The 122039-nt window shown below is 34.9% G+C and overlaps 13 protein-coding genes, 3 long non-coding RNA genes and 1 pseudogene across 22 annotated transcripts in view; 8 read left to right on the top strand and 9 right to left on the bottom strand.

The window, feature by feature from the left end:
* The first annotated feature begins 423 nt into the window (after positions 1-423).
* On the top strand, positions 424-1268 carry LOC122292195 (cucumber peeling cupredoxin-like). The gene is made up of 2 exons (XM_043100431.1): positions 424-625; positions 760-1268. The coding sequence occupies exons 1-2, from the start codon at positions 424-426 to the stop codon at positions 1266-1268; spliced, it is 711 nt and encodes a 236-aa protein (XP_042956365.1).
* Positions 1269-9892: 8624 nt separating this feature from the next.
* Positions 9893-10743, bottom strand: LOC122291596 (RING-H2 finger protein ATL70-like). Its single transcript, XM_043099399.1, has one exon. The coding sequence runs from the start codon at positions 10517-10519 to the stop codon at positions 10031-10033; it is 489 nt and encodes a 162-aa protein (XP_042955333.1). The 5' UTR covers positions 10520-10743; the 3' UTR covers positions 9893-10030.
* A 7908-nt stretch (positions 10744-18651) lies between these two features.
* Positions 18652-19590, top strand: LOC122292194. Its single transcript, XM_043100430.1, has 3 exons — positions 18652-18877; positions 18970-19223; positions 19321-19590. Exons 1-3 carry the CDS (start codon positions 18652-18654, stop codon positions 19588-19590), a joined length of 750 nt encoding a protein of 249 aa, XP_042956364.1.
* Positions 19591-24462: 4872 nt separating this feature from the next.
* Positions 24463-25279, bottom strand: LOC122290808 (RING-H2 finger protein ATL70-like). The gene has a single exon (XM_043098471.1). It carries the CDS (start codon positions 25119-25121, stop codon positions 24591-24593), a length of 531 nt encoding a protein of 176 aa, XP_042954405.1. The 5' UTR covers positions 25122-25279; the 3' UTR covers positions 24463-24590.
* A 1702-nt stretch (positions 25280-26981) lies between these two features.
* On the bottom strand, positions 26982-30494 carry LOC122292983 (dnaJ protein homolog). The gene is made up of 7 exons (XM_043101578.1): positions 30346-30494; positions 30086-30247; positions 29192-29357; positions 28965-29106; positions 28602-28878; positions 28245-28443; positions 26982-27645 (listed from the first exon to the last, which is right to left on the bottom strand). The coding sequence occupies exons 2-7, from the start codon at positions 30233-30235 to the stop codon at positions 27326-27328; spliced, it is 1254 nt and encodes a 417-aa protein (XP_042957512.1). The 5' UTR covers positions 30236-30247; positions 30346-30494; the 3' UTR covers positions 26982-27325.
* A 1749-nt stretch (positions 30495-32243) lies between these two features.
* On the bottom strand, positions 32244-35807 carry LOC122292982 (dnaJ protein homolog). Of its 2 annotated transcripts, none has more exons than XM_043101576.1 (7): positions 35649-35807; positions 35389-35550; positions 34486-34651; positions 34261-34402; positions 33898-34174; positions 33528-33726; positions 32244-32851 (listed from the first exon to the last, which is right to left on the bottom strand). In XM_043101576.1, the coding sequence occupies exons 2-7, from the start codon at positions 35536-35538 to the stop codon at positions 32532-32534; spliced, it is 1254 nt and encodes a 417-aa protein (XP_042957510.1). In that variant the 5' UTR covers positions 35539-35550; positions 35649-35807; the 3' UTR covers positions 32244-32531. The 2 variants fall into 2 exon arrangements, with proteins under 2 accessions (XP_042957510.1, XP_042957511.1); XM_043101577.1 differs by having other exon boundaries at positions 35389-35568; positions 35649-35779.
* A 1549-nt stretch (positions 35808-37356) lies between these two features.
* LOC122292275 (glycosyltransferase BC10-like) lies at positions 37357-40756 on the top strand. The gene is made up of 2 exons (XM_043100528.1): positions 37357-38845; positions 40421-40756. Exons 1-2 carry the CDS (start codon positions 37750-37752, stop codon positions 40426-40428), a joined length of 1104 nt encoding a protein of 367 aa, XP_042956462.1. The 5' UTR covers positions 37357-37749; the 3' UTR covers positions 40429-40756.
* Positions 40757-44383: 3627 nt separating this feature from the next.
* LOC122290812 (cytosolic sulfotransferase 12-like) lies at positions 44384-45852 on the bottom strand. Its single transcript, XM_043098473.1, has one exon. The coding sequence runs from the start codon at positions 45669-45671 to the stop codon at positions 44700-44702; it is 972 nt and encodes a 323-aa protein (XP_042954407.1). The 5' UTR covers positions 45672-45852; the 3' UTR covers positions 44384-44699.
* A 210-nt stretch (positions 45853-46062) lies between these two features.
* On the top strand, positions 46063-47641 carry LOC122290810. Its single transcript, XR_006236557.1, has 2 exons — positions 46063-46443; positions 46559-47641. It is a non-coding gene; the product is annotated as an uncharacterized LOC122290810 (long non-coding RNA).
* On the bottom strand, positions 47120-47783 carry LOC122290811. Its single transcript, XR_006236558.1, has 3 exons — positions 47659-47783; positions 47401-47472; positions 47120-47252 (listed from the first exon to the last, which is right to left on the bottom strand). It is a non-coding gene; the product is annotated as an uncharacterized LOC122290811 (long non-coding RNA).
* Positions 47784-53633: 5850 nt separating this feature from the next.
* On the top strand, positions 53634-60252 carry LOC122292498 (basic leucine zipper 2). 4 transcript variants are annotated; one of them, XM_043100888.1, is made up of 5 exons: positions 53637-53901; positions 54736-55414; positions 56514-56589; positions 57180-57306; positions 59784-60252. In XM_043100888.1, the coding sequence occupies exons 2-5, from the start codon at positions 54861-54863 to the stop codon at positions 59948-59950; spliced, it is 924 nt and encodes a 307-aa protein (XP_042956822.1). In that variant the 5' UTR covers positions 53637-53901; positions 54736-54860; the 3' UTR covers positions 59951-60252. The 4 variants fall into 4 exon arrangements, with proteins under 4 accessions (XP_042956823.1, XP_042956822.1, XP_042956821.1 ...); XM_043100887.1 differs by having other exon boundaries at positions 54707-55414; XM_043100889.1 differs by having other exon boundaries at positions 53634-55414; positions 57180-57314; positions 59784-59953.
* Positions 60253-61801: 1549 nt separating this feature from the next.
* Positions 61802-66206, top strand: LOC122292193 (annotated as a pseudogene).
* A 672-nt stretch (positions 66207-66878) lies between these two features.
* Positions 66879-72835, bottom strand: LOC122292515 (vacuolar protein sorting-associated protein 60.2-like). 3 transcript variants are annotated; one of them, XM_043100909.1, is made up of 7 exons: positions 72644-72835; positions 71424-71575; positions 70557-70650; positions 69641-69712; positions 69435-69546; positions 67362-67519; positions 66879-67132 (listed from the first exon to the last, which is right to left on the bottom strand). In XM_043100909.1, the coding sequence occupies exons 1-7, from the start codon at positions 72710-72712 to the stop codon at positions 67079-67081; spliced, it is 711 nt and encodes a 236-aa protein (XP_042956843.1). In that variant the 5' UTR covers positions 72713-72835; the 3' UTR covers positions 66879-67078. The 3 variants fall into 3 exon arrangements, with proteins under 3 accessions (XP_042956843.1, XP_042956845.1, XP_042956844.1); XM_043100911.1 differs by lacking the exon at positions 72644-72835 and adding an exon at positions 72307-72353; XM_043100910.1 differs by lacking the exon at positions 72644-72835 and adding an exon at positions 72036-72267.
* A 16542-nt stretch (positions 72836-89377) lies between these two features.
* On the bottom strand, positions 89378-94553 carry LOC122291414. Its single transcript, XR_006236620.1, has 3 exons — positions 94005-94553; positions 91406-91452; positions 89378-89910 (listed from the first exon to the last, which is right to left on the bottom strand). It is a non-coding gene; the product is annotated as an uncharacterized LOC122291414 (long non-coding RNA).
* A 4803-nt stretch (positions 94554-99356) lies between these two features.
* LOC122291412 (ferroptosis suppressor protein 1-like) lies at positions 99357-102968 on the bottom strand. Its single transcript, XM_043099119.1, has 4 exons — positions 102805-102968; positions 101987-102243; positions 101119-101564; positions 99357-99804 (listed from the first exon to the last, which is right to left on the bottom strand). Exons 1-4 carry the CDS (start codon positions 102921-102923, stop codon positions 99547-99549), a joined length of 1080 nt encoding a protein of 359 aa, XP_042955053.1. The 5' UTR covers positions 102924-102968; the 3' UTR covers positions 99357-99546.
* A 1333-nt stretch (positions 102969-104301) lies between these two features.
* LOC122291413 (uricase-2 isozyme 2) lies at positions 104302-110269 on the top strand. Its single transcript, XM_043099120.1, has 8 exons — positions 104302-104601; positions 105643-105735; positions 106746-106821; positions 107602-107711; positions 108348-108439; positions 108730-108903; positions 109181-109274; positions 109991-110269. Exons 1-8 carry the CDS (start codon positions 104398-104400, stop codon positions 110072-110074), a joined length of 927 nt encoding a protein of 308 aa, XP_042955054.1. The 5' UTR covers positions 104302-104397; the 3' UTR covers positions 110075-110269.
* A 10146-nt stretch (positions 110270-120415) lies between these two features.
* Positions 120416-122039, top strand: part of LOC122291581 — a 2500-nt gene continuing 876 nt past the window's right edge. The window contains exon 1 of the mRNA XM_043099370.1: positions 120416-122039. This exon is cut by the window's right edge and continues 876 nt beyond it. Coding sequence (XP_042955304.1) covers positions 120935-122039 — 1105 coding nt within the window. The 5' untranslated portion in view covers positions 120416-120934.

The following is a 122039-nucleotide window of genomic DNA, read 5'->3' as shown; positions in this document are numbered from 1 at the left end:
GGTACTTCTGTCGTACAAAAACTTGGATTGGAGGTTGGGTAGATGATCAGGCGCTATCTGCATGGAGCATGAAAATTGAGATGAGAGACTAGATTTTCCACACTACTTTCCTAGACCTTGATATGATTAGGTCCGTTATTGACACGTACTGATTAAGTAACTGCTAAAACTACGTTATACTTTCTAATTAACTTCCTACTTTAGTAAGGCGTTACAGTAGGATCAATCTTAATTCTTTCCAACTCTGTTAAAAACCCATTCATCGTCTAGACCCTATAACGGCAGAAGCATACATGATACCATATTCTCTTATCTCTACTACTTTAGCTCTCTGATATTCCTATAGCTATCTTCTGCATGCATGCAATGGCTAGGCTGATTGGAGATCACCCTTTTATTCAATTAGATCATCATCTGATTATAATGGTGGCGGCATTGGCATGTTGGTGGGTTCAGTTCTTTTGTTTGACTTCGGGTTGCTCCCCTGCAGCTGGTTGCCCATCAGCATGCAGCGCAACTAGCGTGCGATATTACCAAGTTGGCTCTGTCTGGTCCATTCCACCATCCCCAAGTTATTACGCCAACTGGTCCTCCTCCAATTTCTTCCGCACCGTAGACTTTCTCAGTAATTCCGACTGCATCAAATAACATATAATCCGTGCATTCTCATGTGATAGCTAGTTGTACTGATTACACCCACATCTGGCCTGCTCCAATGATTTTAATCTTGTATCTAATTATCTTAATCTGATCATGTAGGTTTTAATTTCCAAACGGGAGAAAACGATGTGATTCATGTGTCAAGACACGAGTACGAGAGTTGTACAGCCTGCAACCCCTTTAAGGTCATGAACTTTGGTCCGGCAAACTTTCCACTCACCGAGCAAGGTGTCTTCTATTTTATCAGCAACTTCTCGAACTACTGCGCGCTTGGGCTGAAGGTTTCGGTCAAGGTGCACGGGTGCTCCTCCATTAACGGATCTCAGTATGCTCCATCACCATCACCTTCTTCGCTTCCTGCTCCTCCATCTCCATCGCCTTCACGGCCAGCTCCTCCACGTGCGAGGGATGGATCTAACAAGCCTCCAGTTCCAAGCCCGGCGCCATCGCCTAATTATGGCTATCCTCCAGAAGTTGGTGCTTCTAGTACTGATCATGACAAGTCTATGGCAACATTGGAGCGTGGAAGGTTCGGCGTGGGTTCTTTTGGAATTCTCTTTCGCTTGGCTTTTGAAATTTGTTTGGCGGGATTTGTCATTCTTGGATGATCTAGGAAATTAAGTTGGATTTGGGGTATAATATTGTAGGAAAATTAAGCATTGACTGATCACTTGAAATTGCATTCTTTAGGATGTGAACACCTGTTATTCCACTTCCACTCGTAGAATGAGACCAGTAATTCTGGAATCTTATATTGAATATCTATTATCAATAAATTTACATTATAATTTGTGTCTTTTTCCGTCATGGCAATCTGTGACTGTTGACATTTAGTGGGAGATCAGCGAAATCTAATTAATTATGATCAAAAGTCAGATGCTCATATGTGTACCAATATCTCAAATCTGCTGATCTGACGGTTGATGCAGAGTTCCTTTGCCAATCTGTGTGCCACCATATTTGCATCCTTTTAACGTGCATGTTCAACTTTACACGACAGAAGAGTGCAGCTAGAATTAATGATTTATCAGTAGTCAAGCAACAGTCCATAGCGGCTGGAATTCCCAGTATTCACATGACACGATCACATGATCCCCATTGTTTCCAATGGAGGATATTCACATCTCGAAATTAACCTACGCTGATTTGAGCTGGTAGCAATATATAAACATCTAAGGCCAGGAGGCTTTTTAAGATCTTCAATGACCAATGTTTTCCTTCGAAGCCAAAAGCCTTATGAATATATATATATATATATACACATTCACACACACACACACACACCATGTAAATTTTGAACTTTCCCACCGCACTCCATCCAGCAATCCTTCCAAGATGGACAATTCCGGCCTAGCTAGGATATGGGTACTGATAGTTTCAACGTTCGCTTCACAAATATTTGTACAAAGAGAGTTGGCTGATACAGCATGATCACGCAAAAGTAAATTAGAATATTTGTTCCAAAAGTATAACATGAAGCAATAAATAAAGCCTGAATATTGTTGTTACTACAAAAGTCCCATATCTAAGAAATAAGTTCTCTTTTTATTCCTCGACCAAAAACGAGGGTTTCAGCGAGGATTTATGAATAAAATATAGTACCGTCTTCTTCAAAAAAATAGAATTGGATCTATATACAGCTCATGGCACCACAGAAAATTGTATCTGCATGATCGTATATATCTTTCTAATCGCTCTTGGTGTTGCCAATGTAAGAAATAACACTAACAAACTTGAAAAGAGAAACGACAGTTAAACTTTAGCGGACCAATTAGGTCATTTGCATTTATAATGAGATTATCAAGGTACGTCTATTGATAACTGTACATGTGATAGTTATGAATTGATCAAATCACAGATAATCACAAGTACTTTTCATCAAAACTAGTCTGTGCAACTAACAACTAATCTCGTATCTTGATCGATCTTCTAATTAATCTTGCTATAATCTGATGGAATTAGCACTTGAAATCTCATGTTCATGAGGAGTCGATGTCGTAGTGTACATGTGATGAGGCAGTACCTTATCAATCAGAGAGAGTTGGGTTTGGAATTGGGACGAGCGTATTCCGGCATAGTGGACAATTGGGATGCAGCCTTAACCATGGGTGGATGCACTTTGGATGGAAGAGATGGCCACAATCAGGCATCAACTGCAGCACGTCACTTTCTTTATAATCGTCCAAGCATATGGAACAAGAAGAAGAAACCCAGCTGCTCTTTTGGAGTTTGTATTGGGAGTAGAGGAGCTTTGGGAAGTCGTGAAGAATGGCTTCATCAAGGCCAACTTCAATGGCGACAAAGTGATCTTGCTGATCAACGTTTTGTGGGGAACGGCCAGTTTGATGATGATAATGAGATGCAGGCGGGTAATGGCGGATGCAGAGATAATAAACAAGGTGTACGAGTAGCGTCATGAGCAGGATGATTCCCAGAGGGAATCCAATCGCAAAACGAAGATCATCAACGAAACGAAAATGATCAATAACGAATCCAAAGTAGCCCATCATGCTACCAGAAATCGTGTCCATGTTTCCTTAACATGACTAATTAATGCAGATCGAGAAGAGATCAAGGAAGGTTTATTATTGGAGATCAGAGTGTGTATATATATATATATATATATATACAAAGATAGATCAGAGAGAGAGAGAGGTGATGATGATGATCAGAAAAGTTTCGTAATAATTATCTTGATCATGAATGGCCAAAGAAGAATTTGTATCTACTTGTAATTTTCTTAGGCCTTCGTGGGAAGAGTTGGAGTTTGAATGCATGGGTTTTAATTATTTTATCGCATAATTATGTCGATCAGTTAGGAGTTGGAGTCATGTTATTATTCATATACATACATATTAGGAGTTTGCTTTTGAGATGTTGCATTTGCAAGCAACATGCATCATGTAGACGTCTAATTTATTTGTCTTTTTATTTGATATGAAGATATAATTAATAATAAAATTTTACAATCAAATTAGGGGCTGTTTGGATTAAAAAACTATCTCAACCTATCTTATTATCACAATTTTTTTAAATTTTCACACAAAATAAAATAAATAATTCAACTTTTTCAAATTTTAAAATAATAATAATATTAAAAAAATTAATATTTTAACAATATTGTATTCAACTTTCAACTTTTATCTAAAAAAATTTGATCTCATCTCACTATCCAAACAATCCCTTTAATGCGATCGATGACTCGTTGCAATTCCTGATCTGATTATGATCTCCTAATAATTATGTATTAGATCATGAAAATTAAGTTCATATAATGGACTATATATAAATCATTTTTTTTAAATTTAATACTGCAATAATATTAGAGAATTCATGATGAGATTAGGATAATATTAATAAAATATTGTTAGAATAATATTTTTAATATTATTATTATTTTGAGATTTGAAAAAAATTAAATTATTTAAGATATTTTGGGTAAAAATTTAAAATATATTAATAATTAAATAAGATAAGATAAGATGAAACGAAACATTTTCAAATTTTCAATATCCAAATACTTGAAAATGCGAATATCAATAATAAAGTAGTCAAATGGCCGGACGGGCTTAAATTTCAAAATAATCTGCTTTCAAATCTGCTTATTGACACAATAAACGTACTGCTCATATAGAAACCTACCGCATGATAATATCTATATTTCAGCTTTTTCTATACGTGTAAGTGATGGATTTACAGCGTACAGAACTCTAAACTTCAGATTTACCAAATATTTTTTGCTTAAATTTCGAACTCCAGGGAATCAAAATCTTGAAAGTCGCCATGATTGGCATAAAAAAGGAAAATACTACGCAATCTTCCAATACACCACACTCTATTTTTTTTTAATTTTTTAATATTTTTTTAATATTTTTTTAATTTATTATTTTTAAATTAATTTAATTCTTTTATTCATTATTTATTTATTAAATATTTAATAAAAAATAAAATAATAAAAATTAAAAAAAATGTAAAATATAGAGTGTTGAGAGGTTGTGAAGATTTTTTCCATAAAAAATACAGTGGGCTACAACCTACTGTTGTTATTGGCCCGTGTCCCTTGTTCTTTCGTTGCGAGGTGTCTCAGTCCATCAATGGGCAATATATGTTTGAACGAACAACCCAGCTTCGAAGGGGAACGCGCCTCCAGAAAACTAATAAAATAAATAGCAGCAGAATTAAGCCCTGTAACGTGGATTTCCATTCATCGTACAATTACAGCTCGTATGGAGTATAAGAATAAACATGTTTTTCGATAAGGTAATTTTGTGACTGATTTTCTTGCCAAGCAGGGAGTAGGGGATCCTATCTCGGAATAGTTTGATACTCATGATCTCTTGCTCAGCAAGCTTCAAGGCCTTCTTCACATGGATAGACTTGATCTCCCTTATCTGCGAACTACGTAGTTCTACCAAGTATGTCTTAATTAGCTCTATCTGATTGATCCTTTGATTTTTTGTGCTATTTCCTGCAGGTACTTTTTTCTTGGCTCTTTTCGGATAGTATTTTGGTCTATCCTGTATTTGTTATCTATTGTTTGAGTGTTTAAACTTTTGATGTCTGGGTTTGGTCTTATTGTGTATCTGTAAACCCCAGGTATCGGGTTATAACCACGATTTTCCTCTATCAAAAGTGAGGACTTTTAATAAAATTGGGGTACCGTCCTCTTCTTAAAAAAAAAAAAAAAACTCGTTGTAATTTCTTCCTGTGTGGAGTAGAAAACATAAGATGTCCCACTTCCTATGTTATACAAATTATGACAGATTTTCAGCTTGCAAACATGTTAATAGCATGGAGTGTTAGAAGATGTTGCGACTCTGGCCTGTCCAAGAATCACAAAAGACGATAAAGAGATAATATTTAAGTTGTTCGGTATCCACTTGAGCCAAATTCACTAAGTTCGTATAAGTTTATAAACATTCAACAAATCCTCCCTCATGTCTTCTATCTCTCTGATTTTTGCCCACACCAGTTTGCACATATGAGTTTTTCTTTTATAGAAGAAGTCATAGGGGACAAACAACCACAATTCTTGACCAAGAAGATTAGTGCATCAATTTATGGTCTTAAATTACTGCCAAAAAATTGGGTGTCCTAATACAGATAAAGAACTTTCGGTGGGTGGATGGCTACACATGAAGAGGTAGCTGCGCATAGGTATGCATACTTGGGGTGATTCCAACAGAAGAAACGTTGCCAGCATTCTTCTTGGTGAAACAATGGAAATGGTAGGATCATTTACAAAAAGATTTACTACGAGAAAACGATCAGTCTGAATGATTCTACCCATAGAAAGTGCAGGTTTTTTAGGTTTAGAAAGAGGTATTGATTCCTTCCCCAATAGAACTACCACTTTTGATATGGTGGGTTGGGTCTATCCGCTGGATCCTCCTGCACACACAAAAGCCCGATGTGCATGCATTTCAATATTTGTGTTATCATGTTGGACTCCATCAACAAAGGGTCCACAAATCCCATTTATTTCCCTTCATTCCAGGCCTGTCAATACAGACATAAACTTGATTATGTGCATAAATACTATCCCCAGTCAATTCAAACAAAAATAATAATGAATGAAAGCATCCATTTTTAACTAAACTATACTTTGTTCTAGCAGACATTTAAAAAAAAAAAAAAAACAAACATATACAAGGAGTGTTTGGGCCTGCCTTGTTAGGCAAAAGTCGCTATTTTTCCTCCTCCTAATAATCTCGAGCAAGATGACTCAGAAACTGAAAACGTCAGATTTTACAGAAAACAACCCCTCCATTGCATACTCAGGAGCCATGTATCCGCTGTATTCAAGCATAGCATTATCGTGTTTTCTTCTCAATTGAATACTAAAAAGAACTAGGGAAATATATTGCAGAAGAAAGAAAAGAAGTAGACTCACTATGTTCCGACGACTCTCCTAGTGTTAGCAGTGTTATGATCTTCACCAAAGATCCTCACCATGCCAAAATCTGATATTTTAACAAACATTTCATGGTCCAATAATACGTTGTTGGGCTTTAGATCCTTGTGAATTATTTTAAGCTTGGAGTCCTCGTGAAGATAAAGAAGTCCTCTCGCAATACCAACAATGGTATCGTAGCATGTCTTCCATTCAAGCTGACTGCGTTTTTCCGAATCTGAAAACACGTTTGAATTAAGGCCATTTGTTCATATATCTTTAGATGAATTCGGAATATAACCAAGCTAATGAGCCGAAGTTTGTAGGAACAAACCAAATATAAATAAATCAAGGTTTCTGTTGGACATGAATTCGTAAACAAGTAGCTTTTCATGGCCCTCTATTGCACATCCCAAGAGCTTTACCAAGTTTCTGTGCTGAAGTTTTGCAATAACTATGATCTCATTATTAAATTCCTGCAAACCTTGCCATGACTGATGACTGCCTTGACAACTTTTTAACTGCTACTGTCTTACCATCTGGAAGCACATTTTGAGAAATTATCGGGAATCAGGCATAAATTCGGCACAGTGAAGCAACACTGGAACCACTTTAAACAGAGAAGTTGATGTTACCTTGTATACAGTGCCAAATCCACCAATTCCCAGCTTATTTGAATCTGAATATTATCTGTAGCTACCATTAGTGTCGAAAGTTTCATGAAGGGCAGTTCTTCAGAACTAACCAATTCACCCTCTTCTGTAATGTCGACTCCCGTGGGCCCAGCGAACTCATGTATTAGTGCGTTTTGGCTTCTGTCATCATCTGCAAATAAACATTGATAAAAATAATTTTACAATCTGACGAACCACGTCAAGTCATATCAGTTTGTAGGTTTATTTGTGTGTAATCCCTTTGTAGCTAAACTATTTTTCTTAAATTAATCTCCTTCGCAGAATTGTTAATTGAACTAACTTCAGCATGTATAATCGCAGCTTCTCTTTCGCACTGCTTCAAGATTTCCTGGCGTGCATTCTCTATACAAATCCGACAAACTGTGGAGTTGACATCCACTCCACAAAGCGCTTTTCTATAGACTCTGTCTCGGCCCTCTCCAGTGAAGGTGTTCTTGCAACCTGTCGCCCAAGTAATAGCCGAAGCTGACAAAGACTCGAGAAGGAGCCTTGTTTCGAGTAGTCTTCCCTTGATACATAGCCTCTAGCTTCTTCATAGGGCATATGCATCCGTCTCTCAGGCCTTATGGTGAAACTTGAAAGACAATATGGTCGATCCAATGTCTGATCTGATTAGGAGTGTAAGCTGGTCAGTTCGGATCCAAAAAATCGATCGAACCAGACCAAACTTTAGACTGGTCGATCTTGGTCTATAAATTTTGGATCGTACTGAATGGACCAAACACATATATTTTTAAAAAATTTAATATTTTAATGATGTAATTTTCATAATTTATATTAATAATTCACTTAATTTTAATTTAATAATTTAAATAATTTTTTTATTAATTTATCTAAAAAAAAAAAAGAAGAAAAAAATTAAGCTAGATTGATTGCTATCGGTCCAGTGTCCATGGAGTATGGATCTTCGATCTGGTCCACCGTCAACCTTTAGGATTTGACCGATTTAACTTGGGAAGGCTTCATCCCTTCATTTTTCAAGGGGTCAGACAGATGCTTCCACGTTAGGAGATCCTCCATCTGTGTTTGAGGAAGTTAATCTCGTTTATTTTTAGAGATAAGATGAGTTGAGATTAAAATTAAAAGTTAAATAAAATATTATTAAAATATATTATTTTTATATTATTTTTATATTAAAATTTAAAAAAATTAAATTATTTATTTTATTTTATATAAAAATTTAAAAAATTATAACAATTAAATAAGTTGAGATGATATGATATATTTTATAAAAATAAATAAAGAACTTACAATGCGCTGATGTCGAATCCTCCATGGACTGAAGATTGATTCAAAGTTCGAAATGGGGGATCGAGGCGGAATCATGAAAAACGGAGCGCGCCATTATGTCCGAAATGTTTGATTTTGTTAAAACCGAGTCTTGTTTTGTCAAGACGGTTTTAAATAGAATTTATAACGAAATTCTATTTTGTTATAAATAGAATTTTTCCAAACGATAATGTTACATACAGTTATGGAATTGTAAACGCCGCACAATTATTTTGAAAAAGAATAGGTCCACGATTAAAAAGTTAGTTTTTTTTTTCGTGTGGATCCCATATTAATTTATTTTTTTCAAAATGACTGCACGCCGCTTGCACAACCACGACTGTAAATATAATTTCTCTTTTCTAAAATGGGCCTCAGATAGCCAAGGTAGAGAGAGAAGGAAGAAAAAAATAAAAAATAAAAAAATCTGTCGAGTGCAACGCGTGGAATGCGTGAAAAAAATATAGGCGCGTATTCGTGCGTATGGCGCGTTTGTGTAACACGCGCCAAAACTTTGCGAACACGCGTGGAGAGCATGAGCGCGTGGTGGGAGCATGGAAAGTGCTTCACACGGATATGTGTATACACTCCACGCGCTCACGATTTGTTGTGCGTGTGATGGGAGCGTTAGCACGTGTACATCACGCCCTCCTCATCCTTGAATTTTTGTGGTGCACGTGGTTTGCGCGTGAAGGATTGTTTTCACGCCCTAAACTTTACCAACGTTCGTGGAAACGTGGTTCGCACGCGCATATCCCACAAATCACGCTCACTAGAGGACGACCATGTCGTGAAAGTAGACACTATCTTTCTTTCTAAAATTAAAAAATAAAAAATAAAAAATCGTTTCTTTTAGTATGAGAAATAATATTTGTACTTATAATTACGTAAATATCATATAATCTTTTTTTAAAAAATAAATTAATACGAGATCCACATAAAAAAAAAAAAAAAATTTTAATTATGGATACTACTATTTTTCAAAGCGATTATACAGTATTTGTATACTCTACAACTGTATGTAGAATTACTCAAATGAAATAGACTTGCACTCCTCCTATAATAAAATTAATTATTTGTAACAGTTTATTTATAATAAAAATGAATTAATTTAAAATTGACTATGCGTTTATCATTTTTATAATCATGCCTACTAATAATAAAAATATGATGCATAGATCGATCGGGCCACATGTAAAAAGATATATATATATATATTTTTTTTTAATTCTACGTAAAAACTTGCATCTTTTTAAAGAATATCTATTAAGGTTTTATAGCACAGTTCATAATTAATGGAAATTAACTTCAAGAGAAGTGTTATCGTACGTACGTTCTAAAGAAATTATACAAAAAATTAACTTAATTAACTTTACGTTAAGAAATTAGCTTAAAGATCCCACGTTAACTCACTTCATGGATTCACAAGGGAGAAAATTACGCTAAAAACAAAAAACAAAAAACAAATACATGCAACATCCATATAATCTCTCGTCCAGTTTGCATCATCAATCTAACTTTCTTGTGTCGCTGCGATAAGATCGGCTGTCTTTGGAGCTGGAACTGGTGTCTTCCGACACATCGGACATGTCGAGCGCAGCCTCATCCAGGGGTCGATGCAGTTGAGATGGAAGAGATGAGAGCAGTCAGGCAACAGCCGGAGCATGTCTGCGTCTTTATAATCAACCAAGCATATGGAGCAGCAGCGAGCTGAACCTGCGGAGTAACCCTTCTTTGCCTGAGAGTATAGGAGCTTTGGGTAGCTGCTGAGAGTGGATTCATCCAGACCTTGCTCAATTCTTATCGAACTCGGTTCTGTTACTGTTCTAAGAACACTGCTGCTCCTGCGAGATGGCGGCCAGTCATGGTGGCCGGCGTAGCGCATGCGATTGCAGGCAAAAGCGATGACCGAGATCAGTAGAAAGGCAACAACGGAGAATATGACTCCATACGTAAAGCCACTGATGCCGTCCCCAGAAACTACACCATCACTGTTATCCATCTTCCTTGAGAATTCAGAGGCTGGAAAGTACTGGAATCAATTAATGTCGCTGAGTTTTTTTGTGAGAGTACTTAGATTAACCCACATAGATATGTATGAGATATATTATATTTTGGAATTTTGGGGTCAACGGATTCTGTCATTTTCATGCTGGAGAATCTCTGATCAATATCTGATCTGACAATATGATATTTTTTTTTTGTTTTTTTATTCAAATTGTTTGTGCTCTTTGATTAATAGTGGTAATAATCCGACGAGTCTTTTTCTTGATCAGTTCCAAACATTCTTTCGCATATTCGCTCACTATTATATATTTTGCGTTCAAAAAATAATAATTTCATCATTTTAGACGAAAACATTCAAAAAAATAATTGATTTTGATCAGATTGTAAAAACAATCAATTATTATAGAGTAATTAATTTGTGCAAGGTTAATTAGTTTCTTACTCTCAATATTAACAATCTTGATCAGCTGCATCATGACTGCCACTTTGATCATGACGGCTTGACAATTAACATTATATTCATGTCATTTTAGTGTTTTCTTTTTCAGTTGGAAAAAAAATAAGAAAAAGCTGTATTTTATTCAAGACCACACATCGAACAAGAGGCGCGCATGCGGTACTTCACTTAAGATCACAAGAACTACTTGATCAAGACTTGAAGTCATGCCACTAGCTAATTTCCAACTATCTAGTATAAAATCAAAAAAGGGAAAAATCTAGTTGTTACCATATTTGCACACTAATATGTACAACAACCTAATATAATCGGTCAAAAAATACATTTGATTAAAAACAATACTAATTTAAATTTTGAATATGAAGGAATCAGTATTGGCATATAGATTAATACATGACTTTGTTTGTATATTACAAAACTCTTAAAAAATGATCTCTGTCCAGTGTTACGTGGAAAACACTCCCATCAATTATATATAGCAAGATATCATGGTATTTTATAATTGGCTTTTCTAACAACATGATTATACTAATTTACTGATCATGATCATCTTTACTAAATTAAAGTAAACCTCCATATGGGAAACTGAGTGCCTACTTACTACCGAATTAATTAATTAACCATATCACACACTTGACCTAGTAAATTACATAATCATCATGTGCACTAGTCTCAGTACGATAGTCACCATATGACCACTTCGTCGTGTCTCACTACAAAAAAAGTTAGTATTTGCGGCTGAAAACATTTCCGGCGGGTAAAATTCAGCCGGAAATAGACCATTTCCATTTTTCCACGTTTATTATCTGTCCATTGTGAAGTGCCGCCGGAACAAGTACTTTTAGCGGCGTTTTATGTCACTGTAATAAGTTTCGATGCAATAAGTTTTTTATTGTGGCAGAAGAATGCTTATTATGGCGACCTATATACTGCCGCAACAAGTCTTTAATCTGTTAAATAGTGGGAAAACTCCTAACTGGCCCGCGCATTTTTCCTTTCCCCTAATCCTTTACCGATAGTGAGACTCAGTTCTCTCCGTCGTCTCTCTGCCGTGTGCCGGTTGCGTACGTCGTCGATTCAGCTGCTGTGCCCTCTCGACGCCGGTGAGTCTCTCTCATGTTTCTCTTACTCTCCGAGCTGTCTCAACGATGTTTCTCTCTTGGTATTTAGGGCTTTGTCGGTCTGTTGATTTTGAAATGGCAAAATATTCTGTTAAAGCACTTCTAATTTCTGAAATCGTCCTCTTGATTGTAATGCATTTTTGTATAATATATACAATGTAATCGTATAGCCTCTTGATTGTAATTTCTGAAATCGTATAGCCTCTTGGTTTGAGTTTCTTCTTTTTAATGTTATTCTTCTGGTATTTGCTTCATTTACTTTTAATGTTAGTCAGAGTGACCTGTTTACAGCATTGAGAGTGATTGGTGTGGTGAATGTTAAGAAATCAAGGGGGATGAGCGCATACCAGTCTTGTTATGCATATGAGAGTATTTGCCCTTCAAGATGGGTTAGTTGCACATATCATTATTCAACTTCTTTAATGGGCAGATCATTTTCTTTTTGATAAAAGCTATGGCCATAGCTATTAGGTCTCTGAAGACACTGTAATTCTTCAGAACTGTGATAAAAAATAAATGTGCACTTGGGCTATGCTTATTATATTAATACAATTGTTTACTTATCAAAAAAAAAAAAAAATCCTAGAAGGTCTATATCTAATTTATAATGTAAATGCACGAACTTCATCATCTCTTTTTTCAAAGGATTTGAACTCTTTAAGATGCACCCATGGAGTTCCTTTCAAAGTAAATGTGTATTTAGATTCATGCTTTAAGCCACCCAGTTGTTCACTTATGCTAACTTTCCAAGGTCAGGAATTTCACTTGTTTTGATCATTCTCCAGAAATCCGTGCTGTTTCTGTCCTTTACTCATGTCAGTCCTATGTAAGGTGGATTTTTTCATTTCTGTTGCCAATTCTAGATATTTGAATGTTTCCATTTCAACCTTGTAGTGTTTGCTTTTTAGCAATATATGCATTGTGTTTCGTTGCTCTATGAAATTGGCAGACTACCTATTCTTTCGTTTTATCTGTTTTATCTGTTTCTTCTATTTTTATTTTATTTTAATTTTTTTGTGCTGAGTTTTTTTCTCCTCGATTAATTTTGTTGGAGAGTATGATTTCTACGGGATAGTTTTCTTGACAAATGACCTTAAAAAAGTTTTATTTTTTTTTAACTTCCTTTCTTTTATATCAATAAAGGGATTCTTGAGAAGAACCATTTAATGAGACAAGTTCAGTCTGCTAAAGTATGGCCTGTGCTGATGTTTTGGGAAGAGTCTCAGAATGAGGTAGATCAAATTTGCTCACTATCATGGAAAGCAATAACTCACTTGTTTAAGTGCGGTTCCTTACCAGATTTCTCTCTAGGTTTTCTAGGAAAATGCAGTTTAAAGAGTGAGAATTTAGGGTGTTTCCCTCGGCTACTTGACTCCTCGTGTCTCTCTCATTTGTGTTAAGTTAAGTATGCACTACATTACAATGGGGTGGAGACGGTAGGTGGGCCCCCTTGGGAGGGGGGGTGGGGAGGGTGGTGGTTAGAGTCGGTTTTAATGTGGCTGTATGATTTCTTGGACCTAGAGGAGATCACTTCTTGTTTGAAATGGGCTACAAAAGGTGGTGCCTAAGCTACTGCAACAGGTAGTATGAGTGTATTGAGCTCTAGCTCTGGACTTGCAGCATATAACATCAAGAGATTAGATTTGTGGATCGTTGAATATATCCTACACTAATAGCAATGGGTGTGTAGACTTACTACAAAGTTGGGAGCACACTCTCAAAAGACTTCAGTTAGATGATTGCTGACTGGGACAGAATGCTTCCTCATTTGCAGATGTAATAAGGATTGCTTTTTCCTCTAATGTTGCTTGCTACACTCTAGGAGAGAGACTGGTCAAACTGCTTTGTTAATTAAGTTGTTTCAGTTGAGCCTGTCACTTTCATCTGTTCGTTTCCTTTCCGCTAATTTGAATGAAGCTCCTTTTTATGGTAAAAAAAGAAGCTAAACAAACTAGCAATATGCTTTTTTTTTTTTTTTTTGTATCTTTTTGTTTTATTTCTTACATTCAAAAGATTCAGCAGTGGATTGGGCAGCTAGTCAGAGTGACCCGTAGATCCAATAGTTTAGACAGTTTCCTATTGAAAACCTAGACAGTTTCCTTATTTCCTACCACTACTTTACCACCTGCCATTGCCATTGTACAAGTAGGTAAACTTGATAGATGTTTTTCCCATTGTACAGGTTTTAAGCATTCAAATGCTGAAAACACATGCGCCTTCTAACATTACATATCATTCCAACAATTGAACAGGGGATTCTATACTAGAAACTGAAAACATTTCCCTAAACACAGATGTTGGGAATTAGTTTTTTATGCGAATCTTCACCACTCTTTTTTATCTGTGTGGTTAGCAGGTTCGTTTTCTTACTGCATTGACATCATATATGCTCTGTTTTTACTAAATAAAAAATAAAAAGTCAATTTTGTTTGTGGGCTATTGTTTTTTCTCAGGACTAATTCCCAATTCTGTTCATAGGCTATTGTTAATTCTTAGTGAAAATATTATTAATACTAGATGCAGTTATATTGTTTTTCTGTTTGCTACCAATACCAAACTCTTTGATCATTATTAAATAATGATATACCACACTGAAGAGCGATGACCAATAACACTTACCCACACGATATTAGATCGCTATAAAACTAAGTATTCTTCTTCAAAATCTCTTCAAGTGGAACATAAATGGCTGTTGGTTTTATAGGACCATATATGGGTGGAATGGAATGATTCTTTAAAGGATCTTTTTCCCAATTTACCAATTTTTAACCTTTAGGTATTTTTCGTAGATGGACAAGAGTTGGATGAAAATCACTGATAGATTTCGATCCAGTGAATATGCGACAGGCGTTAAAGATTTCATTACTTTGGCTCGATCTCATTCTACAAGTGATGAAATTCGGTGTCCATGTACCCTTTGTTCAAATAATTATTTCCTACCTATAAATCAGGTAGAGAGACATCTGTTCATTAAAGGTATTGAACCAACTTATACGACATGGATATTTCACGGCGAGGAGGAAGATTTACCTTTTATTGATGATGATGACCTTCATGATCCCGAACAAGCTGATCCTTACATTGATGACATTGATGTTATGTTACAAGACATTCGGGCAGGGAATTTCCCTAATGTTCCTTCACCCGAGTCATTCTATGCTGGGGGTTCAACCTCAGTCGGAAGTGAATCAACCATGAATTTTGACCAGTTGTTGGTTGATTCACAGCGTCCTCTTTATGAAGGTTGTTCCAAGTATTCTAAACTTTCATTTTCAGTTAAGTTGCTACACATTAAAACACTTGGTGGCTGGAGTATAAAGTCATTTGACATGCTTCTTCAAATACTACAGTCAGCTTTTCCGAATGCTCTTTTACCGAAATCATATCAAGAGGCACGGAACTTAGAGCGAGGCCTGGGATTTTCTTACACAAAAATACATGCTTGTCCAAATGATTGCATACTTTATTGGAGGGAACGATAAGCAACGACAAATTTCTCAAAAGATTCTACGACATTTTCCATTAAAGCCAAGGTTGCAGAGATTGTTTATGTCACGTAAAACAGCAGCTAATATGAGGTGGCATAGGGATCAGCGTGTCAATGAGGAAGGTATTCAAAGGCATCCTGCTGACTCTGAGGTCTGGAAGGCATTTGATCAACAACATACTTGGTTTGCGGAAGATCCTAGAAATGTACGGCTTGGTTTAGCCAGTGACGGCTTCAACCCTTTCAATAATTTGGCAAAACCTTACAGCATATGGCCAGTGATTTTGGTGCCTTACAACTTGCCCCCGTGGCTATGCATGAAAGATCCATTTTTCATCACCTCATTGTTGATTCCAGGACCAAGATCTCCAGGAAATGATATCGATGTTTATTTGCAGCCTCTAATAGACGAACTATTAGATCTATGGGAAAATGGTGTCGATACATACGATGCCAAGGCCAAAGAGACTTTTCGATTGCATGCAGCTTTAATGTGGACAATTAACGACTTTCCTGCTTACGGAAATCTCTCTGGGTGGAGCACTAAGGGGAAGATGGCATGTCCATCGTGTGAGCAAGAAACAGATTCTTTGTGGTTGAAATACAGTCGAAAACATTGTTACATGGGTCATCGCCGATTCTTGCCCCTAGGCCATATTTGGAGAAAGAAAAGGAGTATTTTTAATGGCAGCACAGAGCATCGTGGCCCACCTCAGCAGTTGTCAGGAGAAGATATACTTAATCAACTGCAGAATATTTCAGATATTGATTTTGGAAAATCTACAAAGAAGAGAAAGCGTACCACTGATGAGTTAAATTGGACCAAAAGAAGTATCTTTTTCCAATTGCCGTATTGGTCAACTCTAAAGCTTAGACATAACCTTGATGTAATGCACATTTAGAAGAACATATGTGACAACATCTTAGGAACTTTGATGAATGTTGCTGGGAAAACTAAAAATCATGTCAATGCACGTCGTGACCTTTCCAATCTCAATATAAAAAAAGAATTACACTTGATCCAGGATGGACAACGCGTGAGTATGCCACATGCATGTTACACCTTGTATGGAGCTGAGAGGGCAGGTTTTTGTAAATGGTTGAATGATGTCAAGTTTCCAGATGGCTTCGCTTCTAATATTGCGAGATGTGTGAGTGTTGTCGATTGCAAAATCTCTGGCATGAAAAGTCATGATTGTCATATTTTTATGCAAAGATTATTACCTGTTGCAATTTGTGGATACTTACGACAAGATATACGATTAGCATTGACTGAGTTGAGCACATATTTCAAAGAGCTTTGTGCAAGAACTATCAAGGTTGATGTGTTAGAACGGCTTCAGTCTGATATAGCCGTCATTTTGTGCAAGCTAGAGATGATATTTCCACCTACATTCTTTGATGTAATGGTCCACCTAGCCTATCATTTGCCACATGAGGCGCTGCTTGCAGGGCCAGTTCAATATAGGTGGATGTACCCTTTCGAACGGTATTTTGGAAAATTTAAGAGATACGTTAAGAATAAGGCCCGTCCGGAAGGTTCAATTGCGGAGGCCTGTATTCATGTAGAATATTTGAATTTTTGTTCCATGTACCTCCATGATGTCGAATCTAGATTCAATCCTCAAGAACGGAACTTTGATGGAGGAGAAGATGGTGTAGGAGAAGGACTAAGTATTTTTAGACAAAAGGTGAGGCCCATGGGTTTCGCATCACGTCATCGACTAGACGATGACCTGTTTCTAAAAGTAAAATGGTACGTGCTTAATAATTGCAGAGAGATCGGACAATACCTGAAGTAAGTGCCTTCAACTAGACATTGACATTATTGTTTTCCTTTGTTGAATTACTTAAATAGATTGTATATATCATATTTAATCACCAATGATGGTCTGTTGTCCAGTGAGCACTACATGCATGTCAGTGAAGAGTACCCTGATAATGTCGACAGTTTGCACGCCACAAATTTTCCAAATTGGTTCAAGTCACACGTATGTATTTTACTGTTACATACCTCATTCACACCTTGTGGTTTTACAGCTTTACAACAAATAATTGTTTTGGTTAATGCAATTGTGACATATTCAAAATCTACGTGTTAACAATCCTGGTGATGTTTCGGATGATCTATATGCACTTGCATGTGGTCCTGACCCTTGGGTTGTGTCTTATTCTGGTTGCATCATGAATGGCATACGATTTCACACGAGGCAACGTGAAGCACATCGTAGGACCCAAAATTCAGGTGTCCTGGTCATTAGTGAACTAGATGCTCAAAGTGTTGACTTCTATGGTGTTCTAACAGACATCTTGGAAGTTCGCTACATGGGATGGCGACGTGTGTACTTATTCAAATGTGACTGGTTCGACATCTCTGATTCTAGACGAGGGATACGTGTGGATGATCATCTTACTAGTGTGAATATGTCTCTGACATTTTATAAGGACGAGCCATTTGTTTTGGCGTGTCAAGCTTCACAGGTGTTCTACTTAAAAAATCGTATGATCCCTGGTAATTGGTATGCAGTACAAAAGGTTGTCAATAGAAATGTGTATGATCTTCCCCTCAGAAATTTGATTGAAGAAGATGCTTACGATGCTAGTGACGTGGAGGCGTACCAAGAGGATGATTCTTTTGAAGAATACATATTAGTCCATGCTGATGACAATGGACTAGTTAACCCCATGCACAGGCTTGATGTCGAGCCCACTCAGATTGATGCATCGTTAGTGATGGAAGCTGAAAATCACAACCTTGATGTCAGAACATTTATCAACGACGATAGCAGCGAATCTAGTTCCCCTTACAACACCGAACACGAGGGAAGCACGGAAGAAGATAGTCTCTCGACGGACGAAGAGGCAAACTAGATGTTCATTTTTTCTCAAAGATAATGTTGAACTTTAGCTGAATGTAAAATTTTTTCTCAAAGATAATGTCGAACTATTCATTCTTTTTCTATTGATTATTGTTATTTTCTACATCACCCATTAATTGCTTTAGTACTCAATATGATTTGGATGTATAGCCACAAATATTTCCATGCAGGTCAGTGCATAACATGCCTTTAGCTGGAAGAGTTAGAGGTCGATCACGTGGTGTATGCTATGGTCGAGGGAGATCTTCCTGCGAACCAAGCGTTAGAGGTAGAGCACCCGTTGCTACATTGAATCTTAGAGGTGATGGCATGTCAACCTCAGATGACTCAACCGTGCCACCAGATGTCGTCCCAAGCACCGAACCGCAAGAGCAGTGGGTTGAGGTGGACTCAACCATACCGACAAATGGTAATGGTTTGCTGTTTGTATTTATTTCAAATTTTATTATTCTAACCAGCCTCTTTAATATGTGGTTGAATGTGTGGACAATATAATAAAAGTTGAAGAGGGATTAGTACCGCCTACCCGAAAACGTGGACGAGGAGCCGCAAAGAACCTCGAGTTTGACAAGATTCGAAAGTTTGGGCCGATAGCGCTAACCATAAAGGATGGTGAGACATCACCATGTTGTGAAAACTATACAATATTTACAAGTAGGCTTACATGGTTGGTGAAGCACCATGTCGACCTGAGTCACCCGAGCTGGCATGATTTACCAGATAATGAGAAGGAAGAGTTGATTGCTCGTGTTCGGGTAATATAACACAAACTCATATTAGCACATGTTCCAGTGTATTTTTAGTTATTATTTGTGTTACCAGATAATTAATGTGTTTGTTATTTGTCTCTAGGCCGACTTTGTCCTTGACTGGACGAAGAAGAATCACCGCGATACAATAACGAAGACACTTAGGAAGAGGTTCAATCATATTCGGTATGAACTTCACAAAATATACAAGAGTTACAAGACGAACGAAGAAGCTCTTGCGAATGTGCCAGAGTTGGTGACACTAGCTACTTGGGTGAAGTTATGCGCTCGATGGTCAAGCGCGGAATTTAGGGTAAATCTAATCGATGTTGATTGTGCTATTTTTTATATGTTTATGATCTACTTGTGTTAATACAAGTTTGTGAATTGTAGATGATATCTAAGAAAAATAAAAGTAATAGAGCGAAACAACAAACAAACCACACGGCTGGACGAACCTCATTCGTAAGACTAATGCAAATGAGGGTACGAATTTTATTCAGATTTGTACATGTAAATGTAGGAAGTAACATATTATTTGCTGATTTTAACCGACAAATGGTATTAATCCCTGCTTGTATTTGTAGTCTGAGAGTGATGAGCACCTTATTGATTTCTTTAAAGAGGTGAGGTGGAGTAAGAAGAATGGTAAATTTGTGACTCCAGCGACGGAAGAGAAACATGTGAGTGACTTTGAATGAATCCGTGTGTACGTATTATTTACCTTGTAGTTTTGAAAGAATCCATGTGTACATATTAACGTGTGATTTCACTTCCTTGAATAGAATGAAATGGTTGCCAAGTACTCTAAGTTAGAGCCTGAGAAGCAGACTAAGGATGTTGCTGCATCAATCTTTAGGGAGGTACTAGGCCACAGGCCAGGGTATGTAAGGGGGTTGGGGGAGATGGTTATCCCTGAGTCATCTAGACAGAACATTGCAGAAAAATTTGCAGCATTAACAAAACGTGCAGAGAGGCATGAGAAGGATGCTGAGTATTACAAGAATCAGTTGGAAGAATTACGGGGGAATGTAGAGAAAGTGTTGGCGAAGCAAGCTGAGTACGACAAATTATTAAGTTCATACATGGAATCACAGAGGCAAACCCAAGGAGAGTCTCATAGAGAAACTCAAGGACCTGCATAGGCAATTCCTTTTTTAGTCAATAAGTTTTTTGTGCGGAGATGGATTTGTGCCTTACATGTCATAGAAAAGTGTCTCCTAGTATAACTTTTTTGATTATTAGATATTTGGTGTTAGGTTGTATGTTTTGAAAGGGTTTACACTGACTTGGAGCTGCACACAGTACAACCTTCACTGTGAAGGATTTTGATGTGGAAGTCTGGTTTTGCAGTACTTTGGTTTCTGTAGGCTGGGACCAAATCAAGAAGTGGAAAAGGTGCATATCTATGATTCTCTAACCTTATATATATATATATATATATATATATATCTAAAATATTAATTAGTCCCTCTAAATATTGCTCTTCTTTTTATCATATCACAGAATTGCATTTTTTTGTGATTTTCTAAGTATCTCAATAATTAATATTGCAGTTTAATTATACTTCTTAATTAAGCAACATTTAAGAATAAATCATATTATAGAACACTGAGCTCATGTCACAAGTGAAGAAAAGCATGCATGCACCCATTTTCTTTTGGTTTATAATGGTTTTTAGGTTTTCTAATTTTGTAGTTGCAATTTAAATTTTTGTTGGGCTTTGGAAACTAAAGAAAAATTTGTAAATCTAAATTTTTGCAGCTTTGAGATCAATGAAAGAGGCTTCCAATTTTCAGATGAAGAGATATAACTTTCGGTTTTGAGATGAAGAAGGCAGCTTCCATGATGATCAAGACTTGCTTAGGAAATCCTTGTTACACAATAAAGATGAGGAGTACACATGTAAACTGACATTGATCTATTAATATGGGATGTTGGGGTGAATTTCAAATAGTCCTTTTTATGATGAATGAATGATATATTGATATATACATGTTGGGAGAATTTGAAACATCTATATCATGTAAACGATTAGTTCATGATATTGTATGTTTATTAGAGAATATGTTGATTTATTAAAAATTTACATGCGTTGGCTATTGTATTTAATGGGGGACTACAGGTGTTTAAAAAAAGAAAGGCCGAAATGGTAAATCTGAATTCAGAAGGAAAACTTTTTGCCGCGACTAATAGTCGCAGCTAATAGGCATATCAAAAGATATTGCGGCGACAAAAATGCTAAGCTTACTCTTATATCAACAGGTTACTAAAATCTTATTCCGACGCACAATTCGAGTTTTAGCAGCCACATTTTGTCGCCGCAAAAAAACTATTTCCGGCTATGACAACTCGCGCCGTGATCTTTTTTTCCTCACTCAACAATTGCGACACAAGAGCGGCAGGGAAATAATAGTCACAAAGAAGTATTTGCGACGATGTAGAGACTTTGCGGCAATTTATAGTCGCCGGAAATAATAATATTTCTTGTAGTGTCTGGAAATGATCATCTCCATCTAATGAAACATCGTACTCATAAACTCGTTTATTGACATACCTAACGCATTTCTAATGTGGAAGCCCTCGATCGATGTCATCGTCTTACACAAAAAAAATATTGTTGTTTTGATTAATTTGTTTATAAGTAATTATAATGGATCACATAATAATTAGTGGTGTATTAATTACATATGAAAGTGTAAATATATATATTAATAGAATTCGTATCTAAATAGAGAGAGTCCTCGATATATCTATAAAAGTTTATTTACATGCATGTTTAATTTATTTACTACGTGCATATATATGTATAATATAATCAGCAATATTAATAGATCATGACAAACATGCATGAACAGATCAGGTTATACAGTGATCATGATGTGCAAAATAAACCCTAGCTAGCCTGTTTTGCAGACATGCATGGAGCTAGCAGACACCCACTGAAGTACCACATGTACGTACGTACAGACAACAACGTCTAGGGTTCCTTTTCATACCTAACCACATTATTATTATTATTATTATTATTATTATTATTATTATTGGCATCTAATGTCATGATCTTCATTTTCAAAAGCGGATGCCATTTTAGAGTCTTTGTCCCTAAAGCTCTTTCCATTAATTGGATTCTTCTTCGTGCCCATATCAATGGTTATAATCGAACGTCTGACATTAATGATCGATATGATTAGTACTGAACCACTACGTACATCATGTGAATCCTCAATATATATATATATATATCTTCGATGATCTGCACTCTCATTAGTCCAGGCCAAATTAGATTGGCTTATTAGAAAATGAATAATAATAATAATAATAATAGAATATTCTACGATCGATCGATATTGATGCATGAGTTGGCTCTATATGTTTATGATAAAAAAAGAAAAAAAAGAAAAATAGTTTTACAAAACAGTGTGCCACGCGAATGATCTATATATATATATAGCAATGATCTTTATATATATTACGTGTTTTACGAATGAATTGATACTTAATTAGAGGACTAAAGTACTGATCGCTTCAAGTGCTATTCCATTATTAATTGAAATTAACCAATGAAAAGTGGCCTCGGAAGGACGTACGTCCTACATGCGCATATATTATATATACAAAAGAGATCATAAAGATCAGTAAAAATGCATTCATTAATAATAGTACTATAAGATATGGATAAGCTCAAAGTGGCGGCCTCTGCATGCATATAAAACAGATCTAAGAGTTGACTATATAATATATATATATATATATATATGATTAAATTTATCTGTTCTTAATTATTAGTTTCATATTTAACCTGTTTGGTCTACTTATTAAAGAGTAGTTTGGCCCACGTATGAAAAAGAGCGATAAGATATACAATAAATAATAAAATTTATTGATTTTTATCGGTTTAAGGTTTTGAGCTGATAACGTGTTGATTTCAAACATGTATACTGAAACACACACACATATATATATATATAATATACTAGTAGTTGGGCGACATCCCAGCGACGTTCATTCAGTGTATAGAAATATTATTTTTATTAAAAAAAAAATTTTGATTAATAATATAATACTTTTAAAAAATATATATAATTTCTAACATCCAATAGTAAAATAGATTTAAATCGATTTTAAAGTATTTAGAATTAAAATCTTATTATTTATTACTGCATGTACTCCTGGGTATGATTGGAAACAAAAATATAAAACCTTGAACCAAAACTGTGCAGTGCAAGAGATAAACCATTAACAGTAAAATAACTTGCAGAGTACTTTTTTTAGTTTAATAAAGCAATTATTTTTAAAAAGTGATATAATTATAAATTTATATATAAATTATAATTTATATAAAATATCAGATATATATATCTAATATACCTTATAAATAAATAATCATCAATGCATGAGTTTTAGGATCGATACATGCTGCATGAATTTTGATAACTATGAATTTATTTATAAATAATTGGAGAGAGAGAAATTAAAAAAATAAGAACTTTTAAAAAAAGAGATAGAACCACTTTAATTTATTTATACAACTAACGACGTTAATTTTAATAATAAAATAATAAAAATTTTTATATCAATAAAATTTCGTTAAATAATCTCTTTATATTTATATATATAAAGATATGCGTGTGTGTTAACGTGCATGGTAGAGGTAGCTACCGGTTTCGTAAGCAGCTGCAGATATGTCATTTCTAATGAATTAATATTATTAATTATATTAAGTGCATTTACTTGTACAACTTGTCTACTAATAAATTGAAGATGATGATCACATATCGATCGACAAGAAAAATTATTTGAAGGGAGGACTCGAAAGTATAACTAATTATGATTAATTAGCTTAATTAGAAAGAAAACACATTATTATAATTTTGATAATTATAGTTCTCATATATATATATATTAATGTACAAAAAGAAGGAATCAGCCAAAAATAAGGTTATTATTATTTTTTAATGATTTATGAGTAAAATATTATTTACATCTATAATATTGAGTGCATGAAAACTTCTTAAAACCGCATGAATTTGTACAAAATTAATTTGAAATGTCAATTTTGGAATTGTATGATATGATTTTCTAAGATCTAGAATGAAGAAAGATAGATATAGAGTAATTAATCAATCTTACAATATTTATGACTAACTTTTTTTAACAACATGAAGCGTTAAATAAATATTTTACGTCGCTATAAGAAAATTGCTCAGTTGTGACTTATTATTTCTTACGAAAATGATTATTTTCTAACAAAATGAATCTATTTTGATCGTAAATAATGATTTTCATAACATATAATTTGCCACAAATGATCATTTTCTTGTAATACATAAAACCCATTGTGATTATTTATCTCTCTCTCTTACTTTGAATTTACATGTGTTGATCTTGTTGCACAGCCAAGGGAGCCACCTTAGCAAGAGGAGTCGGCGCTGGAAAGTTCCGACAGACGGGACAAGTAGGATGCAGCCGCAACCATGGATCCACACATTTCCGATGGAAAAGGTGGCCACAATCAGGCAACAGCCTAAGCAAATCAGTGTCTCGATAATCCGCCAAACATATGGAGCAGCAGGCAGAAGCAGTACTAGAGTCACCAGCCTTGTTGAGTTTGGTCTGGGAGTAAAGCAACTTCGGGAACCTATGAAGAGCGGCTTCGTCAAGGCCAATAACTTCGATAACCACGGAGCGGGAGCTACTAATATCTCCGGTGGTGGTAAGGGAGACGTTGCCGTTAGAAGTTTCAGAGCCTGAATACTTGTGGGTGCAGTAGTAAGAAGCCACGGCCATCATTATGATAACAGCGATGATGACAAGGGAGAATCCGAAGCTATAAGCAAAAGCGACATCCATGTTTTGATCTGTAGGATCATAATAAGAATCCATGGAGCTGGTCGGGTCCATCCTTTTAGCTAGCCTGAATATTATTGCTAGAAAGAAATTATACGTACTGATGTTTAAGGTGCAGAGCTCTTGATGATGAAGTTAGCTAGCAATTAAGAACTTACATAAATATATATATATGCATGTATATCTTTGTTGCAATTAGCCGTACCTGGGGAGTTGATATCTGGTGATTATCTTCAAACTTAACATCTCTAGTTTCTATCTGAGGATTGTCAACGGTATCATATATCCCTTAGAAAAAAATATTAAAAAGAAAAACTGCACACGGAAGTAAAGGAATTCGACCTTATAACACATGTTATCATTTCTCATTTCACTAGAAGAAAATTGGGTAATTATTGTTACTTATTTTCTATAAAAATGACTATATATCCGGTTAAAATAGATATCCTGCTAAAATGAGACCATTTTAACCGGATATAGTCATCTTCGCAGGAAATAAATGACTATAACTACCTAATTTTCTTATAGTAATATTTGTTAGAGAGTAAGATCAAGGAACAGAATTAGAACTCGGTTAATTTCAATTCTAGTTAGAATTGGACTCGTTACATAGGAGACTCGTATACAGGCACGTTGGACAGCTTAATTAATTTGTGCCAAAACTTGGAAGTTTCTTATTTTTCTTGTTAAAGAGCATTTAAAAAATACAAAAATTATACGTCCAATTACTTTCTTGTATTTTTTACGCACTCTATTAATATGATTAATTAGTTGTAGGTTGTAGCATTTTTTTTAAAATAAAATAATTACTTTAATCAATCACATAATTAAATAAATGTGTAAAAAAGTATGAAAAAATGATTATACATAACATAACTCTTTAAAATAATATTTTTATCTTCATATGTGAAAGATGGTTTACTAGATTATTTTTCGTGAATTTTGATATCAAACCCGAGCTCCTAAAAAAGTATTTTTTTGTGTAACATGTGGGGGAAGAAAGGACCCCCAAAATAAAAAAGAATTCTTATGAAAAGACTAAGAAAAAAAGTGTAATTTAACATTAATTTAGTTGGTGTATTGATCCTCGTACTTGATATTTAGAACTATAGTTGGGTTTTATAAAATTATATTTTGGATTCTTCATTAAGTGATTTTACGACTTATTTATTTAATATTTCTAAAAGTTGTGGAGTAGAAGTGCCATATAAATACTACATACATTGACCAAATGGACGTGATGTGCACTCGTCACCAAATATTATTTATTTTCGGGAAGGACCAATTCCCAAACCTTAGTTTATAATAGAAGGCTGTCTCTTTCTCTCACATCTGTTATTCCTAGACACGTTGGTTCCAGTGAGGCGACAGCACCGGCCATAATTTTATTTATTTTCTTCAACAAAATTGTACAACAGATTTTATATTCCGTTTGGTTAGAAAGTTAAAATGAGGTAAAATATTTTGAATAATAATAAATAAAATATTATTATAATATAATTTTTTAATATTAATTTTATATTAAAATTTAAAAAAATTAAATTATTTATTATATTTTATATAGAAATTTAAAAAAATTATATTAATGGAAAGAGATATTTAATTTTTGGCAACCAACTAAAAATTAGGAGAATTTTTAGTTTTTAGTTTTAAGCCAGGAGAATTGATATTTCATTATTTCCAATATTGAATACTGCCCAACACACCTTTTTTTTTTTTTTTTTTTGGTGCAATTTGAAAAAATCAAATAAATATAAAATCTAAATAGAAATTTTTAATATTAAATACTTGGGCAACCATTAATAAAGGTGTCTAAAATTGATTGCGCCTTGTTAAATTTGATTTTTGAACTTAAAAAAGATTCCCAGCCCAGAGCTCCTGTTCCGATTTCTTTGCAGGGATATATAGTACTTAAAGGCAAATATTCAGCGTGTATTCAGAGCTTAAAAGTAGGTCGGAGAAGCACCAAACAGTCTAAAATGATTTCTTATAGATCCCCTGAAACAAGTAGTCTGAATGGCAAAATAACCATCCACATCCAGATGACAAAGACATACACCAACCTCCAACCAACATGCATGGTTTTCCACTTACTCTAGAATTCAAATAGTAGATCTCCCAGACGGTATATGTTCGGAATAATAGTAGCAACCCAAAACAATCCAAAATCTAATTCCTACTACTAAAATTTATTTTTTAAGTAAAATTCGGTTTCTCCAGATCATTCCCTATTTTTTCTGGGTCAGCTCATTCATTCATCATTGCTGAGCACACTGGACCCTCTGAGCACCACCAGGCATGTCCTCATCCTCGTCGTATGCCTCTTGGGCCTGTGCTTGCTTGCGACGCATTTCTTCCTCTATATTCACATCATGCAGTGTAGTCTCTTCGCATTCATCCAGCTCCATGTCTGTCAGCTGCACCGAACTCCTTGGAGGCAGCACCGTCTCCAGTGTCTTGCACTGCTCTGGGCTTAGGGTGTCTGGGAATTCGACTGCAAAGTGAATGTACAATTTCCCTTTCATGAACGACCTCTGGTACATTGGCATTCCCTCATCATTTATACCCTTGTATTGGTCTGTAGCGCACACAAAAAAAGATCGGCAAAATGATGATTGATAACATTGAGCACCACAAATAATTTTTTAGTTTCTTATCTTTATTAGCATACTCAGCTAAATTCACTTTACACCATGTTCTTCGGGTAGAACTAATTTTTAGTGACTATTGGGAATCAACAGAATCATGGGTAACAAGATATTAAAGAACAAGGCCAACACAACAACCCCACCCCCACCAAATAATAGAAATAATGACTTTTTAATAATATTGGTACGGTGTAAAAAACCGTAACAGGAAGTTTCCACATCAGATTCCAATTAAAGCGTATCAATGGGAACCTCCGACAGCTCTGGATCAAAGATCCACTCTTAGGTTATACATTAGGATTTTTAGAGATAATTGAAGTAAGCAGGAAATGCTATATTCACAAACTTCCCGTAGACAGAAGTTCATCACAGCACATCTCCACCTTTGATGTCAATGTTATTCTAATGCAAAATTCAATAGATAAACGCTCATAAATGGACAAAACCTAGATATAGCTCGCAACAGTATTGTCAGATTAAAAAAATAAAAAAGAGATTGTAGGAAAAAAATAGAAATAATGCGACGTACCAGGCTTGACTACTTCTCCAGGTTCAGATTTGATGAGGAGCTGCCTGCCATCCAAATGGGTCAATATGAATTGGAAGCCACAGAGTGCTTCTGTAAGGTACAAGGTGTGCTCAACAAATAAGTCATCGCCCTTCCGCTTAAACTTGGGGTGTTCTTTCTGTTGCAGAACAAATACAATGTCCCCCGTAACAGTATCGGGCTGAAAAAAACAAAAATGCACAGATTAATAACAAAATACCAGTCTCAAATGGAAAGAGAAAAAAGAAGTTTTTCCCACTCCCAGCAAACTAACCACCTTACTGTAACAAAGACCATTAAAATATTTTTGAGACGAAGAAAAACAAACATGAGCCTCACCGCTTCATCAGCTTCACCAGGGAATGTAATCTTCTGCCCATTTTGCATACCCTTCTCTACAATAACTTCCAAAACTTTCTTCTCCTGAACAACCTTCTCTCCCTTGCACTGCGGGCAGCGGTCCTTGTCATTGATAGTTTCACCTGTACCCTTACATTCATTGCAAGCATGCTGCATTTGCTGAATCATAGAAGGACCAAGGTGCCTAATGGAGACTTTGATTCCAGAACCTTGACAACCAGAACATTTAATTGAAGCACCTGACTTGGAGCCTTTACTGCAAAAGACCACACGCAATCCCATATCGGAAGAATGAAGAGAAAATACCTAACATTCCAAGACATGTAAAAATACAGTACTAACCCCTTGCACTTGGAGCAGATTGCATTGCGAGAGAGGGACAGCTTCTTGGATGTCCCATTGTAGAGGTCCTCCAAAGAAACTTTGAGGGGATGGACCACATCTTCTCCCCTCCTCTGCCTGCGGCCTCTGCTGCTTCCACCACCTGAGCAAGGTAAAAGTCAGCACAAATGTCCATAGATTACGTTTCATAGATGGCGGGCATATATCCCATGGCCAAAGATTCATACCACCAAAAGGGTTGCCACCAAAGAACGACTGGAATATGTCAAACGGATCATGTCCACCACCTCCACCACCCATTCCTTCCTTGAGAGCATCCTCGCCATACTGATCATAGATCTCACGCTTCTCTGGGTCGCTTAGAACTTCATAAGCTTGGGCCAACTCTTTAAACTGAAAGGCAACCCAAATTTGAGGAGATTCAGTACATCAACTACTACACAAAAACCATTAAAAGAAAGCCCAAATTAAATTAAATACAACAATAAAGCAACAAACAGCATGGCACCAGGAAGTGCCCAAATTCGGATGGCGGACTTATTTTGGCACTAGGATAATACTCTCATTCCACACAAATGCAGAACGCCACCACTCAAGTTAGATAATTGTTGAAAAAACGAAAAATAACTCTGTATAAATCATGGGTTTCCAATACGCAAATGCCAAATTGAGAGCCCACCTAGAATATCTTAGTTGTCAATGCGGTGAACTGGAATCAAAGGCACCATACCTTCCACAAAACCAATAAAAACAAACATGCATATACAAAACCAGTAATTAACCGCGATTCAATCCTCGTATCCTTGATCTCAAGATTATATTACTTTTTTGACAATTCCTAAGGAGTTGTATTACAGAATTCAATACCAGTACTAAAACGTTTCCGAGACCAAAAAACCAACACAACAAAAAATATAAACATTCACAAAAAAACAATATAATAATTGATCTGTACATTTTGACCCAGGAAATCCAAGCTCAGAACAGTAAGAACACAATCAAGAAACCAAATTTCACCAAACCATAATAACAATTTCACAAGCTGAAAATCAACATCTAAACAAGAAGTATTAATGAAAAATTAAAAATAAAAAACGAAAGGGAAGCGAAATCAAAAAGACCTTTTCCGGATCGCCCCCCTTGTCCGGATGGTTCTTGATGGCCGCTTTCCTATAAGCCTTCTTTAAATCATCCTGCGAGGCGCTCTTTGACACTCCCAGAATCTCATAGTACTTAGTGTTGTCGCTCTTCTTCGGTGCCCTCCCAAACATTTTCTCTCCTTGCTAAAAGATAATCGAACCCCCCGCCTTCAATTTCGAAACAAATCCAGCAAAAGCCCAAATCTGCAATCAGCTAGGAAAAGGAGAGAAGGGAAACTAACCGATCGCGAATTGAACGAATTGTTACGTAAAGGAGCGAAGAGAAGAACCACAGAAGCAAGAGAGAAGACGAGAGAATATTTTATAGAAAAGAAGAGGAGGAGTTGAGCCCAGAAGGATCTAGAATGTATTAGCAAATTCCCTGAAGTTTCTGAGAATGGATCCGCACCGTTGATTTAGTCCATTGGTCGTCGTATACCCCAAAGAAACGTCTTCGGTCAATACAATGATTATGTTAGTGATAAAATAATAAAATACGAAAAATTGTAGGACCTCATTCTAAGATTAGAATTATAAATCAATTCAATATAATATGAAAAAATATTTATTGAAATGATTAGTAAATAATAATAAAAAATTTGTAAATAATAATAAAGTAATTTTAAATTATTTCACTTACTAAACACAATTTGAAACTGAATTCAGTTTGAGTTCAATTTCAGTTAATTGATAATGTTAAATTACCACAAATTTAGACCAAGATTTTCTTTTAAAATAATATTACTTGTAAAAATAAAAATTATTAATTATTTTAAAATATAGATAATATGTTTCTCTCATCGTATCACAAAATATTTTGATATTATAATTATTTACTAAAATATTAATTTTTAACGACATAATATTTATAATAATAAAAATATCACATCTCCCTCCATAGAACTAGAAGACCATTTCAATTTTAATGATCGGGTCTTGTAAATACTTCTCACCGACCCACACGACCACCATAGCCTTCATAGTTCCTCCATCATCTATTGAAAGCAGGCGAATTTGGTCCGTGCAAATCTCAAATGAGTGATGTTAGATAAATTGTGGATTTTTTTGTGGCAAACTAATAAAATCGTGAACTGTAAAAGTATTGTATAATTATTTTAAAAAAAAATAAAATTTATTATTAAAAAATTAATTTTTTTCTTATAAATATTGTATTTACTCTATTTAAAAAAAAAATTGTACAATATTTTCGTACCCTACAACTACAGATACCATTCTACAACTAAAGATATCATCATTCCTCATCAGGGATCTCTCTTGCAAACTAACAAAAGTTGAAAAAGTCTCCTCTCTTTCGTTTTGATGTATGAGGAGAATAGGTGGTCACCGTGTATTTCACAGGAGTAGTGTATTTTTCCTAATAAAATGTTGTTTGTTTAGATGAAATGAATTAAATAAAATATTATTATAATATATTATTTTTATATTAAAATTTAAAAAAATTGTATTAAAATTTAAAAACATTAAATTATTTATTTTATTTTATATAAAAATTTAAAAAAATTATAATAATTAAGATGAGACGACAGATTTATAAAAGTGAATAAGGGAGTTTGGGAGCAAATTGGTACGAGTTGAATCTCAATGATGACGAACAATCTGATTTTGAAATTAGTGTTGATGTGTTGGAAACTATCAAGGAACATCGCAGTTTGATTGACAGAATTTATGTCTACCGTCGTATAAGCAAAGAAGTTATTCGATCAATAATGTTAGGGTTATGGAAGGTTGACGAGGATGTTGTTTTTAGGGAAATTAGATCGAACATTTGTGTCGTAACATTTGAAGATGAAGTGGACAGAGATCGTGTAAAGGACGGAGGTGGTTGTTTGATAATCACTCATTCGTATTCAAGTATTTTGAAGGCACCATCCAACCACATCTGATGGAACTCAATCAGGAAAATTTCTGGGTTCATGTGTATTATCTCCCATGTCATGCATGGACGGAGAGATTGGGAAACAAATAAGTGAATCGGTGGGAAGGGTTCTAAGAGTGGATGTGCCTAATGATGATGTTGGATGGGGAAGTTGGAAGGGCACGTGGCCGTACAATCAACATCATCAACATTTAACTATTTTCGTTCCTCAAACCAACAGACAGCAGTTGCATGCGTGCATACTAACGAGCTTAAAATGGGTTCTTATAGCCTCCCTGAAACATATCATCCAGACGGCTAGATAACCATCCAGATGACACAGATATACACCTCCAACAAATAAGCATGGTTTTCCACGTACTATAGAATTCAAACATTAGATCTCCCACACGGTACATGTTTGATAACACGTAAACAATCCAAAATCTAACTAATACTTCCCTGTAACACAAGGCAATGATGTTAATATTTATTTTAAGTAATTCTGGTTCTCCAAATCATTCCTGTTGTTTGGGTCAACTCATTCATTCATCATTGTTGAGCACATTGGACCCTCTGAGCACCACCAGGCATGTCCTCATCCTCGTCATATGCCTCTTGGGCCTGTGCTTGCTTGCGACGCATTTCTTCCTCTATGTTCACATCATGCAGTGTAGTCTCTTCACATTCATCCAGCTCCATGTCCGTCAGTTGCACCGAACTCCTTGGAGGCAGCACAGTCTCTAGTGTCTTGCACTGCTCTGGGCTCAGGGTGTCTGGGAATTCGACTGCAAAGTGAATGTACAATTTACCTTTCATGAAAGACCTCTGGTACATCGGCATTCCCTCATCGTTTATACCCTTGTATTGGTCTGTAGCACACAAAATAAAACGATCAGCACAAAGATGATAGATATATCGAGCACCGCAAATAACTTTATAGTTTCTTAGAAGTCATTTATAAGCATATTCACGAAATTCACTTTGCACCCTGTTCTCCATATATGAGCACCATTTGAGTATTGCGAATAAATATTTTCTCATGAGTGCCTATTGTGGATCAACAGAATCATGGGTAAATATTTAGTAACAAGATACTAAAGAACAAGGCTAAATCACCTAAACAGCCACCCCACCCCACCAAAATGACAGAAATCATTCTTATGGGTAAAACCCGCAACAGGAAGTTGCCACATCAGATTCCAATTAAAGTGCTTCAATGGGAAGCTCCCACAGCTCAAGCTGCTTCACAATGACTTTTGTGAAAACCAATGGGAAGCTGAGGTTCCCCATTGGGTGGAGTAAAGCACCACCAGCTGGATCAAAGATGCACTCTTAGGTTATAGATTAAAATTTTGAATGTAATCGTCACAAACTTCTTGTACAAAAAAATTCCACTGGGCACATCTCCACCTTTGCTATCAATGTTATTCTGATGCATAATTGCATGGATAAACCTTAATAGATGGACAAAGCTTAGATTTAGCTCACAACAGCATTAGTAGATAAAGAATAGATAGTTAAAAATATAGTAATAATCCAACGTACCAGGCTTGATTACTTCTCCAGGTTCAGATTTAATGAGGAGCTGTCTACCATCCAAATGGGTCAGTATAAATTGGAAGCCACAGAGAGCCTCTGTAAGGGACAAGGTGTGTTCAACAAACAAGTCATCACCCTTTCGCTTAAATTTGGGGTGTTCTTTCTGTTGTAAAACGAAAACAATGTCCCCTGTAACAGTATCGGGCTGCAAATAAAAACAAAAAAATGCACAGATTAATACCCGAATAGCAGTCTCACATTAAAAGAGAGAGAATACAAAAAATAAATAAATAAATAAATCCCACGCTTCTAGCAAACCAAACGCCTTAGTATTACAAAGACCACAAAAACGAAGAAAAATAAATGCCAGCCTCACCGCTTCATCAGCTTCTCCAGGGAATGTAATCTTCTGCCCATTCTGCATACCCTTCTCTACAATAACTTCCAAAACTTTCTTCTCCTGGACAACCTTCTCACCCTTGCACTGCAGACAGCGGTCCTTGTCATTAATGGTTTCACCTGTGCCCTTACACTCATTGCAAGCATGCTGCATTTGCTGGATCATAGAGGGACCAAGGTGCCTGATGGAGACTTTGATTCCAGAACCTTGACAACCAGAACATTTCATTGAAGCACCCGACTTGGAACCTTTACTGCAAGATGTCACACGGAATCCCATATTGGAAGAATGAAGAGAAAAGACTTAACATGCCAAAACATGTAAAAATACAGTACTAACCCCTTGCACTTGGAGCAGATTGCATTACGAGAGAGGGACAGCTTCTTGGATGTCCCATTGAATAGGTCCTCCAAAGAAACCTTGAGGGGATGGACCACATCCTCGCCCCTCCTCTGCCTTCGGCCTCTGCTGCTTCCACCACCTGCGCACAGGAAAGGTCAGCACAAATATCCATATATTATGTATCATAAATGGCAGCATATATCCCATGGCCAAAGATCATACCACCAAAAGGGTTGCCACCAAAGAAAGACTGGAATATGTCAAACGGATCGTGCCCACCACCTCCACCACCCATTCCTTCCTTGAGAGCATCCTCTCCGTACTGATCATAGATCTCACGCTTCTCTGGGTCACTTAGAACTTCATAAGCTTGGGCCAACTCTTTAAACTGAAAGGCAACCAAATTTGAGCACATTCAGTACATCAACGTCTAAACAAAAACCATCAACAGAAAGCCCCAAATAAATTAAATACAACAACAACAACATGGAAACGACGGTGCCAAAATTCAGATAGTGGACTTAAATTGGCTCTAGGATAATACTCTTATTCCGCACAAATGCAGAACGCCACCCCTCAAGTAATTTAAATGTTTAATGTAAGAATAACTCAGGATAATTTATACGTTTCCAAGACCCAAATACCATATTGAGACCCACCTGTCTGGTTAAAAAAAGGTAAGAAATTATGTTATAGCTCTAAACTACCTTCGTAGCCAAAGCAGTGAGCTGGAATCAAAGGCACCATACACTCCACAAACATCACAGGTGGGTGGTAAAAAAAAACATGCATATACAAAACCAATAATTTACCACCATTCAATCCTCTTATCCATTATCTCCCTAGGAGGTTATATTATTACGGAGATTAAAATCACTACTACAACGTTTCGAGACCAAAAAACCAACACAAGAAAAAAGAACAAGCATTCACAAAAAACAATATAAGAATTAGTGTGTACATTTTGACCCAAGAAATCCAAGCTCTGAACACAATCAAGAAATCAAGTTTCACCAAACCATAATAACAATTTCACAAACTGATCCGTCAAAAATCAACATCTAAACACCAAATATTAGTGAAAAATTAAAAATAAAAAGGAAAGGGAAGCGAAATCAAAAAGACCTTTTCCGGGTCACCACCCTTGTCCGGATGGTTCTTAATGGCCGCTTTCCTATAAGCCTTCTTTAGATCATCCTGCGAAGCGCTGTTTGACACTCCCAGAATCTCGTAGTACTTGGTGTTGTTGCTCTTCTTCGGTGCCCTCCCAAACATTTTCTCTTATTTCTAAAAGACCAATCAAGCCTACCGCTTTCAGTTTCTAAACACATCCAACAAAAACCCAAATCTGAAATCAAATAGGAAAGGAGAGAAGGGAAACTAACCGATCGAGAGCTGCAAGATTTGTAACTTAGGGTCGAAGAGAAGAACCACAGAAGCAAGCAAGACGGCGAGAGACAGAAAGAGGAGTACAAAATGATCGGATCGGGTATAAAATGGAGAGAATGGACGGTGGAGATTGGTCTTGAAGTGTGGTAACTAAGGGGTAGTATTAAATTCACTTCAACCGATGAGAGAAGTTGAGCCCAGAAGGACCTAGAATGTTTTTTTCTTTTTTTTTGCAAATTCTGAGGTTTGAGAAGGGATCTGCACCGTCGATCTAGTCCCTTGGTTGTCATCCACCGCAAATAAATGTCTTTGGTTTATACAATGTTTATGTTACTAAAACCTTGTAAAATAAGGGCTAATATCTATATTCTTAATCAAAAATTCTACATGGAGTTAATTTTATATATTATTTACACATTCTAATGATATTATTAGTTAAAATAATTATTTTATAAAATAATTTATAGATAGTAATGATATTGTTTAAATTAAAATATTTTATTCAATTTTAAAAATGAGATAAAAAATTGAATAAAAATATTTTAAAGTTAAGATATTGTTTGAATATAATTTTTATTTTAAAATTTAAAAATTTAATTTTTTTTTTGTAAGTTTAGATTTTAGAAAAATTTTAATGACTAGATGAAAAAAATTGAAGATGTAAAATTGAAGTTTTAAAAAAGTGTTTTGTGTATAGGTGATATTTAAAAATTAAATATTTGAAAATACTTGTATACTTGACCATCAAGATTTTTAATCTCAAACACAAAATTATCATCTCATCATTGCGACTTTTCCAAATCTATATACAAAATATAATAAACAAATCAACTTTTTTTTATTTATTTTTTCAAATCTCAAAATAATAATAATATTAAAATATAATAGTTTAATATTTAATCTTAAAACTTAAAATTCTCATATGAAAAATCCCAATAACCAAGCAGAATCTTAAGTCAAAAATCCTAGCATTCAATAAATGAATTATAAAAACTTTATTCTCAGTTTAAATTAAATTTATCCAAATTTAACAGAGTAACTAAAATCAATATTTACTTACTATTCCTTTGCTATAATTTGCATAATATTGATTTATAACTATATATGTTTTATATATATACATTGAGAAAACTTCATCAAGAGGACGGACAAAATTTGAAGAAAGGAAGTACCATTTTCTTACATTATTCAAATTAGCATAAACTCCTTTTGGGGGAAAAAGATAAAACTCAAAGGATTGAATTAGAAAAGAAAAGTTTTGCTCATTATCTCTTCGTCATATATCTGTTTTTATTTTTTATTATTATTATTTTATTTTTAACAAATGTGTAATGTAAGAATAATGAGTAAAAAAACTTAATAATTTAGAAATAATACAAAATTAAAAAAACACGCACAATAATTTATAATACAAGAAGTTGAATAGAATGTCTCGTTAAAAAAATCTATATTCCGAACTTGAAAGAGTGGAATTGAAAAAAAACAGTCTCAATAAATAATTAAAAATGCTTAAATATGACAAAAAAAAAAAACAGCTTAAGTTCATATATAAAAAATAAACACAGAAATTACATCGCAATTTCTTGGAATATTGGCCAGAAAAGGGTCGATGTGGTCATGGAAAATTAAACCAAAAAAAAAAAATTCGACAACATGCAATGAGTCAAGCCCACAAGACTGGGCCTTCTGCTTCTCTTCTTTGTTAAAATTAAAGGCTGAAGAGTCTCGGGGTTAAAAAGAGGTCCAATCTCTTTCATTCACTCTACACAAAACGTGACCTTCTCCTTGTTTTCTACTCTCCACCGCCAACGGCAAAAGATAAAGATAAAATAACCATAAGGTACTTCATCCCAACCTCCAACTCGATCCCTTGTTTATCCCTTCCACTTTCCTATATTTCCTCGAATCTATCTTCTTCCTCATCAGTCATCACTTCCAGTTTAGTGTTCACTTCTACCCTTGATTTTGTCCCCCCCTTCCTGCTATCAAATTGAATCCCAACACAGATTTCAGAAAACCCCACAAAAGCATTCAGTTTCTGTTTTCCCCTTCATTCTCAAGTTTTTTCCTTTTTCTTTTCTCCACTATCCAAACACCATGTTCTCATCAACCCCATTTGTCCTCTCCTTCATTCTCTTGCTCTCTCTGCCTCTTCTCTTTGTCCTCGCCCCTCAAATCCTCCCTCCTAAAGACGTCCCGCTCCTGCACAGGGACGAGCTCGATGACCTCGCGCTCTTCCGCAAGGCCACCCTCGCTTCCTCCTCTTCTTCCTCGTCACGAACACGCTCCACGCACTCCCGCTTAGGCACGAACACCAACCCCAAGCCCAAAATTGCTTTCCTCTTCCTCACCAACTCTGATCTCTCTTTCGCCCCCTTGTGGGAGAAGTTCTTCCATGGCAACCGTCACCTCTATAACATCTACGTCCACGCCGATCCCTCCGTCAAAATCACCCCTCCCGGCGGCGTTTTCCAAGGCCGATTCATCAAGGAAGCAAGGAAGACGGAGCGAGCGTCACCAGCCCTCATCTCCGCCGCTCGTAGACTCCTCGCCGTGGCCATCCTCGATGACCCATTGAATTCGTACTTCGCCCTAGTGTCTCAGCACTGCATCCCGCTTCACTCCTTCCGCTTCGTCCACAACTTCCTTTTCCGCAACACTCTGACCTCCCTAAAAGATGCGTTCTCGTCGCCTTTTTTACAGGACCAAAGCTTCATCGAAATACTCTCAGACGATCCCAACTTACCCGATCGCTACATCGCTCGTGGCGATAACGCCATGCTTCCCGAAGTGCCATTCGAGCAATTCAGGGTCGGATCTCAGTTTTTCACGCTGACCCGTAAACACGCCTTACTGGTTCTAAGAGACATCAGGTTGTGGAGGAAGTTCAAGCTGCCATGCTTGAACATCGACTCCTGCTACCCCGAGGAGCACTACTTTCCGACGCTTTTGTCCATGGAGGACCCGAAAGGTTGTACCCACTACACGCTTACGCGAGTGAACTGGACGGACAGTTTTGACGGACACCCCCATCTGTACACGCCGGAGGAAGTTTCGGCAGAACTTGTGTACAAGTTGAGGGAATCGAACTCGAGCTATTCGTTTTTGTTCGCCCGAAAGTTCTCGCCGGATTGCTTGAAGCCGTTGATGGAGATCGCCGATGACGTTGTTTTCCGGGAACGAACTGAACTCGGTACGCTTCTTGCACTTTCTTACTCGCTTTCTTGCACTAGGCTGAGTTGACCCGGTTCGAACCGAGTTAAAAGCCCGAGCCTGTTTAGTTGCTTCTCTACTGTAAGAAACTGTTGCCGTCAGTTTCTGGAGTTATTAAAGAGGAATGGAGAGGATTTTTTTGGGGAATGTGGTACGTGTCCGTGCTTGATTGGAGTAACTGAAATGTCAGTTAATATAGCTAGCCAATTGGTTCTTGACACGTAACTCATTATCTTCTAAGGGACCCATTACTTTGAATTTGCAGTTGCCTGTGCAGCTAATTGCCATTCATTCGTATGGTTGGAACTCAATCTTGTTGGATGAGGAAGACACTGTTCCTCATTCTAAGGATCCAGTTTAGTGATTTCCTAAATATGAAAACTCAGATTGATAGAAATAATAAAGAGGGATAGTATAAAATTTCACAAATCATAAGAAAACAGATAAATATCACTATATATCATCCAAATGATACACAACACATAGTTTTTGATTACCCATCATTATATATATGCATGGTTGGTGGAGGCTTTTAATTTGGAAATTAAGACATTGGATGGGCTATCCAAATTTGTTTGAAAAGTGTTACAGTCACAAAATAAACTCACATACTAACATAGTTTTAGGTGATATATTAGATTTATTTTACAAAGTAATATTACAATCTGTCAATATATCATTTAATCAATTCCATGTATGGAAACTTACGAGGGATGTAGTGCACGGAACCAGAGTTTACTCTACAGGATGGGTCCCTAAATTGTTTGTTGCGGGCCCCACCCTTTTTGCACAAACAAATTAAAGTGCTACCATCATCATGTGGTGGTTGGTTGATGGCAAACTTCAGGTTTGTGATGGGAATATTTGGGAGGACTTAGGGGCTCCCAATTTGTACTTATTTAGCAAGGCTTTTAGTGGCAGGCTTTGAAATGATCGATCCGATAAATCTTAGAATTTGGAATATGACTTCATTTCCAATTTCCATTAGGCCAGTTGTTGTAAAGTTGGGACAACATGTCTGCTAAATGGAATATGATTTCAACTCCATTGACGATTGGGTTTGCTAAATGTTTTGTCCAAGTTTTAGAGTTGAAAAAGTGTGGTTCAGTCACATATGGAGAGTAGTTAACTAGCCCTGAGATTATCGGTGAAGCTCCACTCTGTGCCGTTCCTTTAATAAAAAGAAAAAAACTATAATTCTTCTTTTCATATGTTTTTTTAAGGAAAAAATATCGTATCTTCAAGCCTATGGGATTAGTCAACTTCAACCACGATCGAGCCTTTGCCGTGAGTATAGATGGTGTTTTAGTATTGTTTTACAAGATTATATTATATATACTAAGATTGGATTAATTTAAGTCATACTGAACATGACACGTAAACATAGGAAGATCCAAATCTAAAGTTGTCGTTTTGTTTGCTTGACAGTTCTCCATGTTTAAAGTCAAGCTGGTGTGAAAACATCCCCTTTGAAGATGCTTTCACTCGATCTGATCCAAGTCTCAAGTACAGTAACACTCACGTGACTCTTTCTTTCATTATTTTTATGTTTCAGGACATTGAATGGAATCTTTTGGTGCGTTGGGGGTGGTAAAGAGTTGTGTTTGGAGTGTGGGAAAATGCCCCAGACATTCAACGTGAAATGAGGAAAGCCTGCTTGTTTGTATAGAAGGTGGTGTGGACTGGATCACGCTAAGTGTGATTCCTTTTCCTTCTTTCTTTTCTTTCTCTGTTTTTTAACCCCTGTTTTAAACTTTTCTGTCATGTAATGTGTAAACGGTACTGGTTGATTGGGCTTAGCGTGGAGTAGGAAAAAGCTGTACCAAGTCACGTTGCTTTTTTCTATTATATTGAAAGAAAAATCTCCCCTTGGCTCCTTTCCCCCGACAAACTTCTCTCCTCTTGTCTATTTATATGTTATAAGTGAAATAGTTTAATCCCAAATAGATCTTACAAAAAATAAATTTATAATTTGATTTGGTATTTAAATCTAACTTATTATATGAAGTTATGTAAGTACGTGGATATGAAGTTATGTCAGTTTGTGAATTTACTTTTATAGGATTTGTTGCGGATGTAGCATTTTTTTTTATGTATAAGGTTAAAGAAAAAAAAAAAGTGTTGTTTTACTTTCCAATATGACTGGATTTTTTGGTCCAACTCAAATTCATTGCATGGAAAAAGTTTATTGACATGAAATGCCAAATATGTAAAAGTTTGTCATATATGGTAGCATAAAAAACATTGGTGTTTTGAGATTTTAATTTTTTTTATGACTGATTTAGTCTTGCAGCATGGAATGTTATTAGGCACCCACTTCGAAGTAGCAAAACTCCATTGCATATGTATCAGCGTAGCAAAGGGTTCCAATAGTAATCTATGACGAGTTTGTATTCATATTCAAGTTTCTGTATCTATCCTTTGGTGTTGTTTGGACAGTGAGAAAAGATGAGATAATTTAGATAAAAGTTGAATAAAATATTATTAGAATATTAATTTTTTAATATTATTATTGTTTTGTGATTTGAAAAAATTAAATTATTTATTATATTTTATATAAAAATTTAAGAAAATTGTAATGATAAGATAAGATGAGATAGTTTTTTAATTCAAATAACTGCTCAGTTTGGGCTTCCGATTGTTTCAACAATTGATCTATCAAGCTGCTGCACGTATCATCGATTTGACCACCATTTTAATCAAAATATATTGAAAAAGACTTAACAAGAATGCCGTTGTTGCACAAATTACTCCTTTCTGAGGGCACTTCTACCATAATGCTCTTAGATATAAAGTCCAATATCATTTATGCACTAGTTGTCACCCCATGCGATGATTGATCCCTCAATAATGCAATGCTCCACATGTCCAAACTCAAGATGAATCCCCACATGTTTGCTCATGAATTGGACCTCATTTATTCTACTCTGTCATCTAATATCTTGTTATACCTAGCTCCTATATATATTTAGTATATATACGATATGTACTGTACAGTGTGTAGTTATTGCATTTTTTCACAAGTAAATTGCATTAAACTATAAGTAGAGGTACAGGTGGGGTGCTTCAAACATATGCTAGCTCCACAACCGAAGCATTGCCAGCAACCATTTTAATGCGTTTGTTGGAGATTCCCACCACCGTTACCTGCATCATGTCCTCGTTCTAGAAAACAAAAATATAATCAAATGCTTAAAGACGTAACGACAGGGTTATTAGAGGTTCACACTAGTCAGGGCAGACCTACATTGATTTTAGTATATAGTTTTTTAAAGATGCCCTAATATAAAGATAATTTGTTCCCCCGAAAACATTTTCAAAAATCTTACTTAGTAGTTATCTAGGTTTTTTTTAGTTTTTCAACAATTTTTCATACTCACACCTATTTTTTGTCATTAATAAAATTTCACATTCTCATTTTTTTTCACATCTCATAATAGGTAATAAAATATCTTGGTCTCTTTTTATAAGTTATTTGATAAATTTACAACCTCATTTTTCTTATTTATTTACACTAAGCTATTTGGTTTTATATATGCCTTCCACTAACTAATTTATTAATTTGGATTAGTTTTGTTAGTAAGTATATATGTAATACCATCGAATTAACAATTATGAGTGAAGGTAAAGATAAAATCATATAACTAATTTTTATCGTTGATTTACTTAATTTTTATTGTTTGTTTCAAAAAGTCTCACATAGTTGTTTTTATTATAATTTTTATCGTTTACTTAAGTTCAATGGAGCTCAAGTGAGAGGTTCAGATTAGCAGCTTCAATAATTTAGTTGTCCTTAGATAATTACCTTATGTGGTTAATGTCAAATATCAATGACACACTTTGCTAACTTAAATGTTGATTACTGTTCATGACCTATACATACGACACACTTTACTAATGAAGTCCGCCAACACACCAAATCCTAGAGAAAAGATAGATAGTTTTTTGTTTCTTTGGAAGATATGAAAGAGATGATTTTTTCTAATAATGCTTACGTTCTAACTTCTATTATATATGATCTCTCACCTCCCTCAATTATAAATTATCAATTATACTCAATTTTCTACTCTTTAATGCTGGTGAATGCAAATGACTTTAAAGAACATTTATAATAACAAAAAAGAATATGTTGACGTCGTATTCCGTACGCCCGTAGATCAAGTTTCAGGGACTCGGGTATTCAATAATGGGCTTGTAAAACCCAGTGAAGATAGGGCTAGAGGAGGAAGGCCTGGGGGCCGGGAGCCTCCGATACCAAAGTTGGTAAGGATTCTGGGATGATGGTTAATAAACACTAAAGTAAAAAAATAGAGAGAGACAGATAGCTTTTCTCGTACCTAGAAATGGGTATTTATACTAGTGTCTGAGGAGGGGGGCAGATCCTCTCTGTTCCCGTGGATTTCTTATCTACATCATAACTTCTGATTTAGTCTCATTAATGCAACGTGCCTCAGCGGCGACACCATTAATGCGGCTCTTGGCTCGGGCTGGGTTGACATAAATATGGCATGATTCGGCAGGAGTACCACTAATGTGGCACGATTCCTAATCAAATGTGGCCATTTTGGTTTCTCTCCTGGTCTGTTAATGGAGTAGTATTAGAGATTGAAGAGTTTCTCCTTACTTCATGTTCACTCATGCAGAGAGACACTTGAGGGCTGGGCGGCGCTAGAGGTGCTGGATGGCCGGTGCATCCTTCTCGGGTCTTGCCCATGGGTCAATTTGATGGGGCTCCTTTCTGCTAGGCCCTAAGCTCTGATTCTTGCCCGCATGGTCACCCCATCTTGGGCCCAAGGGTAAATAGAGAAAATCCTCTTACAAAATATATCCTTAAAAGTTATCGTACGTTTTACATTAATGGAATAAGAAACTAGCTTGGTTGTTGGCAAGTGTAAAAAAAAAGGTATCCTACGCCACCGGAGGAAATTCTTGAAAAAGAAAAAGCTTTTGTACGTGAACATCACAAGAATCCATTAAGTTTAGGGTTCATGAAGTTCATCAACGCACTTGTTAATTATAAATATGACAAACAATTAAATTCATCACTTTCTATTAATTTAAACTTTTAGAATAAGTGATGGTTTTACATAATATCAGAGTTAGGTTCTAAATTTAAATTATGATTCTATACACTATTATATATAATTAAATATTTCACGTGTTGAACCTATAAATCGAGGAAGAATCTATCCAGGTACAATAAGAATGTTATAAATATGATAAAAAATAATTAAATCCGCCGAATTTCTTCAGTGGTACAAGCGGTCATGATTCACATCAATAATATTATAAGGACGTACAAAAGAATCACGGTGAAATGCCAACAACTTTTTTGGTGGTCTGAAACAAGGTTTCAGGGACATGAATCGGCCACTCACACAGTACTTCTGGGTTCTTGTTTTCTCTGCAATGGTTCAATATATAATGTTACTAGTGATGAAAAAAGTGTCGGCAATTGAATACAATAATTCATATGCAGGAACCAGAAATGCGGAATCGCATGAAGCTTAAAGCCATGTTTGGATCAACTTTGTTCTATTTCATTAAAACTGATCCAGAAATGTAGAATAAAGGTTTAGTAATTAAACCAGAAAAGTGGAAACCGTAGTACTAATTATTCGATCAACTTGATTTAAAGCCATGCATCTCATGAACTGTTAAACCTAGTATCACGTACAATGATGACAAGCAGCTGATGCATGCTGCAAAACACAAACATAACGAGGGGATCACGCTGTAATAACGAAAGCAGCAGCGTCTCTTATTTAAGGAATCAAGCCTACTGATATATTGCATAACGGGACTGAAGTTTACTGTGTTACAACGACACCTGATCAAGGCTCTAGAGCATCATCAAGATCTAAGCCAGACCCCTTCAGTTTCATGCTGGTAATTTGATCGAGGCGCTCGCTCATTTCCTTTGTCAAGATGTTTTTCCAGTCCCCAACAACTCCAGTCCTGAAAAATGCACTGTTCGGCATCCCAACCCAGGGATCCACTCCATTCTTGTTTACTTCCAAGGCTTTTAGCCTCTCGAAACTACACCCACGTATCACCTCCTCAACCTCTTCCTCCTCGGCAAATGGCTTTCCCAGAAACGAAGCAAGCCTTTTCACTTGTTCTTTTGGGTTCCTTTGCAGCTCCTCGTACTTCAGAAAAAGTATTTTGTGAGGCAACTTCAGGCTCTCGTTCCAATACTGTAGAACATGGTCAAAAAGTGGCCCAAAATGGAAAACACCATTGCAGAAGCTCTCGAACACGTGCTCTAAAGGATATGGACCTTGTTCAGGCGTCCTAAGCTTGTTGAAGAAGTGCCACATTGAAACCAAAGTGTCTTTTGGGTTCCGAGTGATGTAAACAATTTTGCACTTGGACTTCGTAATGGACTCAGGCAGAGCACTATAAGGCATATGAGTGTGAAAGAGTCTCGGAGACTCCATGCCGGCCGAGAGATCGGGAGGTGGGTTTGCAGTGTAAACCTGGATTTCTAAGGTCTGCACATAGAATGCAGGGTGGCGTACGGCCAAAAGGTCCTCGGGAACCTTCTTACCATTATTATCTCCACAACATTGCCTCTGCATAATGCAAAAGCAGAGAGCTTTGAGCCACGTGCTTCCCGTTTTCATGGCGGACGCCAAGATGACATCGTCGTCACGAGCTTCAAACTGCGAGTAGCAGGCGACTGCAGCTTCAAGGTAACGGGGTCTGTACCAGAAGCCATCCTTCTGATAGAGATCAAAGTTCTCAAAAAAGGTTGCTTTAGGAAGTTGGTCAAGGAGATGCTTTGTTGAACTTTTTGGATCCATGACAAGTGAAGTGGTACTGTTCTATTGTATTGGACTCGTCGGCGAGAGAGTAGATCAGTTTCCCCGACAACTTATAGCATGAAAAGTAAGGTTAGTTTGGTTATTGGAGTCAACTCAGATTAGTCTTCTAATTTTTAGCTGAGACAACGGGCCGGTGCAACCAGCAGGGAGTCTCCACGTCATCAATTAAACAGTTTTGTAAGAGCGACAATGCTATAGTCGTAGAATTACAAACGCCGCGCAATCATTTTAAAAAAGAGTAGAATTCATGAATTTTTTTTCACGTGAGTCTCATATCAATTCATTTTTTTCAAAATGACTGCACACCGCTTACACAACCACAATTATAAATATCATTTTATATGTAAGAGACTACCGACTATGGAAACAGTTAAGCTGAGACAACCAACTGGCCATTTTTCATTTGTTTATTTATTTTTTGGATTATAAAAAGAAGTGATCCACCAAAAAGAGAGGGGACCATCACGGCTTTCCCTCTCTTCATCTCCTGATATGCGTACAAGGCCATGGGACGTACTCCAACCACTCCCTCTTCATCTTCTTCACCTTCCAGACTCGATCCGATGCAACTCAGGGCCCTGATTCCATTTTTTGAAGCCCTTTTAAAGAGCATGGAAACTAGATGCAGTGAAAAACTTTCCACACCCACCTGTTGAAGAAAAAATAGTTGTGCCAGTTTCATTTCATAGCATTTGGTTGCTCGGAGATGATGGCATGTTTATCCGTGGGTGGTTCCTATGATTTTGCTAATGTAACATATTTATTTCCTTTTGCATGGTTCGCATTTCTGGAATTTTTTTAGTTCAAGTTTGATGAATTTTTACTTCAAATCTGTTTGGAAAGAGACCCATTTTGATTTTGTTCAGTTTTTTTATTTTCCTTACCTGCTCTGTCAATGGTGGAGGATGCCGGCGATGGGAAGTGGACGAGAAGAGCACTGCGACGTCGATGGTGGAAAGATACTGTAGCACAAACTTAAATCTATTTGGAAAGAGACCCAGTTTGCTGCTTTCCGTCGATGGTGGAGAAGGTCGTCCCATTGGAGGAGTCGTCGATGGGCACAACACAGAGAGGAAAACAAATTTGCAATCGAGGAAGATTTGATGTTTGGAACTTCATCATCATCTTCGTTGCCAACTTTAGTCAAATGGTGGAAGTGCCTCTTGGGGAGTGGCTGTGACTTCGTGGGTTCATGGAGAAGACAAAAGGGGGAGTGGTCATCTATGGCTTCGATGAAGAAGAAGATGAAATTCCACCAGTATTAGATTTTCTTCTTCCTATCTACTTCACTATAAAAATGAAACACAACATTTCATTAACAAAAATTCTACTTGCAACCGGCCTGGGGAACCCCGCGACATCGTGTCTGACATGGCTAATTAAAAACTGCATTGTTTCAATTTTGAGAGCCAAACGAAGATAGAAGTGCTTGGTGGCTCCATCTCCCATCGAAACACCCATCCCCACATAAGTCTTTGTCTTCATCTTCTCCATCCCCACGAAGCCTCCATTGTCTTCTCCACCAAGCATCCACAAAAAAGCATCCCCACTAAGCCCCCACTGTCATACACAACAACATTATCAAAAGGTAACTATAGATCCACTTCCACTAAAAATTTCCAAAAATTCTAAAAGTACCCTCAGAAATAAGAATAAGATAAACTCAAGACAATCCCAAAACCCCAAAACAACTCAAGAAAAAACTCACTTGGAAGTAGGAATCGGAGAGCTCATTGGAAACCCATCTCTTATCTCATTTTCTTTTTAAGTCCACAGGTGGCTAAAATGGAGAGCCCCAGTGTAAAGCATCAAGGAACCATCAAACAGAGATTTGTACGTTAGGATAATAACACATTTTGATTGTAAATAATTTTTTCGTTATAATAAATTGATCATAAAAATTTATTTTTCTTGTAGTTTAATTAGAATGATAGTGGATCTTTAATTTGTAAAGTTAAGAATTTACCGGAAGAGAAAGAGGTGATGGCTCATAGGACTGGTGTTTCCTACCACTTGCAATTAGTCTACCTCCACTTTTGATGATTGTGGGATTGTGGTCTCTGGTTTCGCTCTCGCAAAAGAGAGATTTCGACGGCCATTGTGAGCATGTCTAGTTGCTTTCCACTTTTTCTTATATTGATTTCATTTCTTTTTTAATTAAATACTGGCTGACGTGACATGTGGGATGTAGTAGGATTTCCCACCCGCAGTTGCCTATAGAAGACCTATTTTACTACTTCACTCAATAGCATTATTTAAGGACGAAATGCTTTAGGTTGTCTTTGGTTGTTAGAGCCTGTTCTTATTTCAAATCAATATTTGATGAAATAGACTAGTTTTTCAACTTTAATTTATATAAAAGAAATTAAATTTATCTCAACTTATTATTTATATTTAAACATAAATATCAATTTATTTATACTTAAACATATCTCAATAAAATTCATAAAATATTATTATTTACCTATAAATTTCATTTAAAATCACTTCATATCCAAATTCAGTCTAGTGTTTTCGTTTTTAATTTTTGTTTTATATTTACTTTTATATTGCTCTCATCTTTATGCGAAATATTCGAAAAGGACAAATCAATACTGTTGGAGTGTTGCACCAACGTGGGAGGGAGTACTACACGTCTTACCTAACTAGAAATGATAGATACACAATAAGAAATGATATCTACAGTCGTGGTTGTGAGTCGTGATTGTGCAAGCGACGTACAGTCATTTTGAAAAAAATGAATTAATATGAGACTCATATAAAAAAAAAATTAACTTTTTTAATCGTGGACTCCACTCTTTTTCAAAGCGATTACGCGATATTTATAATTTCACGACTGTATGTAACATTACTCATATACAATATATGTTATAAAATAAGGATATTTTTATAAAATAATGCTAATTTTATAAAATAATTTACAAAAATATCTTTTTTTAAATATAATTATGTAAAATGTTATAAAATGTACTGTATGTTTATCATTTTCCTTACCTAATAATTACCATAGCATACGTCTCTATTACAGTCCCCGGCCCATATCGGAGCCTTGTGGGTGGATGGAAATCGGTCCCATCTAATAATTGTCTAATGGTGGGGTCCGGAATACATGAAGCTGTGAAGAGGAAGAAAGATAAGAAATCCTCTAGAAATATCGCAGCTGCTTGCATGCATGCCGGCCTCCAATATCTGAAATCAATATCAGAGATCGGATTCATTAAAATTATATTTAAAATTTAATGAAATGTATAAATTTTTTATAAATTTAAAATCTTCTTATTTATAATTTTATATTAAATTAATTATTAGATTCATTAAAATAATAATATAATATTATTTTTTAATAATAATATATATTTTTTCATATTTTGCAATTATATGAATATATATTTATATGGATATATATATTTTTGCCTTTTATTAACTTATAAGGATATATATATTTATTTTTATTGAGCTCGTTGTTCTAGTACGTATAATATGCAGTAAATGCAGTAAAGCATTTGATGAATTAAAATGCAATAAAACAGTGGACGTATAATATGCAGTAAAGTATTTGATGAATTAAAATGCAATAAAATATTCAGATGATGAGTGTGCAGTAGCGCTTCATATTTGAAGGAAATCGGATAAATACTGTAGGTCAAAACTTTTTATTATTTGGTTTGACTAATTCAAGGCAGTTTTTTTTCACTCATATTCATCATTTTATACATTTGACTTGACTTTTGATACTGCAGCTAGACACTTTCTCGACCACGAGACTATAAATTCCGATGCTCGCAGCACCACCCTGAATGTATTCTTCTAGCAATTAAGCTGAAGTAGTACAGCACCGATGCCCTTACTATTTTTTCTTTCTTGCTAACCCATGCATGCAGGCGGCGTGAAAAGTTGGTGTCTGCAATAACCGTATAAACATTGCATGCGAGCAGTTGGATATCATGCACTAAATGTATTTACCGTGCACTTAATTCCCGATCAAACTCACATAAGTACACATAATTATTCGTGAAGCCGTACATTAACAGACATAACTGCTGCCAGATATATAATGTAATTAAGCTGTCTTCCTTTAAACTGCCTTTGGTGTACGTGCTAGTAGCTAGCTAAGCGGCCTTGTTATCATAAGTTGTAACATGGCCGACAGGAAGTCACAAGGCCATCTCCTTCCTTATTCAAAGAGGAGAGTGCTATAGCTATGAATGAATTACATAAATTTATTTCACATGTGATTTGATAAATACTATGCAGTGCTAACGCTAAAGGTTGGGATTAGCATTTCTGAGCATCACAAATTCTCAATCTTTTAGGTGACCTACCTTAAACCAAAAAGCCAACCCTTTCCACCACCTTTTTATCACTTCAACAGAAGCGTCCATCGCCCATGAGAATCCCATGCAGTATGCATTTACTTCTCTTTGGGAACTTTTCCACAAAATCTCAAATTTCAGCGGTCTCCTAAACCCCCTAATACCAGTGTCCTGTGTTTCTCGTGCAAATCAATCCACAACAGGACACTATTTACTTATAACCCCCCAACTTCTTAATTATTGTATAGCTACTTCACGAGGCCGAGTGGTACAGGTTAAAGGTCGCTGGCCATTTGCAATTTCCAAATTAGAACGTCTTGTACACAGGAAGTAGTGTTTCAGATTTTTTAAAAGTAAATTCATAAGTGTTGAGATAATTTTATATGATACATATATTAGATTTACTTTATAATAAAAATAATTTTATATATATTGAAAATATTATATTAAATCAAGTTAATTTATGAATTTATTTTTATAAAATTTTTATATAACTAAAGTATTTCTCTTCGCAGATGATCAAGATTAATTATAAGGTAAAAAATAAAAGAGAGATCGAGAAACTTATTCTAACTTGTCTTGTTTGGTTACACAGTTCAGATGACATGTTTTGTTAAAAGTTGAATAAAATATTATTATAATATTATTGTTTTTAATATTATTTTGTTTTGAAATTTAAAAAAGTTAAATTGTTTATTATATTTTATATAAAATTTTGAGAAAATTATAATGATTAGACAAAATAAGATAAGATAGTTTGGTATTTGGTAACCAAACTATGTGACTTTATTTTTTGAAAAGCCTATTCATGAGTATTCACCTTTGACCTTTATAATACATTCTTGATCATTGTTTTTTTAATTATTAAGCCTCGTTTGGTTATATAGTTAAGATGAGATGAGAAGAAATATTTTTAATGGTAGTGAGATTAATTTTTAAATTAAGATGAGATATGATTATTTATAAAAAAAAGCGTGTGTTTGCATGGACAGTGAGATGAGTTGAAATAGTTTTTACTTTTTAGAATTTGATAATAGGGTGGGTCCCATTGTTTAGATTGCAACCGTTCACTTATTATTTTGCGTTGTTCACTTACTGTTTTGAACTGTTCATTTACTATTTTTGTTAGTTTTATAATGTTCATCTAAGGTTTTTTTGTCATTTATATACTGTTTATTTCATTTTTTACTATTTATGTCAATTGTTAATTTCTAAATCCAGAGATAAAATACAAAAAACTCATGCCATTCTATGTAAGTACTGATCTTGTTCATGAACGCTGTTTTCATAGAATTAGAGGGAAAAAATATTCTTAATGCCGAGCCAAGATGGAGTCCTACATTCTTCAACACGTATTCTTCATAATTGACAGCTATATAAGTAAGAAGTTTAAAATTTGAAATTTATAAATGGAGGGGATATTGTAGATATAAAATGGACGGTACATAACATGGGATAATAATACGAGGAGTTTGTCCTTTTTCATAGACATCATAATTCCAACCGCACTATATACATTTAGTGCAGGCACGAGGTTTTCCATCCTGCAACAGGCATTTTTTTTTCAAAGAAGAAAATAAATAAAGATTACACTCAATTAACATATAGTTTGATGTGTTATATATATATATATATATATATTAAATTATGAAATTATTTTTTATTATAAAATAAATCTAACTTATTACATAAAATAACGTAAAATTATAAATTTGTTTTTGTCGAATTTCTTTGTACCTCTGACTCAAACTCATCGTCCATAACCTCTGTATTTTCGATCTTTTTTTCTGAATATGCATTAGCATTTTTCAGACGTTTGTGAATTTAATTGGGCCAAGAACGTCCAATTGAGCTTTCTATCGTGGTGATGATAAAGTCAGCAGGGCAGGCCAATTGGGTATTGATTTCCTGCCCAGAATATGGCATGAAGTAAAAGAAAAGGGAAATAGATATAAAATAATTAATAAGAAGGTTTTTCAACTTTGAGCCAACTTGTAAAAAGGTAGTTCAACTTGGCAACTTGTAGCACACACCAATCACCCTCCAAAAGTTTGATACTGAAATCTTATATACTAAGATATATATGTGGACTTTTAGATGTCGTTGCCAATCATAAGTTTAAAAAATGGAGTAGGACAACGGGACCCATAATCCTTAAAAAATGATGATCACCTGATATTTTTAAAGATTGTTGGGAGAGTGATATGAGATGATGATTTTGTGAAGGATAATAAGATAGTTTGTGAAAATTAATAAGACGGTTTATGTTAAATATTTTTTAGATTTTAGGAAATATGAGAGAAAAAATTTAATAAAAATATTATTAATTTTGTTTGGAGATTTGAAAAATTTGAATTGTGTTTTATTTTTTATTTGAAAATTTGGAAAAGTTGTAATCATTAGTTTAAAAATTTTTTATTTGAATTATATTTAAGAATGAGATAGAATGAAATGAGATAAAACGAAATGATAAAATTTTGAAATGAGATCTATTTTCAAACAAATTCTTAAATTGTGTTTGGTCGTTGAGATTATCTGAGATTATTTAACTACTATTATTTACTGTTATTCACAAATTATTCATTAATATTCATGAATTATTTAATTACTATTTATAGATGATATGAAATATTCTTAGCATCCAAACATAATTTTAACAATAATTATAACATGACATTTTGAAAATAAGAATGAAAAACTTTAATTTTTCAGAAATTATAATTTGGAATCAAGAACATTAATTGTCAATGCCAACACATGATCTTTACACTCTTTACAGCATGAAAGTTCCCATCTTTTTATGCGAGTTGGTAGTTTTGTTTTTGGCATAACTATGATCCCATTTACTTTCAGAAATGGGATCATTTCTCCATAGTGGTATCGTGGCTCACTCACCTGTTTTAAAGTCTGATTAAAAAACAAAGAACTGAAAATTAGATTATTTTGACGATTTTTTTTTTTTTTTCTAAATTCTCTTTTCTGCCGGCAAAGAATGAGTGGAGTGATCAAAATAGAATTCTAGCAAATTTCAGAGGCATTCTATAGTCTACACTCCCTTGTTTGGTTCTCTATTCAAAGAACTTTTCTCTTGAAGAAAGAAAGCTCACACAAAAAGAAAAGGGAAGACAGAAAATCAGAGATACTCTAAACACAGATTTTTTTTTTTTTTGAAAGGCTAAGCACAGAATTGTTTAATGTTTATTACACCAAACAAATTGATTGTGGTCCCTCAAGGTTCAATCGTCCATATCTTTACTTTTATATTTACATACATGACATGAGCAATGCTTCTCAACCTCTCAAATCTTTACATATCCATATTTTTTTAAATTTTTAAATATTTTAATTTTTTTTTGAATTTTTTCTTCTTAAACTAATGAAATTTTTTTATTTATTATTTATATATTAAATATTTGATAAAAAATTTTTAAAAAATACAATATGTAGAAATTGTGTATATAGTAAGAATTTGCGTACATTTTTTGTACATACAATGATACAACAAATAAGGAAAAAAAGAGATTAAATGAATTTGAATTTTAGGAGAAAAGATTATGAACTGCAAAATGTACGTTACTTTACTTAAATTTAATTTCAGTACTTTTTCGACAGAAAGTGAAGGCGGACAAGTGCTAAAAACTTGAACCAAATCCAATGCCAACCCACCACCATCCGTACACTTGCATCCTTCTGTAACCCAGCAAGTGGGAGCGTCTCTGTACGTGATACTCTCTCACACAGAGAGAGAGAGAGAGTGAGAGTGAGACGCAGACCCAGGATTCATTTTCCCAAGGATCAGGGGTGCACGTTTACTATCCTCCACCTACTCCCTCACTGTCATATGACTCATATCTCTCCCTCTTTGAAAAACTGAAGAAATAAAGAGGAAAGGAAAGGTAAGCCAAAGTTCCTCGGAAGAAAATAAAGACATTTACTACTCCGAAAGAGTGGATTTGAGAATTTGTTGCTTCCTTTTCTTCATTTAAAGAGTTGATTTGGTTGTTGGTTTGGAGCTTCTTGGTCTGGATTTCATACTGCGGAGTTCCTCTTAAAGTTTTCCTTTTCCCCCGAAAATTTGGATCTTTTGTGCGTGTGCGTGTTTTTTTTTTCACCTTCCGGTTAGTCTCTGGTGGATTTGATTCTCATTGAAAAGTGTAACTGTTGCATTGATTTCAAAGTTAAATTATTTATTCTTAATTTTTTTATTATTTGTTCAATGCGGCTTCTCTTCCCTGTACTATGGTATCACAGACTCTTTTTTCTTTGTAGAATTTATGAAGTATATCTTAAACTTATGTTTGATTGCTAATAAAGTGAATCAAAGAAAAAGAATCGAGAGTTTTGAGCGTACATGAGAGGTTTGATTGTGGAACAAAGGAAAACCAATGGCCAAAGAATTAAAGAAAGAAAAGAGAGAACTTTTGAACATGTTTTTAATTGCGAACAGCAGGAAAAAGAGGGGAAAAAAAGGGGAAAGCGGAGGATAAGAAAATTCAAGTGGGTACTCTAATTGAAAGTTCTAGAGAACATTTTTTGTATTGAGGAAAAGTTTATTTATTTATTTATTTATTTTAAATGGTTATTTTCATATCCAAATTTAATTCTATAAACATTTTTTCCCTTCAGTTGATTGGTACTGTCCCTTTTGTTTTGTTTTGTTTTTGTTTTTCTGAGTTTATGATCTTTGTTCCTCTTGTAAAGTTTTCAAGTTAAGGTTAGATTGGTGGCAGAAACATGGAATTAAGCTCATAGGGGGAAGAAAATGTTGTCTCCTGTTTTGGTCATAAAAGAGACAGAAAGAAGCTTAATCATAGTAAATAATTAGTAGCCGACGTGCACCCTGTGAATCTTCACCATGTCGAGGCAAGCTCACCTCCCTCCACGCTGCCCAATTCAAAAGAAACCCATTGCTGGCCCACTTCATGACTCTGTCTTTCAACCCTTGCACATCACTGAATCATACTCGCTGCACCATAAGTCTTCCTCCCAAAGATCCATCCTAGAAGAGCAGCCAGCATGGCTTGATGACTTATTAAGTGAGGCAGACTCAAACTCCAGAGGAATGTCACATCGTCGATCAGTTAGCGACTCTATTGCACTTTTGGATGCTCTTGCAGACGCATTTCCAAGTCTGACCCCAAGTAAAGATGCTGAGAACTCGGTTGTTAATGAGACTTGTAATGGTTTGGATTCAGCTTGTACCTATGGTCCCAATTCCCCTCGGCGAAAGAGCAATTTAACCTCTGTAGAGAATGCCTTAGTTTCAGCATTGTCAGAATATGATTCCCAGGATTCTATGCATTATGTAGATGGGAATCTTCACATTTCTGCAAGTGCTCACTCTGATTTGAAAGGAGATGATTATCATTCAATCGGCGGGCTGAACACAGAGAAAAAGGATTCAAAACGGTTAGAACCTGAACCCACTTGTTGAATTTCATCATAGGCATGTCTCAAGCATATATTCTTCAAAATTCACGAGGAAGTGGTTTACTATATTTGGTTTAATTAGTATGTTATTGTCATGGGCAAATTTGCGTTAATAGAATTGTTTGATGTGTATGTGCATGTCATTGTGATGATCTGGACACTACTGGTAGTTTTAGTTATTTTCAACATCTTGCTTATATTAACTTGCTTAAATTCTGTTGACATGCATGGTGTGCAGCCAACGGATAACCTTCCTGCATCTTTTTTTGTCTTTCCAATTATAAACCAAAGAAATAAAAAAAAACGTTAAATGGTCCAAATGCTAAGAGAACAATGCTATGAAAGATTCTAAGGACTTTACGTGTCTCCATGATCAAATATGTCCTTTTTTGTAATAACTCAGGTGCCAGTGCTCTAAATTGGGAATAGAGTTTCTAGGGAAAAAAGAACAGAAGTTGCACTCTCGTGTGCCAAATACACTTGACAAAGTTATCTGAAGTTGGGGAAAAATGGCTCGTATAGGTAATATTTTAAAAATCACCTATACAATGATATAGAGACATACCGATGTTTTCTTAAAGAATGTTAATTAGGCGAGTTTGTAAATGTTTATATTTTGTGTATTTGCAGGGGTGATGCCTAGCTTCGTTTGTACTGTTTCATATATATCTGCACATCCGACACTTTGTAATTTTATTTGCTATATCCCTGTAATGGTTTTCATCTTGAATTACTAGCATGGAAGCATCAAGATGCCCTGTCAGGATGAACCTTGTTCTTTTCCTTGGAGAAGGTTTCTACAGATGTATTTATGAAATATCCAGGATTTTGGAATATTGATTTGGGGACAAAATCATTCCTGCTAAATATGTATATTTAGGGAGTTTCTATACTGCTAGCATAAACATGTGCCTGACTATATACAGTTAAATTTCCCCAACAGTTCCCATATACTTGGATTACAAAATCCAAGAATCTTGACATTCAAACTAAGATATCTTTATATATGGGCCTATGACCATTCATTTGCTAATGTATTAGTGCTCTTTTTTAAATTTCGTTGGATGACATCTTACAGGCACTCTGGGCAGCGTTCAAGGGTTCGTAAACTCCAGTATATTGCTGAACTGGAAAGAACTGTAGATGTTTTGCAGGTAATCATTGGGACAAAAATATGAGATGATATTGAACTATCTGGTGCTTCATCAAGATATGATCGGATCTTTCTTTGTTGGGGGTAGCATGGAAAAGGTTCTCTCATTATTATTATTATTTTTTTATAAGCAAAAAGGTTCTCTCATTATTAAAAAAAATTAGTGATATATGTCACCAAGCTTACCTGAACTTCTCTGGTAAATTATGCCACACTGGATAATATATATGTCAGTGTCTTTTAGCCAAAAGTATTAAGTCAAAAGGTATATATCTCTATACATATTCTCCACAGACACCTCTTTCACAGTTGTTATTATGTTGCCTTCACTCAGCAATATTTGATTATTCTGCATTCTAAACCTTTGCACATGTCCACAAATTTCATTGTGAATCTTGTGGCATTATTGCTCTGTGATATTTCAAACAATTGACTACATGAGATTGATCCATTTTTTTCTGTTATTAATTATGCTTCCTATGCATCATGTAGGTCATGCTTAGTATTTATTTTCCTGTTCTGTATCCTCTTTGATGAATTCTGTCTTCATGGAAGCTAGTGGAAATTAATATGTGTTGCCTCATTATCCAGACTTTGGAGTCAGATTTGGGAGTCAGAGTTGCTGCTCTTCTTCGGCAGCGTGCTGCTCTGTCCATGGAAAACTACAAATTAAAGCAGCAGGTGGCCAGATTGCAGCAAGACAAATTAATCACGGAACGTAAGTTGGTATATCTTTTCACTGATTCCTAAGGGCAAGTTGGAAACTAAAGGATGGTCTGAAAAAACCCAATATAATGTGACCCTTGATTATTTTAAATGATAATGAGAGTGTATCTGACCTTTCAGCTTAAGCTTTAGTTCTACAAAACCAATATCATAGGCTCATAGTGCATCATTTATGTGATAGAGGAATAACTAAATTAATCATTCACAATACTCTTAGAATTTAACTTTCCAGAATTAGCAAGGTTTCCAAAACATCTCAAAAAATTTGATCTTAAAGTGAGGATGATAGGTTGTAAGACACATGAAGTAGTTCATGACCGATGAATGTTTTCTTGAAAAAGAAAGTTACCTAAATGAATACTGTCATTAAGTTGAAAGTGGGTTTGACAGACAGTTTGCAGTCTAAGGGGCTGTTTGGATTCAGAAATCATCTAATCTCATCATTATAACTTTCCCAAATTCTCACACAAAATATAATAAACAATTCAATTTTTTCAAATTCCAAAACAATAATAATATTAAAAAATAATATTCTAACAATATTTGATTCAACTTTTATCTAAAACGATCTCATCAGTATGTTTGGGTAGTGAGGTGATGTCAAATGATCTGTGAATAGTATTGAAAAAGTAATGATAAAATATTGAGTTGTAGTAAATAGTAATAAAAGGTAGGTGAAAAGTAATGATAAAATAATGAATCACTACCCAAACACAACCTAAGAAATATGAATTGGTTCATGGTGGTGCTTTTGGACTTCCTGATTAGAAGGTTGGTAGAATGATATTGTATTAGAATCTTTTTAGCTTCTTATTTTTGTAAATATATGTATGTATATATATATATATCTTGTGTTATTTATTCATAGGGGTTGGCTTAAGTGATTAAGGCCTTGGGCTTGGGGGTATGCTCTCCCCAGGTCTAAGGTTCAAACCCCTTTGGGTGCAAATAATCTCTAGGGGCCATTTGAATGGGGGGATTTTCCCCTTGAATTACCTGTGGTGCACTTGCGGGAAACTCTTTATCGAGGGCCTGTGTACCATCGGGATTAGTCAGGAAGTGGATCCTAGACATCCGGTGCCAATAAAATATATATATATATATATATATCTTGTGTTATTTCTCTTTTGAAAGGGTTTCACAATGTTTTTTAGGTGCGGTCATCATTAGTTCCAATCAACTCATGGAAAAAAAGTGTTTCTATAGAACAACGATAAGAACTTCATTAGCTTTGATCTTTAACAGTACATAATCTAGCAAGAAGCAATTATTTTTATGCAATGAGAGAATTTTATTGGACAAAATTGTTGCTTGCATTCAAATTATTCAGAAAAATATACTGGAGTTAGATGGAAAGTCGTTAGTTTTGGATCACTTCCACTCTGAAATTTCATTTGCTCTAATTTTGTTCCACGGCATGGTTTTTGGATGATGGGTTTAAGTGGGTCACATGGCTTGTTGGAGTAGGGTCTTGTTAGGCCTTGGGGTACTATGGCTTGGAAGATGAATCGCTGTGTATCCTGTGCTCTCTATGAAGCGTTAAATACTTGCACTTTTAAGATCATGAAATTTTTGTATCGATCAAGAAAAAAAAAAAATCATGAAATTTTTGTGATAGGGTTAAAGTTGTTCCTAAGATCATTTTCCACTTGCTTGGCAGCCACTGGTTTCTCATCTTTTTTTGGGTTTTTAGAACTTCTGATCCTCGGCTTGTTACTTTTTTGGTGTTTGTTTTTATGCTTGCTATTCATTAGGGTTGTTCCCCTTACAATGGTTGTTTACGAGTTTATTACTTTACTAAAAGAAAATTTATGACATGGAAAATATGAGTATCTCTAAAGGGCAGAGAAAAGAGAAATAAAAATTTACTTTAGTTTCTTCAAGTAAATTTGTGGGCATGGAAAAAAGAGCATGATTTCTATTCTAATAATGTGAGATTAAAAAGAAGATATGTTCATGTATCCAAACAAACTAAAAAAACTTTAGTTGGAGTAGGCACTGGATCATCTTTAAATTGCCTTTGATTGTCTCTGAGGGATGATTGGCGGTACCTTTCTTGGTGTTTTGTCTAAGATGGTTGTTTGAAAACCTTACTATGATCAAACTTGGACATGTTAATATCTCAAATATTTTGACGATCATTGAAAAAAGGAAAAGCAGGAAGTTGTGTTTTTCTACTATCTGTATAAGTTCTTTTGCTGTTTTCAGAGCTTCGTATGGAAAGTATCACTTAAACAGCATGAGAAACTATCAGTTCTTCTACCTTCAGGATTTTGGATTTCATCTCAACACCTTCCAAAGGATGCTGATGGTGGTCAAGTTGATGTTACTTCGTTGATGATCATCTAATATATTTCTTAGTTTACCAAAATTATGGGATGCATCTTTTTAATGAATATTATCTGTGTTTCTTTTTCTTTTCTCTTTTTTTTTTTTTTTTGAATGGTATGCCTATGTTTATTGTTACAGGTCAATATCAGTCTCTGAAGAAAGAACTGGAGAGAGTTAAAATTGGTTTTGCAAAATCTCCAAATAGCAAGGTCAGCTCATATTTTGGGTCTAGTCCTGCTGCTGAGGGATCTAGATCAGAGGCTGCGTGGCAGATGTTAGATATGGGAAAACTTAACATTAGTTGAATCTAAAAATACTGAATTATGACTTTTATAATTGTGGAACTGAAAAGATATGGCCCTTTGCTTCATCCCCAACATGTTCGAAGCGGATCCATCCAAAGCTACAACATGTTCTTTTTAGAGCCATTTCTTTCAGTCTCACTCCTAAACTGTAGTCTTCAGATGACATGTGGTACTTGATGTTCTGGCAACTAATCTTTATAATGTAAGTGGAAAGTGAGACGATCTTTTGTAGATTTATCTTCGGACTCGTTACAAAGCTAGAGAATATATTGGAGCGTTCAAGGAATCTCGTAATGCCGGGATGTTTTACGTTTTCTCTTCATGACTAAAATCATCCTTCTGAGAGGTATCTTCCTTGAATGCTCAGGAGGGCATCATTGCGCTATCAAGAACAGGGTTTGAAAGTCTCGTACCATAAATCTGTTCCCCATTATTATTTTCTTGTTCGGTAAACGAGAATTTTATTGTTCCTAATTGTTGAATGCATCGGTTAGTGCTTTTCTGATTAAGCCAGCCATCATCACTGGAACCTGTACCCATTTCTTTCAGTGATTAACTACGTGGTTGTTCTTTTACTTACTGATTTTGTGAACGTCTGGTTTCACCAGAAAACTTCCACATGCATGTAAAGTGGCTTTATCATTGCGCTTCTACGTATGCTTCTCTAGAAGCTCTCGTTAAAAAGAGAAGTGAAATTCCACAGCAGAAAAGATGTAACAGCCAAGTAGTCGGGACAAAGATCTTTCTTCACATTCAAAGTCTATCCATTTAGTTTAAAACATCGATTGTTTTAACCGAAACAATATTCTACTTTTAAGCAAACAATGTTTTACAGGGTGGTTGAAAGAAAAGATGAGTAATTGGTACATAATTTCGAAGTATGGATACGTAAAACTTCTATTTTATCACATAATGTCATGTTATTTAAATCATATATATAGTTGCTAAATATTGCGTCATCCACTTTCCATGAAAGAGCATTTTGCGCACGGGGAAAACATGAAAAAAAGTCATGGGATCAGTGCAGCATTATTGACTTGCTATATACAAGTACAGTCGTGTATTAATCTGTGTATCAATACTGATTTATTTATATTTAAAATTTAAATTAATATTATTTTTAATAAAATTTACTTTTTGATCAATCATATCATATTGATACACAATTATACTTGCAACTATATTTTTCCTATTGACAGACAAGGAAAACAGAGATATTGTGTTGGCAATGGAAAGTGGTGGCGTTATAGTCGTTTTGAAAAATTATAAAATTTATTATTAAAAAATTAATTTTTTTATATAAATTTTATATTTATTTATTTTTTTAAATAGATTATATTATACTTACATACTGTATGACTACAAATATTATTTTTTAGAGACGGCTGCTGAAGTTCTTGCCCCTTTGATAAAAACACAAAAATTAAAAAAAAAAAAAAAACAGAGTGCTTTTAATTGTGATGATATTTCTGCAAATGAGTTGCAAATGAAATGTCGTGATCCTCTCAACTGTACATAATTAGAGAAGTTGTGTAGTCAATGGTTCCCATGTCTAGGATAGAGACACCCAACTGTAATTTAGTTGTAAAATTTTAATAGTTAATAAAGAGATATAATTACAAAAGTTGACTAAAGTTACGTTCGGGTGACGAAGTGATTTTAGATATTTTATAAATAATAATAAAATATTAAATAAAAATATAAAATAATAATAAATAAATAATAAATAATAAATAATAATAGAATTTTTCATAGCACTACTAATCAAATTAGCCCTTAAAAGTAATCTGATTTATTAGATCTATTGTGAGTAAAGTATTTAATTAATCTTCGTAATCTCTATTTAAATAAATCAATAGCATTCAGCAGTGGAGCGCAGAAGGTAAAGAGACAGTGAGTTGTGGAACAGAGAAGGTGGTGTGTGTAACTGGAGCGTCCGGTTACATAGCGTCATGGCTGGTGAAGCTCTTGCTCCAACGCGGCTACACTGTCAAAGCCTCAGTTCGTGATCCAAGTCAGTACTCTCAAGTCTCTTTTCACAGCTTTTGATTTTTTTGCGTAAATACATGGGGACCACCCAGATTTGTTATTTCACTAATAAGATGATTCATTGGTAAGCTCATTCAGTTTAACGGAAGCAATTGTTATAATTTTGATTACAAGTAGTGGAATCTTTATTGGTCGAATGGAGTAAGCTTACTAATTTTTCACCCCCCTTTAACTGGTTGTGATAATCTTGTTTGAGTTATTTAAATATAATGATTATGTTTGAATTTGTCCAAAGCCATGAACTTTAAGAATTGTGTTGAAAGCCTAGTCCTTTCTGGATCCAATTTAACGATCATGCTGATCGTTTGCGTTTAGGATTGATCCCACTTAGTTAACTGGGTTCGATCATCTACTATTTTACATTGCTCTGAACTTCCTAGTAATCACTAGACGGAGTACATTTTTTATTTTTGAGATCGGATACTTGAGTGTTCACAGAGAAATCAGATTCTTGAATACTTCTCTAGGATCTCTTAAACTTGGTACATTTTTTTTGATCGGAACTTGGTACATTTTTTTTGTAAGTTAAAACTTGATACTTGAGAAGGAGAAGATGGAGTAAATTGGTGATGGTAAATTGATAAGGTTTTTCATTTTTTAGGTTGAAAGGATGCACCATAAACAGTTACTTCAGGGGAATGGTATCTCAAAGAAAAATGTTAGCACCCATTAACTTCCAAACATCAGATTAGCGTGAATGAAAATAGACAGTCCACATTTTTCTGTTCCCCTTGTTCTCTCTCCTTACCTCTCTCACTGTTAAAACTCTCTCTCTAGCTGAAGAGGAATTTTTAAGGTGCTCTGCTGCAATTATTCAAATTTTTTTTAAAAAAAATAAGGAGAGTAATTTTGGGTACAGATAGGACCCAAAACATCTGCAGTGGATTTAATTTGTGAATAAAAGGCTACTTTGTGTTGTGCTTAGTCATCAGAAATACCGGAACAAGAAAAGTGAAAATGATGTGAATTTCTGAAATTTATTTCTCTTCAATTGATTATATGACATTTTGAGCCAATTTAGCAGGAAAATGATCGGATTTAGGGATTTATGGGTTCTGCTTTAAATGTGTGCCGCAGATGACACAAAGAAGACAGAGCACTTACTTACGCTAGATGGAGCTAAGGAAAGACTTCATCTGTTCAAAGCAGACTTACTGGAAGAAGGATCTTTCGATTCTTTGGTTGATGGATGTGAGGGCGTTTTTCATACAGCTAGTCCTGTTTTTATGAATCCCACGGATCCACAGGTACATTTTGTTTCGTATTAATTGGATCAATGCAAAGTCATGTATGCCAAAGAATGACCAATTTTGTGTAATGCTCTGGTGTTTAACAAAAGTGAATGAAACTCTCTTGTCCCCTTATGGTTTAAAGTAGTCCATATGCTTCATATCAAATTTCCGTGATTTGCTTTTCTAAGTTGATTATTTTATGGATTTAGTTAGATGAGATTACCCTCTTCTTATTGCTCTTGTTTAAACTTTTGTTGATGTTCATTGGCTGCTGTTCTTATCTCCCATTGATATTATCTATGGATTTTCTCCACTGTTTACATGCAAGTCTTTGTTAGCATCACTTTGAACTGATCCAAAATTGTAAGGGAACAAAATACCATATCTGTCCAGATACTATGCTAGAGTCTATATTTGAATTCACTAGTACATATGTTTGTTTATATTTCTTTCAGGCAGAACTAATTGACCCAGCATTGAAGGGAACACTTAATGTTCTTAGATCATGTGCTAAAGTTTCATCTGTGAAAAGAGTTGTCATAACATCCTCAATGGCAGCAGTAGCATTCAATGGAAAGCCTCTTGGTCCTGATGTAGTAATTGATGAGACATGGTTTTCGGATCCTGCTTTTTGTGAGAAATCAAAGGTGAAATATTCTGCTTTCTTTTACATTCTACATACCTTTCATAAACTTCTTTTTATGAAATGGTTTTATAACGTTATTTTTTTTATAAGTAAAATGAAGATTATTACGTTATTATTTTCTTTTCTTTCTTTATTACCTTCTTTCTTTTGTTTTGTTTTCCCCCTTGATGGTTCACTTCTTTTTTACACTGCGGAAGTTTTTGCAGGTGATCTCATTCATCTAATCCTTCATATTTCATTCACATTTAACGCACCTAAAATAAACTGCATTGTTGCAATTATTTGATTTGTTCAAGTGTTACTGATAGGTCTGAAGAACAAATTATACACCATTATAAATGTATTTTAAGCTTTATTTTTCTTTTCTGCTACTATATCTGAATTTTAATTAAGTTCCTGACCTGGATATAAGCATTTGGCATTGGCCAGGCCAGGATCTTAATTCAAATATCCAGATTTGGCTTGGCTTCCTGACAAGTTGATCGAGGGAAACAAGGATAATAGTATCATATTGGTATATACTCAAGATATTCTGCCCCCATTACTTTTACACTATGACTGTTAAAAATATTTGTTTTCATCAGCTTTGGTACATGCTTTCAAAGACCCTAGCGGAGGAGGCTGCTTGGAAATTTGCTAAAGAAAATGGTACTGATGTGGTGGCAATGAATCCAGGGTGGGTGATTGGCCCTCTCTTACAGCCAACTCTTAATAATAGTGTGGAGCCAGTTCTCAAACTTATAAATGGTACTCTTCAGCCAGTGAGGTTATTGTTTACTTTTAATTTGAATATTGACAAATATTTTCATTTATTAAAGAAATAAACTCTGTTGAAGAACCTGCTGAGGGTCCTTGTACCAGATGACATGTCCTCCCGATATAAATAACAAGTGGAAGGTGTCGTACGGGTTCAACCTATTAAAGTTGGGACCCCTTGCTGCGGAAACCTCAGAAAGAAAAACGATTGAACCCCTTCATATTGAGTGGGAGAAGTAAAATGAATCTTTTAAATAGCAGGATGAGTGAATGTTATGTGCAAAACATTTTTGGCCACGTTAGTTGTATGAATACTTCAAGTATATTTCTTACTCGAGTCACTTCAAGTCTGCAACTCTCAGGAACTGTTTACCAAATGAAAACAGGTTTTGATCTGTCATAAGAACTGCAATTTTGAAGAAAGGAGTGTGCTAGTGCTCCAATCCATGTTATTTCCTGAATTCTCAGTAGTCCAGTGTGTAATCCTTATCATATTATCATCCATGCATCCATCTATTTTCTCTTTTAAATGATTTCATTATTTCCATTTTTCATTAGAGTTAGTGTATTGCATTTCCAGTATATTCAACGCCTTGTCTGTTTAAGGCTCTGTATTAGTTATACGGAAATAGGATCACTAGCAAAATCTTGTGGTGCTTCAGATGAAACTTCAAGGTAAAGACACCACAAAAACCTAACTTATGAGCCCCACAGCCAGGCCAGAAAATATGGGAGCTAACTTCAAGTGATTTTTCCTAATTCCCTCTTCTAAAAGATGCAATTGTGATGCAAGCAGTCGATAATTTATCTTATGCAGGGCTGGACAGATTTCCAAATGTGACCGACAGATGGGTAGATGTTAGAGATGTTGCTATTGCACATATACTAGCCTTTGAGAATCCATAGCCAGTGGAAGATATTGTTTAGTTGGAAGGGTTATCCACTGTTCAGAGTCTGTTAAGATCTTGCGTGAACTATTCTCAGATGTGAAACTTCCTGAAAAGTAAGCTATATGTCCATGCAAACATTACCCATACAAGCATCAACTTGTCAATTTTTCATTCATACTGGTTTTGCCTTTGAAGATCTACTACTGTATACATTCATGCTTATAAAACAAACAGGTGAATTATAATTCTCTAAACAGATTGATCACCTCAATGAAAAGATGCTCAGTTTGAATCTGGAACCGTAAATTGGATGGCCTCTTTTGTAACATACATCAGCTACCGCTGTAGCCGAGTTAAAACACATCTGATTTTTGTTTCATACATTGCAGATGTGAAGATGATAAGCCTTTTGTAATCTACATGGTGTCCAAGGAGAGAGCAGAAAGTTTAGGCCTTAACTTTACTCCTGTGGAGGAGACTTTGAGGGACACCATTGAAAGCTTGAGGGGGAAGAACTTGTTGAGTACCTGATCATATCGGCAACTCAGCCTCAGGCAAATTATTATAAATAAACTTTGCCTGGCCTTCACTTTTAATTATTTATGCTATTGTGTTGATTCACTTAAGTGGTGCTTCACAAACTTGTCCAAGTGGTGCCACGTATGAACATTAGCCTTCTTATATATATACTGGTTTTTATATTAAAAAAATTAAAATACCCTATATAACAAAATTAGCCTACTATACAGTAAAAAGAAACTTAAATTGAGAGAGTTTTGGATAATGAATTGAAATGAAATAAAAATTAAAAGTTGAATAATATTTTGTTAGAATATTTTTTTTAATATTGTTATTATTTTGAGATTTAAAAAAGTTAAATTATTTATTGTATTTTGTGTAAAAATTTAATAAAGTTGTAATGATTAATCTTCTAAGTTGTTTTAAGTCGGTGGTATGAAATTTTGTATAGAAATTATATATGTAGTATACAAATTTTTTGATTTTGAAATGTTTTATAATCTTCAAATGCTTTAGATGCATAAAAAGTTTTATGTTCATTTAACTCCTCTTCCATACCCAAAAACAGAAGACACCAATCTTTGTGAACACATTTTTTTTTATCTGCAACATCATCAAGTAAAGAGGTAAACCATATCTCTTTACTCTCTCATATTCATTTTTCTCTTTTATCTGCTTTTAAGATTCAGTGGCATTTATGAATCTTTAATTGCAGCATAAAAAAATACATAAGTTGAAAAAAAAAGGCAATATATTACTCTCTGACTTTAAGCAATATCGCTTATCTATGTATTGAACACCCCACGTTTCCTCCTTTCTTTTTCTTCTTCTTCTTCTTTACAAGATAAAATTACTTCGTATTTATAATGAAAATCCATCCAATCCACGGGAAATAGCTAAGCACAAAAGATAAATCACCATATCAATCAAAAGTTTAAGTTCTGCACAATGTTATCGAACGAGAGCTTGCTCCATCCAGCTTCCCACAAATAATAAATCTAAACCCAACAGAGTCTCGGATAGACAATAATAATTCCTAACCACGAATGGAGGCACGAGGGACAGCAGGTAAACCCGGTTCGTCATGAGCCTGTCAGAACCAAGGTTTGCAAGAGGAATTAATAATTGAGACAGAATCCAGTTAACTGTGCCAAGTTCTAGTTGCCCCCGTGAGTTTACTTGATGGGAAGAAAACGGAAATTTGAGAACATATAAGAGTCTAGCTTTGTTGACATATGTAGATGCAGTAATCAAGTGTCCAAGTGCCATGGAAAAATATGCAGATTATTATTGTTATTTTGAATTTCAGTGGATTTTACCTGGGCATTGGATCTGCCAGCTGGCACTGCTTGTCCAGAGGGTGCTGAAGGCAAGTTGAGCTCTGCATCAAAATCAGGTTCTTTATCGGGTTGAAGATAAGAGGGCACCCCATCAGCTTCAGTTTCCATTCCCATGTCTGCTTCCAAAGCATCAAGCTCTGCACCAAAATAATTAGTTAGAATTGAATAGATACACAAAATGCAGGGAAGTACCACACCTGCTGATCCTCACTCTCCTCTCCTTTTATCTTATATATAGGAAGCTTTTCCATAGGAAACATGGTGATGAATTAGCAAGCAAATGCAGGGAGCAAAGTACTTTATCCAACCTGCCTACTTACTTCCTATCTTTATTTCCAATACCAAGCAAGGTGGTTCACTGGTTAGAGAAATTGCAAAGAGATTTCCTATGAGGGGAATAGTCAAAGAATTCAAATTTCATTTGGTGGATTGGGCTACAGTTTGTAACTTTGTAGCCTAATACCTGAAAGTGGGTTGGGAATTTGGAATTTGTTGGTTTTCAATGAAGCTTTATTGGGTAAATGGTAAAGGAGATATCACCAAGAGAGGGGAGCTTTGTGGAGGGTGATCATAGATTTAAAATATGGTGAATTGTGGGGAGGATGGTGATCGGACAACATGGGGTGGGGCTTTGGAACCACATAAGAAGAGGCTGGACCAATCTCCATTGAATAACACGGTCTGTAGTTGGGGATGGCTCTAGAATTAAATTCTAGAACGACTTATGGTGTGGAGATCAAATCCTTAAAGAATCCTACCCAATACCATACAGCATTGCACAAAGAAAGGCAGCTAACAGTAGCAGAGCATATGGATATCCCTAGTGGCTCTCCCCAATAGAATATTATTTTCCTTAAGAGCTGCCCAAGATTGGGAAATTGACACATTTACAAATTTCTTCAATCTTGTGTACAATTGTAGAGTAACTGGAGGAGCAGATAAGATGTGGTCATCATCCAAGAAGGGGAAATTTACTGTACAGTTGTACTATAAGTCTCTTGTGACACACTCCACAAGAACATTCCCACGGAAGAACATATATGGAAGACTAAGGCCCCTCCAAAAGCTTCTTTTTTTGTACAGACAGCTTCGTTAGGGAAGATTCTCACCTTAGATAATCTACGGAAACGCCGACTCATTGTATTGGGTTGGTGCTACATGTGTAAGAAAAGTGGTGAGTCTGTGGATCACCTATTATTGCATTGTGATGTAGCCCGGAGCTTATGCAACGATATCTTTGTGAGAGTGGGACTCTTTTGGGTAATGCTGAGAAGGGTTGCTGACTCTTTGGCCAGCTGGCAAGGCATCCAGGGTAATTCTCAAATTCCGGCCATGTGGAAGATGATACCAGCCTACCTATGGTGGTGCATATGGATGGAGAGGAATGATCGGTGTTTTGAGGATCATAAACGGACAATGGATGAGCTTAGAATTTTTTTTCTTCACCCTTTATTCCATTGGTCGATTGTAATAGACCTTAATGGCATGAATCTAGATGATTTTCAATGCCTAGGTGTGGCTCTTGTATATGTCCTATGTACTTGTGGCTTCCCCTATTTTCAATAAAATTCTTATTTACTGATCAAAAAATAAAAATAAAAGAGGAACAGCAATGTACCAATCTATTGAATGAGACTGCATACTGTTTTCATTGCAATATTGGTCAGACATGCTACTAAAGAATAAGCACGTTAGATTAAAAAGGCTACCAATGAATGATCAGAATACCTACAATTCATCATGTGGAAACATTATTCAGAAAGGTTTCGACACTGCCAGAATTTAGTACTTCCAAATTCCAACAACTAATAATATAGTCAATGTGCAATTTTTTGTTTTTTTGTTTTTATAATTAAAAGATAAATATTATTGATCAGAATAAAATAGGCATTGCCCGTGTACACAGGAAGTATACATAAGACACCTACGTACATTCTATGAGCAATGAAGTCAATGTGCAACTTGATGTCAGAAACAGTCTGTAACGACCAAAAACAATCCTAAAGAATATTTCCCTCGATGTCTGAGCCATTAAATAGCTTAAAAGCTTACCACCCATAAGGTCTTCCTCATCAATATCATCCGGCACATTATAGCTTCTACCCAGGGTTTCTTGAATTTCATTACTCACATCCATTAGGTCCATCATCTCATCTTGCAAGTTCTGCACATAATAAAAAGATCTGTTCAGCACCAGAAAATCGGAAGGCAGTAAATAGAAACTGAATAGGGAAAGAAGATATCATAAGATTACATACATCAATTTCTTGGATCTTCACGATTTTCATCATTCCTTTCAACTCCTGGTTTGCAGATTTCAACGCTGACATCTGGAGAGAAGGAAAAAAAAAAGAACAAATTGTGACAAAATACATAATTAACATTGCAATCTGGTTTCCAAACATGCCCTGGGCATTTCTTATAACCTGAATGGATGAGGAAAGAGTGTCAAAGTCTAGAGCTTAGATTAACTCATATATTTTTGAAGATCCCTCCCTAATGATAAATGGTTCTCCCCCTACCTCTCATGAGGTAGGCAGCAGGTTCCAATCAGGTTACAGATTAAGCTCCGCCTGAACTGACTTGAACCTTGCCCCTTGGGGCGCTACCAAGAAAACAAATATTTGAAGGTGAATATAGCACAACCCCAGCACAACCAAACTTGACGCAGCATATACAGTGAATCTTCTACTTCAACAAATGTAGCAAATTGATACTAGAAACTTAGTTTAAGTTGATTATCCTCTAAACCCATGCCATAAACAGAGAAGATAAGAAACATTTTACATGCATCTAATTATATAAATTGCACCATCACATATATAGAATGCCTTCAATATCCAGTGCATCCTGTTCCATGGCAATGTGTTGAACTAGTATGGGCAATGGATCAAACATAGTTGCAAATTAACATGTAACAATCCTAACACCCAGTTGCCTTTTCTTAGGCAAAGAATGATTACATTAACAAATCTTAAGCTCAACTCAGCCTACAAAACACTAAAGTTTTAAGTACATTCTCAAAAAGCCATTCAAATGCATAATATACTTTTTACTGAACAATCACCCATAACCAGTGGTTCAGTCAAGCCCAACAGATGGCTGTAGTAAAAGGGCTCCTTAAGCTCAATTTTTATAATAAAAAGAAAAGAATGAAAACTCCTTAGAACATACAGTTTGCTGAGCATCTTTAATTCCCTCGGCAGCGAAGGCAACTTGATCAAGATTGAATGTCTGATTGTATAGCATATCCCGTTGTCCTTCATACCTGTCCAGAAACTTAGTCAATTGGATAAAATATGGAGGTAGTAAATACAGGGAACTAACCAAATGTATAGTATCCACATAGTATTCATACTCAACCAAGGAAATTACTTTAATACCAAAATGATCTATCTTCACCCTGACCATATCAATACCCATTTTACCCATTCATAAATTGATCAAAACCGTAAGGACTGACTTTTTTATGCAATAATGTCTTTAACCAATAAGATACTCTAATACGAACTCTGCAAGAAGTGGGAAGCTTTAGAATTTACAAGGGCAATGCACACTGCAATTAATACCAGTAAAAGACACAAAAGTATTGTTGCTTATTACAAAAAAAAAGACCCCACGAAATTAATATTAGAATGATAATGTGGAAATTAAAGCTAGTTTATTGAAGTAATGGCATATTGGGACAGTGAAAGTCATTCAAATCATAAGAACCAACATCATAGAGTGGCAATCACAGAATATAGATTACTCTATTCGCTTAAGAATCACCAAACTGGCGTCCTACAAACAAAATGATATATTCTAAACCAAAATAAAACCATGTAATACCTGAATTGGCTCCCTTAATAAGACCTCATGAATTAAACATCATGGGGTTTTCCAAAAAGAGAGGATGCAAGAAAAATTGGCAGGTGTTCTGCCACTCTATTACATATATCTTTCTTGAGGAATTGTTGCATATAAATAATAGCACACATAATGCTATCTCTACCAATAAAACTGCAATAAAGAGGTAATAACATCAGAAGAGGCACCAACATTCGCTTTTGCTTAAGAACCCTCATGGCTCGAGCTTTAATAGCTTCTTGAGCAGGACCAGGTCTTGTTTTTTTAATCTGTTCTTTGTATCTACTAAGTTCAGCATCAAGCTTTTTTATCTTTTCATCCACTGTTTCACCCCTTTTACTGATCTGGGAAAGAATGAGATTTAAGCATTAGTCCAAGTGAAACACCAACTTAGAAAGACCAGAAAGATTGAATATCTAAGGAAATAACCAGGCAATAAATTTCCAGCAAACATCATCCAAAGCAAGCAATGAAGTTAAGCACATAAATAAACCTCCCACCAACTTTTTCTCGAAGTATGTTGACACCGTCACACCAACTTTCCTTACTGTAAGGTGACCACCATATTACCATCTTGAAGACATAAATAGCAGGAGAAGGGAAACTGACTTTAGAATTAGCCATCTTTGATGCTTAAACTATTTAACCTTACCATAAATTTCCACTACACAGTCGTATTTTGTTAGCACCCATAAGTTTAACTCAATTTGAGCATGCATCCTACTGCAGAAAGAAACCAGATCCACTAAAGACGACAAAACAACCTGACTACCAATTCCGTTCATACAAAACTTGTGCAGTTACCCAATCGTTAGCAGTTTCATTCCACATTCGCCAAAAACGCCCTTCACGTAAACTCAGAAGTAGGAACATTATCACCCCGCAACAATATATTAGTAATGCATCGGCAAGCTTGAGTAATAAAGCGTTTTGAAATCAGAAACAAGTTCCAAGACTAGTCCTTACACCGATCCAGCACTCGAGAAACATCGAAAAGTGAAAGGATTAAAAAAAAGTAAAAAAAAAACGTATATTCGGTAGCTGAAAATCACAAGGAAAAGCCAATGCAGCATACAAATCAGGTCTTATCATGCTCCCCAGTTTTAAGTCCACACCACCAGCCACCCCCCCCACCCCCCCCCCCCCCCCCCCCCGGCGCCCGGGGGAAAAAAGGACGGGAAGGAAAAACTCAACTAGGCAAACTCTGCAAAAGAAAGAAACAACAGATCAGAACCCGGAGTTTCTTTATCCTAATTTCCGACCATTACTCAGTAACCAAACGGGAATGAGATCAATAATTAAACAAATAAAAGCAGAAAGTTGTCCAGTTAACCATGATAATAATTAAAAAAAAAAAACAACAACAACAACAACAAAGAAAACATAGTGAGAGAGAGAGCGAGAGTAGGAACCCTATCGGTGGCGTCATTAATGGAAGGAGGGGGCTCTTTATCTTTCTTGACGCCGAAGATCTTCTTCATCTTCGTCAAATCTTCTTCTACACTACGGAAAAACCAGAGGGATGGATGGAGTCTTTTTGTTCACAAGAAAGAAGGAAGCGATTGGGAGAAGTTTGTTGGTACTTCTTCGTGTAGGCAACGTTGACAGGTCGTTTTGGTACTTGATTGGTTCGAGACTGGAGAGTGCTGCTAGTGGTTGACAGCTTGGATTCTCCCCACACACCAATCATCCCTTCTTTTTTAATTTTTTAAAATTATTTTATTAATAAATATGTAACATATAAATGATAAATAGAACAAATTAATTAATTTAATAAAAATAAAATAAAATAAATAATAAATTTAAATATATATGACGTGGGATATGGGATAATGAGTAATATAACACAATCTCATTATATGAAAAATTTCCATTTTTGGTTGAATTGACAGTGAGATTTTCTCAATCTTGATCAAATAAGATCGAATATAATTTTTTAAATATTTTATATATTTTCTTTTTATATAATAATTCTATAAGTTAATGATGTAGTTTTCATTCAATCTAAATCATTGATAATATAAAATGTTAAATATAAATAATTACCAAATTCTATCAAATTATCAATTAATTAATATATTATATGGTAAATCTTAATATTATATATAATGATACATTCTCTAGTATCTCACAATTAATAACTATTAACGACGTAAATATAAATATAATTAATTATATTTTTATTGAATTGGTTACATGATCTACGTTAAATAACTCACTTACGTGTAATATAAGGAGAGATTGTGTGTACAATGGTTAATCCTTACGTTTGGGTTAAGTGAAACTGTGAAGTTAACTCGAAAGAAATAGAAGTGGAAAATTTGGGTCATAGATGAAGTCATGAATTTTGGCCTTTTAAGTGTATTTAATGTATTATGGGTCACTGGAGATTTGACAGGAGTTTAGGTATGATCTCATTTGTTTCTTAAAAACAATGTGGAACTGAATCAACTCAAGATCATCTTCATTATGTTTACGTGTCAATTGAAATTTGCTTAGCATTCTTATGAGAAAATCTAGAGATGTTAAAAGTTTATATAAGCGGTGCTGATGGACTATGATGGACTTTGCCTACAATTGATTGAGTTGATTTTGTGAACTATAATTGATTGAGGTGATTTTGTAAACAACTTGCATACTTTATGATGAAAACAGTTTCGGTCATTTTTTGCAATAGTCTCTGTATTTAAAATTTGAAATATGATATTTTATCATGAATAGTGTAGACATGAACAAATTGATGCACTATATTTCTCTACTACATAAAATGTGAACATGAAAATTGAATTATTTTATTCGATTATATGATATTATCTTATCAGTATATTATGCTGTTATTGCATTGTATTTGAACCATGAGGCATAAGACTTAATATGCTTTGAATATGAGCCCTACCACGAGATTTAAATTGTGGCCTTCAATTTTTTACCATGTCGCAAGAGTGTAAAATTGATACCTTCAATTTCTGACCTTGTCATGAGTGTAAAATTATGACGATTGATTTTTTTAACTCACCACAGATTTAAAATAGTTACCCTTTTTGTTTTGAGTGCAATCACTTTATTACTTCTAATTTATATTCTACTTGACTATTCGCAGAATGCGCAGCCTTGCAACTAGGATCAAATGATGGCCTATGTTTTGAGTATATCACTTTGGTGACATAGTGGATGTTTTGCTTGCCTATCTGCATAATGTACAATCTTGCCGTGAGGGTAAACATTACTTTTGTTTGTAGTGCACTCAGTTAGGTGACTTTTGTTTCTACTTGAATATCCCCATATATGCACAACCTTGTCACGATGATAAACATGATCTTTGTTATGTTGTTTCAATTATACTTGTGCATAAGGTATTTTGTATATATTATTATTGTAATGAAATGCTTTTGAAAGTATTACTTCTATTGTTTAGAATTGCTCCTTTTACATTGTGTAGCTTGCTCATATTTACACATTAGAATAGATTTATTATTTACTGAGTAGATGGACTCACCAGTTTATTCACCATTTTTCTCATATACTTGATAGTTGTGACGCCCCCAAATTCTGTTTGGGATCGAACGGACATTTGAAGAGCCGAGATATGCAACACAAGGTTATCTGCCCCCGTTCATGACATATAAGATGCAATGTTCCTAACATACTGTTGAACTCAAGATTTCAAGTTTTATGTAATTATATATTTACACATGGATTTTGATGATAACAAATGAATTCAAAGAATAAAGAAGTCTCAAGCTCAAGTTATCTACACAATGGAGTCAAGCACATCATTGAAACAAGCATGAGCAAGAAGAGAACAAGTTCACATTAAAATTATAGAGTAATGTTGTAAATCTCTTCAAAATTCGAAATTAGGATTAATGCTCAAAATTAATATTTTATCATAAAGCATTAAAATACATTTTCCACATGTGCATGAATATTTTTGAAAATTAAATTTGAAAATTTTGAAAGATGATTGATTGTCATCTTTTGCATGTGCATGCCTTGATTAAAGGGTTGAACTTTGAAAATATTAAAGATGATTGATTGTCATCTTTTGCATGTGCATGCCTTGATTAAAGGGTTGAACTTTGAAAATATTAAAGATGATTGATTGTCATCTTTCACATGTGCATGTTTTATTTGAATATTTTCAAAAGTGATTGATGCTTTTTTAGACTTATACAAAAGGTAGATGATTTTGTTTGAAAATTTTGAAAAGTAAAGTGTGTTCATTTTGTCATATGCAAAAAGTAAAAGATTAGGTTTGAATTTTTTGAAAAGGAAAATGTGCTCATTTTGTCATATGCCAAAAGTAAAAGATTTTATTTGAATTCTTTGAAAAAGTGAATGATTTTGTCTTTGACATGTGAATCTTTTTAAATTTGAATATGAAGTCTCATATGCCTATAAATAGATCATTTGAGAGCTTCACATTCACAACACCAAGAGCATACAACTTTCATTCAAAACTTTCATTCTCTCTTTTCTAAACATTGAGCCTTAATCCTTGTTCATTTTGAGATATATAGTTTGCGCTGTATTGTTCTTATTTCACTCATTGAGGAGTGTTTTCTAATAACTTACCCACTATCAGCTTTTATATCAGAAAAAGGGTGTGTATAACCCTTGTGTGTGTAGAAAGTATTCTACACGGGGAATAGTTGAATCACCACGTGTAAGGTGATTGCAAGTGTAGAGGGTGTTCTACACGGATCCTTTGTAGCGGTGTTGTTCAAAGGTGTAATAGGTTTCTATCTCCACCTGAATGAGGTTGAATAGTGAATTTGGGAATCCTCAAGGGGTAGCTTGAGGCTAGGACGTAGGCAGTGGGGCCGAACCTCGTTAACATACTGAGTTTGCTTCTCTCTTACCCTTACTCTTTATATTTATTGTTATTTCATATTTTGTTTATATTTTATATTATATATTTGATTTATAATTGTTATTTTTTTTAATACAACTCAATTCACCCTCCCTCTTGTGTTAGTCATTTGGGCAACAATTGGTATCAGAGCTAAGAGCTCTATTATAAGATTAACTATCTTTTGAGTTAAGATCTTATGGCTAACATTGCAGCTTCATTTGGTGAAGGTCAATCTAGTAGTCGGCCTCCACTCTTTTGTGGAGATAATTACTCATTCTGGAAAGTTAGAATGAGAATATTTCTTCAAGCTCAAGGTAGAGAAATATGGAAATGTATTGTAAATGGACCTTATATTCCAACAAAAGTGGTTGGTGGAGTAAAGGTCAAAAAGGAAGAAGAAGAGTTTGATTGTGAAGACGATAGACTTTATACTTTAAATTTAACTGCTATGAATTTATTATATAATACTCTTAATGGAAATGAGTTTAATAGAATAATGAATTGCGCTACGGCAAAGGAAATTTGGGATAACTTGGAAGTAACTTATGAAGGAACTTCGCAAGTCAAGGAATCAAAAATTTATATTCTTACTCATGAATATGAAATGTTTAAGATGAATGATGATGAATCTATTTCTAGTATGCACACTCATTTTACTAACATCATAAACAGCTTGACAGCTCTTGGCAAAATTTATTCTAAGGTGGAGATAGTAAAAAAAATTCTCAACTCTTTACCAAAACGTTGGGAATCAAAAGTTACAGCGATTCTTGAAGTTAGAGACCTCAAGAAGCTCGAAGTCAATGAACTCATCGGGTCACTTATCACCCATGAGTACACATTGAAAAGAGGAGAAAAAGAAGGAAAGCCAAAGAAGAGCTTAGCACTTAAAGCTGTTCCTCATGAAAGTGAAAGTGATGAAGATGAGAAAAATGACGATAAAGATGAAGAAGTTGCGATGATAACAAGAAGAATTCAGAGGTTCTTGAAGAAAAATAGAACTCCTCCGAGGAAATTCTTCAAAAAGTTTTCCAAGAAAGATTCAGGTAAAAATGACACTTTAATTTGTTATAAATGCAATAAACCTGGTCATATCAAACCAGATTGTCCTATACTAAAGAAAGATCGAAACAAGGGCAAGAAAGCAATGAAAGCTACATGGGATGATGATTCAAGTAGCTCAGATAGTGAAGCAAGCAATGAAGAATCAGCAAATCTTTGTCTTATGGCTAAAGATGACATTGAGGTAACAAATCTTGATAATGTTGAAAATCCTTCATATGAAGAATTGCAAAATGTTTTAGAAGAGATTTATGAGGAATTTGAAAAATTGGGTATCAAGTATACTGCTTTAAAAAAGAAAAATTCTTCTTTAACAAACAAAATTGAAATTTTAAGAAAAGAAAGTATCATTTTGAAAGATGAAAATCTTGAATTGAATAAGAAGAAAACCGATTTAGAAAATATTGTTGAAAACTTTACGAATGGAAAAAGAAATTTTGAAAAACTTCTTGGTAGTCAAAGATGTGTTTTTGACAAGGCAGGATTGGGATATATGCCAAAACAAAAATACAAACCTTATAAAAATTTCTTTGATAATCATTCTACATCAAAGCCTAATATTCAAAATTCTTTTCATAAAAATAATTTTGTCAAAAAAGGATATTATTATAATCATTCAAGTTTTTCATATATGTCACATGCTATTTGTAATTTTTGTAATAGAAATGGTCATAATTATCATACTTGTCCTATTAGAAGAAATCATACAATAACTATTAGGGTCATATGGGTACCTAAAAATCTTGTTTCTTCTAATACTAATAAATAAAGGACCCAAAGAACTTGGGTACCAAGAAAAATCATTTTAATTGTTTTTATAGGTATGCATGAAGTCATCCACAAGTAAAAATAAGTGGTTTTTAGATAGTGGATGTTCAAGACACATGACGGGAGACAAGACTAAGTTCTTTGATCTTAGATCTAAAGAAGAAGGACACGTGACATTTGGAGACAACTCGAAAGGGAAGATCGTGGGAATAGGTAAAATTGGTAATGAATCTTCTCTCATAATTGAAAATGTTCTACTTGTTGAAGGTTTAAAACATAATCTTTTGAGTATAAGTCAATTATGTGATAAAGGATTTACAGTTACTTTCAAAATGAATAAATGCATTATTTTGAATGATCATGATTATAATATTTGTTTTATTGCTTTTAGAAACAATAATGTTTATACAATCGATTTTGAAGAAATTACCTCACAAGATGCTATTTGCTTTTCAGCTCAAAATGAAACTAGTTGGTTATGGCATAGAAGATTAGGTCATGCCAATATGGAATTTATTTCCAAACTTTCAAAAAATGATCTTGTGAGAGGTTTACCAAAAACAAATTTTCTTAAAAACAAAATTTGTGATGCATGTCAATTTGGTAAACAAACAAAAACTTCTTTTAAAACTAAGAAACATATTTCCACTACTAGACCATTGCAACTGATACACATGGATCTTTTTGGACCAAATAGAGTTGCAAGTTTAGGAGGAAAATATTATGCATTTGTTATTGTTGATGATTTCTCTAGATATACTTGGGTCATCTTTCTTGCTCATAAAGATGAGGCACATAATGCCTTTACCAAGTTATGCAAGAGAATTCAAAATGAAAAGGACTATACTATTTCAAGTATCCGAAGTGATAGGAGAAAAGAGTTTGTTAATAAAAATATTGAAACATTTTGTGATAAAAACGGTTTTGTGCATAATTTTTCTGCTCCTCGAACTCCTCAACAAAATGGGGTAGTAGAGAGGAAAAATAGATCTCTTCAAAAGATGGCAAGAACAATGCTCAATGAGAACAACTTGTCTAGTTATTTTTGGGCCGAAGAGGTAAGTACTGCATGTTATGTTATAAATAGAGTTATGCTAAGGTCTAAGTTAGATAAAACCCCCTATGAGCTTTGGAATGAGAAAAAGTCCAACATTGGTTACTTTCATGTATTTGGATGCAAATGTTTTATTTTGAATGACAAGGATAATTTAGGCAAGTTTGATGCAAAATCTGATGAAGGTATCTTTCTCGGGTATTCTACTAATAGTAAAGCTTATAGAGTATTCAATAAAAAGACTTTGACTGTACAAGAATCTATGCATGTAGTATTTGATGAATCTAATTCTCCACTCTCCAAGAAATCTATTGATGAAGAAACAGGAGGTATAAATAACACAGAAAATCTCAATTTCAACAAAGAGAAAACAATAGAGGAAGTTCAACATGGAGCTATCAGGAAAGATCATCAAAATTTAATACAAGATGCAACCAAACAGTGGAAATTTGTGAAAGATCATCCAGTGGAACAAATTTTGGGAGAACCTTCACAAGGTGTAAGTACTCGATCATCTCTTAGAAATATTTGCAATCATACTGCTTTTCTATCTCAAATTGAACCCAAAAATATTAATGACGCACTTCTTGATGAATCTTGGATTATAGCTATGCAAAAAGAGTTGAATCAATTTGAAAGAAATGATGTTTGGACACTTGTTCCTAAACCCAAAAATCATACTATTATTGAAACAAAATGGGTTTTTAGAAACAAGAAAGATAAGTCTGGAGTCATTACTAGAAATAAGGCTCGACTTGTAGCCCAAGGTTTTAATCAAGAAGAATGAATCGATTATGATGAGACATATGCACCTGTCGCAAGATTAGAAGCTATTCGAATGCTACTTGCATATGCTTGTTATAAAGATTTCAAACTTTTTCAAATGGATGTTAAAAGTGCTTTCTTAAATGGTTTTATAAATGAAGAGGTATATGTTGAGCAACCTCCAGGTTTTGAAAATCATATTTCCCCAAATCATGTTTTCAAACTCACAAAAGCACTATATGGACTTAAACAAGCTCCTAGAGCTTGGTACGAAAGACTTAGTGGTTTTTTGATTGAAAAAGGTTTTTCAAGAGGAAAAATCGACACAACTCTTTTCATTAAATATGAAAATGATGATATTCTTTTGATTCAGATTTATGTTGATGATATAATATTCGGTGCTACTAATGAAAATATGTGTCAAGTTTTTGCTAAGACTATGCAGGAAGAATTTGAGATGAGCATGATGGGAGAACTTACATTCTTTCTCGGATTGCAAATTAAGCAAGCAAAAAGTGGGACATTCATCAATCAATCAAAATATATTAAGGAATTACTGAAGAAGTTTGGGATGGAAAATGCTAAAGAAATTGGAACACTAATGAGCCCATCAACTAAGCTTGATAAAGATGAATCCGGTAAGCCAGTTGACTCGAAGATATATCGAGGTATGATTGGTAGCTTATTATATTTAACAGCCAGTAGACCAGATATTATGTTTAGTGTGTGCTTATGTGCACGCTTTCAATCATCTCCAAAAGAATCACATTTAATTGCAGTTAAGCGCATTCTTAGATATCTTAGTGGTACAATTAACCTAGGGTTATGGTACCCTAAGCACACATCTTTCGATCTAATCAGCTACACAGATGCAGATTATGCTGGCTGTAAAATAGATCGAAAAAGCACTAGTGGAGCATGCCATTTCTTAGGTCATGCATTAGTTTCCTGGTTTAGTAAAAAACAAAATTCTGTTGCACTATCTACTGCTGAGGTAGAATATGTTGCTGCGGGTAGTTGTTGTGCTCAAGTTCTCTACATGAAGCAACAACTTGAAAATTTTAAACTCAAGTATAATCACATTCCAATCAAATGTGATCATACAAGTGCTATAAATCTTTCAAAGAACCCAATACAACATTCTAGAACTAAGCATATTGAAATAAGATATCATTTTCTTTGAGATCATGTGCAGAAAGGCGATATAGTACTAGAATTCACAAACACACACGATCAGTTAGCAGATATTTTCACAAAGCCTTTACCAGAAGATAGATTATGTATGATCAGAAGAGAAATAGGTATGATGCATGCTATAAATATCTCTTAAAAGATAGACTAGAGTCAATAAAAATAGAGATAGATTTTTTAAATACTTTTACATAAACTTGAGATTCTTAGCCTCATGTTTGAGACGCTCATTCTCTTCATACAATATCATGTCATTCTTATCCATGGGAACCGGCAAGCGGAATGAAGAATCTAATAAAGATTTCAACTGTTTATTCTTCTGCCGAATAATTCCTTTCCTTGTATGAGACTCTTGAACAATTCGTTGAAGAACAACAATTTGTTCTTTGAGCCTTTCAACTTCATGATTTTTGGCTTGTAGCCGCTGAGAAAAAGTAACAATAGAGGAAGAGTAGCGAGTCCCAAAACTCACCAAGTCATAAATAGCATCAGAATCTGACTTATTAGTCAGATTATTATTTTCTTGCTGCAACATGGCACCAATGGTAGCTGCAGAAAGGACATGAGGTTGAGATGCAGAATGCCTCATGGATGGATCTAGAGAAATGTTAGAAGAATGAGCCATTGAGAAGAGAATAGAAGGCTTAAAACGAGAATGCTGAAGGAATGCAGATGAGTTATAGAGATGAGATGAAAACTTGATGCGGATTGAATGAACTTCAGGACTGATTTTATAGAGATAGCATAAAGAATAAGACAAACTATTTTCTCTTCAAATCTTATTTAGTCAAAAGAAATACAAGATATGCTGGACACACATTGTCAAAAGTCTTCTTACTAAGCCAGCGAGATTAACAATAGATTGTCCCTATTTTTCTAGTAAACGATGAACCTCTGCTGTTATCTGCCGATGTTGACCTTGTATCTAAACCCTTTCTCATTCCAGCTCCTCTATTCGTGGTTGCAGATCATGAGCATACCAATCTGTAAATTTTTTCAACTCTTGGTTTTCTTGCTTTAGCCTTTTATTCTCACTATCCTTATTAGCAAGCTTCTGTCGTAACTCAGATATTTGCATGTTAAGATGATCAATCTCACTCACCCTCGCCATTAACCTTCGAGACAAGATCGTAACAGAGGCAGCATATTGACTACTGAGCATTCTTGATTCTGCAATAATCTCAGAATCAGTCTTACTAGAAAAACGGTTCACTGCTCCTATCATGGTATTGACGGCCTCAAGAGAGAAGATTGATGATTGATGCGTCAAGGGTTCCTGATTCAAGTCTGGAACATTAGTGGAAGAGAATTGCTCAGCCATTCTATCTTTGTGGAAAAACAGAACTCAGGTCAAGAAGCGATTATTTTTTGGCAGCCGATAGATGAAAATGATCATTTTTTTTATAGAAACTCGGAGCCTTCAATCCCGTTTGTTAATAACATCAGGCGATTGTTTAAATCTTCAGCCGTATTAAATTCATAGAGTTAGGCCTCGAGGCTTTGCAGCACTTGTCGGGTCACGGACGGCTCCATTTTTTCAACTATCTATAGTGTCTACTAACGCACCGTTTTCTTCAGTCTATTTACTTGTTGCGGATCCTTTTTAATGATGCCAAAAGGGGGAGAAGTGTTAGACTAGAACATTAACATTGTTTGAATTGCTAAACTTATTATATATACTTGGAATTATATTTATACTTTTGCTTGAAAAACTAACGCACATTCTTAGGGGGAGTTTAAGTATTAATACAGGTTTCAGGTTCTATCAAGTATTTGTTATCATAAAAAAGGGGGAGATTGTTGAACCCAAGATTTCAAGTTTTGTGTAATTATATATTTACACATGGATTTTGATGATAACAAATGAATTCAAAGAATAAAGAAGTCTCAAACTCAAGTTATCTACACAATGGAGTCAAGCACATCAAGGAAACAAGCATGAGCAAGAAGAGAACAAGTTCACATTAAAATTATAGAGTAATGTTGTAAATCTCTTCAAAATTTGAAATTAGGATTAATGCTCAAAATTAATATTTTATCATAAAGCATTAAAATACATTTTCCACATGTGCATGAATATTTTTGAAAATTAAATTTGAAAATTTTGAAAGATGATTGATTGTCATCTTTTGCATGTGCATGCCTTGATTAAAGGGTTGAACTTTGAAAATATTAAAGATGATTGATTGTCATCTTTTGCATGTGCATGCCTTGATTAAAGGGTTGAACTTTGAAAATATTAAAGATGATTGATTGTCATCTTTCACATGTGCATGTTTTATTTGAATATTTTCAAAAGTGATTGATGCTTTTTTAGACTTATACAAAAGGTAGATGATTTTGTTTAAAAAATTTGAAAAGTAAAGTGTGCTCATTTTGTCATATGCAAAAAGTAAAAGATTAGGTTTGAATTTTTTGGAAAGGAAAATGTGCTCATTTTGTCATATGCCAAAAGTAAAAGATTTTATTTGAATTCTTTGAAAAAGTGAATGATGTTGTCTTTGACAATTGAAAAAGAAGAACATTTTATTTGAATTTTTTGAAAAAGTGAATGATGTTGTCTTTGACATGCGAATCTTTTTAAATTTGAATATAAAGTCTCATATGCTTATAAATAGATCATTTGAGAGCTTCACATTCACAACACCAAGAGCATACAACTTTCATTCAAAGCTTTCATTCTCTCTTTTCTAAACATTGAGCCTTAATCCTTGTTCATTTTGAGAGATATAGTTTGCGTTGTATTGTTCTTATTTCACTCATTGAGGAGTGTTTTCTGATAACTTACCCACTATCAGCTTTTGTATCAGAAAAAGGGTGTGTATAACCCTTGTGTGTGTAGAAAGTATTCTACACGGGGAATAGTTGAATCACCACGTGTAAGGTGATTGCAAGTGTAGAGGGTGTTCTACACGGATCCTTTGTAGCGGTGTTGTTCAAAGGTGTAATAGGTTTCTATCTCCACCTGAAGGAGGTTGAATAGTGAATTTGGGAATCCTCAAGGGGTAGCTTGAGGCGAGGACGTAGGCAGTGGGGCCGAATCTCGTTAACATACTGAGTTTGCTTCTCTCTTACCCTTACTCTTTATATTTATTGTTATTTCATATTTTGTTTATATTTTATATTATATATTTGATTTATAATTGTTATTTTTTTTAATACAACTCAATTCACCTCCCCTCTTGTGTTAGTCATCTGGGCAACACATACATCTAACATTATGCAATATTCGCAGTGGATAAATTTTTTTTTTCTTTAGCAATACTATGCACCAAATTGAAAATATCTTAAATACTTAAAACATACTTCATACATAAAGACCCATTGAACAACTAAGATCACAACACTAGTCCAAAATGGTTATGATCCAAATAGTACTAGAGATGCAACTTCATTGTACAAGTAGTAATTTACGTTAACTACTATATTAACAATGACGTCGCACCATCGCTCAATCAACTGTGTCTAGTTGTTCAGCTTCTGATTCTCTTTCAGGTCCTGTAACAAGATCTATCATTTGAGAGGAATGGTAGTTCAGACTATCAAAATGAGATTTGTAATCAAATCTCAGTAAGTTAACAAAAAACTTCCACACAAGCTAATGATGCGTGGATGACAGTTAAAGTATGAATGCATAATCAAATTCATAAGTAATTAAAGTATAACTTGACGTACAACATAACATAATTGACATAACTTAAATTAAAACGTGAACTGAACTTGACTTGACATGAACTTGATTTGAAACTTGATTTAACATGAACGTGATCTGAAACTTATTCTTTAACTGCTTAAATGCATACTCCACAGTTGTTGTGGCTCCATGTATTCTATATGTCACAATTGCTGTGTATCACGTAGTGTATGCGTCACAATTATTGTGACCCCATACATAAGTAATCAAAGCATAATTTGACATATGATATAACATAACTGACATAACTTAAATTGCAACGTGAACTGAACTTGACTTGACATGAACTTGAATGTGAACATAATATGTACGTGAACATAACATGACATAATATAAACTTGATCTGACACATGACTTAACATGAACGTAATCTGAAACTTATTCTTTAAATGCTTAAATACATACTCTATAGTTATTGTGGTCCCATATATTCTACGTGTAAATACATACTCCACAGTTGCTGTAGCCCCATGTATTCTACGCATCATAATGCAGTTAAATTCATACTCCACAGTTGTTGTGGCCCTATGTATTCTACGTGTCACAATTATTGTGTCTCACGTAGTGTATGCATCACAATTGCTATGACCTCATACTTCGTGTGCCACAATTATTGTGGACCCCATAAAACTAAATATAACTCAAGATGAAACGTGACTAGAATACGAAAGGACATAAGCATTGACGTAACATAACATGATTTGAACATAACTTGAAAGACATAACCAACTTGAGATAGGGTTATATCGTGACATAACTTAAACACGTAACACACAATATTTCATATATGATATCACATGTAATGGAAACATACTTAACATGACATACTTGTAACAGTGAACATGACATGACATATATGATAACATATATACATACACTGTAGTTTCTCTATTTAACACACATACATAATAGACTGCTAGTAAATTAAGAGCTAACTTACTTCGATCTTTGCATTTCTTATAAAAGCTCAAGCGTGATAACGATGAACTGTAATTAGTGATTATAAAAGTTAGAACTAAATTATTAATAATTTGAAATATGAAAAAATACTAACTTAAAAGTAAAATTTTCATTTTACCTTCTACATGTGAGAAAATGACAATTTTACCCCTAACTTAAGGGTTTTGCATGCTAACTCCAAAAGTCACTAAAATTTACATGCCTTATGTAAATTTTATCCTAAACTCAAATATTAATTTAGAAAAATTTAAAACTAATCACAACTATTAACACTCCATAGGGCCGAAATTCTCATATGCTATTTCCATTGATTTTTATTTCTAACATGTTTTGATCAACCTTTTGATCTATAACTTATAAAGATGTGATCTTCAAACCAAACCGTCACATGATTTAAAAAGATGTCCTAAAACAAATATAAGCTTCTAATTCAAAATCACATGGTTAAATATTAACCAAAACATAAATTGAGTCAAAAACATCTACACTTTAGCCTATCCGAATATCTCTTTGCATAATATTTCATATCTTTAAAACTAACATCAAATATCTTCAAAATAATATTCTAATATGTATATAATAGGCTTAGGATCATCCAATAAAATTATCAAAACCATTGGAATAGGTTTAAACCACCAAAGATTTAAACTTTATCAAAACAGAAACTATTTTTTCTCTTCCAGTTTCTAAGTTTCTAGATCTAAGAAAATTTTTCATCAAAATCTTTAATCATGCAACAAATCCTAAACTAATAATCATATACATATGTTAACAATACTCCATAAAAATTTTGAACCAAGATCTATCCATTAGCTTGGTCAAAAACTCTAAAATATAACATATTCTCCAGTTTATCTCCTAGAACGACATTTCTAGAGTTTAAATAATATTTGACTGAACAAATAATTTTCAAATGGAACAAATAAGATATCCACCTAAACTAAACTAAAAAAGAAACAACTTGTAGAAAAGAGACTTTATGATAAAACACTTACAGTAGTTTCGAAATGAGCGTGCAAAAGAACACATAAAAGCTGTCCGAGAGAGTGTTTGGTGTTCATTCAATGAAAGGTATAAAGAAAGATGGTTTCGTGGGGAGTGACTGTATGTATTTTTGCACAAAATATAGAAGAGGGTGAGGCTGAAGTGAAGGTTGAGTGTAGGTCTTTCTTATCCAATAATATCTACAAAAATCAACTCAAAATATTTTTACCCAATAATATCCACAAAAATCAACTTAACATATTTTTATCCAATAATATCCACAAAAACTAGCTTAAGATATTTTTACCCAATAATATCCACAAAATTAGCTAAAGATATTTTTATCCAATAATATCTACAAAAATCAGCTCAATATATTTTTATCCAATAATATCCACAAAAATCAGATCAAGATATTTTTATCTAATAATATCTACAAAATCAGATTAAGATATTTTTATTCAATAATATCCACAGTTTTGAACAAACGTTTCGTCCAAAAGTATGAAAAAGAGTTATTCCGCTATAGGACCTTAATACATTTTGACACTTCTAACTATCTCCAATAATTAAAAACACATTTCTGATACTATAGTGAGTAATAACACTAACTATATAGTTAGACTAAAATCTATACGATTAATAGATTCGTGAAAGTTTATGGGGTCTTCAGATTCCTAAAACCAATAGAAATTCTACAATTGAATTTCTAGCGGGTTGTTACAATCTTCCCTCCTAAAAAAAAAGATTTCGTCCTCGAAATCGAAGTAAGTAAGAAATAATAAGTTAAGGAATAGATGTTGCTTACCAACCTGCAGTCTATCCCGTATATATCTACTTTTGAGATTATGTCATTCTTTAACTCTCTTACTTTAAACAACAATTATATTATAATTTTTTTTTCCACAAGGTTGGTCAAGTTGTATCGACATACTCTCCAAATCTAAAATTTTAAATAAATAATCTTCCAAAACTCTTCCTTAGAAAAACACAAGCGATATACTTTAAGTGTTCTTGTAAATAACATAGTTAGTAGAAAATTCATCAAAATTAAGCCGCTAACCTCTTTTTTTTTTTTTTTTTTTAACAAAAATGGTGGCCATCTGTTTTAGACCAGACAAGCTCTGATCCGCAGGATCTTTACAGGTTTTTTGTAACTATCAGGCGCTGTAGAGTTATAATATTACATAACTCTTCTGTAACTGTCAAGCGCCGCAGACTTATGATACTATATCTCTTGTAAAGAGATGTTTCACGAGAGATGCTGTGAAGCCATAAATATGTTTTGTCATAATTTTCTATATAAAAGAATTATTCAGTTCATCTTTATTCGCATCTCATCTTCTTCACTTTTCTGTATTTAGTCTGCATTCTTACTCTACAATATCTTTCTGCATTCTCACTCTGCAATGGCTCAACAATCTTCTTATGACCAATATATGAGGTATTTTGCATCTCGTTCATCAGTTGTTTCTGCTTCTACCGTAGGTGATATAATGTAACACAATAATGATCTGACTAATAAGTCAGATAATGAAATTATCTACGTGCTTGTGAGTCTCGGTACCCGATACTCATCAACCATTGTCGCATATTCTCAGCGACTACAATCCAAGACTGGTGGGGTTAACAAACTCAACGAGAATATTTCTATATTTCAGCGACTTCTTCTAAAATCCAATATGAAGATAGAAATACTAAAGCAAGAGAATGGAAATTTAAAATCTTTACTTAAATCTTCTTTACGATTGTCTACTCCTTTAGATAGGAAGGACATGCAGATTTTTTAAGAGCTATTCGTTTAAAGAATGAGGCGAAGAGCCTTAAATTTCTGTAATTTTGTTTCGAGATTATAAAATAATAATTCATCACAAATATTCATATTTGTGTTTTCTATCTTCTGGTAGATGTCTGTGTGCTCCATTTTATTTCTCCTTTAATAATGCACACCTCTTACAAAACCGTAATATGAATCTGAAATACTAATTGTATTTAAGAGATGGTATTTCAGATCTAATAATTTCATTCATCTCCCCCTTGAAGCCGCAAGGGTTTCAGATTTATATATCAAATATGTGCAGTTTTCATGAACTCTTTTGGAACTTCAATGATATTTAAATCATCAATATAAACTGCAATAAGTTAATATAGATACTGAAAGTATATGAAAAATAGCTTGCTTTAAATCATATAAGAATTTTTGAAACTTAATAGAATACATATTTCTGGATGTATTCAAATTAGAAGTTTCAGGCATTTTATATCTTTCAGGAATTTTCATATATATGTCATGATCCAATTATCCATATAAATATGTAGTTAATTATACATATCCAAACTCTTGGTAATTTTCAAGCTAATAAAAACCTCAAAGAGTTCTACTGGTCTAGAACTAACTTACTTCTTCATAATCGCAACAATCATTTCTCTTCTTAGTTGGTACTTCGATAACTAACCAGTTAATAATTTAAACTTGAGACTTTCTTTCTTATGATTGTCATAACTCTTCTATCCATCATAAGCTATCACTTATTCTAATTCTAAATAAAATGATTTGTTCCTACTGTTCATTTAAATCCTTAAGACTAAGATTTTACTCCCCATATAATAGTCTTTAAAAGAAGATCGATCTATGTATCCATAAAGATAGTGCTTCGCTAGAAACCATTTACTGACGATGTGGTAAAACTATTATCATAAATGAATTATACTCAGGCCAAAGCTTCTCGTAATCAATTTATTCTTCTAAATACAAATTCCATCGTATTCTTAGAATCAAAGAAATTCTCCAAATATGTGGGATACTATTCATCAACCTTAAATATCATTTCTCACATCACTTAGAAGTATTATATATATGCATTGGTATGAACAATAATATTTCTAATAAGATTTGTTACTCTTACCACCAGGGTAACAATTCAGATTCCTAACTGAGTTCTCATGCTCTACCACAATTACTAGAAACAGGGACTCGTTTGAATAAAACAATGTACAATTTACCAACCCTAATGACTTGACATACTCCAAAATAACAATAATGCAATACTACTATCAATTACAATAAAATTAACATTAACTATGTTTAACCACACATAGATCCTATTAAAATACCAGTGACGATGCTAGCTCCTGTAGTTCCTGGGGCCCCATCATCTACGTTTCTCTGAGTAACAACATACACTCTAATGGGTATGTGCACTCGCCGTAGTTGTTGATGTCTAAGCACGTCGATCAGCAAACGTACCACCTCAGCTAATCCTCCATCCATTGGGAGATTCTGGTCCTCTTGATTGTTATCTCCTTTAAGATTCCAATGTATTCTACCACGAGTCATGCGTTCCTTCTTGAAACACATGAATACACGTATTAAAACTACATACTACCTTTCATACCTTAAGAAATTCAATCCTAATGACGACTAAAATTTCAAGTCTAATGTTTGGTACATTTCCTAAGGACATGTGGACTTACAACTCAGAGACGTATTGCTCTGATACCACCCTGTGACGCCCCCAAATTTCATTTGAGACATGCAACACAAGATTACTTGCCCCCGTTCATGACATATAAGATGTAATGTTCCTAACATGCATATAACATTATGCAATATTCGTGGCGGATAATTTTTTTATTTTTTTAGTAATACTATGGACCAAATTGAAAATATTCCAAATGCTTAAAACATATTTTATACATAAAGACCCATTGAATAACTAAGATCACAACACTAGTCCAAAATGGTTATGATCCAACAAGTACTAGAGATGCAACTCCATCGCATAAGTAGTAATTTATGTTAACTACTATATTAACATTGACGTCGCACTGTCGCTCAGTCAACTGTGTTTAGTTGGTCAGTTCCTAATTCTCTTTCAGGTCCTGTAACAAGATCTACCACTCGGGGGGAAGTTGGGACTACCAAAATGAGATTTGTAATAATCTTAGTAAGTTAACAAAAAACTTCCCCACAGGCTAATGATGCATGGATGGAAGTAAAAGTATGAATGTATAATCAAATTCATAACTTGACAATATAGCATAACTGACATAACTTAAATTAAAACGTGAACTGAACTTGACTTGATATGAACTTGATCTGAAACTTGACTTAACATGAACTTGCTCTGGAACTTATTCTTTAACTGCTTAAATACATACTCCACAGTTGTTGTGGTCTCATGTATTTTACGTGTCACAATTGCTGTGTTTCATATAGTGTATGCGTTATAATTGCTGTGACCCCATACATAAGTAATCAAAGCATAGCTTGACGTACAACATAGCATAACTGACATAACTTAAATTGCAACGTAAACTGAATTTGACTTGACATGAATTTGAACATGAACATAACATGACATAATATAAACTTGATCTGACACTTGACTTAACATGAACGTGATCTGAAACTTATTTTTTAACTGCTTAAATACATACTCCACAGTTATTGTTGCCCCATGTATTCTACATGTCACAATTGCTGTGACCCCATATTTCGTGTGCCACAATTGTTGTGGACCCCACGAAACTGAATGTAACTCAAGATGAAACGTGACTGGAATACGAAAGGACATAAGCCTTGACGCAACATAACATGACTTGAACATAACTTGAAAGACATGACCAACTTGAGATAGGGTTATATCGTGACATGACTTAAACACGTAACACATAATATTTCATATATGATATCACATGTAACGGAAATATACTTAACATGACATACTTGCAACAGTGAACATGACATGACATATATGATAATACACATATATACACTGTAGTTCATTTATTTAGCACACATACATAATAGACTGCTAGTAACTTAAAAGCTAACTTACCTCGATCTCCACATTTCTTATAAATGCTCAAGCACGATCACGAGGATCTGTAATTAGTGATTTTAAAAGTTAGAACTAAATCATTAATAATTTGAAATATGAAAAAATACTAACTTAAGAGTAAATGACAATTTTACCCCTAACTTAAGGGTTTTGCATGCTAATTTCAAAAGTCACCAAAATTTACAAACCTCATGTAAATTTTATCTTAAACTCAAATATCAATTTAAAAAAATTTAAAACTAATCACAACTATTAAAACTCCATAGGGCCAAAATTCCCATATGCTATATCTATTGATTTTTGTTTCTAACTTGTTTTGATCAACCTTTTGATCTATGACTTATAAAGATGTGATCTTCAAACCAAACCGTCACATGATTTAAAAAGATGTCCTAAAATATATATAAACTTCTAATTCAAGATCACATGGTTAAACATTAACAAATATAAATTGAGCCAAGAACATACACATTTTCGCCTATCCGAATATCTCTTTGCATAAAATATTTCATATCTTTAAAACTAACATCAAATATTTTCAAAATAATATTCTAATATGTATATAAGAGGTTTAGGATCCCTCCAATTAAATTATCAAAACTATTGGAATAGGTTTAAACCACCAAAGATTTAAATTTTCTCAAAACAGAAACTATTTTTTCTCCTACAGTTTCTAAGTTTCTAGATCTAAGAAAATATTTTATCAAAAATTTTAATTATGCAAAAAATCCTAAACCAATCATATACTCTATTCTAAACCAACAATACTCCATAAAAATTTCGGACTAAAATCTATCCATTAGTTTGGCCAAAAACTCTAAAATACAACATATACTCTAGTTTATCTCCCAGAATGATCCTTTTAGAGTTTAAATAATATTTGACTGACCAAATGATTTTCAAATGAAACAAATAAGATATCCACGTAAATTAGACTAAAAAAGGAACAACTTGTATGAAGGAGATTTTATGATAAAAATTTTGAAATGGGCGTGCAAAAGAACACCTAAAAGCTATCCGAGAGAGTATTTGGTGTTCATTCAATGAAAGGTATAAAGAAAGATGATTTTGTGGGGAGTAGCTGTATGTATTTATGCACAAAATATGGAAGAGGGTGAGGCTGAAGTGAAGGTTGAGTGTAGGTCTTTCTGACTCAATAATATCTATAAAAATCAACTCAAGATATTTTTACTCAATAATATCCACAAAAATCAGCTTAAGATATTTTTATCCAATAATATCCACAAAAATCAGCTTAATGTATCATTACCCAATAATATCCACGAAATTAGTTTAAGATATTTTTATCCAATAATATCCATAAAAATCAGCTCAATATATTTTTATTCAATAATGTCTACAAAAATCAGCTTAATATATTTTTATCCAATAATATCCACAAAATCAGTTTAAAGATACTTTTATCCAATAATATCCACAGTTTTGAACAAACGTTTCGTCCGAAAATATGAAAAAGAGTTATTGCATTATAAGACCTTAAATAACCTACCGATCTAATGATACAAATTATAATACATTTTAACACTTCTAACTATCTTCAATAATCAAAAACACACTTCTGATACTATAGTAAATAATAACATTAACTATATAGTTAGACTATAAAACCTATACGATTAATGGATTCATGAAAATTTATTGAGTCTTCACGAGATTTTTAAAACCAATAAAAATTTCACAATTAAATTTATAGCGGACTGTTATAATAGTTGTGACGATTAAAATAGATAGCAGGTGAGAGGGATTCTAAGAGAAATGTGAAGTAAATGCGGCAATGCCATATCTGAGTTAAGAAAATTTGCTAATATCTAATTTATTTAATTTGGAATAATTTGTTACAATAGGAGAAGATGAGAAAAATGAAGGGAAAATTTTGGATTTTTAGATTTATAATATAAATATCCCAATAGAAGAACTATAACAAAAACAAACAATTAATAAATATTAGCCGATTTCCCTGTATTATTGAAGGATTTTGTTTAACATTACTGACTTGCAACAAATGAAAGCCTCAGCACTCTGAAAAATTAGTCGATTTCCTATAAAAAAATCCTCAGGAGTTGTGGAACATTGGCCGGAAAGAAATCAAAATGAAAGTTAAAATTTAAATTTACCACATAGCATCCATTTTCGACTTTTATTTTCTAACACTGTATTTAGTATTATTTAAAATAGTAAAAACAACTATTTAGAAAAGCATGGAAACATATACAGATCGCGTATGCATATCCTTTTTTCTTTTTGCACCTTTTGGTGCAAAAAGAAAAAATCCAAAGAAACAAATAAAAACAGTCTATTATAAAATGCCACTACATTACAGGTACAGTACAATCCTATTGAATTAACAAAAAATATGTACAAAGATAGAACGGAAATCTGAAAATTTTGAACTAAAAGAATAAACTAGAAAAGCATTATCACAAAGGGAGGGAAGGTGGGGGAGGGAGGGAACACCTATACGTTTCAGTTTCTTGGATATTTGAACCAGGCAGAATAATAATTAATTACAAGAACTTTTACAGAAATTATTGCCGTGAAATCAGAGAGTTGAGAAGAAGGAAGAATTAGAATCGACCTGTGATCGTGTGAAGAAGCAGAAGAATAAGCTCTCTCTCTCTCTCTCTCTCTGCTATAGAGTCGAGACTCCGGCAGCCGGAGCAAAATTTTTTTCAGCAATCCCTCGCATAGAGAATGGAATGAGCAAATTAAACTTGTAGACTCTGTTTTATACGTAAATTTAACTTGCTGTACAGAGCTTCTCACCCGCGAGATAGAATTTCTCAAGAATTCTTTAGCTAATAGCTTAAACAAACTAAATCATATCATAAAATACAATCTGATTGCAGATTCAATCCATTGATGTGAAAGAAATCAAAATCAATGTATATTTCACATAAAACTAACAGATCAGAAAGTAAACAAACATAGATGAATTGAGGACGGACTCAAAATAGGAATCTGATGTACCTCTTGCTGTTGCGGGGGGACAACATCTCATGTGGCCATGATCTCTTGTTGTTTTCATTGAAGTACCTCTCTCTCTGAGTTGTTGTGTTTCTTTCTCTCTACAGACACAGGGTTTGCAAATATGGAGGAACATTGTAAACAAATAAAAAAACAAAAACAAAAGGAAACGAGGCGGATATGAGAATTCCAACCCCTATATATCCTTCATTTTGAATATTGTAGCCGTTAACATATTTCTCAACGGGCTTTTAGTTTTGAAATTCCTAGCCGTCCGTAATTTTTAAGTGGAAAGTGCTAACTACATATTACCGTTATAGAATTTATTTTATAATCAAATAATTATTTATTTTATTAAAAATAATTTTAATTATACATAATTACATTCATTTGAAATAAAAGTCATAAAGAAATTATCAATATATCGTTTTCAAGGGGAGAAAATTATGATATTTTTAATTTGCAAATACACTTAGCACTTTGGCAATTTGTAGTTAGAGCTTTGATGTTGGCACTCTTTGCCAGTTTTGTTAATTTCCGATCTTCTAGATATTGCAGAGTTAATTTTTGATTACACGGTTCATTTACAATCATATTTGTAACTGACATGGATTTAGAACCAATCGTTAATTCTTTAGGTAATGTGTTGAGGTGAGAAAATTTGGTTGCCTCTTGTCGGGTCTTGTGGTTTTAAGTGCTTTGCTAATCAACTTTTCATGGGCAGGTGATTCATACCTTGTTGCCGGTACTGATGGTGTGAGAACTTAATAAAGGCCTTGTTACGACAGCGATACTAAATGAGATGAGATATGTAAATAGTATTGAAATGATTTATAAATAGTAGTAAAATATTTTGAGTTAATATGTTTTTTGAGATTTTCAATAATGAGAGGGAAAACGTTGAATAAAAATATTATAAAGTTAAAATATTATTATTTTTAATATTTTTAATATTAAAAATAATATTAAAATATTTTAATATTTTAATATAATATAATATTTTAATATTATTTTTATTTTGAAATTTGATAAAGTTGAATTATTTTTTGTATTCTGTTTGGTAGTTTGGGAAGGTTTTAATGATTAGTTAAGATTAGATGAAAAAGTTAAAAATTTAAAATTGAGAAGTTTTTGTTTATATGGTGTTTAAATATTGAGATGAGATGAGTTAGCAGGACTTTGCTATTCAAACTAGGCTTACATTTGAAATTGGAATCCATGAAACTATTGAGATTGATTTGGTAGAGATTTATATTGAATCCATTCTACCATCTATGATTTACTTTCTAAGACTCTATCAAGCATTATTCATATATTGGTAACTATGTTTTATCAAGTAAAAATCCTTATCCAAACTTCCTTGCATCCTTCACTATATTATTTTGTCTTCTGTTTTCATCTTGTTTTCTAAGCCATCTTGACCTCATACATACAACGAACAAAGAATAATGAGATTACGAATCCATTTGATAAAACCTTGTGAAGAGATAGACCTACATATTTTTTTATTTATTATTTAATTTTTTATTTTTTATGTAGGGTTTCCATAACATCATATTGCAATGAGGAGCACTTGGAGGCGGTCCGATGTGTAATGGTGTTTTACACCAACCAATAAAGTGATACCACATACAAGTTCCAGCTTCATTGTGAATAGACCAGCGTGCACTAGATCAATTTCACATCACGAGTTTACCTCTCAAAATCATTTTTGCAGATCATTGAGCCTGACGTTGCCTCTCCTCCTCAACCCATCATTGGCCTCCTCCCATCTCTCTCTCTCTCTCTCTCTCTCTCTCTCTCTCTCTCTCTCTCTCTCTGTGAAAAAACCAGTCGGCATTGATCTTTTCTTCTCCTCCCCTAAGCTCTGTCGGCCTACTCCCATCGTCCACTATCTTCTTGTCACAACCCCAATGAGATTTGCCCGGAACTACACCTTGACACGACTCATGAAGGGTCATGACAGTCACATGGCTAGCCTGCTTGCATTTCTTGGCTCAGGTCATGACACGCAGCGGGCAACCATGGAGGCTACTGGCCGTGTGTAGACCATGTGTGTAGGCTTGCGCATGCCCTTGATCGTGCACCTACGTGCATGCATGCGTGCCCTCACAGGCACGCCATCCAACGTACGGCTCCAGCCCGTGCCTTGCAGATGAGACTAGTGGCATGCCTACCAGGCATGCCAACCAGCACAAGGCTCCAGCCTGTGCCTTGCAGCCCCATAGCCCAGACCGTCAGCTTGGGCTATGCATGCTCATCACCCAGGCCACTAGCCTAGGCCATGCAGGACCACCGCCAAAGTTACTTGACTAGGCACCACAGCAGCAGCACGACATCACCCTGTGCCCACCATCAAGCCTAGGCTTGGCACCATGCCATGCCCACCATCAGCAGGCCATGCACAGTGCCATGTCATGCCTACCATCAAACCAACGCAGCGAGCCACGTACCAGACCATGATTAGCCTAGTTGTAGACCATGCACCACCTTAGCCTACCAGGAGCCATGCATGCCATGACCACTATGGCTAAATTATCATTTTTATTTATTTTATTTAAAGACTTGATTAATTATTATTTCATTTGTTTATTTTATTTTGCCAATGGACCTTTTGGGAGTTTTCACTTTGTAAACTCTATAAATAAGACCCTTAGACATTTCATTAGGATCTTTTGACAAATTAAACATTGAGTGGTAGGCCATAGGGCTGGGACTTCTTCATTTTTAGTGCTTCATGCACTTGAACTCTTTTGGGGTGAAATTCATGAATCCCCAAGGAGAGGATCTTCACTATGCAATTCGTTAATTGGTGTTGGTTCATTCTATCCTTTAATATATTGAGATTTCCTGTGTTTTGCTAGATCTCTTATGTTCATATGAATTCTCACATATTCATAAGATTTCTTTGAAGAATCCCATCTCCCAAACATCAATTTCGGATAGCCTATCCGTTTGCCTTTTCCATCACCTTCAATTGCCTCAAATCACAAAACCCTAGCGTCCCATCAAGCCTAACACGTCCCCCCATCAAATCTTATAACCAAGAAAACTACAAAAAACCCTAGATCTAACATTGAGCAATTCGGCCATAGCCTCCTTGGCTTGGCTGAAACCCTAAATCATATAATTTCGCACTTCCATTTTTTCCTCCATCATTTGATTGATCAATTTCTTTGATTGGCTCACTCAAATCTTATCTTCCCACCAAAACACATTTTCCCTATCAATCCGACCCATTTTCAACCAACCCTTGCAATCCTAAATCTCTAGATCTCAAATCTTATTTTTAAGGAATTTCACAATTCCTAACTTTTAGGATTTCATAAGCCCCCTTTGCCCTAGCCGAATACACCCCCACAAGCCTTGGCTGAACCTCTAATCAAATTTAGCCTCACTCACTCATTTCTAAACCCTAGCCAAGATCACCTTTCATCTAATCCTAGCACACAAGTGGCACTTAGCACACCAATGGTCACTAGCCGTGCACCATCATCACCCAAATCGTGATCACCTAGCCCAAACACCATCTATAGTTCCCACCATTGAACCCTAGCCTCACTTCACCCAATCTCTCATTGGGCTACACGTGATCTACACCAAGTAAATGGGTCACATTGGTCATTAGAGGAGCAACAAGGCGAGGATCAGACCCTTAGTATTTGGAGGCTTGACCGAGGTCTCCAACACTTCTCCTTCCCTCACCCCCCGTCGGCCTCAATCTTCCCTTCGAAACTCCTTGTTGGCCTCCATCGATTGAAGAATATTTGAGGTTATAAATCAGTTTGCGATTGATAATAAGATAAATTAAATTTTGATTTGGTTTTCTATTAAGTTTTGTTTGGTTGATGAGAAAATGCAAGAAAATGTGAGAAAATGTGAGGCTATGTTGAAAAATGTACATGATCTGTATGTGGATGGTTGATCTGGATCTTTTCTTAGTTCATATAGGCAAGCTCTTTTGAGGCTATGTTGAAAAATGTACATGATCTGTATGTGGATGGTTGATCTGGATCTTTTCTTAGTTCATATAGGCAAGCTCTTTTGAGGCTATGTTGAAAAATGTACATGATCTGTATGTGGATGGTTGATCTAGATCTTTTCTTAGTTCATATAGACAAGCTCTTTAAACTATTCAGTATGTGGATGATTGTACACAGGTTGGACCAATATCACTAAAAAATATTCAGTTTAATTTTCTAGACCAATATCATGAAAGGCTGGACGAATACATTGTCACGTGGTTTCTCCCTCCCACTCTTTCTAAGCTCTTAAGCTCTTGCACGGTGATATTAAAGTGCTGTTAGAAACTTGAACGTTAGAAGGCGAAGGAAGTGGGCGTGTTTTGGTCTTTGTGGTTTCAAAATTCAGAAATATGTTCTTGCAGATATTATTCCGTGAGGTATTCGGGAGGTGACATCGGAGAGGGAAAGGAAATGGAAGGTATTTGGGAGGAGACATAGGGAAGGGAAAGTAAATGGGAGGGATTGAGGGATTCGGGAGGAGACACAGGATAGGGAAATTTTCTTATCCGTGAGGTAGGTCACATCGTAAGAGAAATAAAATCTCATATGCAGTGCGATATTATTGGTCAGTCAAATTGGACATTACACCCAACCGGCCTTGAGTTTTTCTCTATAATACAATAGCATCTTCCTTGCTGCATTTGGACGATATAAATTTAGCAGCTTTATTCTTTGGTTTTTGACCTCTCGATATCATTTAAAAAGTTGTTGCAGAAAGGATACTAAAACAATACGTTCATTACAGATTTTCTGACTAAATGGCTCATCTTTGTGAGGATGATTCTCTTAAAGTCGAAATCCAGAGCCCCTCTATCTTCTTGCTATGGTTATGAGAATCTGATGAACCGCATACACAGTACCTAAATATTCTGCTGCCTGCAGAAAAGTACTATCATACACAAAAATTTGAAACCAAAAGGAGATGGTGGAAACCTAACTCCAATCAAAGTTGCCTGCTGTCATTGAGAATTTAATCAACTACAGCATATCTATACGACGACTTATAACCACACGCTTGTGTTTGTTTTGTTCAATGAAAAGCAAATATTCCCAAAAGAAAAAAATATATATTGATTAACATAAAGAAATAATAATGTGCCCCCAAGTTCAGCTCATCTTTTAGTCAAATCAAGGTTTTAGCCCAAGTAGTTTCCTTGTCTTCCCCACAAACAGGTCCCCAGATTTGATCAAGCCGGGAATGCATCCACTAATTGTCACTATTGGAAATTGTGCCACTCCCTGTTTTCTTCCAAGTGAAACAAGTGCCATTGCAGAACCAGGCTTATAAGCAGCCATGTTGCTCTCGCTTCCTCCCATCATCAACTTCTTTATATTCTTGGCAGTCACTTGAGCATGGCTCTGTGCCAGATAACCTTGTCTGAGCTCCTGAATAAAAATCATAATGCATCAGACAGTTCAGAACAGATATTCCTGTTTTATAAAATATGGAAATTCATGGATATTATATAAACTAGAGCAATACACCAGCAAGCACAGTGGCGCTTCCTACCCAACCGTTTAAACACTATGGAAGGCTGTTTGTTCTAGTGAAAATGACCTTGATTGTTACCTACAACAAGGCAGGTTACTGATAATTGAACTGCAATCAAACCTAGTTCAGTGCTACCCTATCATGTAAGGAAGGCTGGTTCCAGGTAGCCAGGAGCACAACAAGCATCTCCAAGTAGGCAAGAGTTTCTTATGCACGGCAAAGGGTTCAGAAGGAGTTACAAAGTTTGCCAGTAGCTCAAGCTATTGAAAGGAGTAAAGAAGATTGATGGTTTGCTTTCTTCACATAATTGAATTCTCCTCCAACCAAAACAAACACATTAGGTGTATTTCTCATCTGAACCAATCTACCCTTGAGAGATTCATGCTCCTTCCCATAGCTCCAAAGAGACCAAAATTACATCTGTATCAATCCCATTATTGTTTTCCTTTTATTTTTTCATATTATTTTTCCTTACTCTTTTGGTAGCTCTCTCAACCCAATTGAAAGAGTCTGTCAGTCGGAGTCTTAGCTCACCATGATCCAATGACACAACAAATAAAGGCAGTGACTTCTGAATAAATTAACTCAAAACAGTTTACTGAATAAATTAACTCAAAACAGTTTACTGAATAAATTAACTCAAAACAGTTTACAGAACAAAGTTATCTTCAATCAAGTCCTATGTGAAAGAAAAAGAAAGGCAGCTCATATTGAAAGATGTCTCTAGCATGCAGTTATAAATTAGTTGAAGAGAAAAAAATGTCATTTTTCTTGTATTGTCAAATCAATTATAAAAGAGTAACGGATTTAAATGAAAGTCTATTTCAAACCTTTTAAGGCACCATTACACATCCATGCACATGGAATCGCCTGATGGATGTGAGATTAAAAGCAGACACGCATGCTACAAAAAGGAACAACTACAAACTCTTGCAGCCTGCTAGTCGGCAAGTACATGCATTATATGATTCATTCTCATTTGGTACAAATGGAGGCGAGATGAATTGACAGCTTCTTATTATAATCGTCATCACTTTGGGAAATTTTACAAGGTAGGATCAATAATTAGTATTGCTATGCAAAAGATGTAAACCTTACACCCTCCACTCTTTCATGCCTCAGTTGCTTAATTCGTGTCAGGTTTACTAACAAAAAATTTAGTAATTACAACCAAACAAGACCATAGAGAAAAGATTGGATGGGCTTACTTTAACATCAGTGATATCTCCTACTGCAAAGATTTTGTTACGACCTCTGACCCGTAAGTGCTTATCAACCATCAACCTTCCATGTATATCTAGGCTGTCTCTTAAAATAGTCTCTTTAATCCAAGACGAACCCACTGGTTTACCCGTACAGACGAAATGGCAATCAGCTGTGATAGTTTCTCCAGCAGATGTTTGGAAAATGCCATCTGATGAAAAGTCCAAGTTGACAGATTGATTCAAGATCACTTCAACTTTCTTTGCAACCAACCAATCCAGTGCCCTCCGGGAAGCCTTGGGGCCAATAAATTCCAGCAATCTTGTCCCCCGATGCACCAGAGTCACCTTCTTACCGGGAAAGTCAACAGCTATTTCACCAGCAAGTTCAACACCAGTGGGCCCCCCTCCAACAATCAAAACTGAATTAGCAGACTCTATCTTTTCAAAATCTGTAACACAGATAGAATGGAGTGAAATTTGATGCAAAGTAAAGCATAGATGACATTTTGTTCAAATTAAAAAAGAATGCGTTGCAAAGGTAAAGCATTCAGAACGTATAGCTTCAAGGCGCAAATTTTGTTGATGAGAGTAGACAGTCAGAATTAACCTCTTTCTTTCAACTTCTTTTCTGGTGTTTTTTTTTTTTTTGGGTTGTGGGAGGGAGGGGAGGAGCAGGGGTTGATTGTGACATTTGTATTTAGATAACTAAAAATATGATATAAAGGGTATTAGATTTGTTGGGTTTTAAAAGTAATTTTTTTCTTTTTGAATTTCCAGCATGCTCGAGAAGGATATTAAGCAAGCAGTCCATGACTCCACGCAAACAAATGGGAATAAAATTTTCCCACTTAAGGGATCTGTTTGTACTTACCTGCCCGGTACTCATTCAGTCTCTCGGCTTTAGATCTGGGAAGAGATTCTGAGTGTCCTGTTGCAATAACAAGATAATCATACGCAACAGTATTCCCTTCTGCTGTTGTGACTTCCTTGTCTGTGATGTTAGTTGCTGCAGATGTAATAATCTGAACATTGGGAAGGTAATCGGAGTGATTAATCACTGATCTTTCAGCAAATGATGGTTCCACCATTGACCTCAAGCTTGCCCAAGGGATTTCGAAGTATTCCTTCCTGATGTCATTTACCCCGCGTGTCAACACAGTTACATAGACATTTTTTTTTTTTTGGGGATCTTTGCCAATATCTATGTTAAAAATATATTGTGCAGGTGTCCAACAAGCGGGCTTCCTTGTTAACCCCACAAAGAAAAACCTTCAAGTTGTGATCTATGTTGGTTGTAATCTGATGCTGATTGCGTAAACATGTAATTATCACTTTAGTAACTTCGATCCCTCAGGCTCCGTTACATAGTTTTGTTTGACAATTACTAAGAAATAATTGTTGAAAGAAATAAAAAATAATGATCTAAGGTTAATGAACTTCAAGTTTCATATCGTGACTACAAACCTAATCTTAAATTTGGAATTTTTCTCATATTATAACATTCTTGCATCTTCGCATCTTGTGATGTTAATCAAAACAAAGCAAAGTTCCAAACTTTTCATTATTGACCCGTTCAACGGCAAATACTTCCCGAAAATCCCAAATCCACCATTTCATAAACTTTTATAATCCCAAGTAGAAAAAGAAATCAGAGGAGCTAAGAAAGGTTGCTAATAAAGGTAGACTTACTGATCGATGAGAACAACATCTGCAACAGACTGGAGAGAGTGGGCAACAACGGAGCCACCAGCACCCCCACCAACAACCACCACCCTCTTCTTCGCCCCCTCCTTTTCTGCTCGTGCCATCGGACTCTCCAAGCAAATCCCAAAAAATTAAAATGCAAAGAACCCCGTTATGTGCCACAAGTCTTAAAAAGAGTGGCCAGAGGTCCATTTTCAGGAATCATCCCCAACTACGCGTTTTCCCTGTATGGTCATGTGTTGCCAACGTGTGATACTTCTATTATGTGTTGGTGAAAGTTAAAGCAGTTATTTTTTTTTTTTGCATTTAACTTCGTTTTGTTTTTTGGAAGACTATATTACTTAGTTTTAGATGAATGAACGAACCAATGACTATATTTAGCGTTAATTCTAGAGTCTTAGATGAATATTGGCTCCTCGAATTGCCAATAATACTGTGACTAGTGATCATTCATTCATACAGTTTCCACACCATTCATCTGGTTCCTCTCACAGACCCCAGTAACCCTTTTTGTTTGAGCAAAGGAGAAAAAGAAAAACAAAGGAAATTATACCTCGCCCGCAGAATTGTTACTGTTTTCCGATTTGTCCTCAAGTTTATCAAAACTGTTCATTTACACCATATATGATCGAATTTCAATAATCTATCATCTCAGTTAAGACCTGACATTTTTGGGTCAATCGTCATATTTTAAGCTGATTCCAACCTGCATCGAGAGGATTAATTATAAAAGTTCAAATATTTAATCCGCAGCCTGAGGAAACGGTCATAATTAGAGAAGCGAAACGCAATTTGCCAATAAGGAAAGAGAGAAAAAGAGAAATTCTTTGCTGGGTTTTCAATACAGAGTTGGGAAAGGAAAGCCCAGATGGGAAGTCTAACATGGATATGGATGATGATTCGAACCTTGACCGAGAGGAGTTATATTTTTTCTACGAGGCAACGTCATAATCAGAGGAGTTATATTTTCTCTACGAGGAGACGTAATAATTAGCGATGCGTAAGGCAATTCGTCATTAAAAAAAATAAAAAAGAGAGATTCTTTGCTGGGTTTTCAATGCGAGTAATTGCTATATCAGATACATATAGATTGTACAGATTGGACAAATCTATGTCGAAGAACGAGGCTTATTTTTGAAAAATTAATTTTTTTTACGTTAATTTTATATTTATTAATTCTTTTAAAAATACTGCTTAGCGTTCGTGCGTCACTACCGATATCATTTTTCTATGGTCGAAGAGGTGGGAAGGTAAAAACCAGATGAGAAGGCTATCGTGGATATGGATTCTGGAAGCTCAGTGTGCGCTGTTCCGTGTGGCGTGCTCGTGTTGTTATGAATAATGCAACGAGAGACGTACGCGCTGCAAGTGGGACACCTAAGAAAGCGACTGTTTCCGTCAAAATACTAATAAAAAAGGAAAAATAAAAAGACTTTTATACTCTGACGACGGTTGCCCCATATAAAACCCACGCGCACACAGACAAGCAGTCTTACTGCTGCTCTGTACTTTTACTTAAAACCAGTTTTCATTCATTGGACGCCTTTTGCTCTCGGTGAATCCAACCCAAAGCCAAGCATGTCGAGGGAAATAGAGAATTTCAAGTTCGAGCACAGGCACGGGAAGGATCGGGTGAGGGTGGGTAGGGCTTGGAGAAACAAAGACGGCCGCTATTTCTTCGTGGAGTGGAACGTCAGCATCAGCCTCCTCTCCGATTGCCTCCCCGCCTATGTCCTAGACGACAACTCCGACATCGTCGCCACTGACACCATGAAGAACACCGTAACTTTTTTTTTTTTACTTCTTCTATCACTTTCTTACGCATTAGATTTCTTACTGTCAGGTTCTGTGTGGTTTTCTAGAGAACTAAGCAGAAGGAAGAGAAAATAGGAATTTTAATTTCATTTTGTTTTTCTTGTTCTACTTGTTATCTGAAAAGAAAGTTTGAAAATCATATTTCCTCAAATATGCGAAGATATTAGATTTAGTTTCTATTCACTTTGTGCTGACGTGACGTTCGTTTGTTCCCGAAGTAAAGCAGAGGTCTTTGATGTTCTAGCCCTGTTTTATCACGGAGAAACTGGGTGAAGTAGTTGTGTTAGGCTCAGTTCACTGAATACGTTCGTTTTTTCTTTTTCTGGTGAGAAATGATTGCAATCCAGTAATTTTGATCTTAAATTTGGTTGCTTTTTAGCAGCTCTAGAGGCTGGTACGCTCACTTTAGATTACTTGCTTATGAGTGTGTGAACTGTGAATTAATGCAATGTTAATGATCTCCGAGTTCAAAATCAAAACAGATCACACAAATGAAATTAGTACTCTGCACAAAATCTGGTTAGAAGTGCCGTCGCTATTTAATAAACGTATTTAATCTCTTCAAATCCTATGTATGGGGCATATATTTGTATTTGAAGGATGGAAGAACAGTCAGGTCATGGTAATTGATACACATACTTGATGGTATAGACTATGAAGCAGTCGCATGCATGCAGCCCAAACACTAACAATTAATTCAGGTCCATCAATGGATGTGGTTCTCAAATATAAAGTGGTACTTAGGACTAGGTATCAAAGCCTGGAGCACAAGATATGCACCCTTGAAAATGGGAAAATGGTAAAAGCAATTTGAAGTGAAATCTATTTAGCTTGATGATTTATCATTCTCATCACTTATCTTTTATGAGTAATATTGTCATTAGCTAATGTGATGATAAGGAAAGAAAAAATATATTTTTATTAGCTATCACATTTTGCTCTCTGTTTAATTTCCAGAAATGTTACTGCCATGTATTCTTGTTAAAATTGAGCTTAGTTGCAATACAGGTATATGTGAAAGCAAAGGAATGCTCAGAACAAATTTCAATGGAGGGCTTTGCAATTCTACTTGCTAAGCACTTTACATCATTTTACCACCAGGTAAATACCATGTAGATTTAGTTGTGTAATTTAAATTCATAATATGGATGAGATTTGATCATATTTCTATTTTTGGTTCCTTTAACTTTGTATGAAGGAAATAAAACTGATTACACCTATAAAAAAAACTTTGTATGAAGGAAAATGTAGAAGGCAAAGGCGGTTGCTTTTGGCATATACCAGCAATCTGTCTGTATAGATAGTAAGCAAGTTTAGTCTTTCCTTAATAGGTGCAGTTGTGAGTCATCCTTATTGAATGGCTGATTCGTGTTTTGGGATTTCAAGGCCAGGCATACCCTTTTGGAAAGTGCTAGTGTACCTCCTGTAATGTTGCCTGAAGGAAGAATAAGAAAGCCTGTGTAAAGGTTGTAACATTATGAATTTGATACAATGAACCAAGTGATGGAAGTCAGGTGGGGAAGGCATTAGATGTAATGGAATTTTTTTTACGTTACTTGGAAAAGTTGGGGGTGATAACTGGAGGTGAGGATTTTATTTTTCCGTAATTATGTAAAATCTGAAGCTCCTTTGAGATTCCAAAGCAAGGTTTGGTACATGTCAGGGCGTTAGCAAGCTGTGCAGTTCTATGCAGTATAGTCTTTGCACGTTTAGATTCTAATTTATTATCCAAACAGTACCTAATTGATTGAACTTGTAACTGCTTATAGATTTTTTAGTTTATATCAAAGTAAGAATACTTCAATTCACTACTTAAAAAAACAAAAAAACAAAAATTTAATTTTATCAAATTTTTTGTTCTTTTAAGTTTATTTATATGTTAGTATATCACCTATCAAATAAAAACTATATGTTAGCATGTAGTCAAAAGAGGGCTTTCTTTTTTCTTCTTTTGTTGTGTGTGTGTATTGAACTCAAAAGATATCCATGTTTCATCTATCATTAATTCCTTTATTTTTGTTTATCAGTAATAATTTCTTTTAAAAAAGCATATGTTTAACTCTTCTCATGCCATTTCTAGTCAATCTAATCCATGATCTTCACTTGCTTAGGTTACTGGTGCCATAATAAAGATAGTGGAAAAGCCATGGGAGCGTGTATATGTAGATGGTCAAGAGCACGAACACGGTTAGTTTTATCAATCTTTTGAAGGAGAGAGTGCACATATGATTTATACTGATTTCTGTAACCAAATAAAAAACATCTACCAAATTGTTTATTGTGATGAATTCCAAGGTGGTTTCATGGTATGAATTGCGCCCTTTCTTTCGTTCTTTTGGTTTTCTTTGATGTTGTTTAACTCCAAAAATGTGTTGGAAGTAAACGAGGTTCAATTGGCATCACCACTGAAACATTTGTGGGAATCGTTGTAAAGCAAAAAGAATAATATTAATCAATAAATAAGAATGGGTATATGGCCAAAATAGTATTATCACTCTCTCGGTGAGTAATTACACCGGCAAAAGGAATTAGCCATTGTGGAGTAACAAATCCATGGAAAGGACAGTGTTGTCACCATCATTGATAAGTTATGTCGAAATTGACTCTGGTTTGCTTAATGTGGTGTCTATGTAAAGAAAGAAACAATCAAAGTTCTGAAGATCGTGAGAAGCCAGTGGGAGAGCTTACTTTTCCCCCCCCTAAAAATCTTTATCTTTCGTTAGTAGTTTTTTTTTACCTTTATTATAAGGAAATAATGGTACTATTGGTACATATCCCACACTTTCCCCATCCCTTATTAAGGCTCTGCTACTGGCATTGCTCAGCCAAATTGGATAGAACTTTCTTCAGTGTTCCAATTATAAATGCATTTTCATTGGCTTGAACAGCCAAGTAAACGATCTCCATTTTTTATTATTTTCAGCTTTTAGATTTCTAGTGCTGTCACTAATAATGTCTCCATTGTAGGTTTTAAACTCGGATCTGAGAAGCATACAACAGAAGTATTTGTAAAGAAGTCTGGTGCATTGCAGGTGACTTCTGGTATTGAAGGGTTGGCTTTGCTGAAGACAACCATGGTAACCTCATTTCTCTTTTACCTTAACTCCAGATGTACTTCTTTGCTTGACAAGGCAAGAAAGCCTGTGATGCTTGTCAATGTTTATGCTTTTATATGCACTAAATATGCTAACATGAAACTGATTGACGCTGTGTTTATTGTCTGTTACTGGTATGTGTTCTATGTTTTGAGGGAAGTATGTTGGTTTCAGATTTGCAAACATAGTTTAACTGTAACATCTTTGCTGTGCCATATTTATTCTTACCACTTCACATTATGTGGATACAGCAAGTTGCAAGCAAAAGAATTCTATTATCTACTAATATCCAATAGTCAAAGTTAAATGTTAGTTTATCCATGAAAGAAACAAGAAAGGAGTTAATGGTAGAGAGGAGAGAAAAATGCAAGTTTATAATGGAGAATTAGAAAACCTGAAATTGGCACAAGCATATCCAAATTTCTTACTAGTAAACATGGATTGATAACAGCAGTGGATCTTGAATTGAGAATTACTACTACACTCTCGAGTGCTTGATAAATATTGCAAAACAATAATTGTTTCAAAAAATTCCACCACTAATTTCAATGTACTGTAATTGTGGCACACACTGGTTTCTCTGATGATTGGTTTCGTTGGATTTTATGTTTTGAGCAGTCAGGTTTTGAGGGATTTATTAGGGATAAATACACGGCTCTTCCTGAAACACGAGAGAGAATTCTGGCGACAGAGGTCACAGCAGCATGGAGGTATGGATATGATCTTTCAATTTAATCAACAATATGCAAGGGGAATCAAGTGAAATAATAATAACAATAATAATATATTTGGGTTGCCCACTTCGTTCTTATGAATTGAGTTCCCAATATTTCTGTTGCTTCCATAATCAAACTTATACAAGGGGTATCTGGTGAAAAAAGGAATTAAAAATTTTGTCTTGCCCTTTTGATTCTATATTGAGTTATGGTTATGTTGATTCCATTTTAATTTTCTGAGTCTTTAAAATGCAGTCATGTTTCTGGGCTAAACTTGGATGCAGGTATTCATATGAATCTCTCTCTAGCATCCCTCAGAAGCCATATTACTTCACAGACAGATACCTCGATGTGAAAAAAGTTCTGGTTGAAACTTTCTATGGTCCTCCAAAACAGGGGGTATACAGTCCATCTGTTCAGAATACGCTCCATCACATGGCAAAAAGTGTACTCAACAGGTCTCTCTCTCTCACACACACACGCACGCACGCACACACAGACATCCACCCACATACACCTCCACCTCTCACTTCCACACTAGCGGGCATACACTGCATGACCACAAACACTCAGGCATAAACAGAGACATGCTTCATGTTTATGCTCTTACTTGTATGCAAGTGCAGGTGCATGTATGAACCAACTTCCTTGCACCCATCCACTTGTTGGCACAGAATGGTTCGATTTTGTTAAGATCAATTATTATTATTTTTTATTTTTTGTTTCATCTTCCAGGTTTCTTGACATCTCATCTGTCCAATTGAAGATGCCGAATATTCATTTCCTACCTGTTAATCTGAAAAACAAGGATAATGAAACAATTGTAAAGGTAGGAATTCTCTTTACCTATGTCTGCCAGAAGTAGTGGGAAAATACCAAAGTAGCTAATCGTTGACATAGAGTTTATATAATAGCACACTAACAATCACTTGGGATATATATAGACTTGAGGATTTGAAGTCATTGTGTTCGAAGAACAATCGCTTGATAGGAATTTTAGCAATGCAAGATGGAACTCAGCCTTGAAGATTTTTCTCCAACAAATACACTGGTCTTGTGAATATGAAATGGCATATTATGCCTAACCATTTCTGATCCACATATTCATAAAGTTGATACCTAAAAACTGAAATCCAAATCCTAGTCTTTTATGTACTTATATCCAGATGAACCAGGAATTGCATGTTATTAGATTAGCCTACCATGTCCTGTCTCCCTTGAAAAGAGGAAGGTTCCCAAGGGGGTATTGGGGGATTGAACGATTGAGACCATTCATGGGTGGGGATCATTCAAAATTTTATTGGTGTTAAAAACATACATGTTTACTTGCTTTTGTTGCCCGTCTTAGTCTCTTCAGAGCCACAGCTGCCCAGTTACCAATTTAAAGCCTGAAATAGAGTAATTTCTTGGCATTTCGCTTTATGCAGGGCATATATACATCTCTTTGATTATTGTTAGCCTCCCCACTCTTATCCTGATTGAACTTTAAGCTGAGATTCATCACTTAGCCATAAAATGAAACTGACTAATGGGGTTCTTCTGCAGTTTAATGATGATGTGTATTTACCAACGGACGAACCACATGGATCAATTGAAGCTAGCTTGAGCCGCTTCTGGTCAAAGATGTAGAAGTTGCATGTTGTTTGAGCTTTTGCATAAATAAAGGCTCAGATGTTTCTTGTACTGTTGTGCGTTAACTTGTACTGTTGCGCGTTATCTCCCTTGTAATAAATCTCTTTTGCTTTAGTGGGGACACTGTTTTTGGACACCTGGTGCCAATAATAGATAAATAAATAAATCTCTTCTACTTACCAATGAACTAAATGAAATCTTCCTCAACATTTTGCCTTTTCTTTGGAGTGCAAGCCCAGTGGGTCATTGTTATAACCAAACAAGTTGGACAGTATCATTGTCGTAATAAATTGAGAGAAGGATCGACAGAAGATTCCTGTAATCATGTTATTTACGATTTAGGTAATACTAGACTGAATTTGCCACTCCTTTTTTTTTTCAATTTTCCCTGAAAGGCATACAAGATGCTTTGCAGTTTTGAGGGAGTTCCAGTTGCACAAGCCCATGTATGAATGAAAGTTTGATGATTTCATGTTCTAATATCAGTAAATGTATGAATGAAAGTTTCAGAAATATGGGCAGTAATCAACTGACTAGTATGTGGGAGTTAAATGAATATTTTCCTTTTCTCCGCTCAATTTTTGAATGCTTTTTGGGGTCCCTCTTCATTGTTGGGCCTCTATGTGTGGAGGTTGTGTTTGAGGCGGTCTGGTTTTATGATCCGATTTTACAAGATATCGACCTACTAATTAGGGTTTATTATTATACTAAACCCATATATGGCCGTCGTATTGTATTTATGATTGTCATGTGAATAAAATTTTCTATAGATTCGTGGATATAGGCATGTTGTTGAATCACATAAATAGTGTGTGATTGATTCTAATTTTACTTTACCCTTTCTTCTCTTATTGTTCCGTATTCATTTCCTAACTCTAATTACTCAAAGTTGAGGTACCAATACGCACAACGTGCTCATTCTTCTGCAAATCGGTTCTCTACCACGTCTCTTCTGCCTTGCCCATAGGGGTGTTCAAAATTCCGAAACTTCCGATTCCGACCGATTTTCGCTCCGATTCCGATACTAGCGGAGTCGGAATATTCGGAACTCAGAATCGGAATATTCCGATTCCGATTCAGAAGTTGGAATCGGAATTGGTACCCGGGTTCGTTCCGATTTCGAATTCTGACTTCCGAGTTTTTTTAAAAAAATAATCCAGTTGCAAAACGACGTCGTTTTCGAATTTCGACGGCTAATCCAGTTGCAGCTAGATTATTTTAAAAAAAAAAAAAAAAAACTGGAACGGCATCGTTCCGTTTAAAAGGGAACGACGCCGTTTTGAATCACTCGGATTGCATGACCGAGTGCTCTCACGGACAGTCACGGTCTCACTGTCACATTTCTTGCCTCTCAGACTTGAAGACTTCAATGCTGCCTCTCACGACTCACGGTCTCGACTCTCACCGATTTAGTTTACATCCCTCCACAGACCTCTCATGCCGCAGGCCACCATCGATTAGCCGTCGCCGCACTGCCACAGTGCCAAATTCGAGCAGTTTTTTTAGTAAGGTAAATATAGGTGACTCATGAGATAAATTGTGTATTCCGAATTTTATTTAAACGGATTATTTGATGTATGGAATTTTTCTGTGAATGGTGAACGACGTTGTGATTCTGTGAAATGATTATGTATTAAGGAACCGTTTTTCATTTTCAGTACTTTATTTGTTTGTGATTTTGGACATTGAAGGCAACCTGTTTGTAGAAATGTCACAAAGAAAATATTGGGCTATTTTCAGCCGTGGTTTGGTGGATGTTGGGGTCCACTTTATATATATACATTATAATATATATGTCCTAATTTATATATATATATATATAATATCCGAATATGTCCTAGTTCTAGGGTTGGCAGATTCTTTTTGTGCCTAAGGAGGTATAGGAGCACCGTAGATGGAATTTGCTCTTCGCTTTGCATCCCTGTCCTCTCTAATGCCTATAGACTATGGTTATATCTCGACCCAGGACCCCCAAAATTTTGGGTTTGGTTCCTGAAACAGATGGCTTCTCCCTAGATAGCCACCCTCCAAGTAAATGCAAAATGCTAGTGTAAACTCTCCAATCTTTCATATAATATATTTTAAAAGACTTCAATTATTCATTACTTAAATTATAATATCATCGGTATAATCGAGATCACAAAATCTAAGATCAAAAACAACATTTTTCTTATTCCCCTTGGTGTTTATGGACATTGATACGAGAATCATGTGCCATATCCGAGCTTCATCTTGATGAGAATATTCAAATTCTTAAGGCTTAAAGGGTGTGGCAGTAGGTCCGTAGGATCTTGAGTTATCAAAAGGGACAGGCAGTCTGATTTCATTGTAAAATTCTGGAATTTGAGAGCCTCTAGGGAGTAGAAATTTTGAAGTATCAATAACAAATATATATGTAAAGAAGACCATGTGAGGCTTAAACATCAAGAGATTCTTCAATACTGCTTAAGGTCAATACCTCAAGGCTATCTCTTGAGGCTTCACTCTAAAGTTTATTATTAATAATTTACTTTGGGCTCATTAGAGAGCGCTGGGACCTACGGGCTATATAGCATGGACATGTTTGTGAGGAGTTAATCCCAGGTTGTCTGTAAGACATCAAGAGGCTTAGTAGCTAAGCCAACTAGCGTATTTTGCTTGTGATTAATATGAGATGCAGTAGAGGCTAATTTTCCTCTACCGTCTAGCCGTCATTCATAACCCTATGAAAAGTATATCTAGTTAACCAAGCTGTTACGATACCTAGTGAATTTAAAAGCAATACAACGTACTTTCTTGTCTTCTTGATATCTGTTTCCCGAAATTCCCTTTTCAATTCTTAGATGGTAGAGAATTATTAATTTAGTTTAACACATCTGGATCCTACTCATACTTGCATTGATGTTTAACAGAATAGAAATAGATCTACTTGTATTATAAGAAAATCCCAAGAATCAAGCTTATTATATATATAAAATTAGTAAATATTATATAAAGCCTATGCATGCTTGAATATAAGACAAACACTAAACTACGTCAAATTAAAGATAAATGTGCAGTGGAAGTAAAAGACTTGTCAACAAGAGAGAACCAAATTAATACAGAGATTAATCTAAAAATCATGAGGAAAACATGGTATATTATATATATATATATATATATATATATTTATATAACTTGGCTGAAAATTATCATGAGATAAAGATATTGAAAACTACAGCAATCTAATAATCAAGAAGACACCTTAAATTGTTCTAGGTATCACTAGCTAGAACTAGAAGGATGATCATGAGCCTCATTCACCATGCAAGAATCTGTAGTAATGATCTTTGTCAGATTTTTTTATTGTTTTTTTAATAAACTTATTAATTTGGCCTTCTATATGTGTGTCAGATTTCAAGCTATAGAAGAAGAATCATATGGGACCTCAGAACAGGATCAAGATGCCACAATGCCGTCCCCAGCACCGAGATCGAGACCCACTTCCAGAACACAAACTTTATGTGCAAGTAGTCAATTTCCACTCCCGGTAAATATAGAAGATGAGGATACATTTAATGAGGAAGATGAGATAGGTATTGGAGATGAGCCGGATGTACCACCTCCATCCGCGAGGGCCAAGCCACCACGTCCACGATCAAATAAAAAAAGATCGTGGACGTGGGAACATTTCACCAAGGTTGACGGTGATCCCTCGGAACCGCACGCGGCTTGCAACCATTGTGGCCAAGAAGTTGTATGTCATTTAAAGAAACAAGACACTACTTGTTTGATATCACATCTAAATGGTTGCCAGAGGTATAAGATAGCGAAGGGATTGGCGGCCAAAGATCAGACAACGCTGAGTTATGAAACTTTTACTGCGACTGATGGTACGCAAGTTAAGAAAATGGTTATCCCTCAATACAGTGAGAAGATGTTGAGAGATGCGCTTGCCGAGATGATCATTGAAGATGAGATGCCTTTTACTACAATTGAGAAAAGAGGGTTCCAAAAGTTTATCAAGCTCATTGAGCCATGATTCCCATTGTCGTCGCGGAATACAGTGATGCGGGATTGTATGAAAAGACATTTAAAAGAGAAGGCTGAAATGAGACAAATGTTTGTGAGGACTGGCCAGAGAGTCTCATTTACGACTGACACATGGACGTCTATACAGAATGTTTCCTACATGTGTATTACAGCACACTACATTGACAGTTCATGGACTTTAAAAAAACGGAGTATTGGATTCAAAGAAATCAGTGATCATAAGGGTGCATCAATTGGGGCGGCAATGGATGATTGCTTGAAAGATTGGGGAATTCAGAAAGTTTTGTGCATTACAGTTGACAATGCTAGTGCCAATGATACTGCAATTGAATGGTTCAAGCGGAATATGAGAGTAGTGTATGATGTCATCCGGGGCCATGAGTTTATCCATATTCGTTGTTGTGCTCACATAATCAACCTGATTGTGACTGAGGGCTTAAAAGAGGTTATGATTCCATTACAAAAGTCTGCAACATTGTGCGGTATGTGAGGGCTTTTCCCCAAAGGCTGAAAAAATTCAGGGCAATAGAAGAACAACTTGGGATAAAACATTCACGGACGTTGTGCTTGGATGTTCCCACTCGATGGAACTCTACATATATGATGTTAAATGTGACGCCCCCAAATTCCGTTTGGGATCGGACGGACATTTGAAGCGTCGAGACATGCAATACAAGGTTACCTGCCCCCGTTCATGACATATAAGATGCAATGTTCCTAACATACATATAACATTATGCAATATTCGCAGCGGATAATTTTTTTTTCTTTAGCAATACTATGCACCAAATTGAAAAGATCCCAAATGCTTAAAACATACTTCATACATAAAGACCCATTGAATCGATCACAATACTAGTCCAAAATGGTTATGATCCAAAAAGTACTAAAGATGCAACTCCATTGTACAAGTAGTAATTTACGTTAACTACTATATTAACATTGACGCCGCACCGTCGCTTAGTCAACTGTGTCTAGTTGATCAGCTCCTGATTCTCCTTCAGGTCCTGTAACAAGATCTACCATTCGGGAGGAATGGTAGTTGGGACTACCAAAGTGAGATTTGATTACAAATCTCAGTAAGTTAACAAAAAACTGTCACACAAGCTAATGATGCATGCATGACAGTTAAAGCATAAATGCATAATCAAATTTATAAGTAATTAAAGCATAACTTGGCGTACAACATAGCATAATTGACATAACTTAAATTGAAACATGAACTGAACTTAACTTGACATGAACTTAATCTGAAACTTGACTTAACATGAAAAATACATACTCCACAGTTGTTGTGGTCCCATGTATTCTACATGTAAATACATACTCCACAGTTGTTGTGGTCTCATGTATTTTACACAAACTTGACTTAACATGAAAAATACATACTCCACAGTTGTTGTAGCCCCATGTATTCTACACAAACTTGACTTAACATGAAAAATACATACTCCACAGTTGTTGTGGCCCCATGTATTCTACGTGTCACAATTGCTGTGTCTCACGTAGTGTATGCGTCACAATTGCTGTAACCCCATACATAAGTAATCAAGATGAAACGTGACTGGAATACGAAAGGATTGAAACCCTGACGTAACATAACGTGACTTGAACATAACTTGAAATACATGACTAACTTCAGATAGAAACATTTCGTAACATGGCATAACATATAATAGACAACATATTTAACATGACATATTGGCAACAGTAAATATTACATGACTTGACATACATGTAATAGATGACATACTTAGCATGACGTACTTGTAATGTACAGTAATACATAACAGAATATATTATGTAACAGATAAAAATTGATGACAGAATAAATTCTGTATAATAGACAATTACGTGATAACTTGGCATGGCATGACATATATGATAACAAACATACATACACTATAGTTCTTTTACTTAGCACACATACACAATAGACTGCTAGTAAGTTAAAAGCTAACTTACCTCGATCTCTGCGTTTCTTATAAAACTTCAAGTGCGACCACAAGGAACTGTAATTAGTGATTCTAAAAGTTAGAACTAAATCACTAATAATTTGAAATATGAAAAATACTAACTTAAAGAGTAAAATTTTCATTTTACTCTCTACATGTGGAAAAATTACTGTTTTACCCATAACTTAAGGATTTTGCATACTAACTCCAAAAGTTTTCAAAATTTACATTCCTCATGTAAATTTTGTCCTAAACTTAAATATAAATTTAGAAAAATTTAAAACAAAACACAACTATGAAGAACACACTATGGCCGAAACATCCATAGGCCATTTCCCTTGATTTTTGTTGCAATTCCTTCTAATTTCAAAACTCATGCTTAAACCAAAATTTTGCAACAAACATCTTCTAATCCTAAGTTCAAAACCATACTTAAAACATCCATTTAGAAAAAGCTAATAATTAACACCAAACTTTTTTTTTGTAAAAAGATCCAAGCACTTGAATCACAAGTTTTGACCTTAAATCAAAACATCTCCAAGAATTTCAAAAATCAAATCTTACTTCTAACATATTCATAATATCATCTTAACATCAACCATGCTTTAAATCATCAAACTAAAGTTACCAAAATCACAAAATAACATTTGGAGTTTTTGGTTTTACACTTAGTCCAAAAATAGAAACTTTTTCCTCAACTAGTTTTGATAAATCTCTTGATCTATGACTTATAAATATATGATCTTCAAACCAAACCATCACATGGTTTAAAAAGATGTCCTAAAACATATATATAAGCTTCTAATTCAAGATCACATGGTTAAAAATTAACCAAAACATAAATTTAGCCAAGAATATCCACACTTTGACTTATTTGAATATCTATTTACATAAAATTTCATATCTTTGAAACTAACACCAAATATCTTCAAAATAATAATATAACATGTATATAAGATGCTTAGGATCCTCCAATAAAATTATCAAAGTCATTGGAATACGTTTAGACCACCAAAGAGTTAAACTTTCTTAAAACAGAAACTGTTTTTCTTCTTCCAGTTTCTAAGTTTCTAAATCTAAGAAAATCTTTCATCAAAACCTTTAATCATGCAAAAATCCTCAACCAATAGTCACATATACATGTTAACAATACTCCATAAAAATTTCGGACCAATATCTATGCATTAGCTTGGTCAAAAACTCCAAACTATAACATATTCTCCAGTTTATCTCTCAGAATGACCTTTCTATAGTTTACATAATATTTGACTGACCAAATGATCTTCAAATGGGGCAAATAAGATATCCATGTAAACTAGACTAAAAAAGGAACAACTTATATGAAGGATACTTTATGATAAAACACTTACAAAAGCTTCTAAATGGGTGTGCAAAAGACCTCCTAAAAGCTGTCCGAGAGAGAGTGTTTGATATTCTTTCAATGGAAAGTGTAAATGAAGATAATTTCGTGGGGAGAGGTGGCTGGAGATACTTATGGATAAGATATGGAAGAGATGAGGCTGTAGTTGAGAGTTGAGTGTAGTTTTCTCCTACCCAAAATATCTATAAAAGATTATCTCATAATATTCTATCCAATAGTATCTACAAAAAATCAACTTAAGATATTTTTATCTAATAATATCTATAAAAATCAACTCAAAATATTTTTACCCAATAATATTCATGAAAATTACCTCAAGATATTTCTTTTTATCCAATAATATCTACAGTTTTGAACAGACGTTTTGTCCGAAAATATGAAAAAATGTTATTGCGCCATAAGACTTTAAATAACCCTCCGAGTCTAATGGCACAAACCATAATACATTTTGACACTTCTAGCTATCTCCAATAATCAAAAACACACTTCTAATACCATAGTAAATAATAACACTAACTATGTAGTTAGACAAAAACCTATACGATTAATGGATTCGTGAAAACTTATGGGGTTTTTACGAGATTCCTAAAGTTAATAGAAATTTCACAATTGAATTTCTAGCGGGCTGTTACATTAGATGTGGCACAGAGGTACCAGAAAGTGTTTGAGAGGATGGAGGTGGAAGATGGGGGCCTTAAGTATGCTTTGCTGGAGCTTGCTGGAAAGGGGCTTGGTCCGCCGAACACACATGATTGGACGAGTGTAGGATTTTTTGTCACATTTTTGCAGATTTTTTATGATATTACAATGAAAATATCTGCATCCGCATACACGACTGCAAACTTGTGGTTCAGTCAGATCTCGACACTACACCACCACTTGGAAGATGGTTGTGATGACCCTAGCGGATTTCTATCTGGTATGGCTCAGAGGATGCTGTCCAAATATAATAAATATTGGGGGCAAGTTGAGAAGATAAATAGATTACTCTTTGTGGCTGTGATCCTTGACCCCCGAATCAAGTTGGCCGTGATAGAATATTGGGCAAATTCCGTCCTTGGGGCAATGAAGGCTGCATCGTTTATTATATCGCTTAAAACTGATCTCGATGACTTGTACAACCACTACAAAAATAGTGGACAGCCTTCATCTTCAGCGGGTACCCACACGTGACTCCGACACCTCCCTCTGATGACTTTAGCCCAGTAGGTGCATTACCTCGACGCCATAGGAATTACGACATCATGAATGAGTATCATCAGCTCGTTGCATTGAAGAATATTATGGGTGTACTTCAGAGGTTGAACGGTATTTTATGGAAGAGGTCAAGGCACCTAGTCCTACATTTGAGATATGCATTTGGTGGAAGGCTAATTCCATCAAGTATCCAATCCTCTCCCGTATTGCCCGAGATGTGCTAGTCATTCTTATTACGACGGTTGCATCTGAGTCGGCGTTTAGCACTGGAGGTCGAGTGTTGGATGCTTTCTGGAGTTCTTTGTCACCGTCAACAGTGGAGGCCCTCGTTTGCACACAGAACTGGATCAGTGATACACCCCTTGGACTAGATAGCATTGGCATTGATGATGAGAGCTATAGGCTTGAAGATGGTAACCTTATTTTACTTGTTTTTTTATTATTGATTATTTTAATTGTTTTTATGATTATACTAATTTATTTAATTTATATTTTTTTATCATTTCACAGATGTAATTGTGAACCCCAGTATAGTTGCTGATGACTGATGGAGTATGGATAAAGATAAGTTGATATCAAAATTAACTTATTCCGTCCTTGGTATTAATGGTAATTAAATTTTACTTTTACTGTGTTCAATTTTCTGAATCAATATTTGGTTATATTTATTGATTGAATACTTTTTTTATCTTAATTTAAGGTACTTCAAATGACCAACTACGATGCTGCAAATGATATTTCTTTTTTGGTTGAATCAAAATATTTGTTCTTATGGACTGTTTAATCAAACTTTGAACTCGGCTGTTATTTTTATTATTCATTGTTTATGATCTTCTGAATTATGTATAATTAGCTCCTAGCTAGCTATAAAGGAAATATATTGTCGTAAACGATTCTGTATACCAGTACGCGCACCCATCTAACGTGATTGGTTAGAAAGTCAGACTTTTAATGAAAATTATGTCAATCTAAATTTTGAATATGAAGATAATAATATTAATACACAGATCGGTATGCAAATTCATTTGTATGTAACAAAACTCATGAGCCGAAAATGCAAAGGGAGCTAGCTAGATCATGAGCCGCCTATACACACACACACACACACACACACACACACACATATAAGTATTATATCTCCCATAATGCAAGTCTCCTTAATTAGTAAATTAATCATAAATGGTAAAAGAAAAATGCCATGTACTAATTTCAAAAGTACAAATTCAAGTCTTTTATAAAAAGACTGACTTCATTATAAAAAAATTTAAATAAAACTGATCAAGAACTATATTTTTAATCTAAGAATTTTACTACATATAAATTATAAGCAGAGTCGTGTATTAATCTACATATAAATACTGATTTCTTTATATTTAAAATTTAAATTAATATTATTTTTAATAAAATTTACTTTTTGATTAATCACATTAAACTAATACATAAATTAGTATATAATTAAATTTAAAATAAGATAAAACCTATCAAAATAAAGAAGTCGGAATTCAGAATTCCGGCACCGATCGGAATTCCGAATTCCGACCGGAATCGAAATTCCGACTTCCATTTGGATTTCGGAAGTCGGAATTCCGATCGGAAGTTGGAATTTCGACTTCCGAACAGAGTCGAATTCAATCGGAGCTTGATTTCGATTCTCGGAATCCTTTTGTCAGAATCGAAATCCGGAATTCCGATTCCAACAAAGTCGGAATCGGAGCACACCCCTACTTGCCCATACCCATTTACTATTAAAATACACTCCTACAAGGCAGATGCATGCGAGGAAAAAAAAAACCTGAATGTTATTAATCCTTCGAGTTTTGTAGATCTCTTGAGCGGTCGATCAGGATAAAAAACAACTGCCTAGTGGCGATGCTCACACTAGGATTTACAAGTTGAGACACAGGAACAACCTTTTCTGAAGAGCCGCCTTTCAGAAAAGGTAAGACACAGGAACGCGAGGTAGAGGGCAACACCAGGAGGAAAGTCAGTAGTCAGTTCAAAGACAGATGTTATGATCCACGTTCTCTGTGGTTTATAGAAACAACATTACAGAATCCTCCTCCGAGTGAGAGACGAGAGAGGAAGTAGAATACTTTCGCCCGAAAGGTTGGATGCGGCCACTGAACTAAGTCGTGCAGCAGCCGTGCAGACATTCTCTTGCGCTTCGAGATGCAGTCGGTGACAATGGGCATTCAGGTTGTCCCTCTTATGCTTCAGTTTCGATCTCACTGATTTCAATTTCCAAGCTTGCGAGTGATTTTTATTTTTCGGATGCTGCTTACATTTTGAAGTTACTTCTCTCAATCCATTGCCATGGAATCTCATGGAAGCCAACAGCCTATTAATCAATCACAACCTAATCACACCTATCCTCTGACTGTAGCAAAGAAAACACTTGTATTCTACCTATCATCCGTTGTGGTTCTTTTACTAGCAATCATACTTGGTTTCTCCAAAACAAGCTTTTACAAAACACAACAGCTGAAATACTCTTTCTCATCACACCCCACTTATCTTCAAACCCTTGTAGGCTTCCTTCAACCAACCCCCGAACCCCAAATAACCAATGCAATTAATCCCATTTCCCTTTCATCTAGCTGTGTGCTATGGATGGCTCCTTTTCTTTCAGGTGGTGGGTACAGTTCTGAAAGTTGGTCATATATCTTGGCCCTCCATGAACACAAGAAAAACCCAATATTTAAAGTAGCTATTGAGCATCATGGTGATGAAGAATCCATTGAATTCTGGGAGGGGTTGCCAAAATATACCAAGAACTTGGCCCTGGAGCTCCATCAAACAGAATGTAGGATGAATGAGACCATTGTGATTTGTCACAGTGAGCCTGGGGCTTGGTACCCTCCATTGTTTGAAACCTTCCCATGCCCACCAGGTGCTTATCAAAATTTCAAGTCTGTGATTGGCCGGACCATGTTTGAGACTGATAGGGTGAATGCAGACCACGTGAAGCGCTGTAATCAAATGGACTATGTTTGGGTTCCCACTGAATTTCATGTGTCTACATTTATTGACAGCGGGGTTGAGCCTTCTAAGGTGGTGAAAATCATTCAGCCTATTGATGTGAAATTCTTTGATCCCCTCAAGTATAAGCCATTAGACCTTTCCTCCCTAGGGACATTGGTCTTAGGTTCAACAACCCAGAATTTGAAATTGAAAAAGGAGTTCATATTTTTGAGTATTTTCAAGTGGGAGTACAGGAAAGGTTGGGATGTATTGTTGAAATCATACTTGAAGGAATTCTCTAGGGTTGATGGGGTTGCTTTGTACTTACTAACGAATCCATACCATTCTGATAGAGATTTTGGGAACAAGATCGTAGAGTTTGTGGAGGACACCGATATAGAAAAACCAGTAGCAGGTTGGGCTCCAGTTTATGTGATAGATACCCACATTGCTCAAA

Source organism: Carya illinoinensis, chromosome 13 (assembly GCF_018687715.1).
Source record: "Carya illinoinensis cultivar Pawnee chromosome 13, C.illinoinensisPawnee_v1, whole genome shotgun sequence".
NCBI classification, from domain to species: Eukaryota; Viridiplantae; Streptophyta; class Magnoliopsida; order Fagales; family Juglandaceae; genus Carya; species Carya illinoinensis.
This window is presented reverse-complemented; position numbering and strand designations above follow the sequence as displayed.

Coding starts and splice junctions, on each gene's coding strand:
- LOC122292195 (XM_043100431.1), top strand. CDS start 424: ATGGTGGCGGCATTGGCATGTTGGTGGGTTCAGTTCTTTTGTTTGACT. Junction 626..759: donor CCGCACCGTAGACTTTCTCA/GTAATTCCGACT, acceptor CTGATCATGTAG/GTTTTAATTTCCAAACGGGA.
- LOC122291596 (XM_043099399.1), bottom strand. CDS start 10,519: ATGGATAACAGTGATGGTGTAGTTTCTGGGGACGGCATCAGTGGCTTT.
- LOC122292194 (XM_043100430.1), top strand. CDS start 18,652: ATGCCTTTAGCTGGAAGAGTTAGAGGTCGATCACGTGGTGTATGCTAT. Junction 18,878..18,969: donor CTCAACCATACCGACAAATG/GTAATGGTTTGC, acceptor ATATAATAAAAG/TTGAAGAGGGATTAGTACCG. Junction 19,224..19,320: donor AGTTGATTGCTCGTGTTCGG/GTAATATAACAC, acceptor ATTTGTCTCTAG/GCCGACTTTGTCCTTGACTG.
- LOC122290808 (XM_043098471.1), bottom strand. CDS start 25,121: ATGGACCCGACCAGCTCCATGGATTCTTATTATGATCCTACAGATCAA.
- LOC122292983 (XM_043101578.1), bottom strand. CDS start 30,235: ATGTTTGGGAGGGCACCGAAGAAGAGCGACAACACTAAGTACTATGAG. Junction 29,107..29,191: donor TGGTGGCAACCCTTTTGGTG/GTATGAATCTTT, acceptor TACCTTGCTCAG/GTGGTGGAAGCAGCAGAGGC. Junction 27,646..28,244: donor TGGAGAAGTAGTCAAGCCTG/GTACGTCGCATT, acceptor TGTGCGCTACAG/ACCAATACAAGGGTATAAAT.
- LOC122292982 (XM_043101576.1), bottom strand. CDS start 35,538: ATGTTTGGGAGGGCACCGAAGAAGAGCAACAACACCAAGTACTACGAG. Junction 34,175..34,260: donor ATCTGCTCCAAGTGCAAGGG/GTTAGTACTGTA, acceptor GACATCTTGCAG/TAAAGGTTCCAAGTCGGGTG. Junction 33,727..33,897: donor CTGGAGAAGCTGATGAAGCG/GTGAGGCTGGCA, acceptor TTTTATTTGCAG/CCCGATACTGTTACAGGGGA.
- LOC122292275 (XM_043100528.1), top strand. CDS start 37,750: ATGTTCTCATCAACCCCATTTGTCCTCTCCTTCATTCTCTTGCTCTCT.
- LOC122290812 (XM_043098473.1), bottom strand. CDS start 45,671: ATGGATCCAAAAAGTTCAACAAAGCATCTCCTTGACCAACTTCCTAAA.
- LOC122292498 (XM_043100888.1), top strand. CDS start 54,861: ATGTCGAGGCAAGCTCACCTCCCTCCACGCTGCCCAATTCAAAAGAAA. Junction 56,590..57,179: donor GAACTGTAGATGTTTTGCAG/GTAATCATTGGG, acceptor CTCATTATCCAG/ACTTTGGAGTCAGATTTGGG. Junction 57,307..59,783: donor AGACAAATTAATCACGGAAC/GTAAGTTGGTAT, acceptor TTATTGTTACAG/GTCAATATCAGTCTCTGAAG.
- LOC122292515 (XM_043100909.1), bottom strand. CDS start 72,712: ATGAAGAAGATCTTCGGCGTCAAGAAAGATAAAGAGCCCCCTCCTTCC. Junction 69,713..70,556: donor TTAAAGATGCTCAGCAAACT/GTATGTTCTAAG, acceptor CCTTCTCTCCAG/ATGTCAGCGTTGAAATCTGC. Junction 67,133..67,361: donor CTGGCAGATCCAATGCCCAG/GTAAAATCCACT, acceptor TGGTTCTGACAG/GCTCATGACGAACCGGGTTT.
- LOC122291412 (XM_043099119.1), bottom strand. CDS start 102,923: ATGGCACGAGCAGAAAAGGAGGGGGCGAAGAAGAGGGTGGTGGTTGTT. Junction 102,244..102,804: donor GATGTTGTTCTCATCGATCA/GTAAGTCTACCT, acceptor AAATGACATCAG/GAAGGAATACTTCGAAATCC. Junction 101,565..101,986: donor ACTGAATGAGTACCGGGCAG/GTAAGTACAAAC, acceptor TCTGTGTTACAG/ATTTTGAAAAGATAGAGTCT.
- LOC122291413 (XM_043099120.1), top strand. CDS start 104,398: ATGTCGAGGGAAATAGAGAATTTCAAGTTCGAGCACAGGCACGGGAAG. Junction 105,736..106,745: donor TTACATCATTTTACCACCAG/GTAAATACCATG, acceptor TCACTTGCTTAG/GTTACTGGTGCCATAATAAA. Junction 106,822..107,601: donor TGGTCAAGAGCACGAACACG/GTTAGTTTTATC, acceptor TCTCCATTGTAG/GTTTTAAACTCGGATCTGAG.